Here is a 139,995-nt window from a genome sequence, read left to right on the forward strand (position 1 = left end):
TAATGAAAGATGCGGATACCCTAAGGGAATTAATAGATTAAGTAATTAAGATTAATAATAGGATCTTCTAAAGGGAATAAACTAAGAGAGGTTAGGATAGAGTTCTATAGTTATATAAGGCGTAGAGCACGCAATAATAAAAGCTAAGTTAGAAACTATGGTATAGCGCAGAGCTAATAAACCTAAGCGGTACTAAAGAAGCCCATAAGAAATAGAGTAAGAAACTATAAAAACCTAAAGGTTAAGGATCTAGTAATTATAGGACTAAGGAGCATAGGCTAAACTAGGGATCTTATTAGCAAAAGATATTTAGGCGGACTCTATAACAGAGTTAGTAGTTTAGAGATAGAGCTTATATAAATTGCGGGAAATAAGGTTATTTTATAAGGGATTGTAAAGATAGTTAGAGTTACTATGCAATAAAGGGAACCTAACTAATAGTAGAAGACACATACGTATAGAGGGATAATAGTGTACTGCAAGGAATAAAAGAGTGTTTAATTAGAAGTTTTGCGTTTTGTTATAATAACGCATGCCAAATTTATAAAGACGCTAAGTACGGCGCAAGCTATTAGCTATAAGAACTAGAGTTAAAAGAACTTAAAGGGACTTAAGAGTTAGATAAAGAACAAGATCGACTCTATAAGCTAGATTAAAATATTATAGCAACGTGTAGATAATAATTAGTAACAATAACAATAGAGTCGGAGTACTTATTAATTAATAGTAATAAGGATAGTAAAGGAACTAACTAGGGGTATCTAAACCTTAATAACGTAACAGAAGTAGAGACTAAGACTGCTACGGAGTAAGGTTTAGTAACGGGTATTATAACACCATTAAATACAGCATCTATTACTTTATAAGACGGAAGGAGTAATATCTAAAGACGATTAAGTAAGTAGACGACTGCTAGTGCTAGCTTACTACTTAATAAAGGCAAAAGGCCAAAGGCTTAAGATTTTTAAGACGAGATAAGAGACGACTAAGATTTTTAAGACGAGATAAGGTATATCTAAGGACCTACAATGGACGAAAACTGATGGAGCAGGGCAGTAGCTTAGTTTAGAAATATATGAATAAGCTCGGGATAGAGTTTCCTATAGGTATAAGACTCTCAAGACGAGATAAGTGAGATTTAAGACTTTTAAGATAAGATAAGAACACTATAAACGCCTAGTTGGACTAAGGCGGGAGCTAAGCTTAAGTTGGAAGCGAGCTTAGAATTAAAGAATCCAAGGGACCAAGATTTCGGAGTATGAATGAGGACACCTATAGGTAAGAGGCAAGGAGCTTCTTTATAGATTAGAGAATCTGTAATACAAATAGCAGTTAGACTAGGAGACCAATATATAGACCCAGAGGACCTACTAGGAGAACGCAGTGTTTAGCCGGAAGATCAAAAGTTCAATACCGCGATTAAGAAGCAAGGAGACTTTAAGGATCTACTTGTAAGACGTGAAAGAAAAGAAACCATAGAGGAATTTAGAGCGAGAATTACCTTATAGCAAGAATAGAAACTAGATAAGAGGTTTAGTATATTAGGACGTATAAGGGACAGAGCGCTAGTATAAAGGATTACTAATAGGCCGAAAGTAGGCATATTAAGAGCTAAGTAGCTTACTAAACTAGAATAAGAAGAGGATCTAGGGATTCTAACTAGGTTTAAGGAACGATATACTAAAGGTTGTTATAACGCAGTAATAAGGAGATACTTCTTTACGGACAGACCGTAAATACTTAAGCAGCTATACTAAAAGTAGTATAGGCAAAGGCATAATAATAAGTGGGAAGATTTCTATATATAGTTAGACGAAAAAGTTATCTAAGACTACCTAATTATAGAGAAGGTAATAACTTATATTAAGGGAGCCTTAATTATAACGTTAAAGGATCTAGAGGAGTAATTAGAGGACTAGAGAAGCAAGAAATGAATTTTAGTACCTATAAATGAAGTTGCGACACTTAGATTAACACGAGAAAGGTTTAAACTTAAGGATAAAGACGAGCCGAGAGTTAACCTAAAACACTAAGCATATTATATACTATTGTGGATAGTATACATAGATAATGCGTGTAATATGTATAAAGTACTAAAGGATAAAAACTGGAAGTATCTAATAAGGATATATTAGATGACGGATAAGGCGAAATATTAAAATGCTAAGTATATACATAGTTAGTACCTAATAGAAGTTTAAGAATAAGGGGACTTAATACTTTAACTAGGAAGATTCCTTACGGAAGAATACCTAGAAGGATAATAATAGTGGGAATATCTAGAGAACACCTATCTATAGTATATTAAAGACAAAAAGCGAACTAAGTATTAGCCTAAGTTGGACTAAGTACAAATAGGATTAAGCAGCTAATAGTCGGGAAAAGTAGAGGCCTATAGGACTAGAGGGAACTAGTGGTAGAACCTTAGACCTTTAAAGGAATTTAAGAACGACACCTAAATTTATAAGTTAAGTGGCAAGATTAGTAGTTTAAGGCATTAATAGATAGTAGAGTAATAAGAAACTATATCTCGCTAACAGTAGTTAAAAGAATGGGGTTACCATATAGATAGAAGGAACACCCTTATCTATTAGTAACAATTTTAGGAGATCTAATAGCCTATAGAGGAGGTATTATTAATCTTAAAACAGGACCTATTTAGCTAACTATTAAAGGAAGACTAGTTAAGATGTCTTTTAATATATTACCATTAGGGAATAATAAGGTAGTATTAGGAATACCTTAGTTATAGGAATATAACCTAAAGATCGATTGGATTATGGGTTAGGTTAATATTAGAGATACTTAACACCGTAAGATATAATAATAAACTAAGATGGTATAGTACTAAGTTGGAGCGATATATAAAGAGACTAATTAAGGATTAAGTTATGTACTAAAGAGATACCATAAATATAGCAAAAAGTTATAGTTACTAGAAAGTGAAAAGCTGTTAGAGTATATAGTATAGGACTATGAGATAGAATTGGAACTAGGAATAAGTTTAAGGTTCTTTCCAATCTATAAGCTTACTAAAGAGGAAGGTAGAGCACTTAAAGAGTTTGTCTAAGAAAACTTATAAAAGGGATATATTAGACTATCGCAGTTATTAGCGGGTTATCCAGTACTATTTATACTAAAGAAAAATGGTAAGCTAAGGCTGTGTATTAACTACAGACAGTTAAATAGTATTACTAGGAAGGATAGGTATCCTTTACCCTTAATTAGTGAGATTTAAGATAGAATTGGCAATGTGTAAATCTTTACAAAGATAGATCTAAGATGGGTGTACTATTAGATTAGGATTAAGGAAGGCAATAAATAGAAGGCAGCCTTTAGGTTAAAGGAAGGACTATATAAACTATTAGTTATACAATTTAGGCTTATAAACGCACTAGTAATATTCTAAAAGCGTATTAATAATATATTAAGAGAACACTTGGATAAATTTGTTATGGTATACCTTAACGATATTATTATCTACTTAATAAGTAAGGAGGAGCACGAGAAATACGTTAAATAGGTCTTAGAGAGATTATAAGAAGAACAGATGCTAGTAGCAATTAAGAAATGCGAGTTCTTTATAAGGAAGACAGATTTTGTTAGATTTATTATTAAACTAGGCTAACTTAGTATAGATCTAAAGAAGATCGAGGCTATAGTAAATTGGCAAGAACTAGAGAATGTCACGTAGTTAAGATTGTTTTTAGGGTTTTGCAATTACTATAGAAGGTTTATAGCGCAATAGTTAAAAGATATTAAGCCATTTACGCGGTTAATAAAGAAAGAAGAACTATAGGTATAGGAAAAAGAACAATAAGAATTATTTAAGAAAGTTAAGAGGTTATTTACCTAAGAGCTAGTTTTTAAGATCTATTAACCAGAACTAGAAACGGTTGTAGAAACAGATATATTAGACTTTATACTAGGAGTATACTTTATATAAAAGCATCCAGATGGATGGCATCTAGTGGTATACTATAGTTAAAAGATAACACCACTAGAACTGAACTATGACATCTATAATAAAGAGTTGTTAGGTATAGTTGCAGCACTAAAGGAATAGAGAGTATTCTTGCAAGGTATAGAGAAACTATTTATAGTTAGGACGGACTATAAGAACCTAATAGAATTCCTAATAATAAAGGAACTTAACTAAAGATAGGTTAGATGGGCAGAAATGCTTGTAGAATACTATTTTAAGATTTAGTATACTAAGGGTACGGAGAATATACGAGTAGATGCTCTAAGTAGAAAGGCTAAACTATAGAATAACGAAAAGCTATTAGGGGCTTTACTATAAAAGGATATAAATGGATTAATTAGGTATAATTATCTAAAGATCGCAGTAACTTAAGAGGACGAGTTAAAGAAAGTCTATAAGATACCAGAAAGCTTTTAGGCATAAAGAATTCTAAAAGCATAACTAGAAGATCTACAGTCGGATATATATAAAAACCGAGAAGCGAAGTATATCCTAAGAAGCATAGCAGAACAATTTATAGAAGATTTTTATAAAGGACTAACTTAAGGACACAACAGAGCTATAGGCTTAGTATTAAGACTCTAAGAGGAATACATTATTAATGGAATCTAGAGGATAGCTAGGAAGGTCACTAAGGAGTGTTTAGATTGCTAAAGAAATAAACTAGTGAGGTATAAGCTATATAGAGGGCTATAACCTATTAAAATACTAGAAAGGCTATAGGAGGTCATATTATAGGACTTTATTATTAAGTTGCTAAAATTAAGAGACCCTATTACCGGATAAGATTATAACATAATCTTAGTAATAGTAGATAAGCTTATAAAGTGGGGATACTTTATAGTATACATAGAAGAAATCTTAGCGGAAGATATCGCTAGAATCTATATTAAAGAAGTGTTTATAAGATATAGAGCACTAAGTAAAATTATATTAGATAGAGATCTAAGATTTATAATAGTATTTTAGGAAGTGTTCTTAGTAGAGTAAGGAGTTTAAGCAGCAACTTCTACCGTATATTATCTATAGATAGACAGTTAAATAGAAAGATTAAATTAGACACTAGAGTAGTATTTAAGGCACTATGTTAATTACGTATAGAATAATTGGGTATTACTATTACTAGTTACATAGTTTATATATAATGCAACACTATAAAAAGGAATGGGTACGTTACTATTTAAGGCGAATTATAGATATAAGCTAAGAATATTATTATCGCTATATTAAGTAAAGAAGACAAGTAGCAGAGCTAAGTAAAGAATGGAGATTTTAATAAATCTTTATGCAAACCTTACGGAAATAGCTAAGGTAGTATAGTAAAAGATAAAAAGGTACTATAACGCTAAGAGATCTAAGGGACTAGATCTTAAGGAGGGGGATAAAGTATAGCTACTATATAAAAATTTCAAGAGTTAACGACTAAGTAAGAAGTTGGACTATGTTAGACTAGGACCTTTTAAAATTACGCAGAAAATTTTATTAGTTATATTTAAATTAAACCTACTAGCTAAAATAAAGATCTACCTTATATAATATATTGTAATGCTAGAGCTAGTATATAGGAATGTTAAGCTACTAGTTTACAAAGTAGACATATATAGAGGATAGGAAGAAGACAAATAGCAAGTTTTAAGGATCGTTAGTTATAAGGACATTAACAATAAAACATAGTACGAAGTAAAGTGGATAGGCTATAATAAGACTACCTAGGAGCTACTAGAGAACCTAAAGAACGCTATAGGAAAGGTATAGAAGTATCGGAAGAAAATAGGTTAGGAAACGTTAATAGAGAAGAATCGCTAAAGAATAAGTTACCTAAGGGGGACCTAAGAGGAACGATTGCCGAACTACTTGGAGTTATTCCCTTCTCTGTTAGAAGAGAATCCATTTTTTTATTACCAAGTTCCTACAGACTTTACTCTATAAGTTTCTACTCCTTAGAACGAACCTTTTTACGGACCTTTTTAAGACGGATTAACCGAGTGGACGCAGTAAGACGAGAATTAAGGGCATGTTGTTAAGCATCAGCAGCCTCCTTCTTAGCGTTATAAGAATAATAAAGTTCCGCCAGAGTAATAGATAGCTTATTATTAAGCTTCGCAGCAGTAGATTAAATACGAGACCCTATAATAAATTACTTAGGGAACTTAACGACTATTAAGAGTAATAGGATGCGTATACTTAGTATTAGAAACAGAACGAACGTCGCAGAGCGATTAAATGTTTGCTTTAGTGCACTTTAAATAAGAGAACGGTTGCCGAGACGAAGGACTTGCCAACGTAATATAGACTAACCCCTCTTTCGCACAACGAGAATATAGAGACGGCATTATCTTACTAAGCGATAGTATGGACGAAACTATATGCGTATAATAAAGAGTTAAAGAAGAAGAAGAAGCTTTAGGTATAATAAGTAATAATATTAACCAAATTAATTAGACGGACATTATACCTCTAGTAAACGACTTAGAGATATTTAAAATCTTTAAGGACGAAGATAGAGAGGAGGGAGATAGTGTTACGGACGCTTTAAGTACAATATTATAACTACTTAGAAAAGAGTTGGAAGAAGCTAGTTAGTTAATATAGGCACGGTCTAGGATGGAACCCGTGGAACTATGTAACGAGGAATGGTAAGTAGAGTTACGTGATGTAATCTGTATAATCTGTATAATCTATATAATCTATAATAGAGCAAATAGAGTAGATAAAGCAAATAGAGCAACGACTTTCTTAGGAGTACGGTTGTGTATTTAAGGACCCTTAGTCCCTACCTAGATAGTTCCTTCCTCGTAGTAATTCTTAGAATATAATTAGAGTTAATCTGTTAGGCAACCACTCCACCAGTTATTATTACGTTGTTGACTTAATTTGCTTCACCTATATACCTAGCCCAATAACGAGCCTACCGTAGTACTTACTATAAGGTTCTGTTACACCTTATAGTAATTCTTAGAATATAATTAGAGTTAATCTATTAGGCAACTACTCTACTAGTTATTATTTTCCGTTATTAACTACTATTTTTACATTTCCTACACACCTAGCCTATTAATAGAACCTACTATAGTACTTACTACAAGGTTCCGTTATATAATTACTACCTAATTATAGTATTAAATATAGAAGTCGAATAACATGCCACCAAAAGCAGCCACTATAACGCTATTGACAGCGGCAACTACGTTAAGGTTAGGGGGTAACACTAGTATAGCGGACACTAACTCGCAATAGCCTATAACGGTAAAACAATTATAAGAAATAGTTAACTAGTTAATAGAGAATAATGCGGTACTTAAATAAAGGATTAATGGAATAGGCGTAGCAAAGGTTAAGTTACTATCAATTAAAAGATTCTTAGGAGAGAGATCGAAGCTTAAAGGATTTCTTACGTAAATGCACTTTAAAGTTGCGCAAAAAGGAGCAAAGCTGGCGACACCTATAGATTAAATAGCGTATGCAGGGTTATTCTTAATAGGAAGAGCACTTAAATGGTTTAAGCCTTACCTTATAGAAATATAAGTAAACGGAATAATAACTATAAACTAAGAGGTATGGTTTATATTTTTAAGCTAGAACGGATTTGTAGAATAACTTATATAAATGTTTGGAGACCTAGAGGTAGTAACTATAGCGGAAAGAAAACTCTAAGATATTACGTAGTGAACCTTAGCAATTAAGTATATAACGCAGTTTTAAACATTAGTAATATAAGTTAAGTAGAATAATAAGGCGCTTATAGCATAGTATAAGTAGGGACTTAAGGCTAAAGTCTAGGACGTAATTATTCTAATAGAAGATATGGATACCCTAAGGGATTTAATAAATTAAGCAATAAAGATTAATAATAAGATCTACTAAAGGGAACAGACTAAGAGAGGTTAGGATAGAGTTCTATAGTTATATAAGACGCCAAGTACGCAATAACTAAAGCTAAGTTAAAAACTATGGTATAGCGCAGAGCTAATAGACCTAAGCGGTACTAAAGAAGCCTATAAAAGATAAAGTAAGAAGCTATAAAAACCTAGAGGTTAAGGATCTAGTAATTATAGGACTAAGGAGCATAGGCTAAACCAAGGATCTTAGCAGTAGAAGACGTTTAGGCGGACTCTATAGTAAAATTAATAGTTTAAAAACGGAGCTTATATAAATTGCGGAAAATAGGGTTACTTTATAAGGGATTATAAAGATAGTTAGAGTTACTATATAATAAAGGAAACTAGACTAATAGTAGAAGATATATATATAGAGGGATAATAGTATACTGTAAAGAATAAAAGAGTATTTAATTAGAAGTTTTATGTTCTATTATAATAACGCATACTAAATTTATAAAGACGCTAAATACGGCGTAAGCTATTAGCTATAAGAGCTAGAGTTAAGAGGACTTAAAGGAACTATAGAGTTAGATAAAGAATAGGATTAACTCTATAAGCTAAATTAGGATATTACAGCAACGTATAGATAATGATTAGTAACAATAATAATAGAGTTAGAGTACTTATTAATTAATAGTGATAAGGATAGTAAAGGAACTAACTAGGGGTATCTAAACCTTAATAACGTAATAGAAGTAGAGACTAAGACCGCTATAAAGTAAGGTTTAGTAACGGGTATTATAACACCGTTAGATATAGNNTNNATNGCTTTATAANACGNAAGGAGTAATATNTANNGANNATTAAGTAAGNAGACGACTNCTAGTNCTAGCTNACCACTTAATAAAGGCAAAAGGCTAAAGGCTTAAGATTCTTAAAATAAGATAAGAGAGATTTAAGATTCTAAAGATAGAATAAGGATAGCTTAAGGACCTATAACGGACGAAAACCGATAGAGTAGAGTAGTAGCTTAGTTTAAAGATATATAAATAAGCTCGGAATAAGAGTTCCTAATAGTATAAGATTCTTAAGATAAGATAAGTAAGATTTAAGACTTTTAAGATAAGATAAGAACACTACGGACACCTAGTTAGACTAAGGTGGGAGCTAAGCTTAAGTTAAAAGTGAGCTTAGGATTAAAGAATTTAAGGGACTAAGAATTTGGAGTATAAATTAAGACACCTATAAGTAAGAGGTAAGGAGCTTCTTTATAGATTAGAGAATCTATAATATAAATAGTAGTTAGACTAGGAGATAAATATATAAACCTAGAGGACCTACTAGGGGAATATAGTATTCGGCCTAAAGATTAAAAGTTTAATACTAAGATTAAGAAGTAAGAAGACTTTAAGGATCTACTTATAAGACGCGAAAAAAAGGAAACTATAGAGGAATTTAAAGTAAGAATTACCTTATAGTAAGAACAGAAACTAGATAAAAGATCTAGTATATTAGGACGTATAAGGGATAGAGCGCTAGTATAAAGGATTACTAATAGACCTAAAATAGGCACACTAAGAGCTAAGTGGCTTATTAAACTAGAGTAAGAAGAGGATCTAGAGATTTCTACTAGATTTAAGAAACAACATACTAAAGGCTATTACGATATAATAATAAAGAGATATTTCCTTACGGATGAACTATATACACTTAAGCAGCTATACTAAAAGTGGTATAAGCAACAACGCAATAATAAGTAAGAAGATTTCTATATATAGTTAGATGAAAAAGTTGTCTAAGACCACCTAATTATAGAGAAGGCTATAACCTATATTAAGGGAGCCTTAATTATAATATTAAAGGATTTAAAGAAGTAATTAGAGGACTAGAGAAGCAAAAGGCGAATTTTAATACCTGCAAATGAAGTTATAATACTTAGATTAACACGAGAAAGGTTTAAACTTAAGGATAAAGACGAGCTAAGAGTTAACCTAAGATATTAAGCATATTACACACTATTGTGGATAGTATACGTAGATAATGCGTATAATATGCATAGAGCACTAAAGGATAAAAATCAGAAGTATTTAATAAGGATATATTAGATAACGGATAAGGTAAAGTATTAAAATGCTAAGTATATATATAGTTAGTACCCCATAGAAGTTTAAGAATAAGAAAACTTAATACTTTAACTAGGAAGATTCCTTATAGAAGAATGCCTAGATAAATAATAATAGTGGGAATGTCTAGAGAATACCTATCTATAGCATATTAAAGATAAAAAGTAAACTAAGTATTAGCCTAAGTTAGACTAAGTATAAACAGGATCTAGCAGCTAATAGTTAGGAAAAGTAGAGGCCTACTAGACTAGAGGGAGCTAGTAGTAAAGCCTTAGACCCTTAAAGGAATTTAAGAACAACACCTAAATTTATAAGTTAAATGGTAAGATTAACAGTTTAAGGCACTAATAGATAGTAGAGCAATAAGGAACTATATCTTGCTAATAGTAGTTAAAAGAATAGGATTACTATATAGACAGAAGGAATATTCTTACCTATTAGTAATAATTTTAGGAGATCCAATAGCCTATGGAGGAGGTATTATTAATCTTAAAATAGGACCTATTTAGTTAACCATTAAGGGAAGATAAATCGAGATGTCTTTTAATATATTACTATTAGGAAATAATAAGGCAGTACTAGGAATGCCTTAGTTATAGAAATATAATCTAAAGATCGATTAAATTATAGGTTAGGTTAATATTAGGGATACTTAACGCCGCAAGATATAATAACAAGCCAAGTTAGTATAGTACTAAGTAGGAGCGACTTATAAAGAGACAGAAAAAGGGCTAAGCTATATACTAAAGAGATACCATAAGTATAGCAAGAAATTATGGTTACCTAAGAGTGAAAAGCTGTTAAAGTATATAGTATAGGACTATAAAATAGAATTAAAACTAGGAATAAGTCTAAGGTTCTTTCTAATCTACAAGCTTACTAAAGAAGAAGGTAGAGTATTAAAAGAGTTTATCTAAGAAAACTTATAAAAGGGATATATTAGACCATCGTAGTTATTAGCGGGTTATTCAGTACTGTTCGTACTAAAGAAAAATGGTAAACTAAGACTATATATTAACTATAGACAGTTAAACAGCATTATAAGAAAGGATAGATATCCTTTACCTTTAATTAGCGAAATCTAAGATAGGATAGGTAATGCGTAAATCTTTATAAAGATAGATCTAAGATAGGTATACCATTAGATTAAAATTAAGGAAGGCGACGAATAAAAGGCAGCCTTTAGGTTAAAGAAAGGACTATATAAACCATTAGTTATTATAATAGAACCTTATAGTAGGAACTACGATGGGTTCTATTAATAGGCTAGGTGTATAGGAAATACAAAGATAGTAGTTAATAACGTAATAATAACTGGTGGAGTAGTTGCCTAACAGATTAACTCTAATTATATTCTAAGAATTACTATAAGAAAGGAACTATCTAGGTAGGGACTAAGGGTCCTTAAATACACAACTATACTCCTAAGAAATCCTTCTTATACGTGATATACGTGTTATATATAAGGTATATAAGTTCCCTTTATTCCTTGCGTTCCTTACATAGCACCTTATATAACCTTAGCTACTATTTCTCGTTATATAGTTTTACGGGTTCTATCCTAGACTATACTTATATTAACTAACTAGCTTTTTCCAACTTTTCTCTAAGTAGTTGTAATATTATACTTAAAGCGTCCGTAACACCATCTCCCTTCTCTTTATCTTTATCCTTAAAGATACCTAGTATCTTTAGGTTGTTTACTAGAGGTATAATATCCGTCTAATTAATTTAGTTAATATTATTACTTATAATACCTAAAGCTTCTTCTTCTTTATATGTATAACGTTATGCCCGCACTATTACTATAATATTATTGCTTAGTAAAATAATGCTATCTCCGTATTCTTATTACTTAAAAAAGGGGCTAGTATATATTACATTAGCGAGTCCTTTATCTTAGCAACCCTCCTCTTATTTAGAGTGCACTAAAGTAAATATTTAATTATCTTGCGATATTCGCTCTACTTCTAACGCTAAGTATACGCGTCCTATTACTCTTAATAGTCTCTAAGTTCCCTAAGTAATTTATTATAGGGTCTTATGTTTAATCTGCTACTATAAAGCTTAATAGTAACCTAGTATAGGCCCTTACTAAACTTAAGCGTTCTTAAAATGCGGAATAAAAGGCTCTAAATACTCGCATTGCGGCGTCTACCTATCTACTTCATCTTAAGAAAGTACGTAAGAAGGTCCGTTTTAAGGAGTAGAAACTTGTAAAATAGGGTCTTTAGGAACTAGGTAATAAGAGAACTAACTCTCCCCCTATAGTAAGGGGAATAACTCTAAGTAGTTCAGCAGTCGCTCTTCCTAGGTCCCCTTTAGGTGGCTTATTCTTTAGCAATCTTTCCTTATTAATATTACCTAACCTATTTTCTTCTAATACTCCTATACCTTTCCTATAGCATTCTTTAGATTCTCTAGTAGCTCCTAGGTAGTCTTAGTATAGCCTATCTACTTAACCTTATACTATATTTTATTATTAATGTCCTTATAACTAACAATCTTTAAAACTTACCACTTATCTTCTTCCTAACCTCTATATATATCTGCCTCATAGACTAGTAGCTTAATATTCCTATATACTAGTTCTAGCATCGCGATATACTATATAATAATTCTTCTTTAATTAACGTCTGATATGGATGCTATCTAGCCCTATGTAGACTACTCTGTATATAAGGGAAAAGTAATATTAACGGGAAAAAACCCTTGCTGCTGGGGGGGAGGAAAAACCCTATAAGCCACCTCAGTAGGATAAAAAACCCCGATTTGCTATATCTGTCCGTAGCGGCGGCCCTGCGGGTCTACGGCTACGTCCTGTCCTCCTTAGATATTCGAATTTCTTAGGAACCACTACTTCCTTCTCTAGCTTACCCTAGCTAGGGTTTACTACGTCCCAGCTAGGCCTTGCTAATTAATTGCCGTACTACTGTTTCCCGTATCTTAGCTATCCCCTATATGCTATTTCTTATCTAACTATTACCATATACGCCATGCCTTCCCCCCCCTAAGGCCTATCGAAGGCGTAAGGGGGATTCATCCGTTCTAACTACCGTAATACTGATAAGCGAGCGGGATATTGTATTTGGGTATCTTTTATGCCTAGGCCCTAGCTAGGCCCTTTCTAAGGGTCACCACTCCGTTGAAAGAAGATAGGGAAAACCATAGGTCGCAATCCAGGCTGCTAGGTAGTATTTAGTAGAAAAAACGGCGAGTGACCGCATGCTCCGCGGGCGATCGCCCTAGGGGTTAGGAGGGGCCGTATATTTGCTTATTCGTCTACTCGTTCGCTCGCGATCGCTTGTTCGTTAATATAAGAGGTCGTCGATGCTTTCTATTAGGGGTTAGGGGATGCTATCGAATGCCGTATATCCACGTTGGATTGTATAGGTGCCTTAATAGGAGAATAGCGTGGCTGAATTGTAGAGGGCCATAGTAGTGGTTTTTAAGATCTCACTATCTAAAAATTTTTTACTACCGCCCATAACGCTTATAACCACGACCACTAGGTCCTATCGCACGCTATATAACGTCTCTGCGTTAGCTCTAAGTCTAAACTTCGAAGACCTAGGTTTGTAGCCGTCACCACATATAGGTGCAGAGTCCGTTTTCGATGGCCGCGCTATACTATATAGGGTAGATCTTTATTTTAGCTAGTAGGTTTAACTTAAATATAACCAGTAAAATCCTTTATATAATTTTAAAAGGTCCTAGTCTAACATAGTTTAACTTCTTACTTAATCGTCAACTTTTAAAATTTTTATGTAGTAGCTATACTTTATCTCCCTCCTTAAGATCTAGTCCCTTAGATCTCTTAGTATTGTAGTACTTTTTCATTCTTTACTATACTACCTTAGCTGTTTCCGTAAAGTTTATATAAAGATTTATTAAATCCTTTATTCTTTACTTAGCTTTACTACTTATTTTCTTTACTTAACGTAGCGATAATAATATTCTTAGCTTATATCTATAATTCGCCTTAAATAGTAACGTACCTATTCCTTCTTATGGTGTTATATTATATATAAACTATATAACTAGTAATAGCAATACCTAATTATTCTATGTGTAATTAATATAATGCCTTAGATACTGCTCTAGTGTCTAGTTTAATCTTTCCATTTAACCATCTGTCTGCGGATAATATGCGGTAAAAGTTGCTACTTAAACTCCTTATTCCGCCAAGAATACCTCCTAAAATGCTGCTATAAATCTTAGATCTTTATCTAATATAATTTTACTTAGTGCTCTATATCTTACAAATACTTCTTTAATATAGATTTTAGCAATATCTTTCGCTAAGATTTCTTCCGTATAGGCTATAAAGTATCTCCACTTTATAAGCTTGTCTACTATTACTAAGATTACGTTGTAATCTTATCCGGTAATAGGATCTCTTAACTTTAGTAACTTAATAATAAAGTCCCATAATATAACCTCCTATGGTCTCTCTAGTATTTTAATAGGTTGTAGCCCTCCATATAGCTTATACCTTATTAGTTTATTCCTTTAGCAATCTAGATACTCTTTAGTAACCCTTTTAGCTATCCTCTAGATTCCGTTAATAATATACTCCTCCTAGAGTCTTAATATTAAGCCCCTAGCTCCTTTATATTCTTACTTTACTATACTTTTTAGGATATACTTTACTTTTTAATTTTTGTATATATCTAGCTATAGATCTTCTAGTTATGCTTTTAGAATTCTTTATACCTAAAAGCTTTCTAATATCTCGTAGACCTTTTCTAATTTACTCTCTTAAGTTACTATAATTTTTGGATAATTATACCTAATTAATCTATCTATATCTTTTTGCAGTAAAGCCCCTAATAGCTTATTATTATTTTATAGTTTAGCCTTTTAACTTAATACATTAGCTTACGTATTATCTATACCCTTAATATACTAAATCTTAAAATAGTATTCTATAAGTATCTCTACCCATCTAACCTATCTTTAGTTAAGTTCCTTTATTGTTAGGAATCCTATTAAGTTCTTATAATCCGTTTTAACTATAAATAGTTTCTCTATACCTTATAAGAATACTCTCTATTTTTTTAGTGCTATAACTATACCTAATAACTCCTTATTATAGATGTTATAGTTTAACTCTAGTAGTATTATCTTTTAACTATAATATGCTACTAGATGCCATTTATCTGGATACTTTTATATAAAATATACTCCTAATATAAAGTCTAATATATCTATTTCTATAACTGTCTTTAGTCCTAGTTAATAGATCTTAAAAACTGGCTCTTAGGTAAATAACTCTTTAACTTTCTTAAAGAATTCTTACTATTCCTCTCCCTATATCTATAGTTCTTCTTTCTTTATTAACCGCGTAAATAGTTTAGTATCCTTTAACCATTACGCTATAAACCTTCTGTAGTAATTATAAAACCCTAAAAATAATTTTAATTACGTAACGTTCTCTAGTTCTTACTAATTTACTATAGCCTTAATCTTCTTTAGATCTATACTAAGTTGGCCTAGTTTAATAATAAATTTAATAAAATTAGTTTTCCTAGTAAAGAACTCGTATTTCTTAATTACTACTGGCATTTATTCTTCCTACAGTCTCTTTAAAACCTATTAAATGTATTTTCCATACTCTTCCTTATTTATTAAGTAGATAATAATATTATTAAAGTATACTATAATAAATTTATCTAAATGTTCTCCTAATATATTATTAATACGCTTTTAAAACGTTACTAGTGCGTTTATAAGCCCAAATTATATAACTAATGGTTTATATAGCCCTTCCTTTAACCTAAAGGCTGCCTTTTATTTATTACCTTCCTTAATCCTAATCTAATAGTACGCCTATCTTAGATCTATCTTTATAAAGATTTACACGTTACCTATCCTGTTTTAGATTTTACTAATTAAAGGTAAAGAATACCTATCCTTTCTAGTAATACTGTTTAACTACCTATAGTTAATACACAGCCTTAGTTTACTATTCTTCTTTAGTATAAATAGTACTGGATAACCCGCTAATAACTGTAATAGTCTAATATATCCCTTTTATAAGTTCTCTTAGATAAACTCTTTTAATACTCTACCTTCTTCTTTGGTAAGCTTATAGATTAGAAAAAACCTTAGACTTATTCCTAGTTCTAATTCTATTTTATAGTCCTATACTATATACTTTAACAGCTTTTTACTTTTAGGTGACTATAGTTTCTTGCCATATTTATAGTATCTTTTTAGTATATAGCTTAGCCCTTTTTCTATTTCTTTATAGGTCGCTCCTACTTAGTACTATACCAACTTAGCTTATTATTACATCTTATAGCGTTATATATCTCTAATATCAACCTAACCTATAATCTAATTAATCCTTAGGTTATATTCCTATAACTAAGGCATTCCTAATACTACCTTATTATTTCCTAATGGTAATATATTAAAAGACATCTTAACTTATCTTCCTTTAATGGTTAACTAAATAGGTCCTATTTTAAGATTAATAATGCCTCCTTTATAGGCTATTAGATCTCCTAAAATTGTTACTAATAGGTAAGGACATTCCTTCTATCTGTGTAGTAACCCTATTTTTTTAACTGATATTAGTAAAATATAGTTCCTTATTGCTCTACTATCTATTAATACCTTAAACTGTTAATCTTACCATTTAACTCGTAAATTTAGATATTGTCCTTAAATTCCTTTAAGGGTCTAAGGCTCTACTACTAGCTCCCTCTAGTCCTATAGGCCTCCACTTTTCCTAACTACTAGCTGCTAGATTCTATTTATACTTAATCTAACTTAGGCCAATACTTAGTTTATTTTTTGTCTTTAATATGCCATAGACAGGTATTCTCTAGATATTCCCACTATTGTTATTTATCTAGGCATTCTTCCGTAAGAAATTTTCCTAGTTAAAGTATTAAGTCCCCTTATTCTTAAACTTCTACTAGGTGCTAACTATGCATATATTTAGTATTATAATACTTCGCCTTGTCCGTTATCTAATATATTCTTATTAAATACTTTTAATTTTTGTCCTTTAGTGCTCTATACATATTACACGCATTATTTACGCATACTATCTATAATAGTGTATAATATGCCTAATATCTTAGGTTAACTCTCGGTTTATCTTCATCCTAGAGTTTAAACCTTTCTTATATTAATCTAAGCGTTACAACTTTATTTACAGATACTAAAATTCGCCTCTTACTTCTCTAGTCCTCTAATTGCTCCTTTAGATCTTTTAATATTATAATTAAGGCCCCCTTAATATAAGTTATAGCCTTCTCTATAATTAGGTAGTCTTAAATAACTTTTTCGTCTAACTATATATAGAAATCTTCCCACTTATTATTATGTCGTTGCCTATACTACTTTTAGTACAGCTATTTAAGTATATATAGCTCGTCCGTAAGGAAATATTTCTTTATTACTATATTATAACAGCCTTTAGTATGTCATTCCTTAAACCTAGTAGGAATCCCTAGATCCTTTTCTTGTTCCAGTTTAGTAAACTACTTAGCTCTTAGTGTGCCTACTTTAGGCCTATTAGTAATCCTTTATACTAGCGCTTTGTCCTTTATACGTCCTAATATACTAAATCTCTTATCTAGTTTCTGTTCCTACCATAAGGTAATTCTTACCCTAAATTCCTCTATAGTTTCTTTTACGTCGCGTCTTATAAGTAGATCCTTAAAGTCTTTGTACTTCTTAATCTTAGTATTAGCTTTTTAATCTTTAGGCTAAATACTATATTCCCCTAGTAAGTCTTCTAGGTTTATATATCTATCTCCTAGTCTAATTACTATTTGTGCTACAGATTCTCTAATCTATAAAGAAGCTCCTTACCTCTTACTTATAGGTGTTCTAATTTACGCTCCGAATTCTTAACCCCTTAAATTCTTTAATCCTAAGCTTGCTTTTAACTTAAGCTTAGCTCCAGCCTTAGTCTAACTAGGCTTTACTAGTGTCCTTATCTTATCTTAAGAGTCCTAAATCTTACTTATCTTGTCTTAAGAGTCTTATGCCGTTAGGAATTCTTATCCCGAGCTTATTTATATATCTTTAAACTAAGCTACTGCTCTACTTCATCGGTTTCTATCTATTATGGGTCTTTAAGCTTACCTTATCTCGTCTTAAGAATCTTAATTATTTCTTATCTTACTATAAGAATCTTAAGCCTTTAGCTTTTTGCCTTTATTAAGTGGTAAGCTAGCACTAGCAGTTGTCTGCTTACTTAATTATCTCTAAATATTACTCCTTCTATCTTATAAAGTAATAGACGCCGTGTCTAATGGTGTTATAATACCCGTTACTAAACCTTACTCTATAGCGGTCTTAATCTCTACTTCTATTACATTATTAAGGTTTAGATACCCCTAGTTAGTTCCTTTACTATTCTTATTACTATTAATTAATAAGTACTTTAACTCTATTATTATTGTTGCTAATTATTATCCGTACGTTGCTATAATATCTTAATCCAGCTCGTAGAGTTAATTTTATTTTTTATCTAACTCTCTAGTTTCTTTAAGTTCTTTTAACTCTAGCTCTTATAGCTAATAGCTTGCACTATACTTAGCGTTTTTATAAATTTGGTATATATTATTATAATAAAACGTAAAACTTTTAATTAAACACTCTTTTGTTCCTTATAGTACACTATTATTCCTCTATATGTATGTATTACATACTATTAGTCTAATTCCCTTTATTATATAGTAACTCTAACTATCTTTATAATCCCTTGTAAAGTAACCCTATTTTCTATAATTTATATAAGCTCTGTCTCTAAACTATTAACTTTGTTATAAAGTCCGCCTAAATATCTTCTGCTATTAAGATCCCTAGTTTAGCCTTTACTCCTTAGTCCAGTAATTACTAAATCCTTAACCTCTAGGTTTCTATAGTTTCTTACTCCATCTCTTATAGGCTTCTTTAGTACTACTTAGGTCCATTAGCTCTACGCTATACTATAGTTTTTAACTTAGCTTTAGTTATTGCGTACTCTACGTCTTATACAACTATAAAACTCTATCCTAGCCTTTCTTAGCCTGTTCCCTTTAGAAGATCCTATTATTAATCTTAATCGCTTAATCTATTAATTCCCTTAGGGTATCCGCATCTTCTATTAAAATAATTATATCCTGGACTTTAGCCTTAAGTCCTTATTTATACTATGCTATAAGCGCCTTATTGTTCCATTTGACCTATATTATAAGTATTTAAAACTATATTATATACTTAATTGCTAAAGTTCGCTATATTAGGTCCTAAAGCTTTCTTTTTACTATAGTTATTACTTCCGGGTCCCTAAATATCTATATTAATTATTCCGCGAATCCTACCTAGCTAAAAAACATAAATTGTACCTCTTAATTGGTAGTAGTTATTCCATTAGTCTATATTTCTGTTAAGTATGGTTTAAACTATTTAAGTGCCTAACCTATTAGGAATAGTCCTGCGTAGGTTATCTGGTCCATTATCGTGGCTAACTTGGCCCCTTTTTATATAACTTTAAAATGCATTTACGTTAGAAATCCTTTAAGCTTTAATCTTTCTCTTAAGAATCGTTTAATTAATAGTAACTTAACCTTTGCTACTCTAATTCCATTAAGTCTGTTTTTAAGTACTATATTGTTTTCTATTAATCAATCTACTATTTCTTATAATTGTCCTACTGTTATAGGTTATTGCGAGTTAGTGTCCACTATACTAGTGTCACCCCCTAACCTTAAAGTAGTTACTGCCGTTAATGGCGTTATAGTGGCTGCTTTTAGTAGCATGTTGTTTAACCTTCTATATTTAATACCGTAACTAGGTAGTAATTATATAACGGAACCTTATAGTAGGAACTACAATAGGTTCTGTTAATAGGTTAGGTGTATAGGAAATATAAAGATAGTAGTTAACAACGTAATAATAACTAGTGGAGTAGTTGCCTAATAGATTAACTCTAATTATATTCTAAGAATTACTATAAGGAAGGAACTATCTAGGTAGGGACTAAGGGTCCTTAAATACATAACTATACTCCTAAGAAATCCTTCTTATACGTGATATACGTATTATACATAAGGTACGTAAGTTCCCTTTATTCCTTGCGTTCCTTACATAGCACCTTATATAACCTCGGCTACTATTCCTCGTCACATGGTTCTACGGGTTCTATCCTAGACCGTGCTTATATTAACTAACTAGCTTCTTCCGACTCTTCTCTAAGTAGTCGTAATATCGTACTTAAAGCGTCCGTAATAGTTATGCAATTCGGGCTTATAAATATACTAGTAACGTTCTAGAAGCGTATTAACAATATATTAGGAGAATACTTAGATAAATTTATTATAGTATATCTTAACAATATTATTATCTACTTAATAACTAAGGAAGAATATAGAGAATACGTTAAATAGGTCTTAAAGAGACTATAAGAAGAATAGATACTAGTAGCAATTAAAAAATGCGAGTTCTTTACTAGGAAGACCAATTTCGTAGAATTTATTATTAAACTAGGCCAACTTAGCATAGATCTAAAAAAGATTAAGGCTATAGTAAATTAGTAAGAACTAAAGAACGTTACGTAATTAAGATTGTTTTTAGGGTTTTGCAATTACTATAAAAGGTTTATAGCATAGTAGTTAAAAGATATTAAGCTATTTACGCAATTAACAAAGAAAGAAAAACTATAGGTATAGGGAAAAGAGTAATAAGAGCTATTTAAGGAAGTTAAGCGGTTGTTTACCTAGGATCTAGTTCTTAAGATCTATTAACTAGGACTAGAGACGGTTATAAAGATAGATATATTAGACTTTATACTAGGGGTATACTTTATATAAAAGTATCTAGATAGATAGCACCTAGTGGTATACTATAGTTAGAAGATAATACTACTAGAGTTAAACTATGACATTTATAATAAGGAGTTATTAGGTATAGTTATAGTACTAAAGGAATAAAGAGCATTCTTACAAGGCATAAAGAAACTATTTATAGTTAAGACGGATTATAAGAACCTAATAGGATTTCTAATAATAAAGGAACTTAACTAAAGATAGGTTAGATAGGTAGAGATGCTTACAGAATACTATTTTAAGATTTAGTATACTAAGGGTATAGATAATATATAAGCAGATACGTTAAGTTAAAAAGCTAAACTATAAAACGATAAGAAGCTATTAGGGGCTTTACTACAAAAAAACACAGACGGATTAATCAGATATAATTATCCAAAAATTATAGTAACTTAAGAAGATAAACTAAAAGGAGTTTATAAGTTATTAGAAAGCTTTTAAGTATAAAGAATTCTAGAAGTATAGCTAGAAGATTTATAATTAGATATATATAAAAACCAAGAAGTAAAGTATATCCTAAAGAGCATAGCTGAGCAATTTATGGAGAAATTCTATAGGGGATTAACTTAAGGACATAATAGAGCTACGAGCTTAGTATTAAGACTTTAGGAGGAATATATTATTAACGGAATCTAGAGGATAGCCAGAAAGGTTACTAAGGAATATTTAGATTACTAAAGGAATAAACTAATAAGATATAAGCCATATAGAGGGCTACAACCTATTAAAATACTAGAGAGACTATAGGAGGTTATATTATAGGACTTTATTATTAAGTTACTAAAGTTAAAAGATCCTATTACCGGACAAGACTATAACGCGATCTTAGTAATAGTAGATAAGCTTACAAAGTGGGGATACTTTATAGTATATACGGAGGAGATATTAGCAGAAGATGTCGCTAGAATCTATATTAAGGAAGTATTCGCAAAATATAGAGCATTAAGTAAAATTATATTAGATAGAGATCTAAGATTTATAGCAGCATTTTAGAAGGTATTTTTGGCGGAATAAGAAGTTCGAGCAGTAACTTCTACCGCATATTACCCGCAGACAGATAATTAAACGGAAAGGTTAAATTAGACACTAAAGCAGTATCTAAGGCATTATATTAACCACGTATAGAATAATTAGGTATCGCTATTACTAGTTATATAGTTTATATACAATATAACACCTTAAGAAGGAATAGGTATGTTACTATTTAAGGCGAATTACGGATACGAGCTAAGAATATTGTTATCGCTATAATAAGTAAAGAAAATAAGTAGTAGAGCTAAGTAAAGAATAGAGACTTTAATAAATCTTTATATAAACCTTATAGAAACAGCTAAGGAAGTATAATAAAGGATAAAAAGGTACTACGACGCTAAGAGATCTAAGGGACTAGATCTTAAGGAGGGAGATAAAGTATAGCTATTACATAAAAATTTCAAAAGTTAACGACTAAGCAAGAAGTTAGACTACGTTAGACTAGGACCTTTTAAAATTATATAAAGAATTTCACCAGTCACGTTTAAGTTAAACCTACTAGCTAAAATAAAGATCTACCCTATATAGCATATCGCGATACTAGAGCTAGTATATAGGAATATTAAGCCACTAGTCTACAAAGCAGATATATATAGAGGGCGAGAAGAAAACAAATGGCAAGTTTTAAGGATCGTTAGTTATAAGGATGTTAATAATAAAATATAGTATAAGGTTAAGTGGATAGGCTATACTAAGACTACCTAGGAGTTACTAAAGAATTTAAAGAACGCTATAGGAAAGGTATAGGAGTATTAAAAGAAAATAGGTTAGGTAATATCGATAAAGAAGAATTACTAAAAAATGAGTTACCTAAGGGGGACCTAGGAAGAGCGACTGCCAAACTACTTAGAGTTATTCCCTTTATAGGAAGAGAGTTAGTTCTCTTATTACCAAGTTCCTAAAGACCTTATTCTATAAGTTTCTACTCCTTAAAACGGACCTTCTTACGTACTTTCTTAAGACGAATTAACCGAGCGGATATAGCAAGACGAGACTTAAGGGCCCGTTGTTAAGTATCGGCGGCCTCTTTCTTAGCGTCCTAGGAATAATAAAGTTCTACTAGTATAACCAAGAGCTTATTATTAAGCTTTATAGCAGCGGATTAAATATAAGACCCTATAATAGATTACTTAGGGAACTTAAAGACTATTAAGAGTTATAAGGCGCGTATATTTAGCGTTAGAAATAGAGCGAATATTATAAGATGATTAAATGTTTGCTTTAGTGTACTTTAAATAAGAGGATAGTTGCTAAGATAAAGGACTTGCTAGCGTAATATAAACTAACCCCTTTTTTATACAACGAGAACAAGAAGACGGTATTATTTCACCCAGTAATAATATAGAGGTAACTATACACGCACAATAAAGGGTTAAAGAAGAAGAAATTACTTTAGGTATTATAAGTAACAATATTAACTAAATTAATTAGACGGATATTACACCTCTAGTAAACAACTTAGAGATGCTAAAAATCTTTAAGGATAAAGATAGAGAGAAGGGAGATAGTGTTACGGACGCTTTAAGTACAATATTATAACTACTTAGAGAAGAGTTGGAAGAAGCTAGTTAGTTAATAAGAGTATAGTCTAGGATAGATCCGGTAGAGCTATATAACAAGGAATAGTAACTAAGGTTATATAATATAATCTATATAATCTATAGGATCTATATAATCCGTAACAGAGTAGATAGAGCGCACGTATATTACGTATAAGAAGGATTTTATAGGAGTACAGTTATATATTTAAGGACCCTCAGTCCCTACCTAGATAGTTCCTTCCTTATAGTAATTCTTATAATATAATTAGAGTTAATCTATTAGGCAACCACTCCACCAGTTATTATTTTCCGTTATTAACTACTGTCTTTGCATTTCCTATACACCTAGCCCATTAACAGAACCCACCGTAGTACTTACTACAAGGTTCCGTTACATTTACCCTAAGGATATATAGAAGACGCTTATCAGATACGTTGTTATAGGCGCCACTAATATTTAGGCTAAGTATTAATACTATAAAGTCCCTTTGTATCGCCCATATAGATTTAATAGTAGTAGTAAGTAGCGTAAGTGCTAATAGTGTTAAGCGGTTTTTTCCTGCCCCTATTTAGCTCTATAATAGTAGGGCGTATTCCTTAGCCGTGTTTACTATGCGGTCCGCTATTACCTTTTTTAAGATCTTACTAAGGGTGTTTTCTAAGGCAATAGGGCGATAGCTTCCTAGGATTAAGTAATTTACTTTACCTTTTTTTTTATAGAATAACCGTCGTTATAAATCTTCTAAATTATAGGTAGTAGCCTATAGCGAAGTATGCTCTAGCTATATCTATAAGCTAGGGTGCTATAAGTGGTCTATAGGTCTTTAGGGCCTTATTTAGAATCCTATTTAGACCTAGTACTATATTATTTAAAAGGCGGCTAATAGTTTTAGCCATTTCCTCTATTATTATGTCGCTGTTAACCCATAGGCAAGTTACCGGTGCTTTACCCGTAATATTATTAAGGTCTACTAGAGCTAGTTAGGGGAAGAACCTTTTTATAAGGATCTTTACCTTATTATTATTATTATTAGTGGCCTATAATTCCCCTACTCTTTATAGGGGTAGTAGGTATAAGTCTTCTACTAGTTACTCTACCTTTTTCTTTACCTATTTTGCTATAGCCCACAGGCCCTTATTATAGGGGAGGCTTGGGTTAAAAGTATACTTATTTATAAATTATCTCTAGTTATTCCTTACTTCTTTTTTTAGGGTATTCTTTAACTGGTTTTTTATATCTTTATATTGTCTCTTATCTTTAAGGTTATAGCTGCTTAAGTATTTCCTTCTTACTTATTATTAGCTAGCTATAAGAACCGCGTATTATACGGACTATATATATCGCGTATAGGGGCCCAGTCTTAAGAACGGGCAGTGCTCTTCTAGCCTATTTTTAATCGCTACCTAAATCCTTTTTAGTCTTTAGTTAATTTCCTTAGGGGTAGCTAATAAGCCTTACTTATTTAGTATTAAGTGGATTTCTTCTAGGTCTTAGAGTTGTTATTTAACTATATTAAGGAAACTATTTGCCTTAAATATCCTTATTATATATCTTTTGCTATTTAGTTACGCCTTAATATCTAAATCTAGCTATATCTAGATGGGGATTGTCACGGAAGTAGGCACGAGCTGGAATACAATGTACTAAACAGGGTAGTAATTGAAGAAGGCTACGTACGCGTAACTATGCGTGGTTGATATAAAGACATTTGGATGAAGAAGAAGATTCTTTGTGTGCCAGGTTGGGTATAAATAGGGGTTGTAGGGGAACGTGCGTAGGTGTTTTGGGACGAACGTGAGCACGGGTCAAGAACGTTAAAACGCGCAGGGACGTGAGAGCGTGTGAGTCCCGTAACAGGGATATAGTCTAAGGTAAGTGCCTATTCTTCTTTAGGGTTATACCTTTTAAGTCTCTAGTATAGGCCTTTGTCTATAAATATAAAGTTAATTATACTTTTAGCGGGTCCTTATTGCTATATAATTGCTCTAGGGAGGGTAGCTAGCTTAAGGCCCTAGGTGTCTATAGCTTTTAGTAGGCACTCTACCTATTATTTAGTAGTAACGTAGATACCCCCCTATTACGGGTAGTAGAGGTTTATATCTCCTAATAGGATAAACTCTATACCTTTAGTTTTAAGTAAGCTTATTACTAATATAATATTCTCTATTTATAGGACCCCTTTAACCCTAGGGTTATATATATTAATAATTTATACCAGTCCTCTATATATCTAGATTATTATAACTGTAATATTTAGATTAACTACCTGCTATAACTATAAGGACAGGCTAATAGTCTTACTAATTATAAAGTATACGTATATGGCTGCTTTTAGTTTATATAGGAGCTAGAATCCTTAGGGGCAGTATATTAATTATATATAGGTATTATAGTACGGCTCTTATATAGTAAGGATATAGTGTTTCTCTAGGTCTAGACTATCTAGTAAGGGCCTTACAAGATGGTGGTTTGTGTTGCTATAGTTATACTATATAATAGATAGGTGGCGGACCCCTGGCGAGGGTTCTTCGCCTCTTTATTATTTCTTACTTCTTCTATTTTTACTTTTTTTAGAATATTTAAAACTTCTATCTCTTATATCTATACCCTAGTTACTACTTATTTTATATAGAGCTTTCTATTTCTATATCTTATGTTCTTATTAGCGCTTTTATATCTAAATCTGTTATTATCTCCAGTTCTTCCCCTATTCTTACTAGTTGGCTATATACCCTTTAAGAGTTGNCTATAAATGTTATATTTACCGCGTTAAGTCTAATTCTTAACTATCCCGGTTTTAAGCTTGCTATAGCTGTCTATAAGGGTCTTCCTATAAGGCGTCCTCTCCCTTATATCCCTTGTAACCCTTATATCCCTATATAGTCTGGTAATATTACATAGTATTATTTCTAGCCCGTTAAGGCTTGGGATAGCTAGCCTAGCCCCCTAGTATTAAAGGTAAGAAACGCTAAAAAGGCACCTACGCCCCCTTAGCTTATTGCCTATTATTTCTATTTATATAACCTAGCGTGTAGTTATTCCTATAGTTATTAAGCCCTTACCTTCCGTCTCCTATATTTAATACAGTCTTCTCTCTCCTACGCCTTATATATGCTTTAGTAGCAGTTTACGCATTTTATTTAGTTTTAATTTAAGCAGTGTCTTATATTATAGGGGCCTATATAGTAGCCGCAGTATACCTATACTGCGTATGTAGATTAGGTATACCCCTATTATATATAGCGATAATATTATTTTAGGCAGAGTCTGTAGTTATAGAGCCTTGCGTTATATATAAGGCCATTTATAATAATACCTTTTTAAATAAGGAGTTTTTGCATTCCTAGTGTATATATACTAATAATAAGGGAGCTATACGTTTAACTAGCGTTTCCCTAGTAAGTCTCTAGCGACCCTTATATTCTTTTATTATTTTCGTTATATACTTAGTTTGCATTTTTCTATTAAAGCTATTAGATTTAGGTAATCTTAAGTCCTAGTATAAGGCGTTCCGTTTGTTTTACTATCTTATATATAGTTACTATATTATCTACCTAGCGTCTCTTTTCTATCCTAAGGCTTAGGGGAACCGCTAGGACTTTAAGTGGGTAATCTTTATAAAGTACTTTTATGCCAATACGTTCTCCTAGCCTATCCCCTACCCTAATGGCTTATTCCTTTACCTATTAGTCCCTTAAGGTAACTCTAATATCTCCGCTCCTAAGGTGTTAGACTATAATAGCATTATAAACCTCTTTATAAATCTTTATAAGGACTTCTGTTTCTAATTATCCCCTAAGCCCCTTTACTTTTTCTATGCTTAGTTATATTATAATTATATATCCAGATATTGTCTTTAGGGGGGTAGGTTTCCTATACTATAGATGCGCAGCTACGGCAGCCTAGGTATAGTTTACCGGTAAAAAGGGGTTTTTATTTATTTTTAATTTTACTTAGCCGTTAGAGGATTTAATTAAGGGTTTACTAGAGGGGCGTCTAAGGTTCGCTAAACTGGCGGAGCCATTCTACTAGCTATATTAGTTTGTTATAGCTAATAGTTACTCCCCTATAACTATAAATACTAGACGCGTCTAATAGGCTTTATATTTTATTAGATGCCTTCTTAATAGAGGTCTTTCTGCTTTGTAGTGTGGTATTCGCCTATTCTTATTGTGGAGGGCTATTGCTAGGCGTGGTTTTGGTAGACGCGCGCAAGTGCGAACTACTATTGTTTAACGTATGCCTCCCCTGTAATATATGTATCTTAGGGGGATTCTCTAGGTGTTTTTTAGGGTTCTTTTGGTTGGTTTTAGTCTTTTTGGGCCGGGTATAGCAAGAGCTCCAAAACTAGTAACTTTTAAAGGAATTATATACTTTATCTATAAAGCAATTTACTAAATAGGCTATAATAAGACTACCTAGGAACTATTAAAGAACCTAAAAAACGCTATAAGAAAGGTAGAGAAGTATTAGAAGAAAGTAGGTTAGGTAATATTAATGAAATAGAATTACTAAAGAATAAGTTACCTAAGGAGGACCTAAGAGGAGTAGCTGCCGAGCTACTTAAAGTTATTTCCTTCTTTATTAGAAGAGAATCCTTTCTTTTATTAGCTTTAAGCTCCGCTAAGCCTTATTTAACTAGCTTCTACTCTTTTAAGTAGACCTTTTATAACCCTTTTTAAGACAGGATAACTAAGCGTAAGCGGCTAGTTAAGCGTTAAATACTTACCGTTCTTTAGCACGAATATACTCCCTATTATCTTAAAGCTTTTATACCTTAGTAAGGGCTAAGGCAAGTTTACCCTTAAGGTAAGAGGCCTTAAATTAAATATAAGACCCTATAATAAATTAGATAAGGTACTATATGCCTATAGAGGATAATAGAACGTGTATACTTAGCGTTAGAGACGGATTAAATGTTATAAGATACTTAATATAGGAGAGGGGATAGTAACTAGAAGGATCCGCGATTATAATATAAACTAACCTCTTTTTAATACAGCGAGAATAGGATAGCGTAAGTAAAAAAATAATTAAAATAAGCCGATTATAATAAGAATCTAATAAGAGGTATTAGGACTTAAAAAGGTTATTAAATTAAAGACGGGAATACTATACCTCTAATTAATAACTTAGAGATATAGAGTATCTTTAAGGACAAAGATAGAGAGGAGGAGGATAGGGTTAATTAAGTCGGTTAGTATTTCTGTTAATCCCTCAATATTAATTTCCGATTCTGTCCTCCACTCTTGGTACATCTTGTTTCTCCATATCATTATCAGAAGCTTGACGTTAATAGGAAAGTTTTTGCGAACAGTGCATTGTTATCACCGATTAAAAGTTGGACCTCAAGAGTCATACAATCTCCAACCTTTAGCCATTATTTTCGTGATAATTCCAATGAGACAATACTTTGTCTTTGGCTTAACTCTTCAATCCATCCAATATCATTATTTGCTGTGATTTAGCTTTGATGGTAATAATAAATATGAGTTATCAGTCTGGGTTTGGCGCATCTTCATTATTCTTCCTCATTGGTGTGGCGTGGTTTTACAGGAGAAACCGGGTAACTGGAAAGCCAAAAAGGTATAGTTCTAAATTGATGATGAATTTTTAATAGCACACCCCGGACAGCTATCTGCAGCGACGCAGCTCAAACGCGGAGAACGTGCTTGGTTGAACACGGTTTAGTTTTGCTACCATAAGATTCTGCAAGGCTCTTTAGCCACCTATGCCTAGGTACTAATCAAATGTTTAGTTTCGCCTAGCTTCTCCATTACCAAAAGATGTGGCGAAGCCTTCTCTAAGGACCCATATTATCAGATCGAGCCGTCGCCCAACTTCGAACGGCGAAACACCGACCCAATCCAGATGCGACCTTCTAAAACTAAATATCACTTGACAATAGGTGCTTTCCTCAACAGCCATACTTTTTAAAGGTTCTGGTCTCTTGCAGCCCTCGAAAATGCCACCATATCAGAGCTTCTTGATAGGACAAGACATATCTTGACCGAATTCGTCTTCGGAAACAATTGATTGAGAACCATGGGAACACTATAGTAGACGCAAACAAAATAATTGCACCAGCAGTCAATGAATTCTATACTTGGATGATGGGTACCGACCTCCTGCTCCGGTATCCTATGATGTTTCAAGTAGTTCAAAATACAGACTCAGTTCCTGAAAAACAGCCACAACCCTTCTCACCAGCCTTACCATAGCAGAGACTATTGCCATCAGCCCTCCCGCAACAGCAATCGAAGCCCTTCGCCTACCTGGTTCCCACATCGACACAGAATTTCTTTTCCTCTTGCCCTCATCTAACCCTGCTGACGAAGGCAAGTACAAGCTCGGAGGCTACGTAGCCTGTTTCCCCTCTGGCTTCCACATGCGTAAGAAAATTAACCTTACGCTTGTGAACATACATACCCCGGTGTCGGGCTACGCAGCTAAGCTTGAAAAATTGATGGATCGGATTTTTGCGGCGTTGCCTGTTGGTAAAATAGTCAAGCGAGTTAACTGGGATATTACAACGAACATAGATCTATTCGTGCTCGGTGGGAATCGCATTTACAAAGGAGAAGATACTAAAGAGGAGAAGATCGATTTGGTGAAGACAGTGCTGAGGTGTGAAAAACAAACGTTGCGTCGACCGTTAAAGAGTAAAGCGTTGGTATTTGCGTTTAAGACATTTCAGTACCCAATTAGGCAGATTAAGGAAGGAAGGAACGGTGAGCTGCTGGCAGGGGCGATTGAGGGGCTGAGCGAGGGCAGTGTTCCGCGTATGGCGTATTATAAGAGGGGTGTGGTTTGGGGCGAGACCGTTAAGAATTTTTTGGGAAGCTGATTGGAGGGTTCCTTGATGAGTTTGAGTGATGATGTTGAGGCTACCATGACACGTAGATAGGTGGGTTTTGCGGCTGTGCCGAATAGTTAGTTGAGTAAGGTAGTACGGCAAAGTTATCGTGGTCCTATACAGAGCCACCACGAGTTTGGCTTGGTTCGCCTGAAAATATCCAGTGTTTCGAAATATCCACGTGAAGGACCTGAGCAATATGAAACACATATCATGCCGACGTGAATGTAATAGCGACTGTGCACTGCCCATAAATCTCGATAAGTAGTTTGTTGTGTACTGCTTCTGAACCTCGAAGTTGTTTTGAGACTGGACAACGCTTTCCCTTACTGGTGATCTTCCTTGGCACTAATGGCAGGGCATGGTGGCATGAGCCACACCCAGAGTGGCTATTCATCGACACGCGCTGCGCACATCAACAAACCTCAATCCGACTTACCGCTACCATTGATACCTCACGAATTCACAGAAGGGCTAGCAAGCTCTAAAAACACCCTCTACGCCATTCGAATGAGTGCACATCAATCACTCGACCCTCTCTCCCCGATTTCCTCCAACCTTATTGGCGCCAAATACGCCTTCATCACGAAAGTTAGCGCCATAGATGGGATCCACGCCATGNGCGAGCGGGCGCATGACGATGGCACATACAGCTCTGGCTCTATGTCCGGCCTTACCTCCCTCGAAAACGACACGGACGACTTTGGAAAATTAATGATCAGGAACGCGCGGGACGAGCGACGGCTGAACGAAACACTGCGGGGCAACGTGCAGCCATTCAGAAAAGCAAGACCACACCCACGAGTTGGGCTTACGCTGGAGAATCTCGAGCGCAACAACGGGCTGGATAGTTCAGGGCCGGGAATTGGTGGGCAGAGACACTTTGACAGTCCGGGCAGTGAGCACAGCAGCGAGAGGTCTGACCCAGCACTGCGGCCGCCGACGGATTGGGGACGGAAGGGAAGGCATAGGAAGGATTGGCTCAAACGGATCACGTCCTCAGACTCGCTAAAAACTACGGAGCAGAAGCCTGTAGAGCCTGGAGAGCAGGGTTCCGAGACGATATACCCTAGGCAAACGGTGTACACTGGAGACCAAAGCCCGCGCATTCATGCCTGGGCAAATTCAACAGCAGACATACCTTTGCCGTCGGTAGAAGATAGACCACTATCTCGCAGGAGCTCGAATCCGGGTACGCCGCCTCCGTCACGTCGACGCAATACCACCTTAGATAGGTTTCAAGAGTGGGATATGAACGAGGAATTCACGGCAGCATCACTGCTTGCGTCAACACCGGCAATTGTTTCTCGAAACACGGCTCTGGATGATATCAGGCAAAGGGAAATTGAGAGTCTCAAGGATCGAGCTATCACGACTACTCGGCTGGACAGAATCCACGAGACAGCACCACAGGAGACAAAACGAGTTCGATCTAGTTCAAGAGCCTCTTTACTTTCTCTCAACTCTCAGTCAAACGGCGCCGGTACAACCGAGCAAACTACACAAGCACCAAAGGAGTCCGAGAGCAAGCCGCTAACACTCACGGGCTCGATGCGAAGCAAAGGGAAGTCGCCAATCATTGGAGGAGATGGAGGAGAGACCATAGCAAATTCACCCATAGTGGTCTACAAGAGCGCTCAAACTGTTGGGGTAGTGGACCTAGGCATCCAGGCAAACGCGGAGACCAGCCCCAAGCGACCAGGCCATAGGAGAGAAGATTCACACGACCTCTTGAAACGTCTTGCTCGAGTAACAAGCCTGAGCCCTAGCCCTGCAAGGACTACAACATCTCGTCCTCCATCCACAGCGTCACTACAGCAAGAGAACATTCCACCAACAAATGTTGAAGAGAAAACCTCTGCCCAGGACTTAATGATTGCCAGCCAACAGGAGGAGACTCCCCCGGAGGTTCCAGAGAAAAGCCGCAGAAGAAGCCTGCAGTTCAAAGATATTCCTAAGGACACTCCCCAAGAAACAGCGAAACCTGAGCTACTTCAGGCTTTAAGCCAGGAGGCGCGAGCAGAGGATGTCGATGTCACACCAGCTCCAGTAGAGGAAACATTATTGAGTGCAAAGACCCCAGTAGTCACGGGAGCCTGGATAGATACTCCTGGACCGCGGGCCGATCGTCATGCTGTCTTTAACGCTCTGAACTCTAGCTCCCGCAGGTCAAAATCTCCAACGAAAGGAAGCCCAAAGAAAACGTCTCCTCAAAAGAAAAACTCAGATCAGGCCGTAGAAGCTTCACGGGCACCAGTAGAAAAGCGAGAGCCTTCACTCCCCACTTCAGCACTTGCGGCTATAGTAGGCGAGGCGAAATCAACCCGCAGAGGCAGAGTCAACAATGAAGAATACGGTGATTCCACTATTGATTCACTAGAAGATATCATGTCACCCAGGGTGGAACATAGAACAACTCTTGATATGGACGAAGATACTCTGCAAGGTCTACAGCTTCCTGCTAGTGCTCCTAGAAACCAGGCCGAACGACAGCGGCAGCAAGAAATCCGTGCGCTACACAACATGAATACCAGATTAAGGGCAGCACGCACAAGCATAAGAGACGCAAGTCGCGGTATGAAGAGAGTGGAGCACCAGGTTGACTCTGTTGAGACTGGAGAGGAACTACCCCGAGAATCTTGTAAACGCTGTGGATGTGTGGCTGGTGGGCGTCGATCTCTCTCGCTCTCCTCTCTCTGGTCTGGATTCAAAAGACTCTTCTATGATAGGAATGGAGGTGGGCGATGGGGATTTACTTGCTTAGGGTTGTCGCTCTTGGTTTTCTTCACTTGGTTTTTCACAGAGACGGCGCTGTGGTATGTTCTTACCTGATTCAAACATTTCGATGGCGAAAACTGACCGGTGCTGCTAGTAATGCTTATTGCCACCCTATGTATGCACAAACGATGGATGGCTTCGGCGTTGATCCCGACGCTCCTCGATTACCTTTCGTCACTGTCACGGTACTATCACGACCATTCCGGTGGCTATGGAAACCAATTGTGGGCTCGCTAGCCTGGGCAGGGAAGGCCATTTACCAGAGCTTTGCCGTTGGTGAAGGTGTTCGGACAGCTGGAACTCGGAGAGCGGCGAGATTCACCACTCGAATCTTCTCGCAAGCGACAGCAGAACCAGACTTGAGCATGGCGGATGATGAGTATCTATAGGAGTTTTTGGATTTTCTTTCAACTGGGTTACACCAAGCGCGGCGTTTTGGATTGGAACTACTATTACCATGCCTGAAGCGGTCCCAGGCCATGTTTGTGAATTCGTTCAGATGCCTTATATTAACTATTTGGTATGGGCTAGACCCCGGCAACGTCTTTCTGGCTTAGCTCAGAGATATTACTAAAGGTCATACTCCAAAAACTCGCATTCCGATGCACAATTCGCTCAATATGTCCACGTGCTGTATGCTTGGAAACCTGCCGTGCTTGCACGGCCGCGCAGACATTTTCTTCCACGGCCTCTAATTCATGGAGGATCAAGACATGCCAAGGAAGCCGCCACATCTCTCCCACAAACGCCACAGCCGGATTCGGAGGATGTACCGGGATTTTCTCACACCACAACAATCCTCATGCATTATCTGCTATCTGGCCCCCGCTATATTCCCGACGGCCTACACGTGCCTCCGCCAAGTTACCCCCTATATACCTAGGTAGCCACCTTATTTCTTACCCTTCCTTCCTCACATCCTCTCTACCTAGGGAGGCACCAGAACGGCAGCCAGCAGAGGACCGTCGCCAGAACCAGACGACAACTATTCGAACGACAAGCCAGCAAACACTACGAACGATTCAACCAATCGATCGATCGAATTAAACCAGAGCCTCAATATCGGCTCATCATCGAATCGAATCGAATCTAAGCCTCCTAGGGAGGTACCCTAGACGACCACCGTTCAAATGTACAGCCAGCAAAACGCCCATAGAGAACGATTCGAATCAATCACAGCTTTTAATCGGGCCGACCTCTCCCCCAAATCAAATCATACCACGCAGATAGGTAGGCACAGACAGGTAGGCATAGACAGACAGATACTAGGCCTAGTTCGGAAACCAGCCTTCCCCCTCGATTGGTCGCTTGACGCCCGAGCAGACACAGACACAGGTGGTAGGCAGGATTAATTTGGATTATTTAGATTATATAATTAAATTAATTATATATTTTTTGACTAGCTATAAATACTGGAGTGTTAATACCTTATTTTTAAATCTAGAATTTTTATTATTGTCCTGATTGTCCTGATGGTCCTGGAGGTCCTGGTGGTCCTGGAGGTCCTGGTGTCCTGGTGGTCTGGGCGGTCAGGGCGACCTCCTGACAGGGTCCTGACAGGAAGCCGAGTGTGAGTGTCTCCTGGAGCTCCTGGCAGCCCTGACAGGAGCTGTCGGGAGCTGTCAGTACTGTCAGGATGCATGAACATTTTGCTGATGCGGTGTATATATCTACAACAGTAATAGATATTAAGGCTCCTAATACTACAAAAATCGCATTAGTAAACTCTATAACTCTACAACTCTACAACTTAGTATCAGTATTTTAAAAATTATCAAGCGTTATATAGCTGTGCTTGTAGAACTTTTGTGTGTGGGAGCCGTCTTATCAAAAAATTTGCAGAAGATAAGAAAACCACAGTAAGTGATGTCAGTGGCTCGTGCATCCCTTACCCCGCAAAGCACAAGATGGAAAAGACAAAGAATTCCATGTTTTGCAGTCTTCGGAACCACAATTCAGACATGATTGGCCTTTAACGCCCCACTACGTGGCAGGAGCCTGCTCGATCAACGCTAACGTGACCTGGTCAACTTTACTTCACTATACGTCACGGCCACATCTTTTGTTTGCATCGCCTTCCACCAACTGTTGCATCTTCTACTTCCTTCCTCGCTCTCAAATCTCCATTTCTTCCACAAAAACATCTCTGCTTTCCATAATTGACCTACACTTTTCTCCTCCCCCAATTCCCTAATCAAAGGATGAGATTCTCATTTGTCTCCACCCTTGTGGTAGCTCTGGCTACTGAGGGTGCTATCGCCAGTACCTGGTTCGGTAAATCTGGTATGTGTTCATTAATCCTAAATGCCTCTCTAAATTTGCTTCCAATAAGTTTTATTTAATCAGCCGACCAGATAACTAACCGTTGATCAGTTTACAACAAATGGCATGAGACGGAGCTTGAACGATGGCTTTCTGACCATAATGTCCCTTACCCTACTCTAGCAGACCGAAAAGATCTTGAAAATCTTGTCAAAGAGAACTGGAACTCTAAGGTCGTAAACCCTTACCACAGTTGGGATACGCAGCAGCTCAAATCATACTTGAGCCTGAAAGGTCAGCAAGCAAAGAAGGGCACAGAGAAGAACAAGGACAGCCTCATCGTTCAGGTTAAGTCGTACTGGTTTGGCATAGAAGACTCCGTCTCTAACTCATACGCAAACGTCCGGGACTGGATATTCGATAGGTATAAAGTCACTGCAAAATCCCTCAATTTAGCCGTACGCTGGCTAACAACTTGTAGTTGGACTGATTCTCAACTCAAGGCGTTCTGTGACCGTCACAACATTCCCGTTCCCCAGCCACGCACCCGTGACAACCTCCTCAAGAGTGCCCGCGAGAACTACCAAACTGTTGCGAACAAGCTCGGCGAGACAACGTTTTATCCTGGTAACTGGCTTTATGAATCATGGTCCGAGTCTGACCTCAAAGCCTGGTTGGATGAGCGTGGCTATTCTGTCTCTCAACCCACTACCCGAGACAAGCTGATTGCTTCCGTTCGTCGCAATTCTTATCTCGCTAGTCACAACATGAATGCCGCTGCTGCCGCTGCCAAGAAAAGCCTCAGTGATACCCTTTTCGATTCTTGGAGTGACAGCCAGCTTAAGGAGTGGGCTGACAAGAACGGCATTAAAGTCCCGCAAGGTTCGAACCGCAATGAGCTCATCGCTTTGGCCCGTAAGCACAGCGCCAAGCTGACCGGTGATAATGTCGCCTCATCTGCTTCAAGTTACTACGGTGCTGCTACTTCCTCCGCTGGCAACGAGTATGCTCAGGCTACCCAAGGTGTCGCTTCCTATGTCGAATGGATCAAGCAAAAGCTCGGCCTCGCAGCTTCCAGCGCCTCTGCCAGCGTTTCCAGTGCTACTGGTGCTGCTGGAAAGAGTGCCTCCAGCGCTTCAGTTTCCGCTTCTAAATCCGCAAAGAGCACTGCGTCTTCCGCGTCAAAGTCTGGTCAGAAGGCTGCCGATGCCGCAACAGAGAGTGCCACCAAGAGCAAGAATCGCGTTCAGGAGGCTGCTCAGAAGGCGACCGATTACATTAAGGAGGAGTTGTAGAGGCGGAGGAACGGAAGAACGGAAGAACGCAACGATTATAAATTCTAAGGGAATGATGGTCTGTTTTCCTTGCATGCGATATGAGATCATGACTGTGGCTCTTTGGGAGCAAAGGATATGAAACACCTGTACTTTTAGGCTTTAAATTGAGCATTCTCCTTGAGTATATGGCAACAGATGAGCTATGGTGGATAGGGAACGAGCGTCTTCCTTTCGGAAGTGGAGGAAACTCTAGATAGCACGGAGTAGTGAATCGAGCGTGGCACTAAAATATGCCTCTTCTGTCGGTGTAAACATATATTGAGTGTGAAATAAAGTTTGAGTGTTGTGGTTTGTAGAGAGGCTTGATTCTGATAGCTCTTAAGGAGCCCATAGAGTCTCGGAGAGATTATCTATGCTCGACGGGGTGGCGGGTATCTAATGCGTCGACCATATTCGAAATCACCCAAAATTAGGAAGATTAGCAACGACATCTAGTGGGTAGGTTGAAATAGTAATAGCTTTTAGTTCTTGTTCATTTTCTTCTTCACAACCTCGCAGCATTCTCTCTAGGCATTCTGTCGAAGAAACTAGTCGTGATGCCTCACTTAATCCTTGGATAATTGACGCATTCATCACTTACCTGGCTATGAGAACTGTATATCATCTTACGATTAACATCCGCAACTCATCGACTCCAAAATCTAATTAAGGAAGTCCGTTTTGTTGTATAGTAAACCATCTACATGAGACAACTTCCTCTCTTCAAACACACAAATCAGCACCTTTCTTCCTCTCCCTACCGTCACACATCATAGCATCAGCAGTGCAACATGTCCTCGGCATTGTGGAACTGCTCGAGGAGGCCTTGTCCTACCTGTACTTCGGCGTCTTCAAGGCCCAGCTTGTCAATAGAACTTGGCGCGACTGCGTTGCTCATTCGGGGACACCGACAAATTTACTAGCTCCATGCTGTCAGGCTCGAGCACTCCGGATCCCCCATGGAATTTTACAAAGGGGATCCCTTGCGCACCGAAGCGTTCATAAAATTTTGGGAAGAAGCGTGCGGCGAACAGCAGCGCATGTGTGGCCATTGCGATAACGTCTATTTCTACGTTAGACATAAAAAGAGAAACCCAATCATGCGCACAACGTTCCACAATACCCTCTGCTGAGTAGGCAAAGGTGAACAATTTTCCCTGTAGACCTACATTTTCAGACCTTTCCCCGAAATTATCGCGTTCAATGGGAAGAATCGCGGGGGTGGGTCATGGCGGCATACGTTTGTTACTTAGCCGCCGTGTATAGAAGTCTGGGCCTACTGCCCTAATTATGATGGTGAAGATCGCTCGATACATGCCTGGCACTGGCATTACCGCGTGTTCAAGGATGCCGATGTTGTCTGGATGGGGTAACTCTTCCATGGTTTAGAAGAAATGCACTTGGATGATAAGGAGATCCAATGGTTTGAAATGGTGTTATTATATACGCACTTCGTGGAACATACACGTCGAGATCTACAGGGCGTAAGGCGTGCATTTTCCAATCGGAATGGCGTTGAAGGCACTCACTTTCTGCTAGATAACTCTCCAGCATAAGCATACCGTTTGGTCTCGTTTATAGTAACGTCCGCACCCCTAATATCGAGTTTGTGGAGAATATAATGGTGAAGCTGTTGGCAATGAAATATCTTGGTGGCAGACGCCTAATGAAACGTTCTGAAGTCCTCCCACTATTTATTCTTCATGTGTGCCTGGTGCCCGACCGGCTTCTCTGAAATTGTTACCATCTGATAAATCTGATGTTGCAAAGCATACCCTATCATTCTGTGTAAATACCATCTTTAGCCACCTTCCAATATCCATCATCCCCGCTAAGGACTCACAGCCGGAAAACCAAGGAAAAGGGGGTATCGTGTCATACGCAATCTGCCGTGTGTCATCCAATCCATGAACGTAAAAACACAGCCCAACCCGTATACTAAGCCGTACCCAGCCCTTCCCCGATCCATGATAAATATAGTCAAAAACTTCATTAGATAAATCTGTAAGGCTAGACCCACCCTGCACTCCCATACCCCGCCGCCTCCGCCTCCACAGCGGTTCGCCGCACCTCCAGCTCGGCCGGATCAAGCTCAACGTGCTGCAGCCACGGCCCGACGCGCGCAGCACCGCGCCTGCTGCCATCTTTCGCCAGGCCAGCCATCACGGCCGCATTCACGGGTGCCGGTTCAGGTGCCGGCTCGGGCTCTTCTTCCACTTGCACTCTTTCCCGAACTGTCCTCCGCCTGTTGACTCTTGGCAGGACCGGCGGTGGGTTGGATGCGGCTGTGTGGGCACCTCCGGCAGTGGGATAGCGGACCGTGTATGACTCGTTCAGATGGTGCGAACGGGCGTTTCCAAGGCTGAAGACCTGCACGTTTACCCCGCCCTCTGAGGCAGTAGGTGTTGGGTTGAGTAAAAGCTGGGCCTGCAGATGGGCTGCTAGTGCCTCATCTGCGCGCTCTTGGACGCGGCGGTCGGTCGTGTGAGAGGTGTAGATGGTGTGGTTGCGGCCGCGGCCGCGGGGAATTTCGTCCCAAGAAGCTTCGTTTTCGAAAACTTCGACAATGTTGATGGTGGGGTTTTGGTGGACACGAATTTCATTGATACGGTCGCTGTTGTCGATGTTGGAGTAGTTGAACCAGGGACAGTTGCAGGTTTTCCATTTGGCAGCGCAGAGCATGCAGAATTGGGCTGTGCAACGGCTGTAGTCACCTTTGTCAGCATGATTCTGTCACCTCTAGCTGCTTTTGGCGTTCTTAAGGGAGTGAATGTAAGATAGGGGTAAAAGAACTAACCAAGTCATGTGGTTGCAGCCCTCTTTCAGCTCAACCATTGTTTTGCAGTTATAGCATCTCTGCCAGCCCTTTTGCTTCGCCATCTGTACTATCTGCTTCGTCTCTTCATCCTTGGGGCAGTCTTTCCGGATGTGCCAGATCCCATTGCACAGTACACACACCTTCGTTCTACACCGTCCGCATTTTGCATACTTCCGCCCGACCGTAAGGTCCATGCGGATGCTTGATGGCTTGACCCACTCCCCGCACCCCTTCATTGGACAGTATAACCGATCCTTCGTTGTGTACTCTTTATATTTCTGATTCCATAACTTCTTGAACTTATCGTCGAAGAGCCGCTCGACGTACTTCAGGGGAATATGCTCGGAGGAGCAGCAGGTGGGGGGCATGTGTTGGGGATCGTTGACGGAGAGAGCAAATTGGCGTTTGAGACAGGGATAGCACATTCGGTGACCGCAGGAGAGCTTAGCGGTTTTGGAGGCTGGGAGGTCATCGGCCATGCAGATTATACATTCGACCCTGGCAAGGGGGTTAGTGGTGTCGAGGCAAGTATATGCCCACAACTTACTTAAGCTCGGCCTTTTGTACTATTGTTGGCGCTGATCTTGAAGGTGGCGGCTTGAAAAGTGTAGCTAGAAGGCCGGAACTTCTGCGACCGGGCGTGGCGCTTAGGTTTCCTGGTGTACCCGTCCTTCTGACAACCGACGGAGCGCGAGGGGGTCGAACGGATGGAGGAGCTGTTACGGGAATTTTCACAACTCGAGCTGTTGTGTTGCTCCGCTTCAAAGAAGGTCTTGTCATATACACTCTGGGAGCCTCGCGAGCAGAAATGCTTCTAGAATAAGTCAGCGGCCGGTTCTCAGACCGAGTATCAGGAAGGGATATATACCTATTTAATTTGGGGGCTTCAACTTGTTGAATGGAGACACTCCTTGGAGCTGCACGGGGTTCACTCCGCGGTCGCGATTCCTGCCTACTCCTCGCTCCACGACTTCGCAAATCTGGCTCCTCTTCTGCAACACGTCTTGAAGAGCCAGCTACGCCGTGCATCGTGTCTCCATTCCTCTTTACAGCCCTTACTCTTGACACCCTCACAGTCTCAACTGGCCGTCTTGCTCTGCGCTGCTCTCGTGAAGGTGAAGTATCCCGAACCGAACGAGGCTCCCTCCGCTCTCGAACCTCTCTTGGCCTGCCGTACACGTAGACTTCGCTGCCCTCGTCCTCTTCTGGCTCCTTTTTCTTCTTGCGCTGTACTACATCTCTCTCCCTGCGCCATTCCCTCCGCCGACTATCTGCCCTCCGCTCCCTCGACCTCTCGACAATATCCCGCTCCCGTTCTCTCATGTGAACTTCCTGCGCCATGTGCCTCACACTTCTAGCTCTCATCCTCTCGTCTTCCGGGCGACTGTAATATTCCGACCGTGCCCTTCTCAATTCGTCTAAACCCAGCCCAGCCGGGTCCCGCTCAAAATCGTCGTCGCGCTTCTCGTGGTAGGGTCTGTGGCGCCTGGTGCGACGCCTAGGACGGTGCTCGTCGGTATAAGAGTCCAGGTTTCTGGCCATAAGTGCAGAGTGCGTGATCCATGGGAGCCTCGCGGCAGCGAAAGCGAGGCAAAAAAAAAGGGTTTGGTGTGCGGGCGTGAGAGTCCGTATGGTGCGCTGACTGATACCTGGGCGAGGGCGTCGCCGGCTGGCCGGCCGTGCGAGTTGGGTTGATGTGCAGGGCGGTGAGAAGCGCGGGTCGGGCAGGGTCCGTGTGTCGAGCTTAGGGCTTAGGGCAGGGGGAAGGGTGCGAGTTGCGACCACGGCTCGGGCCATTCGTCACTGAATCCGTCACCCGACACCCTTTAGGGACATCATCTGAGTCGGGCCTGCAAGCCATCTGTTGGGCCGCCTGTCGTTGTCCGTCTGATATGCTTGTGGGCCGGTCACGGCAGAGCAAGTTGCTGTTGTCAGGTATGTATGCAGTCTGAGAGGGCCAAAGCTTTCTGCCATTCCCAATGCCCTTCCGACCTGGCAGCCACAAAGGGAACGTACATGTATAGTAGCGTTCATGGGTATCCATTTCCCACTTACATAGCAGAAACCCCGCCCCCGAAAAAAAGGCCCGACCCCAAAATAGGCCCAGCAGGAACACCAGTTCTCCACTCAATCCTTCTCTAAACTGATTTGGGTTGAGACCTCCCATTTCTGCCCCCCACTCCCATAACCGCCTCCTAACCTGTTCCGAACCAGACTACCTACTCGATCCCTAAGTCGGCCGATTTCCTCCAGACTCCTTACTCTGAGCTTCAGGTTTGCCTGGCATAGCCCATAGTGCACTTGCCAGAATTTAGCCTCTTCAACAGCAATGACAGCCGGGTCCGTTTCGATGTCGTGGATGACTCCCGCAACTCCAGGTCCGGAGTATGACATCATGAGCATCTTTCCAAGAGTCCAGCCAAGTCGCCAGCCTAGTGCGACCATCGAGATGGCGACGGCAAAGGAGAGGGTGCGGTCTAGCCAGACGTACATCTGAATACTCAAAAGAGGTAGGAGGAGGAGCAGAGCAGAGCACGAGAGAGTAAGGAAGTGCGAAGGGTTGCTGAGAACGGAGGGGAGCGAGGCGATGGCCCCTAATCTCGTCACCTTGCCAATCCGTGCATGATTCTTAAGTAAAATGGCAGAAACGAGGGTGGACATGATGGCGCATAGAGCAGCAAGATCAATGCTTCCAGGCGAAACGCGTTTGTGTTCGTGCGGATGATGCGCTTCATGCCCACCTTTGTCCTCCAGGGCGTGTGTGAGGCTGTGCGAGATCAAGTCGAGGCCCAAAAAGAGGAGTCCTACAGACATGCCGAGGCCTGCGACGACTTCAGAGCGCTCAAACCCAAAGGGGTGTCGTATGCTTGACCGTTTCCACACCTCAAAGTTCCCGCCTACATCTACGGCGACGCAGAGGAATGCTCCCAAAGCATCATAGCAGAGTAATCGTGATAGCACTGTTAGTGCTAAGGATTCATGGGCGCTCCATTGAACAAAGCCTGCTACGAAGAGATGGCAGAAGCACCATACTCCTCTTAGGGTCTGCTCCCTTGACATGCTCGACCGATATTCTTTGAATGTGGGTATTGGGAGAGAGGCGGGTAATTGGAGAGGCGCACGAGGAGGCGGCTCTAAGAATATCTGATGAGATACGCTACTATGTTTGTATTTGTGACCGCGACGCCGTCCAATATCCTGTTAGTGTCAGAATATATAATTCAAGTGGTGAATATACATACGGCTTTATTTGCAGCTGGCTTTCCGGCGGTATACTGTACAGGCTGGAAGTTGAATGGGTTCTGGACCTTCTCAGATCCACTCAGAGATGGCGTATCATTCTCGCTCCCTCCACCCATGGCACTCATAGGACTGTACGGGAATGTCGAGCTAGCCGGGCTGAAGATAGTACTCGGTGTAGGTCGTTGGGACATTGAGGTACCAGGACCACCAAGAGTGCTAAGCCGCTCAGGAGGAAAGGTGGCAGATAGTGGAGACAAAGCATCTGGATTGAATCTTAGTCGTGCAGGGGAGTATGGCTGGTCCAATCCCAAGCCAACTGGCTTCTCGTCGTCTTCGGGGGGTGGTGTAGGTGTCCGCGGCGGGGCTGGAATAGGCATTCCAGATGCCATGATGTCGGAAATATATGGTAAGGTACAATTGCGGGTTATGTGCACTCCATCAGTAATATAATCAAGCAATCAAATTGCTATAATGTGGTGGTGAGATATAAAGAAGGGAGAATGTTTTGGACGCCAACGGTGCGGGGTTACTTCGGCAATCATTGCTGCATTTCAGACTCTTCGCCCGTTCTCCGCAACCATCACCGCATCCTGCCCAGGTGGATTGGTGCTGATGGCAACCCCTCAACGATGAACAACAATAAATAGCCCAACATTGGGCAGTGGATGGGTTTGGCAAGACAAGAGCATGGAAAATGGGCAAGCCGCAACACAAAACGGCGGCGTTGGCGTGCTCCATAATTTGCTTACAAACGGAGATGTGAGCAGCAAAGCCAGCGATGCGGGTCCCGGAGGACACAAACGAAGTCTATCTGGGAGTATAATGGCCAAGTTACCCTTCCTGCGGTCCTCCACCGAAGATAACACTCCGCGATCACCACCGAAAGGCGAAGATGATCCTCCCGAAAATGACCATGACGATGATATCCCTAAGCGAAGCTCCGCAATGGCTAACGCGATGCGCCAGAGTAAGGGGCGTAAACGTAAAGGCTCATTGAGAAAAACCGCTATTTTGGGAACTGGCAAGCTACGTGAACGACGTAACTCGATGCTCGATCACCAGAAAAGATCTGATGGCCCTCGAAGTCCTTCAAAGCAAACAGCTGATCCTCATGGCGACACGAGCCCTACATCTCCAGATGAGGAGACAACTCCTCGCCGGTTCAGCTATGAGAACCCATCCCTAACATCTTCCTCAGAAAACGGCTGGACGCCTCCCCAGAAACTTACTCTCAACACTGATACCACGCAAACACAAGAGATTCACGACCACGCAACACCTCGTGCGCTTGCGTCTCCACTCACCAGCCCTCTCAGCGCATATGCCTCTACAACTGACGATGATGATGGTCTTTCCTTCTCTCGGCGTGCTCTTTTTGGTAACAGCAGCTCGTATTACCCTGTACAACTTCAACCACCGGGCCAATCATCGTCTATCCAACGCCGCCGTTCCAACAAGGCTACATCCTCCATCCCGCTTCCACACACGCCATCTACCACCATTTTAGAGGAGGAATGGGACTATAGCGAGACAGAATGGTGGGGCTGGGTTGTGCTCATTGTAACTTGGATTGTCTTCGTGGTGGGCATGGGATCATGTCTTGGCATCTGGAGCTGGGCTTGGGATGTAGGAGAGACGCCATATGCGCCGCCAGAGCTGGAGGATGATCCGACATTGCCAATTACCGGCTACTATCCCGCTTTGATGGTGCTCACTGCTGTTATGGCGTGGGTGTGGGTTGTGGTGGCTTGGGTGGGCATGAAATATTTCAGGCATGCTAAAGTTGTTGGAGAGGATGGATAAGGTAGATTTGGAAAGGAGGCCGTTTCACAGCTCAAGACGAAGCCATGATATCATTAACAAACTGGGGTTGGTCTGAATCTTTGGCGTTCCATATTCACTCCAGCGCCTAGCGTCTCCACATCTCCACCTGCCATTTAATCACTATAATCGCATCTCGCTAATTCATTCACACATGGGCCTTTATCAAGGGCACTTCTCTTTTCACTTTGACACATTCTTCCAACTACCTCTCATCTCGCCTTGAGGAGTCTCCATCTTCTGCGAGTAGTAGTCAAATGGACAGTACTCTTCAGATCATGCACAGGTTGTTTACTAGAAATGCATCCAACGACAAGATCATATCTAGACCTGCGCCTGTGACGGTGTCTCCAACAGCTCTTCCAACAGGCCCTTCAACAACGCCTCCAATGGCGCCCCCTATCCAGCCACGACAGAATACAGAAAGCCTGGCCGGGCTGCGACGAAATCCACCACGCAAGGCGCGCCGAGTAACGATATTAGACATCAACGGTTCAGACAGTGAAGATATGAAGAGGCCAGTAAAGTGAGTTAATCATTATCGGCATCTACACTAGATGCTAAGCACTAATAGGCCTCATTTCAGGAAGCGGTCGTTACGGAAACCTAGACCTTTCCGATTCCTCAACCTCCCAGCTGAGCTTCGCAATATGGTTTATGGATACCTTCTCATCAACAATCGTTGCAAGAACGATCCCGTCTTCAGTGCCCCGGAAATAAAGAAAGGTATAAGGAAGCGTGTAGCCATCAATAGAAGGAGGCAAACTCTATCCAAAAAGAGAGAGGAGGAAGGGAAGAAATCCGTTCAACGCAGGGCGCCGACTACCGAACCACTTGCATACATCAGCATTCTTTCTGCCTGCAAACAAATTCACGACGAGGCAAAGGATATCCTCTATAGGAAGAACTCATTTCGCATAGCCATTCGAAACTTCAAGTGGGACAATAATCCTGAGTACATGCAGTTGGATTGCGGTCTTTACGGCTGGGATTTCCCCCGAATCACAAACTTACAGCTGGAGCTCTCTATAGATTGGCATGCCGACCTTGCCACACGCGTCAATTGGGTTGGTCTCACTAAAGCTATGCCAGCCTTAAGGAGGCTTCAAGTATTTGTTACGCTTCCGGATCCTTCGCGTTGGGGTAGGAGTGAGCTCAGTGATTGGGGACAGGTTGACTGGAAGTACAAGGCCATTTTCAGGGACCTTGTTGCAGCAATTCCTAAGTCCGTCAATGTTAAGTGGGGTCTTACTCTTAGACAGAAGGTTCGAGACTTTAAAGATAAAGACTATGTTGAAGGCAGGGTGTTACGCGCAATGTATCGGGAGTTCGAAAATCAGCAGGGAATTGACTTAGAGACTCCCGGCGCCACGGAAGGGAATGAGGATGATGCGGAGAGTGTGGTAGATCCGAACACTGACTACAGTGGTGTTTTCGATGAGGACTGAAACAGGGTACCTAAGAGGATATCACTATATCAATTTCTAGAATACTTGCTTCGGAGTGCTTTCGGAAGGGTTACTTTGAGTCATCATGGTGGATATTAGCGACTTGTAGTCAACGAGCCAGAAGCAGACATTGGAACTCAAATATCGTCCAAAAATTCGGGGATATTACTGTCCCTCTAAGGGTTTCTAGCAGCAATTTGAACCGTAATGTCACTACAAGAATAATTGCAAAGGGACCTTTAAATTTTAAATTTAAGACGGCGGGTTCTTGAACCTGACCGAAGAACGTAAAATGCCGCGAGCCTGCGGAATACGGGCGTGGCAAATTTAATTCGCCAATCTCCGCGCCAAGATAAGACTAAACATCAACTCAAGGTCCAACAAGCTAAAGCCGGAATTCAGGCTTCGTGGTATCATTCTCGCAGCCATGCAAACTTCCCAGTTGGCAAACTCTCTCGCCACAGCAGAGCAGATTTCATCTTCGGGATCCCAACTAGATGGCATTCCCGCTGACCTTGAAAACTCCATTCAGTTCGCAGGCGCAAGACTCATCCAGGCCGCTGGAATATTACTTCGACTTCCTCAAGAGATAATAGCGCAGGCAATTGTGATATTTACGAGATTCTGGATAGGATCAGAAGGTGGGAGTCTCGCCGAATATGGTGCTGAGGTGGGGTTGCGTATCATCAATTTCGAGCTCAGATTGAGCTAATACAGCCCATAGCAAGTTTCCTCAGCCTCCTTATACCTCATCGCGAAGCTCTCTGCATATCCTAAATCACCCCGCAGTATCTTGAATGTTTACGCTTACCTGGATTCATTCCCTTCTACATTCATCGAACCTGAGAAGTTGCAAACGAACAATACTGAATCATGTTATCTTTCAGAGGGATCATACCATGCTCAGCGCACTCTCCTTCTAAGGACAGAAGCCCATATTCTCCGCATCCTTAGCTTCCAAACACACGTGTCTCTACCGTACACTCTATGCATTAATTACCTCCAGACTCTTGATGTGTTCAACCAACCGCGTGCCTCGGAACTCGCGAAACGAGCGTTTGCGCACCTCAACACAGCACTCCTTAGTCCGCAACTACTATATCTTACACATCAGCCTCCTTGTCTTGCCACTGCTGCTATTTATCTGGCAGCTAGGGAGGTTGGAGTTAAGCTACCTGATAATGAGTGGTGGGAGGTCTTTGATACAGATCGGGAAGAGCTTGGGTTTTTAGTCGTTGGGCTGATGAGCATGGAAGGATTTGTGGCAGAGGAAAAGGCAAAATGGGGGAAGAGGAAAGTCCCAATGACCGTAGACGATGTGGAGGCTGAGATAGAAAGAAGGAAAATAATGAATGGCAATGGCTGAAATAGAATAGTCTGAGACTACACGCCACCGTATGGCAGCACGACGCAAAAATAGTCGCCTATCTGCATTTAAGACAGGCGCAGTGTTTCTCGACCTTAAACTACTTCAAGACGTTGTCTTGGAGTTCAACAAAAATTTCTCAGCACAACGTAAGATTACCATCCTAAACTGTTAAAGACAGGGCTGAAAAATCAGAGGATTTCTTTGTTCACTTGATGCCGTCAATATTCATGCACGCCGTCGTGTCCGCAATGTATATCTACAGCGTGCGAGTTGTTCCTTGCAAACAACGCCTTTGTTCTTTGATAACACATTATAATTCTATATTATATATCCCCATCCATGCACCGAATTTGTCACGATTGTGGACTACTTTAGCATTTCCTCTCGTTCTTCATTACGAACCTCAATGGTTGAATCTTTGCTCCATCAAAAGCCAGCAAAATGCAGAGAATACCTAGTGTTTCTCTCAATCCAGAATACAATCTTCTCGCCAGCTCCACTGAGCACTTCCAGAGGGGAGACGGTGGGCGCCGACAAGTGCCTCTCGCTCTACTTAATACGCGGTTCGGTCGCACCCAAGAAGTGCGGCCACAACCATCTAAGCAAAGGCTGAGAGACACTTCGTTTGCTCGTCAAACAGCTTCCTTGCCACCTGCTCCAATATCTGCGGGCCAAGACCCTTCAAATATCACGAATCCGGCTCATATGCCGATAGCACAGGGCTTTCCCGCTCAACTAACTCAGCCTCCTAACAAGCAGTCTAATGATGAGTCTGACGAGGAGTTTGACTTAATTTACGAGTGGTACACAAACCCTACGCTAACAACAAACCATTTTTTAAAGTACGTAAAGCCGAGGAGAACTCCATGCTTGTCCAATGAACCCCCAGACTTATTTTATGAAGGCTACGAGAGCTCTTACCCATTACCGGAGGTCGGAGTATCAGATCGCAACCTGCTTCCAAGCCAACAACCAAGTCTTTCAGAAAGACCGAGCCAAGCCAGAGGGAGTTCATGGAATCATATGAACTTAGACAAGGAAGTTGCAACAGCAAACCTTCCCTTAACCCAGAGCGATCTCCGAAATGAGAGGCCCGAAGCGAGCTCGGGCAATAGTGAGTTATCAGCAAGCTACGATAGGCATTTGTATCAAACTGATTTATTCAGCAAACCAACTAGCAGATTTTATAGATCTATTAAAAACGTTAAAAATATTATTAAGCTTATTAATTATTAATTTATATTTATATTTATATTTATATTACATCAATAAGTTTTTCTAAAAAATATATATATAGGTCACTACTAGTTATATACCCCCTAATTGATATATATACACTCCCTACCCAAACAAGCTTAAAACCTTCCACTTTAAATAGGTGTAAGAGTATACATATTAGATCCCGCAAGAGTCGCGATAGATTCGCAATCACTCTGTCTTTTTGGCCGTATGGCGACGTGGTGCGGGACACGTTACAATAGGTTAATGTACTACTAAATCCGACTAGTATTAGCCTTTAACTTAATAACTTTAATCTATTCGTTTTAGTTATTTAGGCTTACTAGGATTCCCGATAAGATAGGCATTTATAATTAAGACAATAATAGAAGTAAGGCTTTAAATTAAGAATAATAATATAGTAGACGGCCCGGGCTTATAACTATCGATTGAAGATAGCTGTAAAAGGCTTAGTTAATAGAATAGGATCTATTGGTAGCCAGGTAACTAGAATTCCAAGCCGAGGACTAGAAGAAGGTCGAGGAGAGGACATCTATATACATGGCGCCAAGCCCCTAGCCGAGCCCCTGACTAGGGTCTGTAACAGTGCCGTATTAATGGCTCTAGAAGCTCTCTATATACATAAGGTAGGTGCAGGCAATAGAAATAGGTGGTAAGCAATACGATGGTAAGAAACAGGGTGGTGAGTCGTAAGGTAATGGGCATTAAAGATAGTGGTAAGACAGTGGTAAGAAAATCCGATTCACGTCAACACTGTTCTACTAGCCCTTAACGCAGAATTTTGACCGTCCATGGGAATGCAGGATCTTTTTCTCACCAGTTCAAAGATATACCAGGAGGCCTACGAGAATTACCAACTTTTACTCTGAGACAGTCGATCCACTCTCCTTCAAATCGATATTTTACTCGTACACTAGCGGCTTCGAAAAATATGCCAGGCCTTTTAATATCTAGCCTCCCTTGATGCTCTTCTGAGCGCTGGATTTAATCGCCGAATCCATGGAAAGAATATCAGACAATTCCCATTTTCAATAGAAGCTTCAAAGAGCATCAAACTTATTGATATTGTCGAACTGGATCGGAGTTCCTTACTACCATCTTACTACTGTCTTCAAGACTAGAACCCTATGTCTCACTACCCCGCTACTTACCTCGTATGTCTCATCGAATGTCTCATCGAATGTCTCATTACCTGTTTCCATTACCGAATGACGACGCAGTCGTCATTCTAATTGCAACCTATTTGCCACCTATCTGGTGTATATATAGAGGCTCTAGAAGCCCTCTTTAATAAACAGAGTTCTCATACCTAATTGTCCGTTCGACAGATATTTATTATATGCTGCTTGTCCATTTATCAGAACTACTAGTGGGTATACCTCTTTCCATTCATCGGCAAGGAATGAGTCCGACAGTGAAAATTTAAATCTTTAGTGCCGTGAATTATCCAAACACTTCTGCTTTACAATGTCTTCAATATTCAAATTTCTGTCCGACAAGATTCTCACTCAGCTTCCACAGCCTCTCCGCGTTATCTTTATCAACTGCATACGGCATTGTTACATCGCCATGGTCGATCTGGCAGTCAACCAAATACGCTCCACTGTTTTCCGCAATTGTCGGATCAAACGCCGCGACAACAGTCGTGGAAGCACCCTGCGACAGAGTCTTGAATGTCCAATCCGCTGTATTCCGCACATTTCCATTCTCATCAAGTACACCTAGATAAACAATGAATTTCAGCAGCTAATTAGCACTTTAGGAGTCATGGCGCTCACCTCTCGCCTTCCACGCCCCGGTAGGGATATGCCGACCTAGATTTGTCCAGATGGCACCAGGATGTAGACTGAAAGCCACTGCGCCTTTCGACTTCAGCTTCTCAGCTAGCGAAACCGAGAAGAGCATGTTCGCTGTCTTTGACTGCCCGTATGCTAGGCTCGGGTCATAATCCTTCCCATTCTGCGTACAAGAATGAGCATTTCTTCTCAGGTCAAACAACAGCTCAGGAACACTTACCCCAAAATTCCAATCCTCAAACCTCGCCGGGCCATATCTGTGTCCCCTACTACTGACATTTACAATCCTGGCACCATTTCTAGCTGCTAAAATCTTGCCCATGACCAAATTCGTAAACAAAAACGTGCCGACATGGTTCGTTGCAAATTGTGTCTCGATGCCATCCTCGCTCAACGCAAATGGACACATCATTACTCCTGCATTGTTGATCAACACATCGATTGGCTCTGTCCAGCTATTGACTTCTTCTGCAGCTGCGCGGACGGTTCTGAATGAGCTTAAGTCTAGTTGAAGAAGTCGAGTCCTGACGCCCGGGGCAGCAGCTTTGATAGTAGTATCGGCTTCAGCCAGTTTAGAAGGGGAGCGCGCGGCGAGGATGAGTAAGGAAGGAGAGTGCAGGGCGATGCCGCGCGCGGTTTCGAGGCCGATACCGCCGGGGGAGACACCGGTGACAAGGACTAAAGTATTTTTAATTAACCGACTGAGTCAACAAGCAGATAAGGGTCCTGTCTACGAACCGGTCTTTCCATCTATTTGATCAGAAAATTTCTCTGCAGCCTCTTCAGCTGTAGTGCTGTGGTCGAATTGGAACATTTTCATTTGTAGATAAGGTGAAATCCGTTTGAGAAGTTTGAGGAACTTGTATTTGATGTTTTGAGATACCAAAGAGAACAGATTCTATTATTCTTATATAGCTATCCTCCGTAGCTGGTCGAACCTCCTAAGAACTTCCCGAGATCTGTTATAGCATCCTAGATCCTAAAGCCGACCTAACTCCGGAACCCTTTATTACTACGTGCTAACGCCACGCTCGCTTACTCAACCCAAACCTAGGCGCAAATCATACGGGAAAGATTGTGGGAGATCGCTGTTAAGAATCCGGACGGACACCGGCGCTACTGAAGCCCATTTAACTATGTTCTCAGATATGCTAATAATCAGTTAGTTACGGTCAGGGGTGCCGGCAAATCTTCCCATCAAGTCCGAATTGACTTGAATTGAATTGATCTATAATCAATTTAAGTCAATTCAAGGTCCTTTGCCAAGCCAATTCAAATCAAATCAAGGGCTGAATTGAATTGATAAATATATAGAATATAGAAATATTTTTACCTTTAGTGTTAATGTTTAATAGATATTCTCGGTTGGCGTGTAAAATGCCAATTCTTTAAACTTTATTAGGTAAACCCATATAACCTAGTAATTGCCGTTATCGTTAAGCTAGATTTAAGTTATCGGCTAGGCACACTACCTATATAAAGATATTTGCACCTACAAAAGTCCTTCCAAAATTACCACCTTATCAACCTTTCAACACTACCACTTTATATCATTATAATGGATATTGAATCCGATTCTAAACCACTTTCTGCGCCTCCTAGTATAATTAAGGTACCTACCGAGCTTTAGAAAACCTCTAATTTCGATTCTCGCGCCCAGGAGATTAACACTATAACTTTTTCTAGTAACGATAAATACAAAGACCTTAATTAGCTGAAGTTTCCTGGCTTTTAAATTCCTTCTCCATTAAAACGAGACCGCTAATCGCATATCTGGAAGTATTGCTATAAGATCTACCAAATAGAAACAGGAAATCTCTATATAGTATATTAGATCTGCTATATAAAACACAAAACAAAATATACCACTAATTACCGCTGGCTTGACGCCTTAACTAGTAGAGCTGCCGAATACCTTCTAAAAAGCATAATATTGGCAAGAATGGGCTAATTAAGCTTTTAAATTAATCTTAATTAGTCGCCAGTATATAAAATAAAACACCTACTAAGTAAGCCGAGCTTAATTAACATCGCAGGAGCTTTAACGAACGCCGATTTTAGAAGCTTCTGATACGGTAGGTTATTTAGGATGGAATTGCATTTAATTAAGTTAATAGCAAGTATTTTTATAAGCTAATTATCTACCTAAATAAGGACTCTAAAGAGATTCTCCCTTACCGAATAATAATACGCGATTGGATTATTAAGGACTTTAAATAATATAAAGGCGTGGTAATGGAGCTTCTTAAGCGCGTATATAGTCGAATACACGTCTCTATAGATATATAGACCTCTTAAAGCCTCCTAAGCCTCTACGGAATCGTTGTTTACTTTATTAATAATAAGGGCAACTATAAAACCTTCCTACTTAGTATACTAAAACTCGCTGGGCGATATATAGGCGTTAATATTATTAATAGCGTAGCCGCGATTCTTGCGGAGTTTAATATTGGTAATAAAATTGGGTATTTTATACTAGATAATATGTTAAATAATAACACCTATATGGAGGCTCTGGGTAAGGAGCTTGGATTTAATTAGAAGGAGCGTTAACTTCGGTACGCTGGCTATATAATTAACCTAGTGGCTTGCTTAATCCTCTATAGTAAGGATATAAAGGCTTTAGAGGACGAGCTTAAAGAGGCCAAAAATAAGATTAAGCACCTAGAGCTTTAGAGGAAGCAGGGCCCAATTAGAAAGCTTTATAATATTATTATTTATATATTATCTACGTCACCCCAACACAAGCAGTAATTTGAGGAGTTTTAACACATCTATTTAACTACTATGCCGTCGTTTTTAGATGGCTCTACAACTTAAACTACCTAAAAGCTTATCCTTAACGTTAATACGCAGTAGAATTCTACTTTTAATATAATCGAGCGCGCGCTATACCTTATGGCTATAATTAACGCCTTTATTAATAATTCTTCTTTAATTAACGTCTGATACGGATACTATCTAGCCCCACGCAGACTACTCCGTACATAAGGGAAAAGTAATATTAACAGGAAAAAACCCTTGCTGCTAGGGGGGAGGAAAAACCCTATAAGCCACCTCAGTAGGATAAAAAACCCCGATTTGCCATGTCCGTCCGTAGCGGCGGCCCTACGGGCCTACGGCTACGTCCTATCCTCCTTAGATATTTAAACTCCTTAGGAACCACTACTTCCTTCTCTAGCTTATCTAAAGCTAGGGTTCACTATGTCCTAGCTAGGCCTTACTAATCAATTGCCGTACAGTCGTTTCCTATATCTTAACCACCCCCTATATGCTATCTCCTATAACTATTACGTTACTATATACGCCTTGCCTTCTCCCCCCTAGAGCCACCAAAGGTATAAGGGGGATTCATCCGTTCTAACTACTATAATACTAATAAGCGAGCGGGATATGTTGTATTTAGGTATCTTTTATGCCTAGGCCCCAGCTAGGCCCTTCCTAAGGGTTACTACTCCGTTAAAAGAAGACAATAGGGAAAACCGTAGGTCGCAATCTAGGCTGCTAGGTAGTATTTAGTAGTAAGACGGCAAGTAACCNCATGCTCCGTAGGCGATCGCCCTAGGGGTTAGAAGGGGCCGTATATTTACTCGTTTGTTTGTTTATTTATACGCGCGTTTGTTTGTTAATGTAAGGTCGTCAATACTTTTAGTTAAGGTTTGGGGATGTTTATTAAGTGCCATATATCTACGTTGGATCGTATAGGTGCCCCAGATAGGAGAATAGTAGTAGTTATCGTATTATAGAGGGCCAACAGTAGTGGTTTTTAAGATCTCACCATCCGAAAATTTTTCACTACCGCCCTTAACGCCCACAACCACCACCAGGTCCTGTCCGCACGCTATGCGACGTCTCTGCGTTGGCTCTAGGTCTGAACTTTAAAGACCCAGGTTCGTAGCCGTCACCACGTACAGGTGCAGAGTCCGTTTTCGACGGCCTAACGCCTTTATTAAAAAGGAGTAATAAGATTAGGAGGCTTACTATAATTGGGCTACTAAAAACGGCACAAAGCCTTACCCGAAAAATGGTAAGAAGAAGCCTTTAATTATTAATAACGCTTTAGGTAAGAAGGAATGGCAGATTCTAAAGGAGTATATATAGAAATTAGCGCCGCTTAAGGAGGTTACTAAGACTCTAGAAGGTAAGGCTTATAACGGTAAGTTAACCTTAATTAGGGTCTAAAAATATCTATTAATTTATAATAAATTAGGTAGAAATGGAGCTCTATAGAAGGTCCTCCCGTCTTTAGAGTACCTTATTAAGCAGATTAACCTTTTTATGTTTTAATATAAGTATAACCCAAAGTCTTACTTTTATACGGGCCTTTAACTTAGATGGTAGAAACTTAATAAGTACTATAAGCTTACTAATAAATCCGCCACATATATTGCCTCCGTTACTCTATACCCGCGATATAAATAAAAGTGGATTAAGGATAAGTAGAAGAATAAGAAGATGTGGATTAAGGATATAAAAAAGCGTGTTTAAACGGAATAGGAGATATATAAAGGCCTTAATTTAGGTGGGAGAGTTAATACACTACTATCTAAGCGCCGGTGACGCGAGGCAGAGGGTTTAAGAGCCTTCTTAGATAAAGGCCTTAGCGACAACTTAGAAGATAATAAGGAGGAGGATAAGTATAAAGTATAGATAAAGAAGTATCTAAAACGGGATAGGAAGGTTAATAATCTAATTAAGTATTAGTGGGAGCTTTAATTTAACTATCTACGCCTTTTACGCTTCGCAATTAATATATTTAGTATGCTAGCGATAAGTAATAAGCCAGAACGAGTATTCAGCCTTATTGGTAATATGGTACGGCCTAATAGAGTAAGGCTTAAAGCTAACGTTATTGGCGCTATAATTAGCTTAAAGTATTGGGATATAAATAAGGTTATTAATATAAGCCGCTAAAGCTAGTAAGTTAATATAGAGGTGTTTTAAAAGTATATAAAGTGCTAATATTTATATAGGAATAACGACTTAATCCTCCCTACTACGACCTAAGCCTTTACTAAAGCCTCTACTAAAGCCTCCTTTACTACTTCTACTACGCCGGTGATGTTATATATTGCGAGATCCTTATATAGGCGGAAGGGTTAAATAAGAGACCTTATTTAAGGACCCTATAGGTAGGCACTAAGTGATTTTAGGTAACTACTGCGCAAAATACTATACTAAGACTTTATATAGGATTATATAATTAATTTATTAATTTAATTCCAATTCAAACCTTCCGAATTAATTTAATTCGCCTAATTCGCCTAATTTGGAACGCTAAGTAATTTAATTTAATTTGAGCCTCTTTGGAAGACTTAAAAGATTTACTGGCACCCCTGGTTATAGTTATATTGGATTATATAGTAGCATAACTAATTAAATTATAATTGTATCTGCTAATTATATTACGTAGATATAACTATATAACTAAACCGGATATACTACAGAAATAAGAAAAGAAGGGGTAGACCTCTAGGGTAGCAGTTAATATTATATTTCTTCTTTACGTATCTAGTAATAAAGATCTAGCCTCTACTAGTTTAAATAGAAGTCTTATTTGTCCAAATTACTGCTACCTATATCTTAGGAGTCTATTTTCGGTAAGAATAGGCCTATTTTAGCCAAGCCTCTTGTTGTTTAGGTATAATAAGGGGCTTCTCTATAGTAATACGCCAAAAATAGCCCTCCTTTTTAAAAGCTTTATATAAGGATCGCTTGCAGGTAAAGACCCCCTCTATAATTATAATATCTTTAAATGTCTTCCTATAATAGAAGCAATTAAGCTTAACACGCGTAATAAGGCGCTGTTATATTAGCGTATTAATATTTAGCTTCCTTCCTCTCTATTTATAAGGGGTCTATAGATTATAGAGAGAATTTAATATAGTTCTATAAGGTATACCTAGGGAGGTACCAATCCTTTAGTGGTTCTAGCTAGCGTATTAAGAGAGGGAATAAGTAATATTACGCTTACGGTAGGAGAGCCGGGTGCCTAAATCTCAAAGAATAGGGTATTAAATTGGTGGTAGATAATGGCCATTATTCTAGCAAACAAGATTTAGCATTTTTAGGATATAAGATATAAAATACAAGGGTCTTTTCCCGTTTTATATTCTGGTGGCTTTTGTGGATTTATAATACGCTATATGTGGCTAAAGCAACGTTAGCGCTAGTAGGGAGTGTAAGTAACCCGCTTAGGTGGCCCCCTTGTAGTTAATTGGGGCTATGCCAATCGCACCGCCCTAGAGCAATTAACCACTTAGTGTGAGTCTCTCTGGTACTAATGTAGACTACTATAAGGGGGTAACCTAAGCGGGCTGCTCGCCCACCCTACTAGCGCTGGCGTGGCTTTAGCTATATATAGCGTATTATAAATCTACAGAAGCTACTAGAATAGCTAGATAATATAAAACGACGGCAGGGGGGCTTTGTATCTTATATTCTAAAATTACAATGCCGAGTCTTATACGCTAGCGTAGTAACTATTTACCAAAAATTTAATACCCCATTCTTTAAGATCTAGGCACCCGTCTCTCCTACCGTAAGCGTAATATTACTTATTCCCTCTCTTAATATGCTGGTTAGAATCACCAAAAAATTAATACCTCCCTTAGTATACCTTACAGAACTATATTAAATTCTCTCTAGAATCCATAGACCCCTTAAAAACAGAGAGGAAGGAAGCCGAATCTTAATACCCTAATATAACAGCGTTTAATCGCACGAGTAAAGTAGGACCGTTGGCACCGACAGAAATTCTTTAAGGAGATTGCTTTTCTTAAGGAAATCTCTGCCTGTAAGCAATCCTTATACAAGGCCTTTAAAAAGGAGGGCTACTTCTGCCGCATTACAACAGAGTAGCCCCTTATTACACCTAAACAACGAGATACCTGGCTAAAATGGGCTTATTCTCATCTTAAATGGACCCCTAAAATGTGGGCAGCGGTTATATAGACCGATGAGGTGTTTATTCGAACTAGTGGAGGCCAGATTTTTGTTACTAGAAGCGCTAAGGAGAAATATAATATTAATTGCTGTGTCCCTAAATTTAGGGGGTATTTAAGCTGGATAATTTATGGTAGTATCTCCTATGGGAATAAGGGGCCTCTGGTTATTTTTAAAAAGGATTGGTTAATTAAGCTGGGATATAAGAAGAAGATAATAAATGGCAACGTCTACCGGACATATATATGCCCCAATATTAAGAAATTTGCATGGGAATTATAGTAGATACTATAACACCAGCCTATTCTTGTAGAGGATAATGCCTTAATTCACTTAGCAAAAGTAATGCGCTTAGCCTGGGAACAAAACGGCATGCTTATAATAGAATGGCCAGCAAATTCCCCTAATTTAAATCCAATTAAGAACGTCTGGAGGCTGTTAAAGGGGAGGATACAACGCCGGTTCCCTACAACAAAGAAGGAAGTACGGCAGTACGCTAAGGAGGAATGGGAGAAGCTCGAGCCCGAAGAATTTAAAAAGTATATAGGCAATATAAGGGAGCGCTGCCTTACTGTAATTACTGCAGATAGAGGTCTAACAAAATATTAGTTACTAAATAAGCACTGTTTTCATGTGGCGATGTGGCAATTGTAAGCACTAACGGAGGCGCTTGCAGGGTGGGCGAGCAGCCCGCTCAGGTTACCCCCTTGTACGAGCGGGAGCGGCCAGAAGCGAGATCTGGACAAGTCAGCTCAACAGGGATCATTACACATTTCTCCTCCAGCCTTGTGCAGCTCGCGAATCAGACATGATTGCTGCAGAGGAGTGCCTATCGATGTTTTCTCACCAAGCGATGTTACTTCCGGCCTTCCATGACTGCCGCCAAGTCACAGTAGGCAGGGGATGAGAGTTTAGTTCTGCCCCCACTTCAGCCGATGAGCTTCAGGCCTCTCGACACGAAGGCTTTTCTTAGCCCTCGGGAAACACTTTGGATCATTCGACTGCGGGATCTCCCACTGCGCTATTCCCCAGCCCAGCCCTCTTGGCGGCCCTGAACTTATCATGCGGCGTTCCTCTTATGGTCCTCGTTTTCCGAGGGATACATATATGGCTGGGTGCTAGTCCTGTTCAGTATTCCTACATGCTCTCCCCATCGGATGTTCTTCAACGTCCCGCCCCCCGCCTTGGGAAAGTTCTTCTTTCATTTTTCACCATAGAGAAGTCGTGGCTTGCGAGGCCGTATTCCACTGCAAATCTTTTCAATAACCAAGCGGAAAGGTCTGATACTGCGTTATAATTAGCTGAAGATGCACCATAGGTTTCTTTGCATGCCCCTCTGCATGCCAACCATATACGATTCCCGTCCCAATCCTGCTCAAATCACTAGCAATTTTCATCAACCCATTTAATAGACCGTATGTATTTAGTCACTGCTCTGCTAGTTGGATGTATTGTGGTACTAAACGGCTAACAATTAAACTAGTACATTAATTAACCTTGCTTGAATAATATTTGCTGCTCAAACAAAGGCGACTGACGCTTTCATATGCCAATTGCGACATGGAGGGCAACGAGCGAGAAGATGATATATCTTCTCATCTTCAGGATGATCGATCTGGCCGAGAGTCGTTTGATGATGTTTCAATAATCTCGACAACGGTAACTATCCCAGCAGATCAATACAGTGGCCCAACGACTTGTGCGTCGAATGATCCGCTTCTGGACTCGAACGATACATCTGTCAATCGCGATGGTCCTCTAGATCTTAAACTCAACGCAGTGACTACTTTTACGACTGAAAATATTCAAATGGTTGCGGTGAATTCGAGTACTAAATTGCGTCACAAGCTTGGTTGGCTAGCCATTACCTTATTAGTAACATCCCCAATTGTCGCCCTTACTCTGATTGAAATCCTTGTCTTTCTGTGGTTCTCTGATACCAAAAACGAAAACTGGCATTATCTCATGGTTAATGAGTGGGCGACCAGAGCTGTATCAATCTCAGCCATGATCATCCGCTTTGTCACTGATCTTCTCGCCGGAACTGGTGCATCTATGTTGGCGGCACTGTCACTTGAGGCTTTTGCTGTTCAGCTTTGCGATGCTGCTTCCGTTTCTGTGATGCGATCCGGGCTGGCAACGCCATGGCGCCTTATTCATCCCCTCTTCTCTGGCTCTCAAGGGGTCGGACACCTGCCGCGTTACCTATATCTTCCGTTAACCGTCGTGTTGGCTTGCACCACCGTTCTACTTCAATTCAGCTCGACTCTTCTGCTGTCCGACTTGCGCCTGGGCACTCTCCGGGGGTATTCGAGCAATAGAACATTTTACTATGATTTTTCTTACAGTGTTGACGTCTTCGTTGGGTCAGTCAAAGGTTGGAGCCTCTTCAGCTCGACTTCGGCTCCTCTCATCCACCGCAGCACCACTTGGCTTAGGAATCCGCCCTTTTATCCAACCTTTGCGGAATACTCTGAGCCGCTGCCAAAATCGAGTGGGGTTGATGATACGGGCTATTCTTTCCGAGCCTTTCTTCCTTTCACGGATGCCCAATCGCGTCAGACAATAAGAAATTTTACCGGACCAGCATTTGTTGTAGACTCACGGGTCTCTTGTCAGAAGCCAAACATGGAAAATATCAATATAATTATAAACTTCAACAACAAGACTTTGGATAAGTCCGAAAGTATGATCGGCACCGTAGAAGGCACCCTGTCGAACTCAACTCATGTCACTGACCTATGGGCGCCCAAGCAGCCTGTCGGTTTCGAATGCCAGTATTTGATTGGGATCGCTTCTTTCGCAATATGCCAGATACAGGGTCCGCAGTACATGATCTGGGCCCAAGATTTCTCATTCCCTGGATTAGGGGATCGACTGGCTTTAGTTCCTGGAGAGAGCGCTGGAAGTCTCCGGAGTAAGCTCACCAATGTCACTACCGCCGATATGGAACCTACGCCTTTTAACACCCTCCCTTCCTGGGGGCCAACATACCTCATCATCAGGTCATATGATGAACCTACCTTGAATATCCTCAAGAATGGGAGTGATGTCGTCACAGGCACAGGAGAAAACACATCGCCCCAACTTGTGCCGACTGACACGGAGTGGCTGCAAATGAGCATGGCGCTTAATGTAACTGATTCTGCCAGAGTAGTTCGAACCTTTAATCAGACCTTGAACGTTTCGCTCTGCTATACCTCATGGCAGACCGCAGACCTCAACGTCCACATGTTTTCTTCCAATGAAAAGATCCGAAACGAAGCTGAAATCCGGTTCCAGAATATATCCCTTGACGCCGTCAATTCAACCTCGAAATTTCAAGCGTCATACTCATTCGCAGAAGTCCGGGCACAAATGGGACAAACGTCTCAAGTAACAGCGCCAGACCAACGTGGCATTCTAGAGCTGAGTAATCAAAGTTGGGTTCCAAATCCCAATGATGCTTACCCAATTCAACAACAGCCGCCAGTGCAAGCGTTTTCTGACATGTCTGGTCTGGGTCTCCGCAACACCATGCCTCACGAATTAGCCCTTGCTCATTGGTTCGATAATACCACGACCAATAGCTCAATAGTCATAGACCCCGACTTGAGCTACTTTGAGAGCAGCCGTCTGGCCGGCAACTGGACGGCAGTTCTTACCGATTCCTCCATCGGGCTTGTCTTTGGCTCGAATATCAACAACGCAACATTACCAGACCCAGCACTTTCAAGCTTTTTCATCGAGGCCATGACCACGAACGGCTCTATCGCATCAACTATGTCTTCCCTTCTCACCATCTTATCTGGCATGGCCTACTACGATCAGTTTCCAGCTTACACCAAGACAGGAAACGCAACCCTTGTTTTCTTCACCAGCGTGCTCTACCCGCAATCATACCGCGGGTTTACTGCTGTTGTCGTGCTCGTCCTTTTCCAAGTCTTGATCTTCACTATCATCGCGACGCTATTTGTGTGGCGGACGCAGTTCACGTTGCTCGGGAACGACTGGGCTGCAGTGGCGCAGATTTCCACCCCAGAGACTGAGGAGATTTTAAGGGCGAATACACTTGCAGTGGACAAACAGGTTAAGAATGCGTTGGAAGATGAAGGGAGAAAGAACATTAGAGTGGGAATTGGGATGCATAATGACGGAGAGAGGTTTGGCATCACAACTTTGAAGTGGAGGGAGAAAGGATTTCATGCCGAATCACCGTAAATATCCTTTACTGAAGACAGATGACGTATTTTACGAGGCGTCCCCTCATGATGCCTAGAGATAACTTTTACTCTTCCCCAAAGGAAACTTACCAGCTTCTTAGATTCGCGGCTTGTCTGAACTCATCTGACGCTTTCCGAATCGCCTCACAACTAGACTATTACAGCCGAAATAGCTAGCGATTGGCATGCATACCATATGCCAGAATGACTACGCTTCAGACTTTGCGACGTATGTTATCTGGGAGCGCTCCGTCTACAGCTGCGTTGAAGCCTGAATGGATGGAAGTGAGAGAATAACGAGTGAAGAAATTTAGGAGCCGGCTGCAATCGAACCTTTGAATGTCAAGCAAGCGCACCATAGACGGACATTGTGTTTGGAAGTACGACTGATGCACCGAACTGCGGAGTATTTTTCATCACGCCCTCATACGCCTAGTACTTAACTTTCACCGGTTCTCAAATGTCACCAAGGTCACGATCCCATTCCGCGCAGCTTCCGCCAAATTGGCATGAAATTCTGTGGTATAGTATGAGCCCGAAATAACCCACATCGACGCACCTCCGGAATACTTTGTGCCGTTCTGCCACTGGTACATAAACACCTCAGATGACGAACGGTGGGATGAGCGACTGCCTCACCATCAAGTTATCGTTCTGCAACACCATGTGGTCTGGGCGTATCTCCTGGTCCAGCGGATTCTGAGAGACGTGTCGGCCGAGAGATTCTGCCCGGAGGCTTTAAAGGAGGAGATTCGCGCGAGCGATTCGAACCGGGGTAGCCTAGTGCGGGTGTGTTTGTTGAAGGGAAGGAGGGGCCGCCGTTGCGGTTCTTTTCGTTAAAGAATACACCGCTGTGGTTGGGTCGGGCTGAGCAGCTTGGGTTTGATGTGGAAGGTTTTAGCGAGTATGGTGGCGGAGGCGTTGGCTATGATGCATTGGGAGGTCGAAACTGACGCGGATTATGTGGAGATTTTATTCCCGGGGGGAAGGCCGAACGGGAGTAAACGAACGGATGCGGTTCCAGCGGGTGCTTTGGAGAAAAAGGCTAGGGGCTCATTCACGAGATTACTCGGGCCCCGTCGGGTTCTTCGAATGCTGCGCAGCCCCCACCTAGTGGGGGCCTACACCCTCAACACAAAAACACCCTCAATACAAAATAATTCGTAACTTTATATATATTAGGCCAATTACCACTAAACTAGGCTAGAATTAAAGCTATTCGCGTGGCGAATCTATTAGAAGGGCCCCTTCTATCTAATCTTCTTCTAGTATTATACTTTAGGGCCGTTTTACCATGGTATACGCTTTTATCTTAGCTATGCGTTTCCTTCCTACCTAGGTTATTAGGCCTATAGCTTTATATATAAAGCCCCTCGTGTATATAGGAAGGGCCTTAGGCCTATAGTTATGCACCTAAAACACGCGCGATAGAGGGGGGTAATTGCCCTTAAAGATATATACGGGTTAGAGTTTTTTTTAGGTAAACTTTATAAGTATAGGAAGAACCTCTATATAGAACTTTTACTTAGCCCTTTTTCTTTAGAGTTCTAGCTTAGCTATAAAAGCTAAAGCTTCTTCCTATTAAGCATTATCTTAGCGTTATTTCTTTATATGCTAAGCGTCCTTAGCGTATATAGGCCCTTTAGCTAAAAGGATCTTCCAGCTACCTAATTTACGGCTATTATATACAGCCTACGCAGCCTACATCTTTAATAGCTCTCCTTTAAATAAGGCGCTAGTATAGGCTTATATATAGGCGCCCTTAAAAGTTATTTTAATTGCTTTAAATAAATAATAAGGTAACTTAGGCCAAATCTTATTATCTAAAAGAGCGTTAGATTGGCGCTTTAATATATAAATAGTTAATAGGGTATACTAATCTTAGCCGCTAGGTAATAGAGGTATAGGCCTTCTACCTACCTTAGCTATACATTAGTTAAAATCTTATATATCTTAGGGGACCTAATATATATTATCCGTTTTAGGGCTAGATTGCCCTATAAAAGGGCCTCTAAGGGTCTCTAAGGCCCTCTTTAGGGGTTTATTTAGGATAGAAGGATTAATATATAGATGCTTAGCCTCCTTATATACTTATACTTCTTAGTGCTATAGCTATATAAGAATAACCTTAGGTTTAAATAAAACTATTCTAGTCTTTTACTAGGCGCCTATAATAGTATACTAGGTAAAGATTTTATAATAGATTTAGCCTATAGCTGCTAGGAACTTAATTCTTATAAATTTCCTTTTAGTATACTAAGCTGCCGTATTAAGAGCCTGGCTATAATAATATTTAAGCGGCTAAAAATAACTTATATTTAATAGCTGTAGAAAATACATTATATAAGGGGGTAACCTATATAGGTGTATTCTATGGCCTTAAGTATATATTATAACTTTATATATATTATAAGAGCTATAACCATTTATTAAGAGGAGCCGATTTCTGCCTTAAATTAAGCCCTTAGTTTAGTAATAGAAATAGTGTATATAATTAAGGGCTAGACACAAGAGATAGAAGCTCCGAATATCCTAGAGAAAGTGGAAACAGAAGAAGCGAGGAACGAAGGAGAGTCGAAGGACCCTCTCCGGGGGTCCGCCACCTATCCATTATACAGTATAACTGCGGCAACACAAACCACTGCCTTGCAAGGCCCCTACTAGATAGTCTAGACCCAGAGAAACACTATATCCTTGCTATACAAGAACCGTATTACAATACCTTTATATAATCGATATACTGCCCCTGAGGATTTCAGCTCCTATACGAACCAAAAGCAGCCACATGCGTATGCTTTATGATTAGTAAGGCTATTAGCCTGTCCTTATAATTATGGCAGGTAGTTAACCTAGATATTGTAGTTATAATAATCCAAATATATAGGGGACCGGTACAAATTATTAACGTGTATAACCCTAGGGTTGAAGGGGTCCTATAAACAGAGAATATTATATTGGTAATAAGCTTACTAGAAACCGAAGGTATAGAGTCTATCCTACTAGGAGATATAAACCTCTACTACCTGCGGTAGGGGGGTATCCATATTGCTGCAGATTAATAGTTAAAGTGCCTACTAAGAGCTATAGATATCTGGGGCCTTAAGCTAGCCACTCCCCTAGAAGCAATTATATGGCAACAAGGCATCGCTAGAAGTATAATTGACCTTATATTTATAGACGAAGGCCTATACCAGAGACTTAAAAGGTGTAACCCCGAAGAAGAATGGGTACTTACCCTAGACTATATCCCTATTTAGATATAGCTAGACCTAGATACTAAAGCGCAACTAAATAGAAAAAGATACGCAATAAGGAAGCTTAAGATAAATAGTTTCCTTAATATAGTTGAATAACAACTCTAAGACCTAGAAGAAATCCACCCAATACTAAACGAGCGAGGCTTATTAGCCACCCCTAAGGAAATCAACCGAAGACTAGAAAGGATTTAGGCAGCGATTAAAAATAGGCTGGAAGAGCACTGCCCGATCTCAAAACTGGGCCCCTACGCGTGATATATATGGTCTATATAATGCGCAGTTCTAGTTGCCAGCTAATAATAAGCAAGAAGGAAATATATAAGCAGCTATAACCCTAAAGACGAGAGACGATATAAAGATATAAGAAACTAGCTAAAGAATACCCTAAAAAAAGAAGTAAGGAATAACTAAAGACGGTTTATAAATAAGTATACTTCTAACTTAAGCCTCCCCTATAATAAGGGCCTTTAGGCTATAGCAAAATAGGTAAAGAAAAAGGTAGGGCGCCTAGTAGAAGACCTATACCTACTACCCCTATAAAGAGTAGGAGAATTATAGGCTATAAACGACAATAATAAGAAGGTAAAGATCCTTATAAAAAGGTTCTTCCCCTAACTAGCTCTAGTAGACCTTAGTAATATCACGGGCGAAACACTAGTGACTCGCCTATAGGTTAACAGCGATATAATAATAGAGGAAATAGCTAGAACTATTAGCTGCCTTTTAAACAATACAGTACTAGGACTAGATAGGATTCTAAATAAGGCCCTAAAAACCTATGGGCTACTTATAGCACCTTAGCTTGCAGATGTAGCTAGAGTATACTTTACTATAGGCTATTACCCGCGACTTAGAAGATCTATAATAACGGTTATCTTATAAAAAAAAAGCAAAGCAGATTACTTAATCCCAGGAAGCTACCGCCCTATTGCCTTAGAAAACACCCTTAGCAAGATCTTAGAAAGGGTAATAGCGGAACGTATAGTAGATACGGTAGAAGAATACGCCCTACTACTATAAAGCCAAATAGGGGCAAGAAAGAACCGCTTAACACTATTAGCACTTACGCTACTTGCTGTTACTATTAAATCTGCATAGGCGATGCGAAAGGACTTTGTAGTATTAATACTTAGCCTAGATATTAGTAGTGCCTACGACAATATACCCTACAAGCGTTTTCTATATATTCTTAGGGTAAAGGGCTTCCTAAAATAGATTATATAATTTGTCTAAGGGTTTATAGGCTAGAAAGAAATATTACTGGTCTTTAGCGGGTACCAGAGCCCCCCTATTATAGTTATAACAGAAATACCATAAGAATTACCCCTCTTGCCTATACTCTTCCTTTTCTTTATAAGCAACCTACTTAACTCCTTTAAAAAAGGGGCGACCTAGGGAATAGGCTTCGTTAATAATATAAACCTAATTATATACGGGCCAACAGCCGTAGAGAATTGCAGAACACTAGAGAAAGCCTATAACACTTATATAGAATAGGCAAAACGTTATAAAGTCTAATTCTTACTAGAGAAATACTAGCTAATCTATTTTATAAGAAAACGCAACTAATCTATAGATCTTTAGTATATAATTCGCATCTAAGGCTTTAGGGGTTAACTAGTTTAGGGCCTAAGGGTATTAGGAGTATAGGTAGATAGTAAGCTCCGGTGGAGCGTATATATAGCGTAAGCGGCCCGTAAAGGCTAAGTATAGTTTATTGCTTTATTTAGGATTATTAATTCTATATAGGGTCTATACTTCTAGAGGTTACGCCTACTATATATAGCAGTTGTCCAGCCAACCATAACATATAGATCTAGTATTTGGGCCATTAGAGAAACTAAGAAGGGCCCCCCTAAATCACTCCTTAAACCACTTTAAAAGGTTTAAACAGCCTGCCTTTAGAGAATTATAGGCGGGTATAAGCAAACGGCTATAGCACTGCTTAAGAAGGAATCCAATATTCCCCCCCTATAGTTATATATTAAAGCCGCTGTAATATAAAGAACGTAAAATAAACGTAACTCTAATGTTATAAAGTATATTAAGACACGCCTAAGTAAACTATAGAGGGACCTTAGGGTGCCCTGTAGGAGAATAAACCAATAACCCTAAAGTAGGGAAGAGATATTAGAGAAACAGGTAAAGAAAGTAGAAGAAGAATAATACCGCTTTAGGGCCCAGGCCTATATAGAGGAGGAAGGGAGATGTATAAGAGGTTAGTAAAGATAATAGTAAGATAGAGAAAGGAGCTAAAGTAGAATACGTAAGAACGCTAGGAAACCATCTACCGTAATATAATANTGGTTGGACTAACGCTAGAGAGGCGAATAGGAGTTAAAGGTATAGAGGCTAACTTAGGCAAGANGAACCTAAGCTATAGTATNGTTAACGCTATAGGGGGTAAATACCTAAGGGCTCCGAGAAGGCCTAATAAAGGCAGAAAATATAATAGTAATACTCTTAAGAATAGGAATAATAGGACTAAAAGATTGGCTTTACTAGGTAGGTGTTCTAGTAGGTAGCCCGAGATGCAAATATAGCTAGCTAAAACAGACACTAAAACACGTAATACTACTATACCCCCTACGCACTAATTAAGAAATAATGCTCTTAGTAGCTGGTATAGAGAACTATAATACACTGCTCTTAATACAAAAAGGCCTTAAGGCGGTTACCCAGTGGCTTATTAGTTAAAATGTGCTAAATTAGTTCCGGGTTATAAGGGAAATGGTAATAGAAGGTAAGGGGGCGAGCAGTAGGTGCCCCCTAGTAACTCTATAGTAGTAGAGTAATAGTTTATGATACTAGCGCGTCCGTAGGCTTGTTACGGCAGNAGTGNTTCCTAANGAGGTNAAATAGTAAGGTAGTAGAGCACNATAGGCNACTTNTAGNCGNTAAGTAGGCGAGTCCNAAAAGGCGGGGAGATGGATTACGGGGTTTTCTCATTTTTCTTAAATAGAGTTTTCTCCCCATATGTAAATAAGGAGTAGTCCGTGTGGGCCCAATAGGGATCCGAATCGGACGTTAAGCAATGAATTATTAATTATTAATTAATTAATTAAGGGCTAATTTATTATTACTATAGCCAGTTTCCAATTTAGCTACTAAATAGCTAGCTAATAAGTCCGTAAACTATTCCTCTATTAAATTCTGGCTAGAAATAATTATTATTAGAGTAATATAATTGCTAATTAAGTGTATAGTTTCTACTAAAGTTATAAGCTCTTAACTATTTAAATAAGGAATAAATACCTCTCGTCCTTTCTTCGTCTAAACTAATTAATTCTTTATAATACTAAGACGTACGCCGCACTTATTAAAATTCTAAAAATTAGCTGGTATAATTCTATATTCTTAGTAATAGACTAAGAAGTTATTAAACTATCCTTTAATATAGGTAGGCTCCTATACCTTTTTCTAGGCAGTCTCTATAGGCTTAGCCTTTATATATTTATATAAGGACTTATCTAAATAATGTTATAGCTAGTGTATTCTAACCTATAGAGGAAGTTCGTTATTGTTATATAGGGTAGTATAATTTTAGGCTAAAATTAAATTAGCTATATCGCGTACTATCTCCTTTTAAATTCTAAATCTAATACTATCTATATAGTTAAGAAATTGCTTTAAGGCAAGCTCCTCTACATTATCTAAGCGCCTATTAGGTGCACGACGCGTAGACCTACTATTATAACCTTAATAGGCCCTCTAAAGCTTATTATAGTCGTATTTCCAATTATCTAAAACCTACTTTAAATTAGGCTTGTATGGTAGGGCCTTAAGCTCCTTTACAATTTCTATAATCCTCTAAGCTTTAATAGTATATGCATTAACCTTCTGTTTCGTTATTTTGGGTACATAGGAAGGTTATGGCCGTAAAAATACGTGTAGGATTGTATATATAGGATTAATTTTGTATTGAGGGTGTTTTTGTGTTGAGGGTGTAGGCCCCCACTAGGTGGGGGCTCGCAGCATTCGAAGAACCCGACGGGGCCCAAGTAGAGGTTATGGAGAGGAATGGGATGGCTAGCTTTACTTGCGACAACGATGCCTTCCTAGAAAGGGACAAGGAAGCCGATAGACGATAGGATCATAAAGGTATCACGGAGGTCCGATCGTGGCTGCTTGACATCGACTATTGCAGGCCCATGTCCATGGACGAGAGTGGGTGGACCAGGCTGTGGCTACTTTTTACAGAAATGGCCCGCATATATCCTCACCTAACTTCCTCGCAGGACTACAGAACTTGGGCGAATTTTCGGCTCCGATATGTCCACATGAGTGAATCGGTCCTATGTTCCAGTCAAATTGACGTCGTTCTGGCACAATTGTTTGTCAGGAATTTGGAAAGCCCTCTAAAGGGCATGAAGCTTAAATGGTGACGTGCTGTGATTTATATTAATACACTTCTGGTATTGATGTCAAGATGCCTTTCCATATTGCCTTGAAAGTACCGCAGTACTATTGGCCCCACTTATTCTAACGAGAAACAAGTATCTTTTTCAGCGCCTCACACTCACCCATCTATCGGAGCTCAGCCCAGTATCATCCTCACATCTCTAGCGTTCCAACTCTGGCTCCTACATTTCCTCCGACACCCCAGGGTCCTTCCGCAATCCTTCGTCTAATAATTGTATCCACTTCCCGCTTTGGTGGATCCAAATCCTTCACCTTCTCACCAAGCACCCGCAACACGTCGAACTTCGCCATCGCCACCTGGTACGCCGCACTCTCCGCATCACCTCGCCCACCCACAAGCCCAGAAAACGTTGTTGCGGGCTTGAGTAGGTATGGGAGTACGCCACCACTGATGGCAGGGTCCAAAATCACTTCCACGCCAGACGTCGGGAAGTTGTCAAGTTGAGCGAGGATGGGATCGGAGGCGGCTTCGTCGGGAGAAGATATCGGAGTCCAGTTCGCCGTGATGATGGCGCGGAGCAAAACTAATGCAGCGAGCGCATTGTCTTTCATTGCGACGGTGTCAGCGTGGCGGACTAGGTCAGAGAAAGCGGATGGGTATTTTGTGAGGTAGAGGGAGAGCAGGAGGCGGGCGTATGAGCGCTCGGACGATTGGCGAGTCAGGGCGGGTTGGACTGTCAGCGGTGTGGAAGAAGTGTCTACGGGTGGGTAAGTGATTTCAGGCTGGCGAAATTATTAGCTCTGCGAGATTGGCGGAGATCAGTAAATTGACTTACTTCTATTGGACCGTGGAAGACCGTTGCGAGAGTTTTCAGGGCGTCTGGGTTAGTCATTTTGATGGGAATGGAGAGCATAGGACATTCATCCCATGCGAGCCCAGTGGATATCTTCGGGACGAGACTGGTACGTGGAACCGAGGCTAGGATGTGGAGATCTTCCGGCTTGCAGTTACCTATCGTGTAATTCAATCTAGCTTGGGTGATCTTCATATCTCGGCTACTTTCGTAGTTCTCTGGATATGTGGATGCGTAGATAGAGACGTAGTTTGAAGCGGGACCACGGAGGAAGGTTTGCTCTATCGAATTATTATCGAGCACGACAAGATTGATCATTTGAGTATGTAGGCCTTGCTCTTTGAGGAACTCCAATGACAAGCTAGAATCACTGCTTCTGCTATATTGTCAGAATCCGTGTGCAGTCGCGGACACAGTTGACTTACGTTTGGGTAGCAACTGTTTTCACAGTTGCGATTAAGTCCGTAAAGAAGTTGATGAGACTAATGTGCATTAATATATCATTTCTGTGATCTGCCATTTTCATAGTAGCAAAGTGTAGAAGCCCCTCTCTATCATTGAGCCCGGCCTTCTTTTCTACATCAGGGTGGTGGCTCTTCGTGATGGTATCCCAGTCCAGAGCTCCGACTCTGGGAAGCCATTCCATTATTCTTGCCTGGGCTATAGTCTTGTCCCTCTTGCTAGGCGCCACCTCTTCGCCAAGAGGCTGCGCACGGAGGCTGCAGAAAACGAAGAATAAGCTGTAGACATCTTTGTCCTCAAACAACCGCTTCCACATCGGGCCTCTGCCATACGTACTTTCACCCTTCGGGCTTAGTCCGCCAGGCAAGTTCCTTGAAACTTTCAAGAGTTCTAACAATAGATTTCCCGCTTTGCTAGCAATTCCCGTATCATCTGTACATAGCCATAATCGGACAAGCGCGCGAACAACATCAGGTTTGCTAGCGAGATTTTCTGCGTCATTGCCACTTGCCGCAGCTTTTCCCAGGAATGAAAGGACCAGATAATGGAATGGCTTTACGGAGAGCTCAAGTCCAATGCAGAAGTCAAGTTCTTTGACCTGGTCAAAGCTGTAAGGTGCTGTAAGCTTAGGGATGAAGTGGTTAAGTGGAGATGGATCCTGCTGTAGTTTGGGAAGCAGTTGAGTGAGCTGGAAGAAGAGAGGTTGGGTTTGCCGCCAGACGCCATTCACAAACTCAGGAGTAGTTGTGTAGAGCTCGCATCGCTCTAGCAATTTCACGTCCAGCGGGGTGGCGGGATCTTCGTCTACTTTCTGGAGATGGGCTTGGAGCTCTGTAAGCACAGCTGGCGGGGGGTTTGAGGAATTGTTTGACATGTCTGAGAGTTTCCTAGAAGACAAATCTGGCTCAGCGTGAATAATCCGAGAGATATTGGAAGAAGGATGCTGAATTTAGAGCGCAAAGTAGCTGAGCGAAGAATCAAAGGAGAAAGTGCTGAGTGGCGAGTTTGAACTAGCTTGGAAGGCTAACAGAAAGTTCTGGCTTTCTGAGTATAAGAGCAGTAAAGCAAATCAAAACTTGTGTATAACTTAACCACAATAAATAAAGATTCTCCAGCATGAATGAAATATGATTCTCACTAACCTCCAGCCAAGAGAGCTCTATGAAGATTGCTTTGGATTTGATAGGAAGATTTGTTGGCTTGGTCACTGCTAAGAAGCTTCTAGCATTTCTGGTCACTCTAAGAGGGAGATTTGTTCACGAGAAAATCTTATATAGTTGGTTTATAGCGATATGTAAACAGCAGGCAGCTGCGGTGTCGTTGGTGATGACGGAGCCCTCGGAGGTGGGCGCCGAAGGTTTGGCGCCCCACCACTGAATTTGGCCCGCCCAAGCTTCCTCCAAAATTTCTCACCGTAATTCGACGTCAAGCAAAAATCTCCTCTTCCTCCCTTCCTCGTCCCTGATCATGCTCCTGTCACCCTCAAAAGTAGTTTCCTTCTTATACATTTTCTTACACCGGTAGCAGAGCGCAGGCCCGCTCGTAGCTCCTTCGCAATGTCACGAGGCGGGCGCGGCGGAGGTCGAGGCGGCGGGGGATTTGGGCGTGGAAAGATGGGCGGAGTTGATTTGCCCTGGGAGTACGACCCTGAGCTGGAGATAAAGACCAAGCCGACGGAGCTGTTTCCTGTAAGTTCCTTTTGCGCTTCAGAGATACCGGGCAGCAATCATCGTCATCCACTCATTTCTTTCACCGCGCGCAATTTCGGCTTGAGGAGTTTCACCAAGGTGGAATATTCTTGAGAAGAAATGTCGAATGCGCGATACACCCCTCGTTCAACGCTGCCAGCGAGCGAATCGAGACTGTCAGCACCATGGCAGAGCACCAGAAGCCCAACCCATTTCCGAGATTCTATGGACTAAGAAATAGACAGCCTATTCCACCACCCATAGCCCCTCCTGGACGTCGCAGCGAGAAAGCGCAAATCACGCGCTATCGCGCCCTGAGGGACCGCATCCACGAAGGGCCCTTATACACAATCCTCGGCGATACAGTGCGCGTCGGAAAGTCAGGACCACCACCTGCAGCATTATTCGACCCATTCCTAGGCATGCCTACATACACACAAAAGTACATGAAGCAGCGGAGGAAAATACCGCGGCTTGATACGCGACCATATGGTGAGTAGGATGGAAGTAATACGATTTAACTTGGAACACGTTTAACTCACAACACGCAAGTTATGAGATTCTTCCCCGAAGAGCTTTGGTCAATTCTCGATCCCACACACGCTACTACCAACGGCAACACCCCGCCCAAAAAGAAGCCAAAACTTCTCCAGATCTCCAAATCCACAACGATGAGCAGACTTGAACGTATGGAACAGGAAGAAGCGAGGAAGCAAAATGATGAAGACGAGGAGGACGAAGAGAACGAAAAAGAGTTACAGGACGACGATGGACTCCCGCAAGAGTTACAAGACAACGATTACGAGGATGATGAGGAAGATGACGATGACTATAATGCAGAGAACTACTTCGATAACGGGGAGAAGGATTATGATGACGGTGGTGGTAATGATGGATATTATGACGGAGACTGAAACATCCTCAATCCGTTCCAAGAAAAGTTCGGAGCATATCGAGCTGCGTTGATAGAGCAAGTTCGCAGAGCTCTTCTGGGTTGTGGTCTTGAGCATCCGACATCATTTGAAGGTAATTTTGTCTTTCCAGATCCTGGAACACAACTGGTAGGAGATTATTTCGGATTAGGTGATCTGCCAAAATGCAGCGCCCAACTCTTCCATTTCCATCCAGAAAAGGATGAATATGAGTAAAATGGACCATGATATGTATAGCTGCGAGTAAAGGGTGTAATTTCTTCGATTTAATGGATTCATTTCTCCATTCAAAGAACCGGCCCATTAATGCTGGTACTTCTGCGGGGTAGGGAAAAATCCGAAGGTTATTACTCCTAACGCGGATCGGTAAATTTCGGTATTCCCCAATCTTTGTCCGCTTTCCCCAAGCCATCCTTTCTATCATGTCTTGCGACGTGGTATCAATAAGAACTCCTCTTGCGAGTTCTTTAACATATGTCTCATTCAGACCCTTGGTGTCAGAAGGCGCAAGAGCTGCTTCCACTAGTTTTTTGCAAACTAGTATGTGATTTCGAAGCTCGATTGTTTCGTTTGCATCTTCGGTGGGCAGCAGAGTCGAGGCTAAAGGAAGAGAGAGATTTAGCACATCTCCAAGGGACGACATTGTGTGCTCAAGCAAACCATCGACATATTTCGCCAATTTGACGCTTATGGTGTTTGCCTGCGCAATGCTCAGATTGTTTCCTTCTATTCCCACGCTTTGGTGTGCGTATTTGTTTATAAGAGCCGTCGTGAATACACGCTTCTTGTTGTTGTTCTCCAGTAGTTGTTTCCACCTGTCAATTTCTTCCAACTCTTTCACCATCGTAGCCTGTATAGCGAGATATGGCCTATCATCTCCTGGCTTATGATATTCTTCCCAAACTTTTCCAGACTTGGCTAAACTCTTGTATTCCGGGCTGCCTTCTTTCAAACTCTTGAACGGTGCATAAACCTTCCTCAAGAGCTCGTCGCGTGCTCTAGTGTTATAAGCACGAAACTGAGATCTTATTGTCGCCGAATGCTTGAGGAGCTTGATAGAAACGAACATTTTTTCGAATTCTTAAGCGTGATTTGCTGTGAGATGGGAATAGTTTTGTGGTTTGGTACTCGAAACAAATGCTGTGGGAGTTTGTATATATGGCACCCAAAGTAAGAGTCATGGTAGATTTGAGTGAGAGCTATGGTAGGTTTTGAATAAGAGCTATGGTAGGTTGGTAGGTTTGAGCAAGAGCCATGGTAGGTTTGAGTAGCCTCCTTCCATAGAATATACAAGAATCAACCACGTAGCATAGATAGTACCTTCCGCTCGTAATTCCTTTGGTCATGGTTAGCAGCTTTCTCTCTAAAAGGCTAGACTAAGATAGGATAGAATTCGAAGAACGAAGCGTTCTAAGATTAATCAGTGGGATAATCAGCCCACTCAAACACGACCCATGATTTCACACAAAACAACCCGAACACAACCTCAAACACCAAACCACCTCTCACAAACATCATCTCACGCAAAACATGAACTAAGATAGCACATAATCGATATCTGCCAGATCGATCATCATCTTATCCCGCATTAGGTTACTCTCAGCAGCTCTTCTATTTCAACTAAGAACTATCCTATCAAGGAAAACCGCAGAACCAGGAGCTAATCAAGACGCTTATTAAATCCTAGCGCTCGCATAGCAAAGTAGTAATCTGTAATCTCCCGCGCTCCAATCCCTATCCCCCACTTGTTTCAGGGCCAGCAACAGTAGCAAACAAGAGCAAGGAAATAGCGCGGGTGAGCGAGCATTACACAAAAGACAGACAAGAGAGAAAAGGATAGCTGGTTCTCCCAAAGTTTCAGTCATTTTACCCCTTTTTGCGGATCAACCCCCAGATAGAGTTTAAAAAGGAGATGATGGCGATATATCAGCCATATGTATGTAGGCGGGAATACCCACCGCCCGATCCGTTTAGGCCCCGCTCCCAAAATGTCGACTTGGCCGAGTCGTCAGGTCAAATAACCAAAAAAAAGCCCATAGAAGATCCCATGGGAATGCAAGATATAGAACGCCCTCTATGAGTGCTGCAAAAACCCCTTTGCCTATTGCAAACGCCAATAATGTCGCCGTGCTTGCTCCCTCAATATTTGCCATCAGTAATATTTACCTCTACCAGCCCATAACATGCCCAAGAAAGGTTTCACTCGAAAGGAAATTCATTGCTTTACCCGATAATCCACTGGCAGTGGCATGCATTTGGTGGATCGACCCTCCGTAAAAGCCCCCGTTTACTCTCAGTAACCGTTGTGGCAGCACTCCCGGATGACGCGGCTGCACCTCCCGCTGGTGCCGAGAGGAACTCCTGTATCGTGGGGTCGGTTTCTTGCAGGTTGATAATATTTGGGCCGTCGTTGTTGTTCGCAGGAACTATAACGCCAGCAGGCGAAATGGTCATCTTCTGGCAGTAAGGTTGAGGAGAATTTGGCAAGCGACGCTCCTCAATTTTGACCACGCGTGGGTAGTCTGGCGGCGGATCGCGAGGGTGTAGGTAGGAAGGTGTTGTATAACTTGACAGTGGATTATTTGGGGTATATGACGGCACAGTTGGGAAATGGGCCGTAGGAGGAGCAGAAGTAACAGACTCTTCTTGGGAGGATGGAGGAGGTTTGGTTTCCGGATTTGAGGTTGGGGCTGAAGAACTGGAAGTTGTGGGTGGGCAGGACGTGGGAGGCGGAGGTGGTGGTGGTGTGTTGTTGTTAGAAGAATTGTGTTGGACATAGATGTAGCCTTCGATGAGCGTCTGATTCCAGTAACAGAACCATGGAGAGTCTCCAGGTTTAACTTCGAAGCGATGACGGAAATCATCAAGATTCATTGGCGGCTTGTTGTTGGCATGTTTCTTTCGTAGCTTCGCGCTAGCGGCAAAATTCTCGAGCACAACAAGTTTGTTATACATGCCTTGGAAGTGGAAAGCTGGACCAAGACGGAAGTAGTCTTGATCAACGACGAGACTGAGGTTCTGCATATTGATTGACGGTGGCTGGACACCATACTGAATTCCGCTGGGAGGGGGGTTCAGGGACGCAATATATCCTCCGCCGCCAGGAGATAGACCAATGCTAAGTTGTATGGGTGGGCCATTCATGCCACTCATGTCGCAAGACCAAGCGCCGAGTTGGTCGGACACAGTGAGGCAATTCGGGCTTGATTCCTGGGGAATGCCGATGGGTAATACAAAGGTGCCTGTAGGCAAAGGAGCGAGGCTAGAGGGTGTGGGGATAGGTGAGGCACCAAACATTGATGAGGTAGTGGGTTCACTTTACTTTGTGTCAGTGAGGCCGGGGTCGTAGTAGCGAGTGTACTTACGCATCTCCTTTATGCTGCTTCATATTTTTTCTCGCGACCCAAGACCCAAGGGCAACACCAAATAACAGTACAAGGCTCATTAAGAGGAAGGCCCATAATACTTTTTTCTTTCTTAATTCCTTCCAAGACCTGGCTTTCTGAGACTTCTCGGTTGGGATTGATTGTCCTCCGCTGTTTATTTCCGACATTGGGAGCATCTGAACTTCACTGGCTCCTTGTCGGTCTGGATGGTTCCCTAACGCGGGTAGCGTATCCTGTGAATTATTAACACCTGGTGCGGCTGTCTCGATTGGTGTCGAGGTAGCTTCTGCCACTAGCGATGCTTTCGTTGGGCCTTCTTCTGGGTACTTGGAGTATGGAGGGAGTTGTTCTGTATGACCATCAGGCCCAATGATGTCTTGCTCTTCACCGTCCGGTCCTATCTGTCTGTGGTACCCGGTATTGAGGCCTGGGAAACCAACAGGGATTGCAGGTGGCGCTGGTGTTATCTCGTTCTCCTCCGGATTTTCTACCACATTCTGTGAGTACATGCTGTATGGGTGAGTTGGACGCCGGCCCGAGTGTGAGCGATGTGGCTGACGTATGGTTGAGGATGTCGTCACACTTGAAGATCGATTCACAGTGGTGTTTTGTGGATACATGCCGTATGGATGGCTTGGCCCGGCTGGAAACGGGCTCTCCGACCGTGCCATTGTTGCGAAAGACGCGGTGGAGCTGATTGAGGTACGGTGTAATAGAGGCGTGGCATGTGAGTTGGTTGCTCGCGCATGGGTGCTGATGTTGCGACCGGGTACCGGAGCGTTGGGACCATCGTGAAGGGTTGAGAATGAGTCTCGCGCAGGGCCTTTAGCGGTGCTGTTTCGCGATGCCATCCTTCGCAGGTTCGCGTCTGATGCAGGTGTCGTAGAAAAAGAGCGTCGTGATGTTGTGTGATTCGATCCCTGATCGTCTCGTTGATTACTCGACTGGTCGAATGCGGGTCTAAATCCGTCCACTACGCCAAGTTCGAAATCCAGGTCGGAGGGATCCACGGCATATTCGTCGTCGAAGACATTGGGGTTGGTGGATTGGCGTGGACTTCGCTCATTGTCGTTCTCGCGTCGCTCCATTGCGATAGTCAGCCCTTAGCGGGCTCGTTGCCCCTTTAACAGCAACCCAACGTGTCTCGCGATGATAATCCAATTATGAGAGCCAGTGACGGTGATGCAAGTATTCGTAGAGAGGCGACGAGGTGATGGATGAGCGGTGGCAGTGGTGAGAAAGGTGTTGTTGGTGGGAGTGAAGTTGGCTGTTCAGGAGTTGAAGGTTCGGCAGTTTCCAAAGCGGGCGCTTGGCCAAGGTTGCATAGTTGGAGACCAGAACCGTTTCAGCCTCGTGTTCTTCGCAACAATCTCGCTATTTGTTATTGCTATCTGCCGCGGCTATACCAATTAACGATAAAAGCAGTCTTGCAGGCTGCTTTGCTACTGCTCTCGAGCTGGCAGGCTTGTTGACTCTCACTACCGCTCTCCCGTTCCTGCGATTAGGGATAACCTTGATTTAGCCCTGGGGGATCCTTGCGCTGCTGTCTCCGGCCGTTAATTATTCCAAGGTCTTGTGGTTGGCCAGCAGGTGTTAGTGGTTGCCCAATAAAATTTGCCGATCGGCCAGACCGTCTTTATTATTTTTCTCAAAAGGCGACCGCCAACCCAATCGCCAGCCCTCTTTCTGCGACTGACGGTGACACGCTTTGGCACGGAATGAACCCGCATTAGCAGAGAAGGGTAGATGAAACACGACGCTTGAAACGACCGACCTTCTTCCACCCACCGAATCTTCTGCACCAGAATCACACCAACGTACGCTGGCCTTCGCTCTTGACTGGGCTTCTGACCTCGGGTGGCTCCCCGGCCCGCATTCCCTGTTTAGCGTCCTAACAGTTTTCTAATGCCATGGAAGATTCCATCTATTTTCTGCGAGGTGATATAACAACCTTAGATCAGTTGCGAGAGTTGTTACCTAGTCACGGATGTGGTGCGCGAGTACAGAGCTGCGACAATTTGTCCCGAGTCCTCGTTTGTCCACATTCCGATGAGACATGCACGGATTAAGCCAACCCCAGCGACTGGCATAAATGTCTATATAGCTTCTATAGCCATCTAATCAATCTTGAAACCCTTCTGATCTAATCGTGCTTGCGGGATCGCTTCCAGCGGCGGAGAAGAAATATTTCGTGCCGCTTGGTGTAAAGCTTCTCAAGAGCAAAAAATTCCACCAACCGCCTAATCAAGGAGCCTACAGGTACAGTAGAGCAGGACAGGCAAGAAAACCAGTAAAGGATACATTTTCGTGGGAGCAGTAAGAGTGTTTGGTGTGAGACTCCACTGGGCAGGGATGCTCGAGGTAACGTGACCTTGAAGTACTTTCCACCCTCCTTCGTTACCCGGGAAATGAGTTTCTCTTCGAATCCTGCAAATGTAAGAGAATATCGAGCAATACTTTAAGGGATGCTCAATGACAATAATACAAAGCTGGACACGCGCAGCTTTCCTTGAGCTGTTTTAAGAGGGCTGAGTCGACTTTGAAAATGACGCCTGACTTTTGCATCGCTGCTTGGCTTTAGAGGGAATCCTCAGGCTCTATTTCTAAATGGGTGGATATTCAAAGGAGCAGCTTTGTGTCATTTTCGCCCATCCATAATTCGCCTTTAATCATGGTTTATCGGCCGAGCTTATAAAGGCTGATCTCGCAGCCTTCATGATCCTGCGATCTCAGGTCGCATAAAAACTCCTGTTCAATAGGCACAGTCTACCGGGTATGCTCGAGGACTAGAGTAAGTAGATGTTCGATGCAGTCAGCAGCGAGATAGGATGGTGAAGGCCTGATCAAGATATTTACCTCCGTAAAGCTATCACGGTCTCTTATCGGTCGCGCGACCATGATAAGTCGACGAGACTGTTGGAAGTACTTTGAAACATGAGAACAAACAACGAGGGGTGGAGAAGCTACACTGCGACATGAGAAAGGCGAAGATGGTGAGGATGGCAAGGAGGTCCCTCGAAATAACTTAAACAGTCTCCGAGGGAAAAGCCCGTTCGCTCATCGGACTTGAGGGTGGTATGGATAGCCCACTATGGTCAAAGGGATCTGTAAGCTAGCTAAGCACCATTTTAGCCATGTGTAGCTGCACAACGGAAGGTAGTCCGTCAGGCACCCTACAATACAACAGTAGCTTTTGGCAGATGACGATATAGTCCGATTGGCAGAGGCTTCGACATTCTCGGGCACGTCAGGCTACTTTTTGTTGAATTTCGCAACAGAAGAGCAATCAATAGGCTTGGTCGGGCGACGCCAGGTAATGGCGGGCAATGGCAGGCAACGACAGGCGATGCTTTGAGGCTGGCAGCGCCCTGATTGGTGATGCATACGGGGTGAAATTTGCTCTTCAACGGGGATTCCAGCCAGTGTCCCTGACGCTTATCTGTTTGCGGGGGTGGTGGCTTAAGCTTGGATGCTTCCCTGCAGCTTGACGCGCCGCCCACGATGGCGGTATTCGGCGCCCGAGCGCACTTCCTGAAGCCAATTTCGATTTGTTGAGCACTCCGGTCTGCTGTACTTCAACCCACAACCGCACAATCCTCTCTCCGGCTGACACTATATTCTGATCCTGCGGACTCCGCTACGACATATAGAACCTCAGACTACTTCTAATCCCATCTGCCGCACAAAGCCTAAAACCTCCCGCCAATTGCCACGGATCGCCGCTACTAGACCGCAACTTGCCTCCATTGTCCATCACACCATTGTTCTCCCTGCTTAACCTGCAGTGAACCTCTCTCGCAACATATCCTTTTAACCTCTAACTCCTCCACTCCCAGCTTTCTTTCTCCCACCCATCACTACTCTAACCATGGCCCCGCGACCTTCAAATATTGGTATCAAGGCCATTGAGCTGTATTTTCCCAGCCAGGTGCGTTTTCCCTTCCCCAGTCCGGACACCACATGAGCTGCGCCTCCTTCCATGACGACCATGCTAACACAAATTGCTGCAGTGTGTCGACCAGAGCGAGCTCGAGAAGTTCGATGGCGTCAGCCAGGGGAAGTACACAATTGGTCTTGGCCAGACCAAGATGAGCTTCTGCGATGACAGGGAAGGTGAGCTCTTCAGGGCGCCAGCACCAACGATAACTTTAGCGTCTGCAATTTTCGCGACATAGGTAGCTAATATACTTCTAAAAATGCAGACATCTACTCTTTGGCTCTCACAACCGTCTCTTCCCTTCTCCGCAAACACAACATTGACCCTAAGTCCATCGGTCGCCTCGAAGTTGGTACCGAGACTCTCCTCGACAAGTCAAAGTCTGTTAAGTCGGTTTTAATGCAACTTTTCGAACCGTCCGGTAACACAAATATTGAGGGCGTTGACACTGTCAATGCCTGCTATGGTGGCACTAGTGCTCTCTTCAACGCTGTGAACTGGGTGGAGTCTTCGGCTTGGGACGGCCGGAATGCAATTGTCGTAGCTGGCGACATCGCTTTGTATAAGAAGGGCAACGCCCGCCCGACTGGCGGTGCCGGCTGCGTTGCCATGCTTGTTGGCCCAGACGCTCCCATTGTCATGGATCCAGGTCTCCGTGGCAGCTATATTGTCCATGCCTACGACTTCTATAAGCCAGATCTGACCAGCGAGTATCCTATCGTCGATGGCCATTTCTCCATCCGATGCTATACTGAAGCTGTGGATGCTTGCTACAAGGCATATAACAACCGCGAAGCCACACTCAAGGGTCAAGCCAACGGCCACGTGAATGGTTATGCCAACGGCCACGCAAACGGTGCTACCAACGGCCACACCAATGGCGATCACACTGCACCTGAAACACCTCTCGACCGCTTCGACCACATGTGCTTCCACGCCCCGACTTGCAAGCTTGTCTCTAAGTCGTACGCTCGCCTCCTCTACAACGATTTCCTCGCTGATCCCTCAAACCCGCTCTTTGCCGAAGTGCCACCAGAGCTCCGTGACCTTGACTATGCCGCTTCCGTCACTGACAAGGCCGTTGAGAAGGTCTTCATGGGTCTCGCCAAGAAGCGTTTCGCCACCCGAGTGCAACCCAGTATCCAAGTCCCAACTATGTGTGGTAACATGTACTGCGGCAGTGTCTACGGCAGCTTGTGCAGTTTACTTGCCAACGTCACCAGCGAATCCCTCCAGGGTAAGCGCATTGGCATGTTCAGCTACGGCAGCGGTCTCGCCAGCTCCATGTTCTCTTTTAAGGTGAAGGGCTCTATAGAAGAGATTCAGAAGCAGCTCGATATCCACGCGCGATTGGAGTCTAGACGGACCGTCGCGCCGGAGGTATATGACGAGGTAAGTTTTCTCTCCCAAAACATTATTCTCTTTGCGATGATGTGACTGAACAATTCCCAGATGTGCAACCTCCGCGAGAAGGCCCATCTCAAGAAAGATTACATCCCGACTGGCAACGCCGACACTCTGTTCCCCGGCACCTATTACTTGACGAGCATCGACAGCATGTTCAGGCGCACATACGAGATCAAGCAGTAGAGGAGTCATGACTTTTATTTAAAGCAATGGATATGACCAGCATTTCCTTTTCTTATTCCTTCTCTTCAGGCATTTGCAGGAGCCAAAGAAGAGCTTATCCACACCCTCTCAGATCCCTTGCATTCCATTGCCGCATACACTTATTCTCGCTTTGCTAGACGCGCATAGCTAACTTGGGAACTTGTTTGCTGTTTTTAAGAAACCCCCGCGCTGGAACTTTCATGCTGTTGCTCTTTATCTTTTTATGAAGGGTTGGCTGGATATCTTGGTGTATGAAGTACGTATGAAGGCGAGCGAGCAGGTGAGCAGTGATGATTGTAATGTGTTGTGGCTATGGTCCTGGTTGTGGGGGTCGGGCCGGATTTATCGATATCATGGGCTGGAGCCGCTTTTTAGCTCCCCACACAAGTTGGGAAGAGGAGGCGCTCATGAGTCGAGACCCTCTTTTCAGTGCTGCTTTTTTGCATGCTTGCATTGGTGGTTAGATCTGAGTTATAGACCATGTTCTACATCATTTTATTAATTCGTTTTACGCTACGCTTGCTATGTGCACAATGTTTTCTCCCTGATGCATTGCCGCCTTAACTTCACACAATTCCAAGTGAGTACAGGCCCCGAGGTAAAGGCACTGCTAACAGCTTGAAGGCGAATAATTTAACATGCCGGTGACGACATAAATCCTATCTCCAACCTTTCGCTGAATATAAGAAATTACTCTGGCTAGTTTTGACTCGGCTTACCTATACTAAAGCCTCCCTAAAGAGATGCCAATCATCTCTTACAATGCCATATGCGGCCCTAAATATCCCCATACGACGTCTTTCAAGGTCTCTAAATTATTTGGGGAGATCTTTGGCTTATCACTTGTTGAAAATGTTTACTATGACGACAACATGTTCATCTATTTACCGCCCTTAATTAGTCTATTTAACGATTAAAACTAGTAAAACTCTATACCGCTACCTAATATAAGTATATAAAGCGTGATGAATTATAAAGTCTTAACTAATATTAAATTATTTTAGACCTTTAGCTGAAGGGGCGATACTAGCCTAATTATAGTAGGAATGTCTTAGTAAAACACTCGATAGATAAAACCCGACGCTTTAACCGAATTCTGCTAAATTCTACTAGCTTAATTAACTTTTGTCAAGTTCTACTAGATTAATTGAATTCTACCAAAGTCAGTCAAAGACTGCGTGCGTACGTACGTACGTATCGACCGCTAAGACTCCTAACTATTTAATTATAAGATTCTCGCGTTATTCCTTTCTCTTCTTTACGCAACATCTTATCCTTTACAAGAGCTATACTCCTAGATTTAGATAGAATTTATATTATTCCTTTAAATCTACCCCGAAGCCTCTTCGCGCCCTTATAAAGACTAACCAAGCAGCCTCAATAAAAACCTTAACCTATAGCCAAAACCTAGTGGGAAAAAAGGTCTTATTTAGGAAAGAGAAGATCGTCTGCCGGTAGAATTAATCGCGTACGGTTTATATAAGCTGTAGCTCTTAAGGTAAGCCGTAGCTTAAGAGATTACGTAGGATCTAAGAGCCATAGCTCTTGAACTAGCTGAAGCTTTAGATCTAAGCCGTAGCTCTTGGCGAGCCGTAGCTCTATAAGAGATAACTGTATACGATTAAGTCTTAGCAGCTCTTTGGCTGCTAGCTGGATAGCCTCCGAATTGGAGCCGGCTTAATTATATAGGACTAAGGTAAGCCGTAGCTCTTGAGATAAGCCGTAGCTTTAGAAGCTAGCCGTTAGTTCGTTAGATAGCTATTAAATATCAATCGGATAGCCTCTAGGGTAGCTGCATCTTTTTAAGAGCGTTTAACCTTCTACGACTGTTGGTGGGACCTGCTTTAAGCGCAGCGATCCGCGGTTAGCCTAGAGTATTGCTAGCTTGATCGCGTACGATCCCCCTTCTGCTAGAAAGCCTTCGGATAGCAATCGAATCACCTTCGGGTCGCCATCGGGGCAGAGCTGCACCGCTGCACTGCCGATTGTATGCAGATTGCCAATCGCCTCGGGAGGTGATCGCGTACGATCCGGATAGCCCCCGGCCCTTAGCCGGGTAGCCACTATCTCCCTTCTTCTCCTGATCCGTATTCCAATAAACCGTTATGCGGACGCGATCTGCTAGGCTTCTGCTGGTATACCTACTTTATCGCAGTAAACACGATCGGCCTAGGTAAAAAATAGAGGATCGTAAAATTGCTTGAGGGTGGAGCCCTCGGCTTACTGCCGGCTACCACCCGGAAGGGTATAGGATCGGTTCGAATATAAGGCATAATGCTCAGGTGTACGGTAGGGAGCAGGTAAGCCGAGCATAAGTCACAGGAGAGTCGATGGAAGAGAAGGTGATATGGTAAAGAGTATGGCAATAGCCTCGTACAGAGACGAACTGATGAGGAAAGCAAGAGGGCTGCAAGCCCGAGGTGCTTATAAGGAGGTGCTAAGCCTAGCCTTCGGCTAGGCCTTCGGCTAGGCCTTGGCTACCCCTAAGCAGCCCTCGGGTGATACACCTAAGTAAGGGATAAAATAACCCTTATAAGAAAAAACTATTAAAAAAGACTTATTAGACTTTTACTAGTAGAAAGATGGGTATGCGTAAGTTTTGAAGTGCGGCGCTACCTTTTAGTAAGGTCGTATATACGGTGAAAGTTTTTAAATGTATATATGCACTGGGCATAGACCACTATAACAGACTATTTTATAAATGCTTATCATCTAATCCTCGGAATTCCCCACAACACCACCCTAACCTCTTAACACTCAAAATGAGAAAATCTTACCCCGGCTTCCACTTTCACAATTTTACACATCGACCACTCTGCCACCTTTCCCCCACAACCCTGCTCTCCTAGCACATCAGAAAAAAGCACACCACCCAATATACATCGCCGCCAAATTCTGCGGATCCCTCGCCATCGCTATCAACGCCTCCACATACCCCTCCACACTAAGCGGTACGCTCTCCCCCTTCAACAACCCCCCCACCTTCCCTCTCACCGCCTCCAGCACCTCCTTCGGCGTCTCCGGCACGCCCTCAATCCGCGTCTTGCGCTTCTTGCCTAGGAAGTCCGCCGTTGGATCGTACAGGAACGTTTCAAGGATAGTCATGAGGGTGTCTTCGTGCGCGCGGAGCTGCTGGTAGGTCAGCTCGGCGGCGGCGCGGAAGGCGCCTTCGATGCCAGTGGGACCCATGGCGTCAACCATGTTGTGGGTTAGGCGGAAAGGGACAAGTTCGGGTTTCTCGAACGTCAGGCCTTTGTCGAAGAGGCAGTTGAAGTCGACGTGGAAGATGCCGCCGTTGCCTTCTTCTAGGAGCACGTTTTCGCCGTGCCGGTCGCCAAGGCTAAGAAAATGGTTGGTTATTGGGTTTTGGAGAGAAGGGTGAAAGGGTAGGTAAGATGGAAAGGGTGGAAATGGGGATTAGATTGAAGGGAATCCGAGTTCGCTTACCCGAGAACGTGTCCAACGATGGACATGACGGCGCAAGAACGTGTATAGCGGAGTCGGGCGGCAAACCAGGCCTCTGGTTCAGGAAAACTCTCGATAAACCATTCGTACAGAACAGGGGAGAATCTTGAAAAACGTTAGTGACAGGGTACTGCAAGAATGGTGGTAGGATTGCTCTACTTCTTGAGGATTGTCTCAGTAAAGATGGTTACCTTGCTTGGGTCAGAGCAGGCTTCAGTGAGTAGGATGCGTAGCTCTGTGTACTGTGATTGGATCACGTTAGCCAACAGTGCCAGAACTATTCAATAGGCGAGGAGTTAGACTCACATCAATGTTTACGTTCTTCTGTCGGTACAATCTGATAATGATGTCTCGCATGGGTTTCAAGCCTTCTACCCACTCAATCGTACCACACTCCTCATTTAGAGGTGTGACTCCATATGTCTTGATATCTATAGAGCACGTATTAGCATTGTAATATGAATCTCAAGCATTTTAAACTGAGGAACTACTCACACAGTTGTCGCTTGCTTGATTCAATATCCCTTTGCAGAGCCCGATTGATCATAGCATTGAACTCCATAAGGCGTTGATCTTTTCGTAGATCATCCTTCGGTTTGCAAAGCAATCCATATTTGCGCCCGTCGGATCCCCTCACGGTTAATTTGCGTGGTTTTTGCAAGGAGCTCAATACAAGGACATCGTCGTCAAACGCTACCTCGTTTTAGCACACACTAGGAATTGACTAGTGAACTTACAAGATATTGTGACAGCATCATGCGGGAAAGGGTTATGGCTTCTAATTGCGCGCGAGTCATGGCCTGCTGGTAGAGTGGCAATCATTGTTGCCTCAATTGGAACAACAAGAGCGCATGGCGCGAGCTTGGGGCTAAAACCGAGGTCCTTGAAGAGACTGACATGTGCTGGCCTAGCATCAACGGGAACTTCACACGCTGCGAGGAGCCCATCTGAAAGTCGCTGCCCATGAGTGATTAGAGCTCTAAGGTCAGGATATGTAGCATCCCCTTTGTTGCGTTTGGTGAGGTCCTAGGCTAAGTTAGTGAAACCAATCCTTCTATCAATTTACGATACTCACTTTCAACTTTAGCAACAATTGTGTCCCTCGGCTCGCTCGGTCGTGGGCTGTGGACTTTGGCACTGCCAAAAGGCTCCACAGAGCCTGTTGGGGGTATTTAGATGCTACTTTGATTATGATAGCGGACAAGACGTCGTAAACGCTCTTGTTAGGGTGGCTAATTCGAGTAATGATCTGCGGAAAGGCAGTGTACCAAGTATAAGCAGGTAACCGCTCCGTCATGTACTTCCGTAGATGTCTGTGGATTGCCTCGAGATACTTAGATCTCTGTGCGGCTAAGTTTGGCTCAACATTCGGTCGCTGATTAGCGGTATGGACTTCCATGCCAAGATCCAACCAAAGCGTCAAAACTTTCGGAACCGTTTGGTAGTAATACTTAGATCCGTAGACCATTGACCGAGTGTAATTCTCAATTACTAGCTTCGCAGTTTCGCCGCAAAGAAAGGACATGCTTTGTTTATTTCGCGGCAAGGACTTCTCTGATTCCAGAACCTTATTGTAGTGACGGCCAAGGTAGTAATGGCCTTTGTCCCATCTCGCAAACGCAGTAACTCCAGTGCTATACTTGTCTTTGAGAAGGTGTGACTTTGTTTGGCCGGCTCTGTCCAACCATTTAGCAAGAAGGAGGTGAGCCCTTGCTGTGAGCTTGTTGTGTGACTGCTGTTGGTCCACCGTTACGTTCATCGAGTTCTCCAATGGTCCAATATCGAACGATTCAAAAGCATTACTAGTGATTGCACCTTCGAGGTTCTGGATAGCCTTTCTGTGGTGGCCATCCTTCCATAAGAGTCGAGAATGCTCAATCTTCGCTGCATCGTCCCCGAGTTGCGCGGCATGGAGAACTGAGTTGAAAGCTGTAGTAGTGAAATTTGCTTTCCGAGCCAGTCTTGCGCTCGTAAGCCATGCGGAAGCGACATCAAGCTTCGTAAAACCGAGACTGTGCTGTATCAGAAGCTGTACAAAGAAGGGGAGATTGAAGTTATACAGACCTGGAGAGCTGCATAGTAGCACGCCGGATACCTAGAAGGTACTGCTTGTCTGATGTATAAGCTCCTAGCACATCTAGTCGTCGATCTAGATTTCCCAGGATTGCATCTCGGTCTGCCGTCGCATTATCTGATATGCCACTGATAGCCTCAATTTCGTACAAAACATGCAACTTGAGGAGCTGATCGTGGCATGCCTGTAGAGATGAGGTTACAGTGGGTGAAAGGCCTCGAGCCACGCCTTCGCGAAGAGCAGCTATTGTTTTGGTGAATTCGTCTTTCTCCTTTTTGCGCAAGGCCAGCAAGGCTCTTCCTATTCCTACGTTGAACTCTTGCGAGACCTGAGAGAGTTCGTCGGAGGGAGATGCGAGAATTTTCTCTAACTTTTGCCACTTTCCTGTTACCCAAGCAGCTTCTGCAGCAAAAGGCAGTGCTTTAGGAGTGCAAGAGCTCGAAGAATTGTGAAATCCCTCAACATAGTTAAGCAGAGAATCTTTTACACCCAAGTTAACACCTATCCATATGGCCAAGAATTATTACTCACCATACTGGCCCGACTCTTTCAAGCAAGTGAGGAGATCTATCTGAACTTCGGGATCATCAGGCTTTTCTGCTAAAGCCAACTCATACCAACTTTGAGCCGCAGTCCATCTTCCGGCTTTACGATGTTCCAAAACCTGCTGATCTGGGTCCAGAACATGTAAGTGGGCGGATATACCTTCAATGCTGTCTGGTTCATCGATTTGAGCGTAGATGTATTGTAGGTGTTGGAAGAGAGTATCTTGCTGAAAGACTGCTTTGGAAACTTCAGCTTTCTCGCGTTCCTGACGAATATATTGCTCCCAGTGGAAAAGGGCGCGTGCGTAGGAGCCGCACTCCACTGCACGACGTGATATTACTTCGGCCGGGATACCCTGTAATATACGTTCGACACTGCTGATCTGGGCAATACCCTTGATCTCGTCAATCTCGCATATTCCCCTACCAGTTCTGCTAGCCATTGATCGTGCTTCAGCAACTGCCTTTCGTTTCTCCTGCAACCATCTTGAAAGATAGTCGAGGACCTGAAACACGTTCTGCGGAATAATTAGAAGCGTGCGGAGACAAAGATCTCACACTGACTCACCTCGCTACACTGCTTGAGATTTTCTGCTCCTACATGATCTCCTTCTTGTATTTCAGATTCTAAGACGGTGAGTAGTTCCTGACCGACCTCTGCAGTTTCCTGGTCATCTCCGCTCACAATAACATTCAAAGCCGCAAAGCGTAAAATAAAGCTAGCTATGGACAGATCGTGTCCCCGGATGATCCTGGCAAGCGCACGAAAAATCTTTTGCGCATTGTCACCCTTTCCTCTTTGTAACAGATCGAATACGAAAGTCCGCAGCCAGTTACCATGATTTGAATTTGCCGAGAAAAGTGGGTAGGTTTGCAGTTCAGGTATAGAAGGCATGCCGCTTTTAAATATGTATTTGGATTTTAAAAAAGGCGTCAAAGTGTTTCTGACTGACTCCGATATCTCACTCCAACGCTGGTATGTCGGGTCAGATTGAGAACTCCTTGGCAGGTGTATATCGATCCCACTGAATCCACAGAATTTAAGCAGTTCTTGCATTACATATGCCAGATACCCTTGAGCCTTAGCGCTTGTTGCGGAATGAAAGACCTTGACCAATATGCGCTCCAAGAGGAACGCCGTGAAGTTAACCACTTCATTGCTCATTTCAAAATTGGATAAGACGAGCATATCGCGTTTCTCTCGAACAGCTTCAACTCTATGAGGATCGAGACAGCCAATAAGTCCCAAACACCGAGCACACAGTAGGGTGATGGCTGGGTGATCTTCTGTAAAACGGACACAGGCGTCTAGTATAGATCGAGTGAGTTGAGAGAGAACCCGAGTTGGCTTTTGACTGATTGCCGAGTCATGTAGAAAGCGTTGGTTTGTTTCTAGAAATGGAATAAGCTCCTTCAATGCTTGTGCCACAACCGCCGCATTTTCATCTGCGCATCGCCGACTGAAGGTGTCGAAATGATTCCCTAATTCGACTTTTAACCTAAAGCGTGAAATTTCACCATCATACTTCGACATTAGAGGAATCGATGCAAGAGATGGTAGGAAGTCGATTCTTTCCCGGAGCAAACTACTATGAGTCTTGATCAAACTGCCAACGGTATCGTGGGCTTTCAACTGAGTCTCTTCGCTAAATGAACCCCAGTTCTGTGCTATAATAGCAAAGGTTTGGTCGACTAGGGATTCAATATCTACCTCGTTCACTACAGTTAGTAGAGCGGCCCATACCGAAAATGTTTGATCGCATAGCTGATCATCTTCCATGGCTGACTGTAGACAAGCTCGAATCTGAGGAAGTTGAGCGCCATTGTTCGTAAGATTGGGATGAAAAGACGTACCTGGGGGAGAGCGATGCTAACATGAACTTTGGCTAAATTGATCATTTCTTCAATCGCGCCCACATATCGTCTCCGTTCTGTAACAGGATGCGTTTCGTGAGGATCGTCAAATACTTCAGAGAGATGAGCTATAATGCCAAGGACATGTAATTCAAAAAATGTCACAAGAGTCTTCGATTTCTTCGAAGCGGTCTTAGAGTGCCCATTTTTTATTTCTGCCAACATTGCAAGTGACTGGAAAGCTTGATATATCTGTATTGATTAGTGGCTATACTGAGAGAGATAACGGGGAACAGACTTGAGGCTTCTTAGTCGAATCTTCCTCCGCGGCGGCTTTCAGCAACTCGCAGGCAACCAGAACTGGTTCTAGCTTGATCCAGCTGGAGAGATCATTCCCATTCTCTTGAAATGCAGGAGCAATCTCAACTAAAATGTCCATTGCGGTCTTTTCAATATCATTAGACGGCTGACGTAGGAGCAGGGCTAGAATGGCCGCGAGGTTTTTGCGAGGTTGCATGCAAATATCCTGAACCGAAGTACCGCGTGCCAATGCAATCCGCTGTAGTGTTTCTTTCTTTTTTGTTAGTACTAGGTAGGGCAAAGTTTCTGTCTGCGTATTCAAGAGCATCTGATTGACACTCAAACCAAGTAGCTCTGATAGCTGCTGAGCTTTTTGCGGCCGGGTTTGCAAATCCTTTGTGACTGTTACTCCGATGCTCCTCCAAAATGGTTTTATTAGGTCCCCAGGATATTTGTCCAAAGCTTTCGCCAGGCATTCAAGCTCATAAGAGTTAGTAAAGTGCGATGTAGGAAACCGAGAACTTACCTCGTTATAAGCTATACCGCATAGCAGAGGATTGGTGTGACCTAAATACTCGATAAGGTCGATTAAAATAATGTTGAGCTCATCCTCTCCGCACACACTAGCGACTGTGTTAGCACCGCTGCCAGTGAAACATTGATGTAGAGAGGGATCTGGCTTGCCGTGCAGCTTGACCGTATGCCAAAATCAAAGTCTCCTGTTCTGGTAATAGGCTTCTCCTTGCGAGACTTCTGAAAAATTCCAGCGCTGCTACCCGATTCTTCCGCCTGATTACTTTTGGAACATCATTCCTTAAGAAGACTGCTAGCGCCCGTCTATACGATCGTTAGTGCATATTTCAGGAAGAAAGGCTTCGACCTACCCTGCAGCAATCCGAAGCTCTCTCAGAGAGCTACATAAAGATTGGAGGCACCATTTCCCGAGAGAAGAATTTGCTAAATCAAGATGTTCGGCGTCGGATATGTGATTGAATATACGACGAATAGCCAGAGTGATGAGAATCCGAGGCTTTGATGTTTTAACTACTGGAGTTTCGATAAGCGCCGCTACTGATGCGATGATCTCTTTCCAGTCCTCTCCATGGTGATTGACGTTCCAATATGGTGGTATATGCTGGTCTAAGATTCGCAGAGGGTTATCACATATCTTACACGAGAGATTGTCAGGTTCGTCATGACTCCCATTGGTACCTACCAAACATTGAGAGCCAGCGCAAGCAACTCTTCCCAGTGATTTCTCTGAGAGCAAGGCGCATCTTGCACCTTCGGAAAGCGCCACATAAGATTTTCTATTTATCGTTAGGTTCGGATCAGATGAGCAATATCGTGAATACCTACGCTGCTACCTCATGCAAGCCAGATAAATCTGTCTTTGGGTGGCCTAGAAGCCGACTGGTCACTTCGGTGACATAATAGTCGTACAATTTGCCATTGTCATCTCGAGCTAGATCACAATGGAGTCTCTGCCTCTTCTGAGGTCTATCCTGATCCGGTAGATTATTCTGCTGGAAAATTTTGAGCATCTTTGAGGCAGCCAACTCCAGCTCTTCATTACCGAAAATCTTTGACTCTTCTGAGCAAAGAGAATTTCGCAAGATCTTCACCTCTTCAGGCCAATCATCTGGACCAGTCCATAGACAAACAGCAAGCTAAATATATTTAGTAAATTTACCTGCCCAACAGGCATTTTTCTACTTACCTGTAGCTTTTTTTCTAGGCTGTTGATCCAAGTCGGACTGCGGCATATTCGAATGATAGTTGGCAGAAGGTTCTCTTTGACAAGAGCCCCGAGGTCCTCCACAGGAGCGTCTTGTAGTGAATTATGATCGGCTGGTAGCTGTAGAAGCGATTGAATGTGCATCAAGGACCATGCTAACTTGTTCTGGGCGGACTGGCACAGTGAGGATAAGCAACATGATAGGAGAAGGTCAGATAGGCCCTGCGATAGAGTAACTGCAGCACTCTGTGATGGAATGAAAGAGCGGTTGGACTTGGAAGTCTGGATGCAGACAGCAGCCAATGTCCGAATATATGCAAGCTCAATATTCTCATAGCACGGAAGTCGCTGGTTTTGCTTTTTCAATCGCTTGAAGCACCGCCATAGAACTGAACAATTGTCTATCGCCCGTCTAAGATTGTTCTCAAAAGATAAATTGGGTAAACCCCGCTTTATAAATTTCCCCGAGGTCCCTACGACGATTTCAATGAGACTGAAAGCAATGCAAATAGCTTGGGTAGGCAAGGAAACGATAGTTTGAGAGCCCTGCGGAAGTGCAACTAGTTGTTGGCTTTCTGGCCAAACATTAGAAATGCCATTAGATGGAGGCAGAGCAACTTTGAAGTTCGAGCAGGACAATTGGAAAGTGGTTGTAGCATCAAGCCCACTTAAGATGCCTAGAAATATTGTTAATATATCTAGGTAGAGTCGAAGCAAAAGATCCCATGACATACCATCAATACAGGACTGGTAAAGCTGAATCAGCAAGACAGCATACTGCCATAAATCCGAGGTGCGCTGAAGAATCTGGACACAGCTCAAGAGCAGATCTTGCAGATTTTCTTGGATTGCATCAAAATTTCGATAACCCATCAAAGTAAGAAGCTTAGGAAGAAGCCAAAGAAATAGTTTTGGCCGAGTAATGCCATTACCCTCGTCAATTTTAGTGTTTAATAGTAACTCCGGCCTGCGCTGGATCGTAAGTTTGATGACAGAGATACTATCGATGGCCTGGGGGATGAGTAAATCTTGAGCAAAGGGGTTTTCCTGGAGTAGAACATCCAGTCCGGCCTCAGCAACTACATAGATGAGCTGTGCATTAACCTGGGAGTTTGGCTCATCAATACTGGGATCGCTCAAATACTCGTGCAATAGCTGCCCGAAAGCTGCCTTGGTCCCAGGCTCCTTCTGAGCGTTGGCATTTGAATGATTGTTGACAATTTGAGCGGCGATAGTGGATGGGGGGACACCTCCATTGGCTAGAGGGATGGTGGACTCCCCGCCTCTGCGGGCCATATTTGCTGTTTTAACGGCTTAACCATGCCATGGCGAATTGCAAGCCCCGGATAATCAATTCCGATGTGAAGTAATGCAATTTTCAAACAGTTTGAGAAATTTTCATGCCTTCAGCTTCAAAAATGCGGTAGGCTACAACAAACTTATGTCGGGGGTTTACTCTGTAGTGTAGGATCTGTAGTATCTACCAAACAGTTTCTTTTTCGTGGTGATGAAGGCCTTTGAATGATCCTTGAACGATTGTAGTGTGGGAACTCCTAGGTTTGGGTGGCGTTGACAGTGTGTATGAGAAGCGCGCGTTCAAAGAACACGCGTGGGGTTGTGACTTCTCGAGGTCGCCAAGACATCTAATTGCCCGCATCTCACCACCGAGAGGGCGACAGAGCCATCTTTGTACACACCCGCCAAGGGCGCCGCATTTCTCCCCTTTTGAACCTCACAATTGAGTTCTGTGAGATTTATATACCAATTATCCGGGCCTTGTCCAAGATGCCGGGTCCAACTTTCCAATCCAAATCGTTCACCAAATCCTCCGCAACGAATGCGAATAGCTTCGCAGCCCGCTACCGCGGCTCCCTCAACAAGCATCCTTTCCTGTTATTTGGGTTACCCTTTATCACTACAATGGTCGCCGGTAGTTTCTTCCTCACACCCGCTACGGCTCTCCGTTACGAACGACACGATCGCAAGGTTAAGCAGATATCTAGAGAGGAGGCAATGGGACTTGGAAAGGACAGAAGAAAGATAGACATGAGGGAAGAATATTACGTGAGTGCGCCGAGATGTAATGTATGGATGGCTTTGACCGAGTGGACTCTAATTTTCTTTTCCCAGAGACTTGCAACGAAGGATATTGACGACTGGGAACAAAAGCGGGTGAAACGGCTACCCGGAGAACACGAGGGCATATTGTAGGGGTAAAACAGGTGCAAAGCATTGCATTGGGCGCGGGGCTAGCAAGGGATGGAGGATGGGACTTGTATGGCGCTTATTGGTTGCACTCAAACAATTTTATTCTCTGCTTCTCTTAATGCCCTGTTCAATTCATATTGGAATCTCCACTATACCAGCGTTGGCACACTCCAGTGATCAGTCGGAAGCATCTAAATCTATAGCTATGGGAATGTGTAAGTTGCAGCGTTCCGCTTTCCTAGTTTTGTTTCATCGTGGATGAATTTTGTTAGTATGAAAATCGTGGCAAAGTCTCCCAGCGAAAAAACATGTAATATCAATGTAAGAATTCAACTCTCTAACGTATGTAGTTTGGATATCTGGGTCTACTTCCCTCATTTTGGCCTAGGTGGTAATTTACCGTCAATATTTTCTCACTGCATCAAAGTTTTCGGATTGCCTAGGTCGAGTGGTAATATCTCGGTCTTCAACTCTCTTGTCTTTTTTTGCTTTGGTTCAGGTGCTATAAATCAAATTAGTTATCAAAGGTTGTGTGGGGAATGAGGTGATTGGGCTTGCCTTTTTCATTCTCCTGAACGTAAAACTTCCTCAGCAGTATAATAGCTTCTTCTCTGTATATACCCCCAACGACTGGGTATGGCTTGTCTACACTGAGGCTGTGACTGATTAGAACATTACTAAATAAAACAGCAAAGAATAACTTACTCCTCATGTACTGTAAGTACGCCGCCTGTGCCTCCAAACCGCTCATTCCAGCATCCAAAGTACACAGCCCTGATTCCATATTGCCGCAGGGCCGAAGCACACATTACGCATGGCTCAACGGTAACGTAAAGGTCAGTTTCATTTAGCACGCTTATAGGGTGCTCAGCCAGGATTTGAGCTAAGGCGATGAACTCGGCATGACGCGTGCCCTAAAAATTATCAGATCAACGACATATTCGGTAGCCAGTTCACAAAGACGGACCGCAACAGTGAACAACGACCAATTCAGTAGTCAGTTCACAGAGTTGGACAGTTTGATAGGAACATCATACATTCAAAGACTTATTCGTGTCGTTCATTCCCCTACCAATGATCTCTCCGTCTTTGACGAAAACACACCCTACCGGAGTCTCATCGCTGGCAAGGGCTAACTCTGCCTAATCATGCATCAAATCTGTACTCTCTGCTAAACAAATTACCATAGAAGGATTACCATTTTGATCGCTTCGCGCATGAAGCGCTCATGATGTTTCTTTTCTTGGCCGTTCATAGCTGCAAAATGGAAATCGGATCTACATTCGCTTGGCAAAGGGTTGAGTCTTCAGTTCGACCACGAAATCTTTTCTAGAACCAGTCAGAACAAGTTGAAAACTGCAGCTGATTCATATCCGTAACGTGACATGCAGTATATCCATCAGAATTTGGTTGACGAAAAGAGCGAGTTTCACCCAAAAATAAGTTGATGATGGTGATGATAGTGGCTCCTACCACTGACGACCGGACCCTTGATTTCACCAACCGACTACGGCAAGAGCCGCGAGTGTGAGACGTGGACTTTCGTATGCTCATCGAGGCAACAAGAATTCATTGAACTGCATCGCCACAATCTCCAGCATAGAAATACTCATCAGCCTCTTCAACCACTTGTTATTGTGGCCTGAAATCCAACGCCATCCCACCACCGACACATCCGCCCAGCAGCGCAGAGGAACTGCCATCAACAAAGTTGGCTGAAGGTCAATAACAGCTCAAACATTGCTCAAACACCGCTCAACTGCCACCTGTACACCCGATCCAGCTGTAGAATCGCTGTGCAGCAGTACCAGAAGACATAATGACGCTTGCTGAGGAGTTCAGATCACGAAATTTCAGTAGGTAACTTTGCGGCTTAGGGCTGAGAACTGCCGCTGACCTTATCAACTTCAGGTATATATGGACAATGGTCAGTAACAACCTCACCTTCTTTCCCATTTCGGTCCTACAAAAGAATTGCAAATTGTCTCTCGGATTGGAAATGCGCTGAATATGCGAAAATTCTACTCCGTTGCTATTAGTAACGGCATAGAGAATGTGCGGGACAAGATGTCGGATCAGCTCATGGTGGAAATTCCGGGTCCACAAACATGCTCTAAAGCCAACTCTGAACACACAGACAACTTACGGGAATGGTCGTGATGATGTTCTGACTTTGTTTCAGGACCGGAGTCCTCTGCATAATTCTATGCTTCGCTCTCGGAATCGCCAATATCTTCCATCTTCACTGGATCATCCTATTCAGTGTGATATGTTTGTGAGTGTCCATGATCCAAACCTGAGTATTTACCGGGGAAGAAGCTGAATAAATACCAGAGTGTGCTCTTTCATCCTCATCTTCGTTGAAATTCCGCTGCTCCTCCGCATCTGCCCGACGTCATCCTCGTTCGATGCCTTTATTCGCAGATTCGAAACCAACTACATGCGCGCGGCTATCTACTTCGTTATGGCCTTGATACAGTTCCTAGGCATCATTGTAGCCCGAACAAGTCTCATCGCTGCAGCCATCGTCCTCTTCATTGCCTCAATTTTCTATGCGCTTGCCGGTATCAAGGGACAAAGCTTCGTGGGTAGCAAGACACTGGGTGGACGAGGAGTTGCGCAGATGATCGTTTGAGACTGCCCTCGAGTTTTTCGCTCAACGTTGATGAAGAGCAGGAAAGAGCGGGGAGGTCTACAACTCAGGCATAAATGTCTCTACTGGGCCTAAGTTGAAGGGCAGGAGTGCTAGCCGCTGTACTTGGCTTGAGCATATTTGGAGTGTGACAAACCAGTTTTTGCACCGTCTTTTGAAGGGAATATTTTTTGGTGGGCTTTACTTCTCGGGAAAGCTATTTCACTGTATCATCAGCTGGGCGTTATCCGGATTACGGTCTCCGCAATGTTCAAAAGCAGTCGTAAGGAGGACATGATATCTCGATAGGTCAGGAATGTCGATTAATTCGATCCAACGTCATCATCTCACGCGATGCCCTTATTGCTCAAGCAATACGGGTATTGTATATGTAATAGAATTCTACATAAAAGGCCGTTTTTGAGCCTGAAATACGGGTCAGAGCCGGATTGCTTGCGTGAAGGGCTAAGTGATTTGCTAAAGCCTAGAGAGAGCAAGGGACCCTCTGCGGAAAAGCTAGGGTAGAGATGAAGACGGGAGAAGGGAATTCACGCATGGTCAAAGGTTTCCTCAACCTGGTATGGTTAGGGCGAAAGCGCATGTTCGTTCAGCAGGAAGCATCGCGATGGGACTGGCTGGCTCCTGCGTCAAAGGACCTTGTTCAGGAACCACTTGATCCGTCACGGGATGTATGGCGCGGGGAAGTGGCGTAGGCCGGCTCAGCAGCGAGCCAGGTGCATCGCAGAAGTTTTCAATATCGCGGTGATTTCGTGCTCGGCAAGGGCGAGGCAGAAGGCATCGTGCAGCAAAGTCGCTGCGTGGTCTTCCTCTAGAGGCAGTTCCGACAGCGTCATGAGAGAATTACGGCGACCATGGGCGATTTCCGTTGCATTCAGGTTTCCCTCCGGCGCCTTTCGCACTGGCCCAGCAGCCAACAGCGGCCAAGTTTGCGCCATCGATCGTTTCGGACATCCTGGCCAAGCAATGCAAAGCGTTACAGTGGGCCCAGCACATCATTGAAAACCATGACACAGCTCGACTGATCTAATACACCTGCACCACAACGACATATAACACCCGCGAACACCTCCAGTTTGAGCCCTATATCACTACACCACCGCCCACAATCTTCAAACTCCCCCGTAACATTCACTACCCCAAGAATTGGTGAGTGCATTCTGCCGCGTCGACACAGCCCGTCAGCTTCATCTTGCGGTCAAGCCCAGCTGCTGTGATTGGTCCGTGTAGCTTTGCCCCCAAGGTGGAGCTTCCTGCATAACAGTTGACGTCCTGCAGCTGGGAAACGCTTCCAAACACATTCCAGAGCTGCGTTTATTCCCCCTCCACTCCCCGCTACACTATTCGCCCGATCGCTCTGTTGCATCAGGGCCCTGGCTTATCTCACCTGAGCTACTTAAAGGCTTTTCAAGGCTTTGACCGGCTGAAGCTGACTCTTTCTGTCCGACTTTAGTTATCTAATCTACAATTCCTTGATTTCGATAAATTACTGCACACATACTGCACACAATGGCTGCTCCAACTATACCTCCGAGACCTGCTCGTACTCAAAATCTTCCAACGAGCTCCGCGAACATGGACATCCCCAAGATTCCTCCGCGCCCGAAACGTAGCATGGAGCGCTCAGTCTCACCCAACCGCGACTCCTTCGCTCGATCGCCTTTAAACGATCCCTCATTTCTGCACAATGGCTTCCATCACCAGAAAGAGGACTTCCTAGGTTCCAACCTTCCTCAACGCCCTCCCAGCGTTAGTCTGCCATCCATTGGCCAGGAGGGCAGCGAGTACGCAAATCTGCAGGACTTCAGCGACGAGAGCTCCCCGAAACAAACCAAGAATGTGGCCGGTGATCTGCCGCTCTACGCTCCAACAGCTTCAGTGCCAATCTCCACAGCAAAAAGCAGGATCGCTACTGTAACATGTACCGATTCTTCTCAAGCTGCTGCTGCTGGCATTGGGAAGCTGTTGGTTGATGCCGATGAGAAAGCAGGCACCGCCAGTTCCGCGAGATCGGGATCCTCGGCCGGCACCCACACCCGACCCCAATCCATATACAAAGATGACGAGGAGCATGGAATTCCCGAGATTGGTGTTCGGGTCCCAATGTATCCCAATGCTGGTGACGTCCAGGCTCCGACGCCCTCGCCAATGACTCAAGCACCCTCCACTGGAGTAGGTTTCTTCAATAATGGAAGTCAGACATCTGTACGTCACCATGGACGTACCAAGAGTGGTCGGGAAATTTTCCACGGACCTCCTGGCAGCTACGGCATGCATGGTCATGGAGTCGGCCCTCGTAACGAATTCCAGAAGACATGGTACGAGAAACACCCCGACGACTTCGCGAGGGAAAAACAAGGAGAATACGGACGTGCAGTTCACGAAAATCGAAAGGATTATCATTGGGTTGGAGATGACCTCAGCAAGCTAGTCCACGAATCAGCTAGCAGAGGCATTGGAATGGGTACGCTGTTGATGGCGAGTCCGCCAATCTTTGGCTAAACTAACCAAATCATTTAGGTACCTCGCGCGAGGCAATTGGCACGCCTGATGAAAATATTGGTTATATGGCGTCTGAGGAGTATGCGTCTCGCATGGCATCCCCGCGCCCTTCATCCGCGCGTCCTCCTTCGATTCATGCGAAAGACCGAACGAGCAGCGCTGATGGTGAGGGTACTCCTAAAGTCGCTGCCTCAGAACATGCAGTAGAAAGTGAAGCGGAGGACGACGTCATTCACATTGACCCCCCATCTCATCGTGTTAGCAAGATTGGTGGCGGTGGCTACGACCCACCAAAGGAAGACCTCGGCCCAGAGGGCGGAAACACTGAAGAAGAGGGAGGTTGGGTCACCGAGCGCGGCTATGGCGCACCCATCCTCGCTTCGGATGAGATGGCAAAACACCCAGAAGCGGAGTATATGCAGCCCGCCGTCTCGCCCGAGCTTGAACGTAGGGGTAGTGGTGAATACACTCTCAACGACTCCGAGGGCCTCCCAGCCTACATCGCTGGCCGCAAGAGCGTCAGCAGAGGCTCAAGTAGGGCTAATAGTATTCACGGTGGTACTCCATCCCTATCGAGATTCGCTAGCTCCGATGACAATGACCGAATCGGCACCCCTCTCGACAACGTCAAGGAATATGAGCCTCTTTTCCCAGAAGACGAAGAGGAACACGAGAAACACGAACGTCCTCTGACAGCAGCGGACAAACTGAAGCGTCCAGACCTAGCCCGTCACCACTTCCCTAGCCAAGACGTGTGGGAAGATACCCCCAGCAGCCTGCAACTGCAGACAACTGTCGAATCGCCACAGGCACCCGAAGAACCGCGCACGCCCAAAGACCAGGGCTCGGCGCAGGCCTTCGAGAACCCGAAAGCGGAAGCGCAGCGCAAGCAAGAAAAAGCCGACGACGCCAAAACCAGCTTCCTTCCAGAACCCCCAAAACGCTTCGCCAAGCCGCACCCCAACCCCGACGTCGCCGACGACGTCACCTCCACGCGTCGGCCCGNCATGGCGCACCGCTTCCCAAGCCACGACATCTGGGAAGACACAGCCGAGTCGCTGCAGCTCGTCACGACAGTCAGCGGGCCACAGACGGACGAGACCGCCGCCTTCGCCGACGACGCCTCGCCCATCGCCGCAGGGGCAGCCGCAGGAGCAGCAGCAGCAAGCAAGCCCACGATCCTCGCGCGCCCCGCGCGGCCCGCGGCCGCGACGAAAGACGTCTCGCCCACGGAGAAAAAACTCCCCGTCATCCCGGTCCGTCCCAAACCGGCCATCCCCGCCCGTCCCACCCGCCCCCTCGCCAAGTCCCCCTCCAACGACAAAGAATCCTCCGCCTCCGCCCCGCCCAGTACCACCACCTCGGACGGCGCGAGCGATATATCTGCCAAGTCTAAACCTAGCATCCCTGCCCGCCCGACTATTGGCGGTGCGGGTGGTGGCAAGCTCGCAGCGCTGAAGGCTGGCTTCATGAGCGATCTGAACTCGCGGCTGCAGCTGGGGCCGCAGGTTCCCAAGGCGCAGGAGCCGGTGCGGGAAGTCGAGGCTGAGCCGGTCGAGCGCGCACCGTTGGCGGATGCGAGGAGGGGCCGCGCGAAGGGACCGCAGAGGCGGAAGCCTGCTGCTGGTGGTGCTGGTGCTGGAGAGAACGAGGGAGATGCGGAGGGGAAGAAGGGGGTCGAGCTGTCGTTCGTGGCGCCGTGCACGCTGTGGGAGATCCAGGAAGGGGGTGCAATAGACGTACCCGCTGCGGAGATGGCGAAGGTGCTGCGGGAGGTGGTTGGGGGGGTTGATTTGCCGCGGTCGTCCGCCGAGCCCATTGCTGCTGCTGCTTCGACCAAAGAGGCGGAAGCTGAGCCCGAGCCAGCTTTGTCGGGGCCATCGTCGACTTCTACGGCGGCGGTGCAGACGGAGCAGCAGGACGTTGTGGTTGAGAATACGGACAGGAGTATGGAGAAGATGACGGCGTTTCTAGGCGCGTGCGCCCCGGAGGAGGGGACCGTGGCTGTGAAGGATGGGGTTGAGCATCTTGGCGCGGCAGACACGACGAGGGCGAAGGGGATTGAGACGGCCAGTGATGGCGGCGTGAGGGCGTCCGAGGAGACGAAGGAGGAGGCTTCCGCCGCTGCGGCGGAGTAGAACGACGTGGCTTGGTGTGGTGTGGAGTGGATGCGCTCAAGGGGGATAGGTCTCCGAGGGGGTTGATCGATGGGGAGATTGGGGAGAGCATGGGATCGGGGGTTTTTAGTTGGCTTTTAATGAACCTCACCTTTAGATTTCTGGCTTATGTGTTTTAATTCTACTTTTTTTTAGTGATGGGGTTTCACTGTGGGGCTAGGGGAGATGGGAAGGGAGGCTTCTTCTTTTACTTTTGGTTATTATGACTCCGAAAAGAGTAACGGGGATAGGGCTGGAGATTGCATATTTGGGACTTCTTGAGCTAGAATGACCGACACGAGATCAATTCAGTTTGACTGGTAGTCCGGGGGCGCGAGCGTCTAGGCTACTGGCTGTGTTCTTTGTGAAATAGGAGTGTATAACAATGAATACACTATGGTATTGCTACTGGGAAGCCCACGCTAGAAATATTAATGTACTCCGCCCAACCCGCTCCCAATGCCCAAACGCCAGAGGAAAAATCGAAGGCCAGGCGATCTTTCCACACCAAAACCCTGATCCAACAAAACAAAAGCGCCACGGGATTACCCTTAGATGGTGAAAAGAAATGCAGAATTTTATCAGTCGTGACGGGAAGGATCATAGCTGCTTCTCAAGCCAGTCCTGCATAGTCACGCCGCTCTGAAAATGCGCAGCAATGTGCTCAACCCTTTCCGCCCAGCTCCCAAGATCAGATTTGCAAAAGCCACACCACAAGATGCCAGCGCGGAACTCGGACTGATCGACATCCTTGCCCCATGACTTGAGTACTTTGCTGGCCCGACCCGTGCTAAACTTCCCCTTGCGCAAGTGTACCTGCTCAACATGTTGCTTCAGATGGTCCTTCCTCGAGAAAGTGCGGGCATCCACGGATTTCTCTAGGCACGCTTCCACGCTGTGCTTTGCGAGATGGGCGGCGGACGGCGAGTCGAGGTGGCAGAAGGCACAGCTGTCCTGCCACAGTGCCGAGTTCTCAGGCATGCAGGTCCATTTTGTCGCGGCAACGTGCGTGGCCTCGTGCCTCTTCCACTCGTAGCGGTCCTTGAGCGGCTTGCGGCAGAATAAGCAACGGAAGGTCTTTTTATCCTTCGGAGTCTCGGCTTGAATGGGCTCACAGAGAGCATGCGGCTTGTCGAGCTTGGCCGAGGTCTTGAGCGATGGAGGGGGTAGCCTCTTACCCTTCCTTCCGGGCTTCGAATTCAGATCATAGTATGGGACTGGAGGCCCTAAGTCTTGGCCGGGGGAGCTCGAGATCGTGGTGCTCGATGCAGATGGAGTCCCCACTTCTGCAGAGTATGAGAGCGAAGAAGATGTGAATTCTTCATCAAGACATGAAACGAAGTCGCCAGCTTCGAGACATCCTAGTTCGCTTATCTGAGTTGTGGTATGCCGCGATCTATATTCTTCGGCGCAGAGCCGCTGGACATCAGTAGATTTGTCTGGTAGTATGTTCGCCTTTCTGGATTGTTTTATAGGACTTGGGGAATGATTGTGAGACTGGTTGTTGTACCGCCCGACTGATAGAGGTATCGAGGAGTTGGAAATCTCCATATCGGTCACTGGGTTAAGCTATTTAGCACATCGTAAGATAAAGGTTCTTGGTTCCTAGCTTACTCTTAGCTTTTCTACGAGCTCTTAGATTGGTAAAACAGGTCCTGACTTGTTGGAGTGTCAAGCCAGTGTCCTTTGCGAGAGCAATTTCGTCATCCTGGCTAGGATATGGCCAATCCGGATGGGCATCAAACCATAGTTTAATTGGCACACTGGCTTTTCTTTTGTTCGGTAGAGAGGCAGAGCGCGCGGTGACTCTTGTTGTCCTGCCATTGAACGTTGTTGGAGTTTCGGCCTTGGGTGAATTTTGGGTTTGCTTAGTTGTAAATATCAATCCTTTGGTGGCTTCCGGTGTCTCCTGCAGATACGACTCGTCTTGCACGATTTCGAAGCTACTGTCAATACTGAAAGTATCGCTCGTAGAATGACTTTGAGCGTGTGGAAAAACAGAGGATTCAAACGTCTCTGTTGTTATGGGAGAGGCACCCGATCTGTAACCTATTATCTGAGCAGCTTCATCTTGATAGTCCAAGTATGAACCATAGAGCTCCAGATCTTCCATCCGAACAAACATGCTGGCGTTTTTTTCAAGATCCCTTGGCTTTTTCTGAGGGCTGGAGTCTTGAAAGCCATCCAGAGAAGCATCTTCAAATTGCAGCTCGCTCTGCTCGGCCCACACATTCGCGATATGCAGCGGCAATTCATCGTTGTCATAATGGTAAAAAGAATCGCTCTTTGAACTATCGTAGTCCTTGGATTCAGCAAAAGGGAAGAGTGCAGGTGTCTTTTCCAGTACCAGTGGTTTCTCCAGCTCAGATCGTGGCGGGCTAGCAACACAACAGGAGTTCAGCCGTCCAGATTCTTTGTAAGGCACCTCTAAAGCACTGTCGAACCGTTTTGGGCCAATATTGACGAGATCTTCGCCAATACAAGCGTCGCGGAATGTACTATTGAAATCTACCCAGTGTTGGCCATTGACATTCTACTTGGTAGCATATTCGTTGATATATTTCGGCTTACCCTTATTTCTATTATGGATCTCATTTGAATAGAGAAGTTCGTAATTTGGAAGGCTGGAATGAAGGTTGGAGGTTGTATTGTCGGCAAGGCTGAGCTTTGAGCCTGCGCAACCCATCTCGCCCTCTTCGCCCATCTCGTCAACCTCAACGATAAAGTCGAACATTCTGCTATTAGAAGCTAAAAACAAGCGCGAAACTTTTTGAAAGAATAGAATAACTCTCTGGAGTAGTTTTAAGAGCTTAGATATTCCAAATGAGCTTCAAGGCGGTTTATGGCACATCCATTAGCATCGACGTCACGTGACTTCAATCGAATATGGTTGCCAGGACACGTCCCACGCAATAGAAAGTCTGGCACCATTATGCGTCAAATCGTGTCTTTGATGCAAGCATGCCCCTTCACCACTCTAAATGGGATGTCCAATCATCGTCAGGAGTCACTCAAACTCTTGGGATCACTTAGGTCCAACCCATGCATCTTCTCCTAATGCCACGCCTAGAACGAATCATGCAACCAAGCCGTATCTATTTTGCGGCACATTGGGCTCACCCTAACTATATTTTTTTCTCGTATTATTACGTACAGGCATACTGTACTAAATTATCCCCTTTTTACAAATTTAGGAAACGAAGAAGAAAGGACAAAGCTCTACGCTAACATGCGGATCGTTAGTACCCCCTAACGAAAAATTTGACCCGAGTTTATGATTAATAAGCCGATTAATTAACCCAAAGCTTTAATTTAGAGCCTTATTGTATAGAGCTTAATTAACATATACTAGTAGGTATGGATGTTTCGTAAATCCTATACCTCCGTCGTGCTTCGCAGTAGGGGGTAACTTTGGGCAGAGCCTTGGGCAGAGCTTTAATAGAGCCTTATGTAGAGCTTTGGTAGAGCCTCGTGTAGAGCTTTCGTGCGGAGCTTCATGCAGAGCCTTGCGCAGAGCCACGTGCAGACGTACAGACATGCAGACGTGCAGACGTGCAGCCGTTTGTTCTGGCGATTAATTGCAGAGACATTTGTAGAGACGATTGTATAGGCAATTGTATAGGCGTTTATGTGGGCAATTAATTGATTAATCAATTATATGGACGTTTGTAGAGTCGTGCGTAAAGCCGTGCATAGAGCTATTTATAGAGCCGTTCGTAGAGACGTTCGTACGGGCGTTTAGTTGATTGATTGATTGATTGTATAAGCGTTTATATAGGCAATTAATCAATTAATTGACTAATTATATAGGCGTTCGTATGGGCGATCGTGCAGACATTTGTGGAGCCGTTTATAGAGCCGTTTGTGTAGACGATTATAGAGCCTTCTTAGTATATTAGTGCTGCATGTTAGTAGAGCTTTAGAGCTCCGTATTAAGCGTTAAGTAGAGTTTCGAGTAAAGCTTTGAGCTCAAGGGGGAGACCCCCTTGGACCCCCCCTGCGCACTAAGTGCTCTATTTACCGCGTAGGCAGAGTTCTTGCAGAGGCTTTGGTAGAGCGTTTGATAGAGCTTTTGTAGAGCTTTATATAGAGGTTCGTGTAGAGCTTTTGTAGAGCTTTTGCAGAGCTTTTATAGAGCTTTTATAGAGCTCTGTGTAGAGCTTCGGTAGAGCTTTGTGTAGAGCTTCGGTAGGGCTTCGTGTAGAGCTTCGGTAGAGCTTCGTGTAGAGCCTTGTGCAGAGCCACATGCAGGCGTTCGCACGGGTGATTAACTGCAGAGACGTTTGTAGAGACGATTGTATAGGCAATTGCATGGACGTTTAATTGGTCGTTCGTATGGGCGTATGATTGATCGATTGTATGGGTGTTTGATTGATTGATTAATTGTATGGGCGTTCGTACGGGCAATTGTGCAGACGTTCGTAGAGCCGTTTGTAGAGCCGTTCGTGTAGACGATTATAGAGCCTTCCTAGTATATCAGTGCTGCGTGTTGGTAGAGCTTTAGAGCTCCGTATTAAGCTTCGAGTAGAGCTTCGAGTAGAGCTTTAAGCTCAAGGGGGAGACCCCCTTGGACCCCCCCTGCGCACTATGTGCTCTATTTACTGCGTGGGCAGAGCTCTTGCAGAGGCTTTGGTAGAGGCCTTGGTAGAGCTTTAGTAGAGCTTTTGCAGAGCTTCGTAGAGCTTCGAGCAGAGCTTTGTATAGGTGTTCGTGTAGGCGTTCGTACAGACGTTTGTAGAGACAATCGTACAGACGTTCGTACGGACGATTGTATGGGCGATTGTAGACGTTTGTAGAGACGTTTATACGGGCGTCTGATTGATTGTATAGGTGTTTGATCAATCGATCGTATGAACGTTCGTACGGGCAATCGTGTAGACGTTTGTAGAGCCGTTCGTAGAGCCGTTCATAGAGACAATTGTACGGCGATTGACCGTATGGGCGGTTATACGGCCGATTGCAGAACCTTCCTAGTATATTAGTGCTGCGTGTTATAGAGCTTTAGAGCTCCGTATAGGGCTTCGAGTAAAGCTTCGAGCAGAGCTTCAAAGGGGAGACCCCCTTAGACCCCTGCGCATAGCGTGCTCCATTTACTGCATGGCCAGTACACTAGGTGGGCAGAGGTGCTGCAAAGCCTTTGGCAGAACCTTTGGCAGAGCCTTTGGCAGAGCTTTTGGTAGAGCTTTTGGTAGAGCTTTTGGTAGAGCTTTGGGTAGAGCTTTGGGTAGAGCTTTGGGTAGAGCTTTGGGTAGAGCTTTGGGTAGAGCTTTTGGTAGAGCTTTTGGTAGAGCTTTCGCAGAGCTTCGTACGGAGCTTTTGTGCAGAGCGTTTGTAGAGATCAATGTTTTGAAGTTCGTCACGTGAATTCTGCCATAATTTACCACCCGCAAGTTTTTTTCTAACCAATCAGAAGCTGTTTCCCAACCAATCAGAAGTTGGCTTGGCGGGGGTTTGAATTCCAGGACCCGAATATAGAGACCACTCGTACCTCGGGTCAATAACTACCAGTCTTACTGTGATAAATATATATCTATATAGCGATTTTTATATTTTCGATTCACAAGAAACGCAATGGTCTTTATTACTTATATCTATAGCTACAGGTAATATCTTAGATTTAAGACCCAGCCTTACCCCTAAACACTGCTTATCCCTTAAGCCGCCAAGTTGCGTCCCTCTTATTAATAAGGATTTAGCCAGTCAGATCAATAAGATCAAATCGCCGTGCTCAGGAATATGAGATTGGAGATATCTATTAAATATTATATAAAATAATCTATACAGCCTATTTTTAGGGTCAAGTCACTTAATATAAAGTAGCTAACACTCGTCCTTTCTGCAGAATGGAATCTAATATATTTACACCCAAAATGCGTCCCTGGCGCTCGCAGAGGCCTCTAAAAGGGTGTAAAATCGGGCAGCGGCCACCGCTCTGGTGGCGGGTTTTTAGCAACCTAATTTGGTCGAACGTTGTAGAACAAGATCTGCGTTATTGGAAGTACGATTGGAAGGTATAGTTGATGGTAATGTATTGATCAAATCTATATAGGCTATGCGCGTAATTTTGATTCTGGCGCTCCGCACGGACTATCTACTAGATGGACGCTGGCGGCTAAGGGCTTACTCTTTTAGGTCAACGATAATCATACACCACGCGTACACCCCCTACCTAGACAAGCTTAGATGTTTCCACTTTAAGTTAGAATATCGCGTATGTTTGACTTGTTTACACTCAAATCGCGAAAATCAAAGTGTCAAAATACAACACCTATAATAATATCTTTTAAGATCGTCCTAAGCTGACTGGTAGGACTACGGAGTGCTCTGCGAGGCGCTGTAAGAACTAGATTGGCGCGCCCGCAGGTAGTGCAGCCAGTATTTCGCTCGAATGCTGAGAGCTCCCGGTGAGTAGAGTTATCAATGCGATTCGTAGAGCCAGCCGGGCGACCGCGACGACGCTCTACAATTGCAGGCTCTTGAATAAGAACGTAAGGCAAATGCGAGGTGTTGATTCAGGTATGCGAGCGTGGTGTTGTTTTCGCGATTTAGGTGTAAACAAGTCAAACACACGTGATATTCTAACTTGAAGTGGAAAGATCTAAGATTGTTTGGGTAGGGAGTGTGGGAGTGTACAGTGGTGTTCACGGCTTGGCTGAGCGCCCGCTCAGTCGCTGAGCCGCACGTGATACATACAACCCCCGTCAACATTCGCGGATATCCACGGCCAAGCCTACAGCCAAGCCATAGACATCTTCGAATGTCTTTACCCCTACTAATTAAGTCGCTAATGCGCGCGTACTATTAGCCTATTAGCCCAGCCGTACGCCTATATATTTACCCTATACGGCAAAGTCACTTATTTGCTCTTACTAAGCGGCCGGTAGGTATACTTTCTCTACCTCTTCTCCCTAGTCTATATCTGCGTATATAGGAAAATAGGAACCCCCCCTTAGGGCGTAGCTTCTCTAGCAGCATCCTATATATCTTAAAAATGCCATTAATTAGTTGCGTAAAGATTAATATTATAAATAATGCCGAACTACGCGCTAATACAAAGAGTATCTTTACCCTTATATATTCTAAGAGACCTAAAAATACGTCTCTAAATTATAAGCTAAAGTAGAAAGAGTTTAAGGTAAATAGGTAGGTACTTTATAAAGTAGTATACTTATAACTAACGCGCGTCTTTCTAGGCCTTTTATAAGCGGAAGTAGTACTATAATAGCAATACCGTTATAGAAGAGAAGCTACTTTTTTTCCTTATTAAGGAGGTTATAGGCTAGCTACTAAAAGCGAAAAGCTATAAGGCTAGTAATAATATGCCTTAGGATAAAACGTAGCTCTTCTAGCGCTTAGTTTATAGCTATATTACTACCCTAATAGACCTTTATTAGATATAAAAAGGTATAGGGATAAATAGCTACTAGTCCCTATAGGAGGATAACGTTAGGGATTACCTAAAGGTTCTATAATAGAGGGATATATAGTAGAAAAAGGAGTAGTTTATAGATAAGGGTAAGGATATACTACTTAATAGATATATAGAGGACAAGTTTAAGAGCGTTTGCCGCGAGCTATAGGCCCGTAGAAACTCCTTACTAGAATACTACCTCTATACGCTTATAGATATCCTACTAGGCTACTATATACTTACCTATAGTGGTAATAGGCGCTCCGCTAAGATCTTAAACCTATTTACCTTTAAGTTTAGGGGGAAAGGTCCTACGCGCTATATGCCCTTAATATTTACTATACGCGCTAGTAAGTAGAACTAGTATAGCTACTTTAAGACTATTGGAGCTCTATATAATAAAAAGCCGCTTATTTATATACTTAAGTTACTATATAGAAGGGAGCATCTAATATTAGTAGTACCCAATATATACTAAAAAAAAAGGAGCTCTTGCTGCACCCGGCCTAAAAAGACCAAAACTAACCTGAAAAACACCTAGAGAATCCCCCTGAGATGCATGCATCGCAGGGGAGGCACACGTCGAACGACGGTAGCTCGCACTCGCGCGCGACCGCTAGAACTACGCCTAGCAATGGCCCTCCACAATAAAGATAGGTGAATACTACACCATAAAGCGGAAATACCTCTATTAAGAAGGCATCTAATAAAATATAAAGCCTATTAAACGCGTCTAGTATCTAGAATTATGGGGGAGTAACCGTTAGCTATAACAAACTAATATAGCTAGTAGAATGGCTCCGCTAGTCTAGCGAACCTTAGGCGCCCCTTTAGTAAACCCTTAATTAAATCCTCTAATAGCTAAGTAAAATTAAAAATAAGTATAACCCCCCTTTACCGGCGAACCGCACCTAAGCCGCCGTAGCTGCGCTTTTATAGTATAGGGAACCTACCCCCCTTAAGTTAATAACTAGGTATATAATTATAATATAACTAAATATAGAATAAGTAGAGGGGCTTAGGGGATAATTAGAAATAAAAGTCCTTATAGAGATACGCAAAGAGGTCTATAACGCTATTATAGTCTAACACCTTAAGAGCGGAGATATTAGAGTTACCTTAAAGGACTAATAGGTAAAGGAATAAGCTATAAGGGTAGAGGATAGGCTAGGAGAACGTATTGGTATAAAAGTACTCCGTAAGGATTACTTAGTTAAAGTCCTAGCGGTTTCTATAAGCCTTAGGGTAGAAAAAGGACGCTAGGTGGATAATATAGTAATTATATAGGAGATAGTAAGACAAACGGAACGCCTTATACTAGGACTTAAAATCACCTAAATCTAATAGCTTTAATAGAAAAATATAAACTAAGTATATAATAAGAATAATAAGAGGATATAAGGGTTGCTAGAGACTCGCTAGGGAGACGCCGGACAAATATATAGCTCCCTTATTATTAGCATATATATACTAGGAATATAAAAACTCCTTATCTAAAAAGGAATAATTATAAATGGCCTTATATATAATACAAGGCTTTATAACTATAGACTACGCCTAAAATAATGCTATTGCTATATATAATAGGGACACACCCAATCTATATACGCAGCATAGGTATACTACGGCCACTATATAGGCCCCTATAATACGAGATATTGCTTAAATTAAGACTAAATAAAATGCGTAAACTGCCACCGAAGCACACATAAGGCGTAGGAGAGAGAAGACTATATTAAATATAGGAGACGGAAGGTAAGGGCTTAACAGCTATAGGAATAACTACACGCTAGGTTATATAAATAAAAATAACAGGCAATAAGCTAGGGGGACATAGGCGCCTTTCTAGCGTTTTCTACCTTTAATACTAGAGGGCTAGGCTAGCCATCCTAAGCCTTAACGGGCCAGAAGCGACAACGCGCGATATTACTAGACTAATTAGGGATATAAGGGTCATAGGGGACATAAGGGAGAGGACGCCCCGTAGGAAGACCCCTATAGATAGCAATAGTAGGCTTAAGACTAGGATAATTAAGAATTAGACTTAATGCGGTAAATATAATATTCGCAGCCAACCTATAAAGGGTATATAGCTAACTAGTAAGAATAGGGGAAGAACCGGTAATAATAATAGATTTAGATATAGAAGCGCTAATAGGAACATAAGATACGGGAATAGAAAGCTCTATATAAAATAAGTAGTAACTAGGGTGTAGATATAAGAGATAGAAGCTCTAAATATCCTAAAGAAAGTAAAAATAGAAGAAGTAAGGAATAAAGGAGAGTCGAAGGACCCTCGCTAGGGGTTTACTACCTATCTATTATATAGTATAACTGCGGTAACACAAACTACTACCTTACAAGGCCCCTACTAAACAGTCTAAACCTAGAGAAACACTATATCCTTACTATACAAGAACCGTATTATAATACCTTTATATAATTAATATACTGCCCCTAAGGATTCCAGCTCCTATATAAACTAAAAATAGCTATACGCGTATACTTTATAATTAGTAAGGCTATTAGCCTATCCTTATAGTTATAGTAGGCAGTTAACCCAGATATTATAGTTATAATAATTTAAATATATAGGGGACCGGTATAAATTATTAATATATATAACCCTAGGGTTAAAGGGGTCCTATAAATAGAGAATATTATATTAGTAATAAGCTTATTAGAAACTAAAGGTACAGAGTCTATCCTACTAGGAGATATAAACCTCTACTACCCGCGGTAGGGGGGTATCTATATTGCTATAGATTAATAGTTAGAGTGCTTACTAAGAGCTATAGATATCTAGGGCCTTAAGCTAGCTATTTTCCTAGGAGCAATTATATGGCAATAAGGCACCGCTAGAAGTATAATTAACCTTATATTTATAGACGAAGGCCTATACTAGAGACTTAAAAGGTATAACCCTAAAGAAGAATAGGCACTTACCCTAGACTATATCCCTATCTAAATATAGCTAGACCTAAATACTAAAGCGCAATTAAATAAAAAAAGATACGTAATAAGGAAGCTTAAGACAGATAGTTTCCTTAATATAGTTAAATAATAACTCTAAGACCTAGAAGAAATCCACCTAATACTAAACAAGCAAGGCTTATTAGCTACCCCTAAGGAAATCGACCAAAGACTAAAAAGGATCTAGGTAGTAATTAAAAATAGGCTAGAAGAGCACTGCCCGATCTTAAAACTAGGCCCCTATATATAATACGCATGGTTTATATAATACGCAGTTCTAATTACCAGCCAATAATAAGTAAAAAGGAAATATATAAGCAGCCACGACCCTAAAGATAAGAGATAATACAAAAATATAAGAAACCAGCTAAAGAATACCCTAAAAAAAAAGGTAACGAATAACTAGAGACGGTTTATAAACGAGTATACTTCTAACCTAAGCCTCCCCTATAATAAGGGCCTTTAGGCTATAGCAAAATGGGTAAAGAAAAAGGTAGGGCGCCTAGTAGAAGACCTATACCTACCACCCCTATAAAGAGTAGGAGAATTATAAGCTATAAACGATAATAATAAGAAGGCAAAGATTCTTATAGAAAGGTTTTTCCCCTAACTAGCTTTAGTAGACCTTAGTAATATTACAGGCAAAATACCGGTAACTCGCCTGTAGGTTAACAGCGATATAATAATAGAGAAAATGGCTAGAACTATTAGCCGCCTTTTAAATAATATAGCACTAGGACTAGATGGGATTCTAAATAAGGCCCTAAAAACCTATAGGCTACTTATAGCACTTTGGCTTATAGATATAGCCAAAGTATGCTTTACTATAGGCTACTACCCATAACTTAGAAGATCTATAACGACGGTTATTTTATAAAAAGAAGGTAAAGCAGATTACTTAATCCTAGGAAGCTACCGCCCTATTGCCTTAGAAAATACCCTTAGTAAGATCTTAAAAAGGGTAATAGCGGAACGTATAGCAGATACGGTAGAGGAATACGCCTTACTACTATAAAGCTAAATAGGGGCAAAAAAGAACCGCTTAACACTATTAGCACTTACGCTACTTGCTACCACTATTAAATCTGCATAGGCGATGCGAAAGGACTTTATAGTATTAATGCTTAGCCTAAACATTAGTAGTACCTACAATAATATACCCTATAAGCGTCTCCTATATATTCTTAGGGTAAAGGGCTTCCTAGAATGGATTATATAATTTATCTAAGGGTTTATAGGCTAGAAAGAAATATTACTGGTCTTTAGCGGATACCAGAGCCCCCCTATTATAGTTACAACAGGAATACCACAAGGATTACCCCTCTTGCCTATACTCTTTCTTTTCTTTATAAGCAACCTACTTAACTTCTTTAAGAAAGGGGCAACCTAGGGGATAGGCTTTGTTAATAATATAAACCTAATTATATACGGGCTAATAGCCGCAAAAAATTGCAGAACACTAAAGAAAGCCTATAACACTTATATAAAATAGGCAAAACGTTATAGAGTCTAATTCTTACTAGAGAAATACTAGCTAATCCATTTTATAAGAAAACGTAACTAATCTACAGATCTCTAGTATATAATTTATATCTAAGGCTTTAGGGGTTAACTAGTTTAGGGCCTAAAGGTATTAGGAGTATAGGTAGATAGTAAGCTCCGGTAGAGCGTATATACGGCATAAGCGGCCCGTAAAGGCTAAGCACAGTTTATTACTTTATTTAGGATTATTAATTCTATATAGGGTCTATGCTTTTAGAGGTTACGCCTACTATATATAGCAGTTATCCAGCCAACCATAATATATAGATCCAGTATTTAGGCCATTAGAGAAACTAAAAAGGGCCCCCCTAAATTACTCCTTAAACTACTTTAAAAGGTCTAAACAGCCTACCTTTAAAGTATTATAGGCGGGTACAAGCGAACGGCCATAGTACTACTTAAGAAGGAATCTAATATTCCCCCCCTATAGTTATATATTAAAGCCGCTGCAATATAAAGGACGTAAAATAAACGCAACTCTAATGTTATAAAGTATATTAAGACACGCCTAAGTAAACTATAGAGGGATCCTAGGGTGCCCTATAGGAGAACAAACCAATAACCCTAAAGTAGGGAAGAGATATTAGAGAAACAGGTAAAGAAAGCAGAAGAAGAATAGTACCGCTTTAGGGCCCAGGCCCATATAAAGGAGAAAGGGAGATATATAAGAGGTTAGTAAAGATAATAGTAAGATAGAGAAAGGAGCTAAAGTAGAACACGTAAGAATACTAGGAAACCATCTACCGTAATATAATACTAGTTAGACCAACGCTAGAGAGGTAAATGGGAGTTAAAGGTATAGAGGCTGACTTAGGCAAGATGAACCTAAGCTATAGCATAGTTAACGCTATAGGGGGTAAATACCTAAGGGCTCTAAGAAGGCCTAATAAAGGCAGAAAATATAATAGCAACACTCTTAAGAACAGGAATAATAGGACTAAAAGATTGGCTTTACTAGGTAGGTGTCCTAGTAGGTAGCCTAAGATGCGAATATGGCTGGCTAAGACAGACACTAAAACACGTAATACTGCTATGCCCCCTACGCACTAATTAAGAAATAATGCTCTTAGCAGCTAGCACAGAGAACTATAATACACTGCTCTTAATATAAAAAGGCCTTAAGGCGGTTACCTAGTGGCTTATTAGTTAAAATATGCTAAATTAGTTCCGGGTTATAAGGGAAATAGTAATAGAAGGTAAGGGGGCAAGCAGTAGGTGCCCCCTAGTAACTCTACAGTAGTAGAGTAATAGTTTATAATACTAGCGCGTCCGTAAGCTTATTACGGCAGCAGTAGTTCCTAAGGAGGTTAAATAGTAAGGTAGTAGAGCACTATAGGCGACTTATAGGCGCTAAGTAGGCGAGTCCTAAAAGGCGGGGAGATAGATTATGGGGTTTTCTTATTTTTCTTAAATAGAGTTTTCTCCCTATATGTAAATAAGGAGTAGTCCGCGTAGGCCCAATAGGGATCCGAATCAGACGTTAAGCAATGAATTATTATTATTATTATTATTTATATACTTAGTAGGCTAGCTTTCTACCTTTTATACTACTAAGATCTTAGTAATAAGCTATTCCTAGACTTTAGTAAGCGGTTAATATAGTATAATATTTACCTAATTAAGAGCAGCGCTAGGGACTATAAGACGGCCTTCTTATATAACTCGCAATAGAAGTAGGTTACTAAGGCGTTTTAGGCCATTAGCGTCTTCTTATAAAAGAAGACCTATATTAGGCAAAGCGCTAGCGCTAAAATAGCGGAGCTAAAAGGGGTTAGTAAGGACTAGATTAAACGCGCTAATAGGTAAAACTAAAAGCAGATAGTTAGCTACTATTTAAACTCGCTACTATAGAAGTTTATACAGATAATAGCTAGCTATTTACCGTAGATAGGCTGCTTTAAGATTTATAGGGCAAGCGTCGCCCCCTCTAATATACTACTGTTGATAATCTAGCTAGAGCTAAACGTTTAAAAGAGTTAGTTTGGCCCTTAGGTTAGCTAGGTTAATAACCTTATAGCTATAGGCGCTATAAACCTCCTATTTTACCTTTAGGAGGTTATTCTATAGGATTTAGTAGTCCTTTATAAGATATTCCTAAGCAGCCCTATATAGAACTACTTAGTCTTCTAGTATAAGGCCTATTTACCCTTTACGCAGAAGGTTAAAGCCTACCTATAATAAGAGGAAAAAGGCCCTAGCTAGCTATTAATACTCTACTAAGCTATGCTAGCTATTATAAATTACCTAAAGACTATAGACGCCTAAGCACGTAAGCTATAGGTATTATTTAACCGTATAGCTAAGTCCTAGTAGGCGTAGTCTTTATAACTTTAATTGCTTATATTTAGCAGCCTTACCTTTTAGCTTAAGGTCCTTTTAGTATTTATATATTTATATTTAACGGCATACCTACTAATAGCATATCTACTAACGGTATGTTTATTAGCGCCTCTATTTATTATAGAATTAAGCTAGAATATATTGGCCTAAATAAGCGCTATAGCTTCTCCTTTACTAGTGCCGCTATAGCCGTAGTAAGGGCCTAAGCCTAAGTAGCCGCCTAAGTAGCCGCTTATATATTATATATGCTATATAGTAAAGTCTATATAAGCCCTTTAGCGCAAGTAGACTAAAGGGCTTAGAGGTAATCCTTTTATAGTAGCGCTAGATTCTAAATAGGGCAGTAAATAGCGGGCTAGCTAGTAGAATAAACTCTAATAGTACTCTTTATAGCTTAAGGTTATTAAGGAAATTAGGTAGATCGCGTAGGCCTAAAGGGTTAGTAAAAAAGCGGCTATATAGTAGGTTAATTAATAATAAAAGTAGATATAGTACTTATTAGATTAGCTTTATAAACGGCTTTAAGTAGGTAAAAAAGCTTTAAAATAGTATATATATTTAACTTTTAAGGAGTCCTTTTAAAGCCTTTATCTATAGCCCCTTAGGGGCTTATTTTAGTGGGGTATTTATATAATAGCGGCGCCTAATCTAAAACGCAAATATCTCTATTAATTTATAGCTAATTTTTACCATCTTAGTGCAAGCAAAGAGCCCTTAGATAGCTTTACGTATACTACTTAATAGGTATTAAAAGCGTAACGTTGCTATAGCGTTACTAGTAATTAAAGATTAACCATAGATATAGGGTAATATTTATATACCGCTAAGCGTACGGGCCTCCTATCTACTAAATTATAACTTAGCGGCTAATTTAGCTATATAAATTAAACCGTAGATATACTATTAATATATATAACTAGCTTCCCCCCCCCCCTTTAGCGAGTTATAGATTTAGTACACGTATCTAATTTTACTTAGTTGCTACTAGCTATATATAGTAATTATAGCAAAGCTGTATACTTAGCTATAAGAATATTACTTTTAGCGGCCTTCCTTCGCAGTGTCGTAATCTTTATTAAATATTGTAAGGCTTTTACCCATATAATATTGCTAAATTTCATCAACCTCTCTATAGAGATAGCGTTGTATTTACGTTTTGGTAGGCATAATAGAGGCATAGTTAAGGGGGAGAAAAGAAAGCGTTATCTTTAATTTAGTTCTTCTAGCCAATTAAGGCAATTCTCTAGGGTAACTAAAAAGGTCCTTACGTGTAGCTATAGCCGTTTACTATAATTATAATATATAGCTAGTAGTAACTAGGCGAAATTAGATACGTATACTAAATCTATAACTTATTAAAGGGGGGAGGTAAAGCTAGTTATATATATTAATAGTATATCTATAGTTTAATTTATATAGCTAAATTAGCTACTAAGTTACGATTTAGTAAATAGAAGGCCTATACGCTTAGCGGTATATAGATATTACCCTATATCTACGGTTAATCTTTAATCGCTAGCAACGCCGTAGTAACGTCGCGTTCTTAATACCTGTTAAGTAGTATACGTAGAGCTGTCTAAGGGCTCTTTACTCGCACTAGGATGGCAAAAATTAGCTATAGGTTAATAGAGATATTTATATTTTAGATTAGGCGCTACTATTATATAAATACCCTACTAAAATAAGCCCCTAAGGGGCTATAGATAAAGGCTTTAAGAGGACTTCTTAGAAGTTAGATATATATACTATTTTAAAGCCTTTTTACCTACTTAAAGCCGTTTATAAAGCTAATCTAATAAGTACTATATCTACTTTTATTATTAATTAACCTACTATATAGCCGCTTTTTTACTAACCCTTTAGGCCTATACAACCCACCTAATCTTCTTAATAACCTTAAGCTATAAGGAGTACTATTAGAGCTTATTCTACTAGCTAGCCTATTATTTACTGCCCTATTTAGAATCTAGCGCTATTATAAAAGGATTACCTCTAAGCCCTTTAGTCTATTTGCGCTAAAGGGCCTATATAAACTTTACTATATAGTATATATAATATATAGGCGGCTATTTAGGCGGCTGCTTAGGCTTAGGCCCTTACTATAACTATAGCTATAGCTATAGTTACGGCGGCGCTAGTAAAGGGGAAGCTATAGCGCTTATCCAGGCTAATATATCCTAGCTTAATTCCGTAATAGATAAAAGCACTAGTAAATATACTATTAGTAGATGTGTTATTAGTAGGTATACTATTAAACGTAAATATATAGATACTAAAGGGACCTTAAGCTAAAAGGTAAGACTACTAAATATAAGCAATTAAAGCTATAAAGACTGCGCCTATTAGAACTTAGCTATACGGTTAAATAACGCCTATAGCTTATATACTTAGACGTCTATAGTCTTTAAGCGGTCTATAATAGCTAGCACGGCTTAATAAAGTATTAATAGCTAGCTAGGGCCTTTTTTCTCCTACTATAGGCAGGCTTCGACCTTCTGCGTAAAGGGTAAATAGGCCTTATACTAAAAGACTAGGTAGTTCTATATAGGGCTACTTAAAAATATTTTATAAAGGACTATTAAGTCTTATAGGATAACATTCTGGAGGTAAAATAGAAGGTTTATAGCGCCTATAGCCGTAAGGTTATTAACCTAGCCAACCTAAAGGCTAAACTAACCCTTTTAAACGTTTAGCTCTAGCTAGATTATCAATAATAGTATATTAGGGGGGGCGACGCTTACCCTATAAATCTTAAAGCAGCCTATCTACGGTAAATAGCCGGCTATTATCTATATAAACTCCTATAGTAGTAAGTTTAAATAGCAACTAACTATCTGCTCCTAATTTTATATACTAGCGCGTTTAATCTAGTCCTCGCTAACCCCTTTTAGCTCCGCTATTTTAGCGCTAGCGCTTCGCCTAATATTATCAGATAATCTGTATTCTCTCGAGGCGTAGTCCGTACACGAGTCACGTGCACGTGCATTGTAAATCTCTTCAGGGCCCTAGGGGCCCCCTACATCAGGACAAACGATTAAGTCAAGATCATTAATTAATCAACCCATTTTATTAATAAACAGCTTAATACGAGCTTCGTAACAGTTATAAGCCCGGTCCGCCGACTTAAGAAGCTATTCAGCTATTACTCAATCATTTAAAGAAATTCTACCTTATCGTTAGACTCTAATACCTCATCATTAAGACGCAGACTCTAACAGAAATCCTACCTTAATTGTCACAGGACGAGATTCCACGAGATTCCACGAGATTCTACGAGATTCGACCTTATCGTCACAGGACGATCCTAATGAGAGATTCGACCTTATCGTCAAAGGACGATCCTAATAAGAGATTTAACCTTATTATTAAAGGACGATCCTGACACGGGATTCCTTAAGATTCTATAAGATTCCACCTTAATTATCCTAGGACAATCCCAACGATAAGGACGATCCTAATAATAAGGACGATCCTAACAACAAAATACCATCTTAATTCCTCCTTTACCTATTAGTTAAATAACTCTACTAACGTTAAGTTTATTAACGACGATCATCCTTAATAAGCTAGAAGACTAGGAGTAATAGCTATAGCAACTACAAGCCCTTACGGATTAGCAAATTTAGGCCTACGTTAACCTAAATAATATAGTACCTTAATAAGGTCTACTTTAAGAACTAGCCTATCTAAAAGTTATAAATTTTAATAAGGACGCAACCTTATATATATAGCTCTTAACGAATTAATAGAAAGCGTATAAGAATAGTAGACGATACTATAACTAGGATATAAAGTATTTCCTAAGATAGAAAGATTATCTTTAATAGATCCGCACCTAGATTACGTCCACAGTATTAATTTAGAAGAAGCTACTACTTAACCCTTCCTTAATAGTTAAAGAATAGCTATCTCAGCTAAAGAAGAATACAGAACCTACCTTATTATTTATTAGAAAGAAGGTATAATACCAGTATATAGAAGCCCTTAAGGGGTTTAAATAGTTATCAAAATTAAACTAATGGCTAGATCAATAAGAACACGCAATATCCCTAAGAGAGAAGTATAAGATCCCTTAAATGTCCAATAGAATCTAGCTTTAAGATTTAGCAGAAGTTATTTAACCGTTTAGCAACGCCTACTATATAAAGTACACTACCGAGTTAAATAACCCTTAAAAGTTAAGATCTTTTAAATACTATAGAGTAGTAAAGGAGCTACAAGAAGGACTTATAAGACCTTTAAAGAAAGCCAATACTACTATAAGGGGGAGTACCTTTAATACAGACTTTATAGAGTAAGCTATTAAGGATCACTCTAATACTACTAAAGGTTTATAAAGAGGAAGAGCCTTAGCATATAATAGACGCTTAAAGAGAGCCGGGATATTAGTAAATAAGGAGATATCCTATAAGAAGCCAACGCCTAAGTACTTAGCGTGCGGAATACGAGGTTACTCCCTTAAGAACTATTAGTGTTTATTTAAAGATAAAAGACCTACAGAAGTTATAATAGAAGATACTCGCATTAAAAGGGCACTAAAGAAGGTAGAAAAGAATAAGAATCTTACTAACTAAGTTATAAAGATTAGACTTAAAGAACAAGAAGACGAGGCTTAATAATAATAGGATAAGAGCTAGGAGATAGTTAAGATTAAGGGAGAAGCTAATACAATATTCCTAGAATTGCATCACGCCGGTTAACTCCATCCACTAAAGCTATTAACTATTCTTAACTTAGGAACCACTCTCCACATCTTTAATAACCTCTCTCATTTCTATAACTTTAGGAAAGCTTTAAGATATAAATACGTCATTGTCAGCAGCTCAAAAGTGCCTATACTAGGCTACGGTAATATCACCGTCTAAGTTACAAAACTAGATAAGAGTAAGGGAAACCTACGTCTTAAGGACGTTGCCTTTTATACGGACTTTAATATTGTTAGAATTACGGTAGGGGGGTTTTTTTGGTTCAATTGTATTCGTCTCCCCTTTCTTCTACTTCTATAGGTGGAATTTAATAGACCTCCTAAGCTCGCTTAGCTCACGTGATTAACCTAATTGGTTACAAGCAACCGTATCCACTGTATCGTAAAACCTTATTTAGATACTGGCAACAACTAGGAAATAAGAAAAGTGGTAAATAAGTCCATAGTCTCTATTCCTATTCCCTTGCAAATTCGGTCTAAAATACCTCTGCCTTAAGGTTATCGTGATAACTAGAATAGGGTTCTATATTGAGGTAGAAGTTAGAGGCTCCCTAATCCTTAGTATTGCCATTACTGCCCTTAAAATCGGAGATATATTAACGTATTCTCCGGTCCCTTTTATCCTTTATATAGTTTATAGACCAACATCCAGATCTGCTACATATAAAGCACTTTTTACCCTTATTACGGTGGTTAGAGGAGCGGTATTATTGGTTAGAGGGGTAGTATTATTAGTTGGTATAGAATAATTTAGTCTCTTATTCTTGTTTACCGTACGTCGTAATTAAGGATTTAATATCGCTAATAAGGCCAGTAAGGGTAGTAGCGGGTTAAAAGTAGGCTGGTTTGCAAGCTAATACGTCTTAGCACGTAGTAAGGAGCTTATTATAGAATGTTGTGTTATTTTAAAGGTCCTTTGCTAACCCGCGTTGTAGTTGCCACATCTCGTTAATTAATACCTAAAATGCTTGGCCTATATTAAGTCCTTTTTAAGCAGTAACTTATTTAAGCGTAATTGCATTCCATTTTAATAGGATATCGCGTTTATATTCGTTACCTTTGAAGTATAATTTAAGGCCTATGCATACATTCTTGAGAAGGTTAAGATCTTTAAGGTAGGTAAAGTAGTATTTAAGAGCAAGGCCGCGGAGCATAGTAGGAATAGCAATGATGTACGCTTACTTAGGGACGCTGGCTTAGAGGCAGTAGTTTTAGAAGATCTTAAACTTAAAATCAAAGTTATCTTATTCGCTAGAGTATTTGACTTCGTCCGTATAGAGCTTAGCTAAGTTAGTAATCTCTCTTCCGAAACTTCCTTGTAGGGCGAGCTGGTCTATAGCTGGGGTAGTTTAAATAGGAGCAGTCGATAGTAGAGGTGGGGTAGGGTCGTCGGTAGAGTCGTCGGTAGGGTCGTCGGTAGGGTCGTCGGTAGGGTCGTCAACAGGGTCGTCGGTAGGCCATTTTAAGGGAGTTGGTTCATGAATAGCTCCTAAGAGGCCATCTACAATTAACTTCCTTGCCTCCTTCCGTACGTATACTCTATTTTTACAGAGGTAATCCCTGATCTTCTTTAATTGATCCTTGCCAAGATTATTAAGTATATCCCTCGTAAACGACTCAAAATCGTTAATAAAGCTCTCCTATAGGTCGAATCCCTTCCATCCATTCTCCTTATATATCGATAATCGCCAATTAACGAATGCTTCAACTTCCTTGATATCAGTTGCGGTCGCGTTAATTCCGGTCTTCCATTTTTTAGTCTCCTATTTTTTAGTATTTAACGCGGAGGTAGCCATCGCGGAGGTAGCTATTGCGGCAGTATTTATTGCGGAGGTAGCCATCTTTTGGTTCCGTAGTTAATTTAACAGTTAGACTAGAAGCGTGGATACACCCATAAACTAGTTACTCTAAAGGCGTAATGGACGCAGGTTAGAAGCGCGAGTAACCTTATAAACTGGCCTTTAGGCTTAGCAAGCAATACCTTAATTCTTAGCCTTCGACAAGAGGTCTAGAAAATCAGATAGTGCCTCTCTTCGTTATACCTTGCTGATCTGTGCAGCACTAATCAGTGTTGGAATCACGGTGGGGGGGTTTTTTTGGTTCAATTGTATTCGTCTCCCCTTTCTTCTACTTCTATAGGTGGAATTTAATAGACCTCCTAAGCTCGCTTAGCTTACGTGATTAACCTAATTAGTTACAAGCAACCGTATCCACTGTATCGTAAAACCTTATTCAGACAAATATAAATCTAGTGTTGTTTTATCTACTTTAAAAATAAGGGTACTACTAGGACAATAAAGGAGATAATAATCTTCTAGTTTAAAAGGATAATACAATCCTATATTAAATGGAAGAACGTTACGGATAATAGACTATTAAATACGTCTAATTAGGAAACTTAAAATCCGTATTTAATATCAGCTGTCTAACGCACTATTAACAGAAGCGGATATTGTTAAGAGACATTCGTCTAAATTTAAAAGGTAATATATACCTATAGCATTTACGTTTAGGTTATCCAGGACCTATAAGCCTTTACTATTTAGGTCTTAACGCCTTAGGAGTTAAGCTTTAAGGCCCAAAGACAACAGAATATTAATATTACAGTCTTGCTAAAATTAAGCATTAAGTCTTAAAAAGGTTCTTAAAACAGAAAATTAATAAACCCTATCTTAACCTCTATATTAACTAGACTAACCTTAAGGAAGCGTATACTAGATTTATATAAGTTATACTTATCCATAACACCTTCTTAAGAAGATCCTTCCCGTATTTTATAACAATACACAGCGAGGAGAAAGAGATACTATAAGTACTTAAAGATTTTATCTAATGGATTTATCTAAGGTATAACCTTAAAGTTAACACTATTAGATTAAACAACGAGCTAGGGAGAAGAAGAACCCTTAAATAGCTACGGACGTAAGGGATTATATTTAAGCCTTTAGCGCCACATACCTAAGCATAGAATGGTACCGCCAAACGCTTAGAGGGTATAATTATTAAGAGAGCATGTGCAATAAGAATTGCTGCTAATCTACTATACAACCTATAGAACGAGATAGTTAACTATATAATCTACCTTTAAGATTAAACGCTACGGGAAAGCTTTGGTTGGAAATTACTATATAAAAGATTCTATACCTTCCTAGCTAATAGAAGATTAAAAAAGCCGTAACTAGCGCACCTAAAAGCCTACGGCTATAGGGTATATACGATGACGTCGGACGCCTAGCTAAAGAAGAAAAGGCTAAGCAAGCTAGATCCGCAAGCCCATATCGGCTACCTTGTTGGCTATAACTCTACCAATATCTATAGGATCTAGATCCTATATAAAGGTATCGTCATCTCTATAAGGGACGTTATCTTTAATAAAAAGATATTCTTTAACAGTAAGCAAACGGACATCTTAAAGGACCTACACGCTAAATTAGATACATTAATTAAGAAGATTTAACTCCCTAATACCCTAACTAAGAATAAGGTTCTTTTAGAAGACAATAAAGAAATATTTAAACCATTAATTTAAGAGAAAGACGACGACGTTGAAGACGAACTAGTTTAAACCTTTAATAAGTTAGCAGATCTTAACCTAGTAAGAGCTCTTAAAGATATATATTATACGCCACCTCTAACAGAAGAAGATAAAGAATCTCCATGCGCCTTTTACGTTAAGTACCCTATAAGGTTAGATATACTAAATTAGAACATTATCTAATAAAAAGGAGACGGGTTTAATACTTAGGGGGTATTTAATAACTTAGTTAAAGACTTATTTAAGGAAGCCTGTAATAATAGGTTTAAAGACTTTATTACTAAAAGGATCACTTTAGCCTATTACGGCGCCTTCTTAGCAGGACGGAAGTTTAATCTTAATAGTTAACTTAATAATAGTAAGCTAAAATCAGGTAGAATATACAATGTCAGATTATATAGAAAGAACTTACCTCCGCCACCTTAGTCGATCCGCAACCTTAATACACATCCTCTTTAAGATTAGTTTTAAGAAGCTTAACAAGCCCACCTCCAATCTTATTATTAAATAAAGTTGTTTTAAGAAATAGATAAGAAGCACGTAAAGGGATAGTAGGTTCTTAGCTTAATATAGGTGTTCGTCTATAAGACAGATAAGTATAGGTTTCTCTAGAAATGCAAGGCACGCTTAGTAGTCTGCGGAAATTAATAGGCCCTAGGAGACCTACCTACGAGAGCTACTATATTAGCTAGTACAACCTTCCGAACCCTTATAGCGATCACTATAAAATTTAACCTAGAGACGACATAGATAGATACAGTCAATGCGTTTATCTATTGCGATCTTAACGAGGTTGTCTATATAAAGCTACTACTAGGGTTTAATAAAAGAAAAACAGATAAAATACTGCGCTTAAGAAAAGCCCTATACAGACTACAACGATCACTACTATTATAGTAGAAGAACCTCACGAGCTTATTAAACAAATTGGGTTTTAAAGAGGTACCTTAGAAGCCGTATATTATGCTAAAAGGTAGAATAGTTATCTTCTTCTACGTTGACAATATTGTCTTCTGCTACCAAAAGATAGATAAGAAGAAAGCTTAAGAAGAAATTAAGGAGCTAAGCAAGGAATACTAGATAAGTACCCTTAACGAGCTAAAATGGTTCCTAGGAATCTACGTGCTACGCAATTATAGCTAGAGGCTCCTATAGCTATCCTAAGAAGCCTATATTAAGAAGATAGCTAACTAGTATAAGATAAATCTCAGAGGGCGTCTTCCAGACACTTCTATGGCAGAATTGGAACTCCTCCCTACTAATCACCATATAATCTATCTAACGCGTCCGTCCCCTAATATAGACCTATTAGTCCGTCCTATATCCCTACCAGCCTCTATAATACTATATTAGAGAAAATTAGGTTTAGTACTTTATATAGCTACTATAACGCGTCCAGATATTGCCTTCGCAGTATTACGGCTGGTAAGGTTTAATTAGAACCCAAGCTAAGAGCATTATTAAGCAGTAGATAAAGTTATCTAATACCTATATAGCACGAGAAGCAGAGTAATCTACTATAGAGGAGATAAGGAAGGAATGAACGGTAGAGGGAGAGATAAAGGAATACGTGACAAAGGATAAGACGACGGAAGAGACGGTGCGCAATTATTTATCTATGCTAGCGACACATTATTCGCAGACAACTCCGTTAATAGAAAGAGCTTATAAGAATATATTATAAAGCTATTTAGGGGGCTAATCGCCTAGAGAGTAAATAAGTAGGGTATGGTTATAATATTAAGCACAGAAGCTAAGTTGTTAGCCCTATTACAGACAGTAAAAAAAGCTATCTTTATTAGCAGGCTATTTAAAGTAATAACGTTACGCCTAAATAAGCCCTTGATTATTAAATGCGATAATACGTAGACGCTTTAACTAATTATAGAAGATACGGTAAAGCTAATCACGAAGCTCCAATACGTTAACATCTATTAATACTAGCTACGTTAGGAATACGTAATAAGATAAGTACGATTTTAATAAACAGTGATGAAGGAGATGATTGCCGATGGACTTATAAAGGCCCTACCTAAGCAGAGGTTTTAAAGCTTCGTTAATATAGTTAGAATAGTAAATATTAAGGAGCAGCTAAATAAGGAGAAGCAACTAGAGGACCTAAGGGAGAAGATTAGAGCAAGACGGAAGGATTTAGATAAGATTACGGCTTAATTAACTTATTAACGGACACGAGAAGGTGGTTAGCTTTGACCTCAAAGAGCTCGAAGCTAAGGGGGTATATTAGATAATCTATATTCTCTAAAGGCGTAGTCCGTGCATAAGTCACGTACACGTGCATTGTAAATCTCTTTAGGGCCCCAGGGGCCCCCTATATTAGGACAAACGATTAAGTCAAGATCATCAATCAATTAACCCATTTCATTAATGAACAGCTTAATACGAGCTTTGTGACAAATATAGGTCTTCTTCTATAAGAAGACGCTAACGGCCTAAAACACCTTAGTAACCTACTCCCGCTGCAAGTTATATAAAAAGGCCGTCTTATAGTCCCTAACGCTGCTCTTAATTAGGCGGATATTATACCATACTAACCGCTTACTAAAGTCTAGAAATAGCTTATTGCTAAAGTCTTAGTAGTATAAAAGGTAAAAAGCTAGCCCGCTAAGTATATAGATAAGTAGCTTCTTATTATATAGAGCTCTAATAGTTTTAAGGCGGCTATACTAGTTCTGCTTACTAGCGCGTATAGTAAATATTAGGGGTATATAGCGCGTAAGACCTTCCCCCTTAAACTTAAAGGTAAATAGGTCTAAGATCTCGGCAGAGCACCTATTGCCGCTATAGGTAAGTATATAGTAGCCTAGTAGGATATCTATAAGTATACGGAGGTAGTATTTTAGTAAAGAGTCTCTACGGGCCTATAGCTTATCCCTTAGCACGTCAATTCGGGTCCGTAGGTTATCGATAAGGGCCAGCTAATTATATTAGCTGAATCTAATACCCATACTCAGAAATACAAAGCTTTTGATTTCATAGTATATTGATATATAAGCTTAATCTTTAGAGTCGAGTCGCTTAATATAAGGCCTCTAGCAGTCATCATTTCTATAGAACGGTATTTTGCAGATACTACAGCCAAAATAAGTCCTTGGAGCACGCCTACGCCTCTCCCATTCCTTACTATCGCGAGGTTTCCTTATAGTATTTGGTAAAAGCTCTAATAGAGACTTCCTACTACCTATACGCTTTACCTAAGTATGTCTGCTACCCTCTATATAAGCTAAGCAATTAATATCCTTAGTAAACAGCTTAATTAGCTTATACTGCGCTATAGGAACCTATATAATATCATCCATAGAACATTAAGGAAGATGTTTATATATAGGTGCCTTTCGCTTGCGAATTAAGCGTTTAAATAATGTGTTGCGAAGGTCAATTTGAAATTGCTTATGGCCGTCTTTACAGCTTGCTTGGCAATTGGTAGGAGTGTAGGAAGATAGCAGGAAGCAGTTATTAATAATTATATTAATTAGGAAGTGAAATAGAGGCTTCTAGGTCCGTATATAGGTCCTTTACGTTGTAAAATATAAGCGTTATTAATCTATAATATCCACCCCATATATATAGTAATTGTAGTAGAAAATAAAGGTAGGAATAGGTAATTCCTTTTTATCTTTATTGCCAAAGACCTTCCGAGTCTATTTGGCACCGCTAGCAGTAAGGGGAGAATATTTCTACATGGTAACTTTTATATAGCGACCTGGCGATATATAACGTTATTAGATTTTAAGCCTTATTATTAAGGTATTTGACTTACTATCGTTAACAGTACTTATAAAAAGCACTACATTGGCGTCCTTCTAAGTAAATTCTATTACTAGGCCGTCTTTGGAAAGCACGCCATATAATTCTCCCTATGGAATTTAAGCCGCGTAGGTCAATTTAAGGTCTGCGAGCCTTTAGTTAATTTGCTTAGTAGGTACCTTCTTCTTCTTCTCCTTTCCTTTTACAGTTGTAACCACCTTAATATCGCCTTTGTTGGAATGTATATTCTCCTACAAGGGAGAATAGACGGAGGTTACGTTGTCGCGTCATCGCGTCGTCGCGTGGTCACGGTCTCTGATTAGTCATCCTTATGATGACTTATTAGCCCCCTACTTAGGCACCGCGATCCTTACGTTAGGAAAACGGGAAGTGGCGCAGGAAATTTGGTTTCGCTAAAAGTGTTTTTAGGGCCTGGGGCTAGCTTTCCGCTATATTAGCTAACCCCCCCTGGCCCAGGGCCAGCTTTTAGCCATATTAGCTAACCCCCCCTAGCCTAGGGCTAGCTTTTAGCTATATTAGCTAACCCCCCCTAGCCTAGGGCTAGCTTTTAGCCATATTANCTAAGCCCTAGAGCTATACGCTAGCACTATGCTAGCTTATAGCTATAAAATAAATATTATTACTATTATTATATTTATTGCTATTAGGGTATTAAAATCCTAAAGGCCTCCGGGCAGGCTCCTAGCAGGCTTCCTAGTAGGCTCCTAGCAGGACTTTAATTTTCCTTATTATCTAAATCGTCCGAAGTACCATTAGGTCCCCGCTATATTCCCAACAGCCTCTACACGTGCCTTTACATACCCCTTATATACCTAAATGCCACCTTTACCCTTCCTTCCTTCCTTACATCCTCCCTACTTAGGNAGGCACCAGAACGGTAGCTAGAGGACTGTGACCAGAACTAGACGACCGTCGCCAGAACCAGACGACCGTCGCCAGAACTAGACGACCGTCGCCAGAACCAGACGACCGTCGCCAGAACCAGACGACCGTCGCCAGAGCCAGACAATAATCGTTTAAACGACCAGCCAGCAAACACCACGATCAATTCAATCGATCGATCGAATCGAACTAGAGCCTTAATATCATCCCATTACCAAATTAAATCGAATCAAGGCCTCTTAGGGAGGCACCCCAGACGACCACTGTTTAAACGTACAGCCAGCGAACGCCCAGAGAGAACGATTCGAATTAATATAATCAATCGCAATCAAATCAAGCAGAGCCTTCGATCGGGCCGACCTCTCCCCCGAATTACAGATANAGACAGGTAGGCATAGACAAGTAGGCACGACCGGCAGGCACAGACAGGTAGGCACGAACAAGTAGGACGGTCAGACGGTAGGACAGGTAGGACAGGTAGGACAGGTAGGACAGGTAGGACAGGTAGGACAGGTAGGACAGGTAGGACAGGTAGGACAGGTAGGACAGGTAGGACAGGCAGGACAGGCAGGACAGGCAGGACAGGCACTAGGCCTAGTTAGGAAATCAGTACATGGCCGGCGGATCATCGGGAACGCCGCCAATTGACGATTTGGAGACTCTGCGAGAGATATCCCTTATAGCTACTATTAATTTTAAATTTTTGAATTTTGAATTTTATTATAATTATACATATTGCAGCTATAGGAAATATTATATAAAATGTATAAAACGTATAAAATGTATAAAACGTATAAAACGTATAAAATGTGTTAATGTTACTAATATGGCCCCGGGCTAGCCCCGGGCTAGCGTAAATAAGTGTACATAAGCAGATCAGCGGATCTAGCTAAAATGACCCCGGGCCAGCCCCGGGCTAGCCCCTGGCTAGCCCCTACCACCCTCCCGTTTTCCTGACGTATGATCCTCTACTTTCCTTACCTATTAGACAAGAATCAATTTAACAGTTAATAGGCCAATTAAGTGCACTTGGGTGATACCGACAGCCTTTAAGGTCCCCCTATTCCTCGCGCTTTATTTTAGTTGTTCGAACGGTTCCTACGCCTCTAATACTAAGGCCTCGTAGTCGTGTAAGAAGCTTAACGCTTGTAAATAGATTATTAAGCCAAACAACGTGCTTTCTAGGTGGGTAGAGGCGTTCTTCTATTTTAGTGTCTTTTTGGAGAAGGAAATTAAGGACTACTACCTACGTCTTCAAAAAGCCTTTATTAATAAAAGATATATCTAAATTAACTAGGCCTTTCTTATTACCTTTAGCGTGCCACATAAAGTCTAATATATAGCCGTTGTTCGCCAAAACCTATATTTTAAAGCCTTTAGGTATAAGTTTAGATAGAATATTAATAATTTTAGGTGCACGACCTATAAAGCGCTAAATCGTCTTATTAATGGCAAGGTGGGTTCCAGGCGTATAGAGCTTCTTATAAGTAAGCCAAATATGCTTAGCGAGCTCCGTAACTCTATCAAATATAGTTTTAAATAATTTATCGGTTTTAGGCCATGGTGGTAAGGCCTAAAAGTGATAATTAAGCTGCTAAAATCGGATAACTAAAATGTACTCTTTAACAATATACTTCGTGCCATATATATTTAAATCCTTCCAGTAGTCCTCAATACACGATTCTATAGTAATTCCTATATAAATAAGCACACCAAAGTACGCGTAGAGTTCCTCCTTATATATCGGCTGCCATGTGCGTAGGTATTCTGTTTCCTTATCCAATAGGTAGAGCTTCGCGTGCTTATTTATCCACTCTACAAGCTTATCTATAACCTCCTCTATAAAGAATAGATTGAATAACTTAAAAGGATTATGTAGATTAACGCAATACGGGAGGTTTGGTGAGCCATGGTAGTCCCAATCGTTAATATAGAGAGGTTCGAATTCGGGCAACAGCTACGGCTTAGGGGGAGGGGTTTTCGCCGTCTTATTTGGGGGAACGTTATATTAAGTCTTCTGAACAAGATCTGCATCAATTCTAGCACGATTGCGAGGCATAGTGGTGGTGTAATTAATGGTTGAATTCTATATAGAGCACGCGTAGTCTTAATTCTGGTGTTCGCGCACGGGCCACTTAGTCTACGGACCCTAACGTGCTAAGGGATAGTAAACGCTCTTAAACTCGTCCTCCGTATATCCGTTAAGTAGCGTATCCCTACCCTTATCTATAAACTGCTCCTTTTCCTACTACGTATCCCTCTATTATAAAACCTTTAGGTAATCCCTAATATTATCCTCCTATAGGGACTAGTAGCTATTTATCCCTATACCCTTCTACATCTAGTAGAGGTCTATTAGGGTAGTAATGTAGCTATAAACTAAGCGCTAGAAGAGCCGTATCTCGTTTTAAGGCACGTTATCGCTAACCTTACAGCTTTTTACTTTTAGTAGCCGGCCTATAACCTCCTTAATAAGGAAAAAAAGTAGCTTCTCTTCTATAACGGTATTACTATTATAGTACTACTTCTACTTATAAAAGGTCTAGAAAGATACGCGTTAGTTATAAATATACTACTTTATAAAGCACCTACCTACTTACCTTAAACTCTTTCTACTTCGGCTTATAATTTAGAGATATATTTTTAGGTTTTTTAGAATATATATATTACGAACGCTTTAAGTACAATATTATAACTACTTGGAGAAGAGTTGGAGGAAGCTAGTTGGTTAATATAAGCACGGTCTAGGATAAAACCCGTGGAACTATATAACAAGGAATAGTAGCCGAGGTTATATAACGTGCTACGTATTAAACGTAAGGAACGAGAGGAACTTACGTACCTTGTATATAACACGTATATCACATATAAGGAGGATTTTATAGGAGTACAGTTATATATTTAAGGACCCTTAGTCCCTACCTAGATAGTTTCTTCCTTATAGTAATTCTTAGAATACAATTAGAGTTAATCTGTTAGGCAACTACTCCACTAGTTATTATTACGTTGTTAACTACTATCTTTATATTTCCTATACACCTAGCCTATTAATAGAACCTATTATAGTTCCTACTACAAGGTTCCGTTATATAATTACTACTATAGTTACGGTATTAAATATAGGGAAGTTAAATAATATACTACTAAAAGCAGCCACCATAACGCTATTAACGGCGGCAACTATTTTAAGGTTAGAAGGTAACACTAATATAGCGGATACTAACTCGTAACAACCTATAACGGTAAAACAATTATAGGAAATAGTTAACTAGTTAATAGAAAATAATATAGCACTTAAAAATAAGATTAACGGGATAGGCGCAGCAAAGGTTAAGTTACTATTAATTAAAAGATTCTTAAGAGAGAGATTAAAGCTTAAAGGATTCCTTACGTAAATACACTTTAAGGTAATACAGAAAGGAGTAAAGCTGGCAATACCTATGGATCAAATAGCGTATACAGGACTATTCTTAACAGGAAGAGCACTTAAATAGTTTAAGCCTTACCTTATAGAGATACAGGCAAATGGAATAATAATTATAAACCAGAAAGTACGGTTTATATTCTTAAGCTAGGATAGATTTATAAAACAACTTATATAAATATTCGGAGACCTAGAGGCAATAACTATAGCGGAAAGAAAACTCTAAAACATTACGTAGCGAACCTTAGCAATTAAGTATATAACACAGTTTTAAACATTAGCAATATAAGTTAAGTAGAATAATAGGGCGCTTATAGCATAGTATAAACAGAGACTTAAGGCTAAAGTCTAGAACGTAATTATTTTAATAGAAGATGCGGACACCCTAAGGGAACTAATAGATTAAGTGATAAAGATTAATAATAGGATCTACTAAAGGGAACAGACTAAGAGAGGTTAGGATAGAGTTTTATGGTTATATAAGGCGTAGAGCATATAACAACTAAAGCTAAGTTAGAAACTATAGTATGGCGCAGAGCTAATGGACCTAAGTAGTACTAAAGAAACCTATAAGAGATAGAGTAAGAAACTATAGAAACCTAGAGGTTAAGGATTAAGTAATTATAGGACTAGGGAGTATAGGCTAAACTAAGGATCTTAGTAGTAGAAGACGTTTAAGCGGACTCTATAATAAAAATAATGGTTTAAAGATAGAGCTTATATAAATTATAGAAAATAGGGTTATTTTGCTAGAGACTATAAAAGTAGTTAGAGTTACTATATAGTAAAGGGAACTAGATTAGTAGCATATAATATAAACGTATAGAGAGATAATAGTATACTATAAGGAAGAAAAGAGTGTTTAATTAGAAGTTTTACGTTTTATTATAATAATATATACTAAATTTATAAAGACGCTAAGTACGGTGTAAGCTATTAGCTATAAGAGCTAGAGTTAAAAGGACTTAAAGGAACTAAAGAGTTAGATAAAAAGTAAGATTAACTCTATAAGCTAGATTAAGATATTANAGTAATATACGGATAANNATTAGNAANAATAANAATAGAGTTAGAGTACTTATTAATTAATAGCGATAAGGATAGAAAAGGAACTAACTAGAGGTATCTAAACCTTAATAATATAATAGAGGTAGAGATTGGGACCACTATAAAGCAAGGTTTAGTAACGGGTATTATAACACTATTAGATACGGTATCTATTGCTTTATAAAACGGAAGGAGTAATATCTAAAGATAATTAAGCAAGTAGACGACTACTAGTGCTAGCTTACTACTCGATAAAGGCAAAAGGCCAAAGGCTTAAGATTCTTAAGACGAGATAAGAGATGACTAAGATTCTTAAAATAAGATAAGGTATGCTTAAGGACCTACAATAGACAAGAACCGATAGGATAGAGTAATAGCTTAGTTTAGCAATATATAAATAAGCTTAGGACGAAGTTTCCTAAAGGCATAAGACTCTTAAGACGAGATAAGTAAGATTTAAGACTCTTAAGATAAGATAAGAATACTAAGTAAGCCTAGTTAGACTAAGGCTAGAGCTAAGCTTAAGTTAGAAGTAAGCTTAGGGTTAAAAAATCTAAGAGATTAAGAATTTGGAGTATAAATTAGGACACCTATAAGCAAGAGGCAAAGAGCTTCTTTATAGATTAGAGAATCTATAGTATAAACGGCAATTAGACTAAAAGATAGATATATAGACCTAAAAGACTTACTAGGTAAATATAGTGTTTAACCTAAAGATTAAAAAGTTAATATAGCAATTAAGAAGTAAAAAAACTTTAAGGATCTAATTATAAGACGTAAATAACAAGAAACTATAGATAAGTTTAAAGCAAGAATTATTACATAGTAAGAATAGAAACTAGATAAGAGATCTAGCATATTGGGACGTATAAGGGATAGAGCACCTATATAAAGAATCACTAATAGGCCAAGAATAGGTACACTAAGAGCTAAGTAGCTTACCGAACTGGAAAATAAAGAGGATTTAGGGATTTTTACTAGGTTCAAAGAATAATATATAAAAGGCTATTACGACGCAGTAATAAGAAGATACTTCCTTACGGATAAGCCGTATATACTCTAGCAGCTGTACTAAAAGTGGTATAGGTAACAACACAATAATAAGTGGGAAGATTTCTATATATAGTTAGATAAAAAAGTTATCTAAGACCACCTAATTATAGAAAAAGCGATAAATTATATTAAGGGAGCCTTAATTATAACGTTAAAGGATTTAGAGGAACAATTAGAGGACTAGAGAAGTAAGAGACGCATCTTAGTACCTGCGAATAAAGTTATAACGTTTAAATTAGCATAATAAAGGTTTAAACTTAAGGATAAAGACGAGCTAAGAGTTAATCTAAAGCACCTGGCACACTATACGCTATTATAAATTATATGCGTAGATAATATATGCGAAATATATAAAAATCCAAAGGAAAAGAATTGGAAATACCCTATAAGGATATACTAGATAATAGATAAACAATAGTATAAGAATGCTAAGTATATATACGGCTAGCATTTAGCAGAAGTCTAAGAGGAAGGAAACTTAATACTTTAACTAGGAAGATTTCTTACAGAAGAATGCTTAGATAGACGATAATAATAGGAATATCCAGAGAACACCTATCTATAGTATATTAAAGATAAAAAGTAAACTAGGTATTAGCTAAAGAATAAGCTAAGTATAATAGGATTAAGTAGCTAATAGTTAGGAAAAGTAGAGGCCTATAGAACTAAAGGGAGCCAGTAGTAGAGCCTTAGACCCTTAAAGGAATTTAAGGATAATACCTAAACCTAAAAGTTAATTAGTAAGATTAATAGTAGTAGATTCTTTGATTAACGTCTGATACGGATCCTATCTAGGCCCACGCAGACTACTCCGTACACAAGGGGAAAGTAATATTGACAGGAAAAACCCCTTGCTATTGGGGGGAGGAAAAACCCTATGAGCCACCTCAGTAGGATGAAAAACCCCGAATTGCCATGCCTGCACGAGCAGCGGCCCTGCGGGCCTACAGCTCGTCCTCCTCCTTGGATGTTTCAAACTCCTTGGGAACCACTACTTCCTTCTCTGGCTTATCCAAAGCTAGGGTTCACTACGTCCTAGCTAGGCCTTGCCGATCGATTGCTGTGTGCTTATAGTTGTGCCCCATATCTTGACCACCCCTGTATGCTGTCTCTTGTTGACCATTGCTATATACGCCATGCCTCCCCCCCCCTAAGGCCTATTGAAGGCGTAAGGGGGATTCATCCGATCTACTATCCTAAAACTAAAAGATAAAAGCGGGATGTGTGTGTGTGTGTGTATCTGGGTATCTTTTGTGCCTAGGCCCCAGTCACTAGGCCCTCTCTAAGGGCACCACTCCGTCGAGAGGAGACAAGGAAAACCGTACGGGGTTATCCAGCTGCCGCTTTTAGTAGTATTATAGCAGTACGGCAAGTGACCGCATGCTCCGCGGGCGATCGCCCTAGGGGTTAGGAGGGGCCGTATATTTGCTCGTTCGTTCATTCGTTCGCATTTGCTTATTCGTCGATGTGAGGTTGTTAATGCTTTCCACTGGGGGACGGGGGGTGATATCGAATACTGTGCATCCATGTTGGATCGTACAGGTGCCCTAGATAGGAGAATGTAGTAGTCGTCGTACTGTAGAGAGCCAACAGTAGTGGTTTTCAAGATCTCACCATCTGAAAATTTTTCACCACCGCCCTTAACGCCTACAACTACCACAGGTCCTGTCCGCACGCTGTGCGACGTCTCTGCGTTAGCTCTGGATCTAAACTTCGAAGACCAGGTTCGTAGCCGTCACCACGTACAGGTGCAGAGTCCGATTTCGACGGCCTAGTAAGATTAATAGTTTAAAGCGTTAGTAGATAGTAGAGCAATATAAAACTATATCTTACTAATAGTAGTTAAAAGGATAGGGCTACTATATAGGCAAAAAGAGCACCCTTATTTATTAGTAACGATTTTAGGAGATCTAATAGCCTATAGAGGAGGCATTATTAATCTTAAAATAGGACTAATTTAGATAACCATTAAAGGGAGATAAGTTAAGATATCTTTTAATATATTACTATTAGGGAATAATAAGGTAGTACTAGGAATGCCTTAGTTACAGGAATATAATCTAAAGATTAATTAGGTTATAGGTTAGGTTAATATTAAAGATATATAATAATATAAGATGTAATAATAAACTAAGTTAGTATGGTACTAAGTTAGAGCGACATATAAGGAAACCAATTAAGAATTAAGCTATATACTAAAGAAATACTATAAATATAGCAAGAAGCTATAGTTACAAGAAAGTAAAAAGCTGTTAGATTATATAGTATAGGACTATAAGATAGAGTTAAAACTAGGAATAAGTCTAAGGTTCTACCTAACTTATAAGTTAACGGAAAAAGAGTTATAGGCACTTAAGGAGTTTATCTAGGAAAATCTTTAAAAAGGATATATTAGACTATTGCAGTTATTAGCAGGATATCCAGTACTATTCGTACCAAAGAAGAATAGAAAACTTAGGCTATGTATTAACTATAGACAGTTAAACAGCATTATTAGGAAGGATAGGTATCCTTTACCCTTAATTAGCGAAATCTAAGACAGGATTAGTAATACATAAATCTTTATAAAGATAGATCTAAAATAGGCGTACTATTAAATTAGAATTAAGGAAGGCGATAAATAAAAGGCAGCTTTTAGGTTAAAGGAAGGACTATATAAACCACTAGTTATACAATTTAGGCTTATAAACGCACTAGCAATATTTTAGAAGCGTATTAATAATATATTAAGAGAATACTTAGATAAATTTATTATAGTATACCTTAATAATATTATTATCTACTTAATAAGTGAGGAAGAATATAGAGAACACGTTAAATAGGTCTTAAAGAGACTATAAGAAGAATAAATGCTAGTAGCAATTAAGAAATGCAAATTCTTTACTAGGAAGACAGATTTTATTAGATTTATTATTAAACTAGGCTAACTTAGTATAGATCTAAAAAAGATTACATCAGGAAATTTTTTTTTGGGCACGTTGTTGCAAACGAAAATCGGGGTCTGCAAAACCTGCGTAAGTCGCAAATTTGGCAATTTGCGGCGATTTGCAGCAATTTGCTACAAACACATAGGCTACCTATGCACGCGCCTACCTTATCTATGTGTTTGTAGCAAATTACTACAAATCGCCATAAATTACCAAAATTGCGACTTACGCAGGTTTTGCAGACCCTAATTTTCGCTTGCAATAATATACCTAAAAAAAAATTTCCTGATGCAGAGGCTCTGCATGAGGCTCTATATAAAGCTCTGCACGAGGCTTTATATAAAGCTCTGCACGAAGCTCTGCACGAAGCTCTGCACGAAGCTCTACACGAAGCTCTACACGAAGCTCTACACGAAGCTCTACACGAAGCTCTACACGAAGCTTTGCACGAGGCTTTACACGAGGCTCTACACAAAGCTCTGCCGTACAGAGGCTCTGCACGAGGCTCTACACGAAGTTCTGCACGAATTCGTGCACGAAGCTCTGCACGAAGCTCTACACGAAGCTCTACACGAAGCTCTACACGAAGCTCTACACGAAGCTCTACACGAAGCTTTGCACGAGGCTCTGTACGAAGCTCTACACGAAGCTCTACACGAAGCTTTGCACGATGCTCTACACGAAGCTTTGCACGATGCTCTACACGAAGCTCTGCGTACAGAGGCTCTACACGAAGCTCTACACGAAGCTCTATACGAAGCTCTGCACGAAGCTCTGCACGAAGCTTTACACGAAGCTTTGGACGAGGCTCTACACGAGGCTCTACACAAAGCTCTGGGTACAGAGGCTCTGCACGAGGCTCTACACGAAGCTCTGTACGAAGCTCTGCACGAAGCTCTACACGATGCTCTACACGAAGCTTTGCACGATGCTCTACACGAAGCTCTGCGTACAGAGGCTCTACACAAAGCTCTACACGAAGCTCTGCACGAAGCTTTACACGAAGCTTTACACGAGGCTCTACACGAGGCTCTACACAAAGCTCTGGGTATAGAGGCTCTGCACGAGGCTCTACACGAAGCTCTATACGAAGCTCTGCACGAAGCTCTACACAAAGCTCTACACGAAGCTCTACACGAAGCTCTGCACAAAGCTCTATATGAAGCTCTACACGAAGCTCTATATAAAGCTCTACGAAGCTCTACACGAAGCTCTATATATAGAGGCTCTGCACGAGGCTTTGCGCGAAGCTCTACACGAGGCTCTGCGCGAAGCTCTGCATACGGAGGCTCTACACGAAGCTCTACACAAAGCCTTTGTGTGTGTGCGCGCGACACACTACTATCGGGTCCCCGCTATATTCCCGATAGCCTCTATACGTGCCTCTGCCAAGTATACCCCCTATATACACCTAGGTAGCTACCTTATTTTTTACCCTTCCTTACATCCTCCCTACCTAGGAAGACACCAGAACGATAGCTAGTAGACGACCGTCGCCGGAGCTAGACGACCGTCGCTAGAGCTAGATGACTGTTAGAGCTAGACGACCGTCAGAGCTAGATGACCGTCGTTAGAGCTAGACGACTGTCGCCGGAGCTAGATGACCGTCGCTAGAGCTAGACGACCGTCGCCGGAGCTAGATGACCGTCGCCAGAGCTAGACGACTGTTAGAGCCAGACGACTGTCATTAGAGCCAGACGACTGTCGCCGGAGCTAGATAACCATCGCCAGAGCTAGACGACCGTTGCCGGAGCTAGATGACCGTCGCCAGAGCTAGACGACCGTTAGAGCTAGACGACCGTCGTTAGAGCTAGACGACCGTTGTTAGAGCTAGACGACCGTCACCGGAGCTAGATGGCCGTCGCCAGAGCTAGACGACCGTTGCCGGAGCTAGATGACCGTTGCTAGAGCTAGACGACCGTTGCCGGAGCCAGATGACCGTCGCTAGAGCTAGACGACTGTTAGAGCCAGACGACTGTTGTTATCGCCATACGACCGTCGCCAGAGCCACACGATAACCGTTTGAACGACTAGCCAGCGAACACGATAAACGATTTGATTGATTGATTGAATTAAGGTGACATAGACAGGTAGGCATAGATAGGTAGGTATAGACGGGTAGGTATAGACAGACAGATAGGTAGGTAGGTAGGTAGGCAAGTAGGCAGGTAGGCAGGCAGGCNGGTAGGTAGGTAGGTAGGTAGGTAGGTAGGCAGGCAGGCAGGTAGGTAGGTAGGCAGATGATTTAGAGCCTCCGCGAGAGGCTTCCCCTTAACGCCTAAAGTAGATAGCTCTATATTTTATATAGTTATAATATAAATATATTTAAAAGTATACTACAGAAATCTATGGAAATATGTAATAATTTGGTTATTATATAATATAATTATAATTTATATAGTTACAATTTGTACAGTTTTTACAATTCGTACAATTCGTACAATTTGTACAATTTATATAATTTGTACAATTCGTATAGTTTTTATAATTTGTATAATTTGTATAGTTTGCGTACTATTTATTTATAGGGTAGCATTTTGCCGTAATTTGCTATTAGGTGCTATAAATTTGTTATAAAACGCGCAAATTGCTGTTAGGGTGCTGCAAACTTGTTGCAAAACGTGCGTTTTACGTAAATTGCTATCAACCATATCCACCTGCCGCAACCGTACGGTTTGTGGCAATTTGCTGTAAACCGCAACAACGAGCCCCAAAAAAAATTTCCTGATGTAAGGCTATAGTAAATTAGTAAGAACTAGAAAATATAATATAGTTAAGGTTATTTCTAGGGTTCTGCAATTACTATAGAAGGTTTATAGCTTAATAGTTAAAGAATATTAAGCCACTTATAAGATTAATAAAGAAGGAAGAACTATAGGCATAGGGAGAGGAACAAAAGGAACTATTTAAGAAAATTAAATAGTTATTTACCTAGGAGCCAGTTCTTAAAATCTATTA

The 139,995-nt window shown here is 41.5% G+C and overlaps 25 protein-coding genes across 25 annotated transcripts; 14 read left to right on the forward strand and 11 right to left on the reverse strand.

Moving 5' to 3' along the window:
* Nucleotides 1-28,826: 28,826 nt before the first annotated feature.
* K441DRAFT_706546 (uncharacterized protein) lies at nt 28,827-30,308 on the forward strand (the record flags this gene model as incomplete). The annotated part of the gene is made up of 3 exons (XM_067653669.1): nt 28,827-28,904; nt 29,332-29,493; nt 29,565-30,308. 3 exons carry the CDS (start codon nt 28,827-28,829, stop codon nt 30,183-30,185), a joined length of 861 nt encoding a protein of 286 aa, XP_067502058.1. The 3' UTR covers nt 30,186-30,308.
* Nucleotides 30,309-30,704: 396 nt separating this feature from the next.
* On the forward strand, nt 30,705-33,361 carry K441DRAFT_688185 (uncharacterized protein; the record flags this gene model as incomplete). Its single annotated transcript, XM_067652162.1, has 3 exons — nt 30,705-31,386; nt 31,438-33,010; nt 33,067-33,361. The coding sequence occupies 3 exons, from the start codon at nt 30,705-30,707 to the stop codon at nt 33,359-33,361; spliced, it is 2,550 nt and encodes an 849-aa protein (XP_067502059.1).
* Nucleotides 33,362-34,910: 1,549 nt separating this feature from the next.
* On the forward strand, nt 34,911-36,789 carry K441DRAFT_662639 (uncharacterized protein). The gene is made up of 3 exons (XM_067649073.1): nt 34,911-35,255; nt 35,346-35,658; nt 35,716-36,789. The coding sequence occupies exons 1-3, from the start codon at nt 35,174-35,176 to the stop codon at nt 36,527-36,529; spliced, it is 1,209 nt and encodes a 402-aa protein (XP_067502060.1). The 5' UTR covers nt 34,911-35,173; the 3' UTR covers nt 36,530-36,789.
* A 785-nt stretch (nt 36,790-37,574) lies between these two features.
* Nucleotides 37,575-37,982, reverse strand: K441DRAFT_662641 (uncharacterized protein). The gene has a single exon (XM_067649074.1). It carries the CDS (start codon nt 37,930-37,932, stop codon nt 37,777-37,779), a length of 156 nt encoding a protein of 51 aa, XP_067502061.1. The 5' UTR covers nt 37,933-37,982; the 3' UTR covers nt 37,575-37,776.
* A 578-nt stretch (nt 37,983-38,560) lies between these two features.
* On the reverse strand, nt 38,561-39,847 carry K441DRAFT_569637 (uncharacterized protein; the record flags this gene model as incomplete). The annotated part of the gene is made up of 2 exons (XM_067643874.1): nt 38,561-39,254; nt 39,348-39,847. The coding sequence occupies 2 exons, from the start codon at nt 39,845-39,847 to the stop codon at nt 38,561-38,563; spliced, it is 1,194 nt and encodes a 397-aa protein (XP_067502062.1).
* Nucleotides 39,815-41,043, reverse strand: K441DRAFT_614153 (uncharacterized protein). The gene is made up of 2 exons (XM_067645669.1): nt 40,237-41,043; nt 39,815-40,182 (listed from the first exon to the last, which is right to left on the reverse strand). Exons 1-2 carry the CDS (start codon nt 40,908-40,910, stop codon nt 39,912-39,914), a joined length of 945 nt encoding a protein of 314 aa, XP_067502063.1. The 5' UTR covers nt 40,911-41,043; the 3' UTR covers nt 39,815-39,911.
* A 206-nt stretch (nt 41,044-41,249) lies between these two features.
* K441DRAFT_639486 (cation efflux family protein family) lies at nt 41,250-43,125 on the reverse strand. The gene is made up of 2 exons (XM_067646580.1): nt 42,611-43,125; nt 41,250-42,566 (listed from the first exon to the last, which is right to left on the reverse strand). The coding sequence occupies exons 1-2, from the start codon at nt 42,998-43,000 to the stop codon at nt 41,496-41,498; spliced, it is 1,461 nt and encodes a 486-aa protein (XP_067502064.1). The 5' UTR covers nt 43,001-43,125; the 3' UTR covers nt 41,250-41,495.
* A 257-nt stretch (nt 43,126-43,382) lies between these two features.
* On the forward strand, nt 43,383-44,396 carry K441DRAFT_485393 (uncharacterized protein; the record flags this gene model as incomplete). Its single annotated transcript, XM_067641928.1, has 1 exon — nt 43,383-44,396. A coding segment is annotated over one exon (1,014 nt), but the record flags the coding sequence as incomplete, so codon positions are not given.
* Nucleotides 44,397-44,552: 156 nt separating this feature from the next.
* Nucleotides 44,553-45,935, forward strand: K441DRAFT_174555 (uncharacterized protein). The gene is made up of 2 exons (XM_067640335.1): nt 44,553-44,958; nt 45,007-45,935. The coding sequence occupies exons 1-2, from the start codon at nt 44,690-44,692 to the stop codon at nt 45,878-45,880; spliced, it is 1,143 nt and encodes a 380-aa protein (XP_067502066.1). The 5' UTR covers nt 44,553-44,689; the 3' UTR covers nt 45,881-45,935.
* A 372-nt stretch (nt 45,936-46,307) lies between these two features.
* On the forward strand, nt 46,308-47,246 carry K441DRAFT_678741 (uncharacterized protein; the record flags this gene model as incomplete). Its single annotated transcript, XM_067651186.1, has 2 exons — nt 46,308-46,550; nt 46,605-47,246. 2 exons carry the CDS (start codon nt 46,308-46,310, stop codon nt 47,244-47,246), a joined length of 885 nt encoding a protein of 294 aa, XP_067502067.1.
* A 246-nt stretch (nt 47,247-47,492) lies between these two features.
* Nucleotides 47,493-48,455, forward strand: K441DRAFT_174599 (uncharacterized protein). The gene is made up of 3 exons (XM_067640336.1): nt 47,493-48,091; nt 48,154-48,363; nt 48,416-48,455. The coding sequence occupies exons 1-2, from the start codon at nt 47,691-47,693 to the stop codon at nt 48,335-48,337; spliced, it is 585 nt and encodes a 194-aa protein (XP_067502068.1). The 5' UTR covers nt 47,493-47,690; the 3' UTR covers nt 48,338-48,363; nt 48,416-48,455.
* A 1,506-nt stretch (nt 48,456-49,961) lies between these two features.
* On the reverse strand, nt 49,962-51,220 carry K441DRAFT_614167 (short-chain dehydrogenase; the record flags this gene model as incomplete). Its single annotated transcript, XM_067645670.1, has 4 exons — nt 51,023-51,220; nt 50,505-50,962; nt 50,267-50,447; nt 49,962-50,209 (listed from the first exon to the last, which is right to left on the reverse strand). The coding sequence occupies exons 1-4, from the start codon at nt 51,102-51,104 to the stop codon at nt 49,962-49,964; spliced, it is 969 nt and encodes a 322-aa protein (XP_067502069.1). The 5' UTR covers nt 51,105-51,220.
* A 6,381-nt stretch (nt 51,221-57,601) lies between these two features.
* K441DRAFT_569824 (uncharacterized protein) lies at nt 57,602-57,838 on the forward strand (the record flags this gene model as incomplete). The annotated part of the gene is made up of 1 exon (XM_067643879.1): nt 57,602-57,838. The coding sequence occupies one exon, from the start codon at nt 57,602-57,604 to the stop codon at nt 57,836-57,838; it is 237 nt and encodes a 78-aa protein (XP_067502070.1).
* Nucleotides 57,839-58,624: 786 nt separating this feature from the next.
* K441DRAFT_174627 (uncharacterized protein) lies at nt 58,625-61,915 on the forward strand. Its single transcript, XM_067640337.1, has 3 exons — nt 58,625-58,644; nt 58,713-61,660; nt 61,746-61,915. Exon 2 carries the CDS (start codon nt 58,790-58,792, stop codon nt 61,427-61,429), a length of 2,640 nt encoding a protein of 879 aa, XP_067502071.1. The 5' UTR covers nt 58,625-58,644; nt 58,713-58,789; the 3' UTR covers nt 61,430-61,660; nt 61,746-61,915.
* A 7,327-nt stretch (nt 61,916-69,242) lies between these two features.
* K441DRAFT_569433 (uncharacterized protein) lies at nt 69,243-71,240 on the reverse strand (the record flags this gene model as incomplete). Its single annotated transcript, XM_067643863.1, has 3 exons — nt 69,243-69,833; nt 69,887-70,280; nt 70,330-71,240. The coding sequence occupies 3 exons, from the start codon at nt 71,238-71,240 to the stop codon at nt 69,243-69,245; spliced, it is 1,896 nt and encodes a 631-aa protein (XP_067502072.1).
* A 682-nt stretch (nt 71,241-71,922) lies between these two features.
* On the forward strand, nt 71,923-72,968 carry K441DRAFT_688192 (uncharacterized protein; the record flags this gene model as incomplete). The annotated part of the gene is made up of 3 exons (XM_067652163.1): nt 71,923-72,054; nt 72,300-72,546; nt 72,607-72,968. 3 exons carry the CDS (start codon nt 71,923-71,925, stop codon nt 72,966-72,968), a joined length of 741 nt encoding a protein of 246 aa, XP_067502073.1.
* Nucleotides 72,603-74,291, reverse strand: K441DRAFT_174665 (fic/DOC family protein). The gene is made up of 2 exons (XM_067640338.1): nt 73,647-74,291; nt 72,603-73,586 (listed from the first exon to the last, which is right to left on the reverse strand). The coding sequence occupies exons 1-2, from the start codon at nt 74,053-74,055 to the stop codon at nt 72,976-72,978; spliced, it is 1,020 nt and encodes a 339-aa protein (XP_067502074.1). The 5' UTR covers nt 74,056-74,291; the 3' UTR covers nt 72,603-72,975.
* A 918-nt stretch (nt 74,292-75,209) lies between these two features.
* On the reverse strand, nt 75,210-77,460 carry K441DRAFT_569407 (uncharacterized protein; the record flags this gene model as incomplete). The annotated part of the gene is made up of 2 exons (XM_067643861.1): nt 75,210-76,302; nt 76,352-77,460. 2 exons carry the CDS (start codon nt 77,458-77,460, stop codon nt 75,210-75,212), a joined length of 2,202 nt encoding a protein of 733 aa, XP_067502075.1.
* Nucleotides 77,461-80,240: 2,780 nt separating this feature from the next.
* On the forward strand, nt 80,241-81,899 carry K441DRAFT_570043 (hydroxymethylglutaryl-CoA synthase; the record flags this gene model as incomplete). The annotated part of the gene is made up of 4 exons (XM_067643893.1): nt 80,241-80,300; nt 80,383-80,485; nt 80,575-81,701; nt 81,762-81,899. The coding sequence occupies 4 exons, from the start codon at nt 80,241-80,243 to the stop codon at nt 81,897-81,899; spliced, it is 1,428 nt and encodes a 475-aa protein (XP_067502076.1).
* A 2,658-nt stretch (nt 81,900-84,557) lies between these two features.
* K441DRAFT_639509 (uncharacterized protein) lies at nt 84,558-93,192 on the reverse strand (the record flags this gene model as incomplete). The annotated part of the gene is made up of 18 exons (XM_067646581.1): nt 84,558-85,260; nt 85,368-85,490; nt 85,545-85,627; nt 85,692-85,816; nt 85,881-86,078; nt 86,123-86,411; nt 86,461-87,397; nt 87,450-87,939; nt 87,991-88,522; nt 88,573-89,808; nt 89,859-90,110; nt 90,157-90,639; nt 90,685-90,781; nt 90,843-90,995; nt 91,043-91,468; nt 91,518-91,828; nt 91,879-92,573; nt 92,631-93,192. The coding sequence occupies 18 exons, from the start codon at nt 93,190-93,192 to the stop codon at nt 84,774-84,776; spliced, it is 7,479 nt and encodes a 2,492-aa protein (XP_067502077.1). The 3' UTR covers nt 84,558-84,773.
* Nucleotides 93,193-93,537: 345 nt separating this feature from the next.
* Nucleotides 93,538-94,607, forward strand: K441DRAFT_662654 (uncharacterized protein). Its single transcript, XM_067649075.1, has 2 exons — nt 93,538-93,960; nt 94,027-94,607. Exons 1-2 carry the CDS (start codon nt 93,682-93,684, stop codon nt 94,105-94,107), a joined length of 360 nt encoding a protein of 119 aa, XP_067502078.1. The 5' UTR covers nt 93,538-93,681; the 3' UTR covers nt 94,108-94,607.
* On the reverse strand, nt 94,518-95,359 carry K441DRAFT_706559 (cytidine deaminase-like protein; the record flags this gene model as incomplete). The annotated part of the gene is made up of 5 exons (XM_067653670.1): nt 94,518-94,606; nt 94,663-94,754; nt 94,810-95,018; nt 95,142-95,246; nt 95,303-95,359. 5 exons carry the CDS (start codon nt 95,357-95,359, stop codon nt 94,518-94,520), a joined length of 552 nt encoding a protein of 183 aa, XP_067502079.1.
* A 400-nt stretch (nt 95,360-95,759) lies between these two features.
* Nucleotides 95,760-97,177, forward strand: K441DRAFT_662657 (golgi apparatus membrane protein-like protein TVP18). The gene is made up of 4 exons (XM_067649076.1): nt 95,760-95,960; nt 96,016-96,031; nt 96,287-96,379; nt 96,439-97,177. Exons 1-4 carry the CDS (start codon nt 95,924-95,926, stop codon nt 96,737-96,739), a joined length of 447 nt encoding a protein of 148 aa, XP_067502080.1. The 5' UTR covers nt 95,760-95,923; the 3' UTR covers nt 96,740-97,177.
* A 776-nt stretch (nt 97,178-97,953) lies between these two features.
* Nucleotides 97,954-101,833, forward strand: K441DRAFT_662658 (uncharacterized protein). Its single transcript, XM_067649077.1, has 2 exons — nt 97,954-99,218; nt 99,275-101,833. Exons 1-2 carry the CDS (start codon nt 98,264-98,266, stop codon nt 101,392-101,394), a joined length of 3,075 nt encoding a protein of 1,024 aa, XP_067502081.1. The 5' UTR covers nt 97,954-98,263; the 3' UTR covers nt 101,395-101,833.
* A 179-nt stretch (nt 101,834-102,012) lies between these two features.
* On the reverse strand, nt 102,013-104,146 carry K441DRAFT_697652 (uncharacterized protein; the record flags this gene model as incomplete). The annotated part of the gene is made up of 3 exons (XM_067652997.1): nt 102,013-102,971; nt 103,027-103,920; nt 103,984-104,146. The coding sequence occupies 3 exons, from the start codon at nt 104,144-104,146 to the stop codon at nt 102,013-102,015; spliced, it is 2,016 nt and encodes a 671-aa protein (XP_067502082.1).
* Between the last annotated feature and the right edge of the window lie 35,849 nt (nt 104,147-139,995).

This window comes from Cenococcum geophilum (genome assembly GCF_001692895.1).
Source record: "Cenococcum geophilum 1.58 unplaced genomic scaffold K441scaffold_31, whole genome shotgun sequence".
Lineage (NCBI taxonomy): Eukaryota > Fungi > Ascomycota > Dothideomycetes > Gloniales > Gloniaceae > Cenococcum > Cenococcum geophilum.

Coding starts and splice junctions, on each gene's coding strand:
- K441DRAFT_662657 (XM_067649076.1), top strand. CDS start 95,924: ATGACGCTTGCTGAGGAGTTCAGATCACGAAATTTCA. Junction 96,380..96,438: donor CTATTCAGTGTGATATGTTT/GTGAGTGTCCAT, acceptor AATAAATACCAG/AGTGTGCTCTTTCATCCTCA.
- K441DRAFT_662641 (XM_067649074.1), bottom strand. CDS start 37,932: ATGGAAGAGTTACCCCATCCAGACAACATCGGCATCCTTGAACACGCG.
- K441DRAFT_614153 (XM_067645669.1), bottom strand. CDS start 40,910: ATGGCCAGAAACCTGGACTCTTATACCGACGAGCACCGTCCTAGGCGT. Junction 40,183..40,236: donor GAAGCCCCCAAATTAAATAG/GTATATATCCCT, acceptor GACTTATTCTAG/AAGCATTTCTGCTCGCGAGG.
- K441DRAFT_639486 (XM_067646580.1), bottom strand. CDS start 43,000: ATGGCATCTGGAATGCCTATTCCAGCCCCGCCGCGGACACCTACACCA. Junction 42,567..42,610: donor AGCCAGCTGCAAATAAAGCC/GTATGTATATTC, acceptor TGACACTAACAG/GATATTGGACGGCGTCGCGG.
- K441DRAFT_662654 (XM_067649075.1), top strand. CDS start 93,682: ATGCCGGGTCCAACTTTCCAATCCAAATCGTTCACCAAATCCTCCGCA. Junction 93,961..94,026: donor ACATGAGGGAAGAATATTAC/GTGAGTGCGCCG, acceptor TTCTTTTCCCAG/AGACTTGCAACGAAGGATAT.
- K441DRAFT_174599 (XM_067640336.1), top strand. CDS start 47,691: ATGCAGAGAATACCTAGTGTTTCTCTCAATCCAGAATACAATCTTCTC. Junction 48,092..48,153: donor ACAACAAACCATTTTTTAAA/GTACGTAAAGCC, acceptor TATTTTATGAAG/GCTACGAGAGCTCTTACCCA.
- K441DRAFT_662639 (XM_067649073.1), top strand. CDS start 35,174: ATGAGATTCTCATTTGTCTCCACCCTTGTGGTAGCTCTGGCTACTGAG. Junction 35,256..35,345: donor TACCTGGTTCGGTAAATCTG/GTATGTGTTCAT, acceptor ACCGTTGATCAG/TTTACAACAAATGGCATGAG. Junction 35,659..35,715: donor CGGGACTGGATATTCGATAG/GTATAAAGTCAC, acceptor AACAACTTGTAG/TTGGACTGATTCTCAACTCA.
- K441DRAFT_174665 (XM_067640338.1), bottom strand. CDS start 74,055: ATGTTCGTTTCTATCAAGCTCCTCAAGCATTCGGCGACAATAAGATCT. Junction 73,587..73,646: donor ATTGGCGAAATATGTCGATG/GTTTGCTTGAGC, acceptor CTCTTCCTTTAG/CCTCGACTCTGCTGCCCACC.
- K441DRAFT_174627 (XM_067640337.1), top strand. CDS start 58,790: ATGGAGGGCAACGAGCGAGAAGATGATATATCTTCTCATCTTCAGGAT.
- K441DRAFT_174555 (XM_067640335.1), top strand. CDS start 44,690: ATGGACAGTACTCTTCAGATCATGCACAGGTTGTTTACTAGAAATGCA. Junction 44,959..45,006: donor GATATGAAGAGGCCAGTAAA/GTGAGTTAATCA, acceptor AAGCACTAATAG/GCCTCATTTCAGGAAGCGGT.